At 49.4% G+C, this 109421-nt stretch overlaps 4 protein-coding genes across 12 annotated transcripts; 2 read left to right on the forward strand and 2 right to left on the reverse strand.

Annotated features, from left to right (window-relative positions):
• The first annotated feature begins 608 nt into the window (after positions 1–608).
• On the forward strand, positions 609–15932 carry CCNF (cyclin F). The gene is made up of 17 exons (XM_068908187.1): positions 609–682; positions 4309–4463; positions 4904–5010; positions 5980–6047; positions 6837–7030; positions 7384–7437; positions 8005–8109; positions 8656–8733; positions 9113–9264; positions 9964–10128; positions 10831–10954; positions 11362–11542; positions 11995–12082; positions 12661–12760; positions 13066–13196; positions 13431–13600; positions 14182–15932. Exons 1-17 carry the CDS (start codon positions 670–672, stop codon positions 14643–14645), a joined length of 2349 nt encoding a protein of 782 aa, XP_068764288.1. The 5' UTR covers positions 609–669; the 3' UTR covers positions 14646–15932.
• A 340-nt stretch (positions 15933–16272) lies between these two features.
• Positions 16273–26253, reverse strand: VRK3 (VRK serine/threonine kinase 3). 2 transcript variants are annotated; one of them, XM_068908189.1, is made up of 13 exons: positions 26053–26213; positions 25778–25968; positions 25523–25669; positions 23864–23916; positions 21807–21873; positions 20826–20910; positions 20240–20342; positions 19807–19899; positions 19291–19423; positions 18329–18449; positions 17952–18010; positions 17377–17525; positions 16273–16638 (listed from the first exon to the last, which is right to left on the reverse strand). In XM_068908189.1, the coding sequence occupies exons 1-12, from the start codon at positions 26148–26150 to the stop codon at positions 17377–17379; spliced, it is 1299 nt and encodes a 432-aa protein (XP_068764290.1). In that variant the 5' UTR covers positions 26151–26213; the 3' UTR covers positions 16273–16638. The 2 variants fall into 2 exon arrangements, with proteins under 2 accessions (XP_068764290.1, XP_068764289.1); XM_068908188.1 differs by lacking the exon at positions 23864–23916 and having other exon boundaries at positions 25531–25669; positions 26053–26253.
• Positions 26254–43986: 17733 nt separating this feature from the next.
• On the forward strand, positions 43987–93466 carry ABCA3 (ATP binding cassette subfamily A member 3). Of its 7 annotated transcripts, none has more exons than XM_068909237.1 (32): positions 44026–44064; positions 49792–49896; positions 59004–59096; positions 65718–65982; positions 67020–67147; positions 67581–67746; positions 69478–69737; positions 70791–70907; positions 71654–71774; positions 72924–73097; positions 75205–75386; positions 76848–76994; positions 78319–78448; positions 79428–79582; positions 80111–80266; positions 80482–80692; positions 81146–81296; positions 82598–82696; positions 83613–83805; positions 84646–84949; positions 85302–85575; positions 86454–86658; positions 87426–87645; positions 87883–88041; positions 88890–89062; positions 89533–89667; positions 89803–89997; positions 91069–91256; positions 91445–91615; positions 91929–92116; positions 92230–92303; positions 93261–93466. In XM_068909237.1, exons 3-32 carry the CDS (start codon positions 59043–59045, stop codon positions 93390–93392), a joined length of 5127 nt encoding a protein of 1708 aa, XP_068765338.1. In that variant the 5' UTR covers positions 44026–44064; positions 49792–49896; positions 59004–59042; the 3' UTR covers positions 93393–93466. The 7 variants fall into 7 exon arrangements, with proteins under 7 accessions (XP_068765337.1, XP_068765338.1, XP_068765332.1 ...); XM_068909231.1 differs by lacking the exon at positions 44026–44064 and adding an exon at positions 44929–45109; XM_068909236.1 differs by lacking the exon at positions 49792–49896 and having other exon boundaries at positions 43987–44064.
• Positions 93467–98801: 5335 nt separating this feature from the next.
• Positions 98802–108533, reverse strand: MCRIP2 (MAPK regulated corepressor interacting protein 2). Of its 2 annotated transcripts, XM_068909239.1 has the most exons (5): positions 108280–108533; positions 108124–108202; positions 100878–101005; positions 100206–100307; positions 98802–99288 (listed from the first exon to the last, which is right to left on the reverse strand). In XM_068909239.1, exons 1-5 carry the CDS (start codon positions 108332–108334, stop codon positions 99218–99220), a joined length of 435 nt encoding a protein of 144 aa, XP_068765340.1. In that variant the 5' UTR covers positions 108335–108533; the 3' UTR covers positions 98802–99217. The 2 variants fall into 2 exon arrangements, with proteins under 2 accessions (XP_068765340.1, XP_068765341.1); XM_068909240.1 differs by lacking the exon at positions 100206–100307 and having other exon boundaries at positions 108280–108487.
• Positions 108534–109421: the final 888 nt, after the last annotated feature.

The following is a 109421-nucleotide window of genomic DNA, read 5'->3' on the forward strand; positions in this document are numbered from 1 at the left end:
GGCCTCATGGCCCTCAAGCCTTCTGAAGGGCTGAGGCCTCCCCTGTGCCCTAACTGCAAGCTGCAGGCCCCCTCTCCATGGCCCCTGTGTGCTTGGGTGACACTACGACATGACCCCCAGCTCTGCGGGGGAGGGGCGCGTCACGGGCGCCCGCTGTTAGGGCACACAGTCCCCCAGTTGGGGGGCAGGGCTGCCCTGGGAGCATGCGCCCCTGTCGCCCTGTCCATAAGATGCTCGAACCGCCAACTGCCCCAATTCGAATTCGCATCCTCAACGCCCAATCACGGCCCATGGGGCGGGATTGGCACCACCTCCTACCAGTCTCCCCACCAATCACAGCGCCTGCTGGGTTTAAAAAAAAAGTGCGCGCGGCTGGTAGGCGTCGCTCACAAGCTCTGGGCCTATCCCAGGCGGGGAGGAGTTCCGGTCCGGACGGGGCGACGCCTCGGGGGGGCGGGGCCCGGGCGGAGCTCGTCGCGCACGCTTTCGCTGACCTTCTCTGAGGCGAGAGGGGGCGGGGCCGAGAGCCGGAGGAGGCGGGGTCTGTGGGCGGAGCCCCGCCCGCCGCCAGTGCTTTGGGGCCCGCCCCCGCGCGGCGCGCGTCATTCGGAGCCGGCTCTGGGACGCGGCGGCTGTTGGTGCCGCTCGGTTCCCCGGGGACGCGCGGAGATGAAGGCGGGTGGTGAGTGCGGACCGGGCCGCGGGGCTCTGGGCCGGGCAACGGGGGCGCCGCTTTCTCCCGCCTCAGTTCTGAGAGGCGCCGGCGGCTGTTCCCCGCGCCGCCCCGGGCCCCTCCTGAGGAGAGCTCTGAACGCGCAGAGGGGCAGCCGAGGCGAGCGGGCTGCGGGGCGGGAGGCGGGTTGCTGTCCCGCAGCCCTGCCTGGGCACCGCCGCGGCGCCTCCCCCGCCCGGCGGGCAGCCCCGGCCCGCGCTGGCTGCGAGGCGCCGCGGCGGGCTGATGGCCCCCAGGGCCGCGAACCGCCCTCCGCGGCGCGCGCGGAAATTCAAACGGCGCCGGCGACGCGGCCTGCCCGCCGGGGCGGGTGTCGGGGGGCCGGGCCGGTGCTCTGCCCTGGGGGCGTGCTCGGCTACGGCTGGAGTCCTCCCAGCTCTTCCAAGGGCTTCTCGCTGCAGGCCTACTTATTTTAACAGAAATGACTCTTGAAGTGCGGCTTTCTGTGTTACTGGGACATGGATGTTCTAGGATCTTACCTGAGTTTGTGCTTTCTAGTCTTTTTTGCTGCAGTCTCTGCAAATAGTCTATAACTCCTGGGTGTGTTTCATTGCTCTTTTGCTTCTCATTTTGAAGCCAGCTGTAAAGAAATGTAGGCTGCGTACAGAATAACATACTGGACAGCTATGAAGTTGTTGGGCACAAACTGCGATACAGGAGATTTTATTTAAATGTGAAAAGAAGCCTTTTTTACTCTGAGGGTGATCGAACATTGGAACAGGTTGCCCAGAGAGGTTGTGGAGTCTCCATCCTTGGAGATAATCAAAATGTGACTGGACGTGGCCTTAAGCAGCCTGCATAACTGACCTGCTCTGAGCTGCGGGGTGGGACTAGAGGATCTCCAAAGGGCCCTGCCAACCTCAGCGGTTCTGTGATTCTGTGAAGTAACAAACAGATTTCCCTGTATGGCTTCCTAACTTTTGAAACAAACTTCTGTTTCCTAGCTTGCCTGAGAACCCCATGCTCCTGAGTCATTCCATGTTCATGCAGGTGTAATTGGCATACCAGTATAGATGTCCTTCTCTTTTTCATTGCAATAATTCTGCTGAAATCGGCTCCAGAAAGGGAAGGGGGTTGCGAAGGAGAGCAGTATTCTTCCTTGCACGTGTCAAAGGTTTTTATTTTCATGGCAATAGCCTGTTATTCAAAGGCAGGTAACAGGAAGATACGTGCTATACTGGGAGAGCAGATGCTATAGTGTATCAGTTTGATTTATTCCACTAAACCCAAAATGCTAAGGGATTTAACAGTGTGCATAGCAAGATGAGTACAAAAGGGTGTTTCAGCACAGTGGCTTTCTAGCTGTTGTTTATGAACTCACAGAATCACAGAATCGTTTAGGTTGGAAGGGACCTCTGGAGATCATCTAGTCCAACCTCCCTGTTCAAGCAGGGTCACCTAGAGCATATTGCCCAGGATCACATCCAGACGGGTTTTGAATATCTCCAGCGAAGGAGACTCCACCACCTCTCTGGGCAACCTGTTCCCAACTCCTTGGGAATCTGCAAGCTACTCCTAAGAATCCTGCTGAAAAGCCAGATAAAACTTACTTTGCAAACTGAAAAAACTGTATAAAGTAATTGAAGCTGATGCAGTAACTGTGCTTTTGAACGAATCCTCTATAAGCTCTACATTGGCTAGGCAGTCCGTAAATCTGGATGCTTCCTAGTTCTATGGATCTGGCACAGTCAGAGGTAGAGATATAACTGGACAGTCCATATATTTTCCTATTCGTTGCATCTACAGCAGGTGATGTGCTCTATTCTTCTCAAAGATAAATGCAACTTACTGCTTCTCCAGCCTCTCATCCAAACTCTCTGTAAAGAACCAGAAAGCTGCACTAGATCATGAGGCTTTCCACGTGATAGGTTATAACCATGTCTTGGTAAACACTGAAAGTAGTAGAGTAGGCTGGGGCGGGGAGAACACACACTTCATGGAGGAAAAATACTTCCCTCATTAAAATTATCTATCTTCAACTCTGGCTTTTCCAACTTTTAATTTCATTGTGAGGAGAAGAAAACTTGGCAGTTGCGCCATCCTCTCAGCTTATGCGTTTGACCATGTAATCTAGAGAGGCTGTATAAGTCTGATTGTTTTACTTCATAGATAATAGGCTGTGGTTTGGCATATAAATTATATTGCTACTTTGACTCTACTGTTCTGTTTTTATTCACTTCAACAAGACTCCAAATTAGAAATTAACCTGTGGAAATAGGGTAAAAATGTTAGCATCTATATGAGGCAAAGTAATGGGCTGTCTAATGGAGTCTATATCTTTTATGACTTTTTTTAGAATGAAGTCAGTAATTACGTTTTCCAAATATAATCTCTTTGTATAAGACTTAGAAGCCAGATTTGAAAAATACAGGCAAGAAGTCTTCCTTAGCAAAGGCATCAACATGGTCCTTTGCACTGTGGGACTGAAACTTTCACTTCAGAATTTGTTTTCTGAGCCCTTGTATCTGCCCTCTTCTGTCGCAGAAATGGACCTCTGTTGCTTGCATGGGCTGCTCTTGAGAGCTCTATTTTGAGTGGATTACTGCTACCTTTGTAAGAGGTTGACATTGAAATGAGCAAGGTTGATATCTCTGTGATTGCTTGACAGAGCTCTGAAAGGAGGCAGAGCATGAAATATCATTGGGGGGGAGGGGGGATCCTCCTACGCAACCAATAATGTGGGAGTGAGCCTTCTCTACCAGGTACAGTCTTGAGGTGAAGGAGCATGCTCTTTTCCTCCTGGCAACTTCACTGATTTGAATTTCTAACATACTGTTAGTGTTGGGGCCCCTGAGCACAGGCAAGAGAGAGTGCAGTGTTTGGACTGCCACTGAGAGGCTATCCTCAGCAGATGGAAAACAACTGGGCTTTCTACCATGGGGTATATCTCCAGCAAGTGGAACTGGCGTGCTTTTCTCAGTTTCGTCTCATGTGTCAGGTAGTTTTCTACTCTTGGCTAATGCATTGAGGGTAAACTCTGCCTCAACAGGAACAGAAGATGTAGGTAATGCTTCAGCCTGAATGCTATGACATGCTGAAACTTTAAGAAAGGGCTTCCTGCTTCTTTGGCATCTTCCATAAGTGTCTGTGGTAGACAAATGGCCTCTTAGAAAGATAGGCTTTTGTCTTGAGCTAGTTTAGCAGGTCTTAAGTTACTAATCTCTTTGGGCACGTTTTGAAGACTACTGTCAATTGAGAAGGAAAAATCAGGATGTGGGGGGAGGTAAATGAAGTGACAGTTTAACTAAAATCATTAAAATGATGGAGTTAGATTATGGAGGGATTCTGCTCAATGGGAGAGGACTTGAGCTGAATTGCTGAAGTCAATTGCCCTTCTGAGCCTCTCAGCTTAATCAGTTAAAATAATCATTCATTTCATAACTAAAACTGCTAAATCATTGACTTCATGCTAAATGTGTTTATTTTTAAAGTCTCTGCATATGTGATGTCCTATGCTGCAGGAGAATAGGTACAGTAACACTGCCCATCTACATGTTTATATATGTGTATATAGTGGGTTTTTTTCCTCCTGCTGTTTCGTGGCTAACTGAGGTGTTTCGGTTTTTGTTTTCTAGTAATTCACTGTAGATGTTCCAGATGTTTTTCTTTCCCTTCAAAGCGAAGGATAAGAAAACGGCCCCGAGTCCTGACATTGTTAAGTCTGCCTGAAGATGTTCTGTTTCATGTTCTGAAAGGCCTTCCTGCTGAGGACATCCTTTCAGTCAGAGCTGTGAGTCTGCTAATCACTTCCTCTCTGTAACATGCTATGGCTTACCTCTGCCATCGGGAGCCAGGACTGGACACGGGAAAGGCTGGCTCCTCTTGTCAGAGTAAAACTAATTACTGTGTATATTCTTTGATTTTCCTTCAGATTTTTTGCCATACTAATAGCAGTTTTCTTCTTAAGCTCAAGTACTGAGAAATACGAGCAGCAGTATTTGAGTGTTCTCTGTAGATTTTCTGTGGGAATTCTCCTGCCAGATCAACTGTGACTGAAAAACGTAATTCAGTTTGGCAGCTCTTGTCTTAGTGATGGCTGGGTGATAATTGTGATTTACTTGTGATTAATTTGCTACCTATATAAAATTAGATTGCTGAAGAACTATTGTTCTGTTGATCCTTTATTTTTGTAATTGCTTTTTTGCATGCACACACCCCCTGTCCCCACAGGTGCACTCACATCTTAAATACCTTGTGGATAATCATGCTAGTGTTTGGGCATGTGCGAGTTTCCAAGAAGTATGGCCTTCTCCCAACAATCTGAAGATGTTTGAAAGGTAAGCTTTAAGAATCAAGATATGCTCATGATTGTAGAGGAGGATGTTTCAAACTAGGTATCCAATGTGAATCGATTTCTACTGTAAGTGAGGGATCTGACTGTCCTTTCTTACTTGTGGAAGTTTTTGCTTGCTCTTGCTTGAAGAATTGTTGAGTTCATGTCTAAACTCATGCAAATTAGAACTGTCTAACTGGAAACTGGAAATTGTTGTCTTTTTAATTGGAGCACAGTCTGTTGCATATACCTAGGATTCATTTCTCTTGAAATGCAGTAATATCCTGTAGGGGAACAAAGTGTGTTAACTAAAACCTGTGTTACTGATGCTCTTTGAGCTGGTTTCCATATGAATGTGCAAGTCAAATCAGAGGATCTAGAATACAACCATATTTCTAGATCTCAATTCATTTAGTGACTACTTGTGAGGAAGTGTTTTTACCTAATGAAAAATAGGTAAATATTGGTATTAAAACAAGATTGGAGTTTGAATAGATAATTATAAATCTGCTTAAAAGGGGAGGAGAGTGTCTGTTTATCCCTCTGATTTGAAGGGTATTGGTCACTTTTAATGTCATGCTAATTTTGTCACTTCTTATTGTTGCCTCTGCTCTGATGCATGTTTAAAGTTCTTTCTAAAGACTATCTGATAATTGGCTTGAGAGTGCAAATACCAAAATATGTTATCACATTCTGGCATTGGGGATGTTACATGGGATTGGAAAACAGTTCCTGTAAAATTGTTGGATTGTTCTGGACACGGGCACATCAAAGGGTTGCAGCAAGAAAAGCCAGGGCATAATTTATGTTTAACTGCTGTGGCAGAAGCATGTATGCTGGCGGTTAGAGTGCACTTGTTACGCTGCATCAAACACTGCAGCGTAGGCCAGACTATGAAGCTTGTCTAAGGATGAGGGGGCTGGAAGTACATACTGACTTGACCCTGAAGTATCCTCTCTGTATTCCAATTTAGGGCTGCTGAAAAGGGTAACTTTGAAGCTGCTGTGAAGCTGGGGATAGCATACCTGTACAATGAAGGCTGTAAGTGTGGAAGCTTGTACTTGGGCTCCTGGGGAAGGTGGTGTGACAGATGGAAGTGTAGATGAACTGAAGGCTTATTTCTAGCTGCAGATCAGACTAATCGCGCAGTCACAAAGTTGGCATTTTTATTGGCGACCTGCATAGTGTACTTCCTATGCCTTGGACACTGATGCTTTTGTACCCAGGTTCTAGAACCAGTTTGCTATCTTCAGTGCGTGGTTATCATGCCTCTTGAGTTTTATCTTTCAGTCGAACTTGAGCACTGGCCACTAACCCGTTAGCTGTTCAATAATATTATGGGACACAAGTGTTTTTTTTTTAAACACAAAATGAGTCAATGCATAGGTTCTACACGCATATTTAGAAGTTATGCTTTGAAAACTTCTCATTAAACTTGGCTGGTTACCTAGTCTGTTAGATGTGACAAAAGGGACTGATTGACAGGAGGAACTTTATTGCTGAGGGTTCTGGCAAGGCCGGTAACTTGCATACTGTTTTGCTTGTTTGTGCACTGACAGGAATTAATACTGCTCTGAGTATTGGTATTTGCAGAATGTCCCCCCAGGTTTAGGGCTGTACGTTGCTACAAACTGACTATAATAAGATCTTTCTTCTTTTGCCATCTCCTTGATTTTTAAAGCTCTAAAGGGAAGACACTGTTCAGTCTTTTCTGATTATATCCTATTGTAGGAAACAACATTGCTGACTTTCTTGGCCTGGCTAAATGCCAAGAACGTATTGTGAATCAGCTCCTTTCTAAACTGTTTCTGGGGGGTTGTTGTTTTTCAGTGTCCATCTCTGACGAGGGTCGTGCAGAAGTGAATGGATTAAAGGCATCTCACTTCTTCAGTCTGACAGAGCGTTTGAATGTGCGCGCAGCCCCCTTTATCTGGCTTTTTATTCGTCCTCCTTGGTCCTTGAGCGGAAGCTGTTGTAAGGCTGTGGTGTATGAAAGTCTCAAAGCAGAATGTCAGTTGGAGAAAGTAAGATTTCTTTCTACTCTTAAAGTTAAGATAGGGTAGTAGCTTCACCTGTTTCTTCTAGAAAAATTATTTTTGTTTACCTGAGGAGCTCTTATGCCCTTGCTGTTCAAATGACTGTGCATCAATTGTTTTAGTGAATTTGCAGCCAAACTACAACTGGTTATGTTGTGAGTGCCGGAGGCCTGTACTGTCTCTTACGAGATTCAGTTTCAACTCAAAGATAACAAAATACCCAGAAGTAAAGGGAAGGAATGATTGAAAGGCAAACAAAAGTATAATCTGGAATTGTTTCTAAAAATTGCTCTTGTTCCTTATTTCTCCTTAATGATACTTTATCGTAATGCTTTCTTCAGGTTCAAAAAGGATCTATTCTCCACTGCTTGGCTAAGGTCTTAAGCCTTTTTGAGGTGAGCAGTGTTTTTGATCTGATGTCTTTGGGGTTTTTGAAAATGACTTGTTCTGCTAATACTAATTCTCTGTTTACCTTGATAAAAAGCAAACAAATGTTCTTGTATTGCTCAAGTGGCTTAGGAATTTCTGTTACCTTACAAATCGTTTAAAGGAACGTTATCAACTCTGTTTATTCAATTTTAGAAGAACTGCAAGTTCTTCTAGTCTTCTAGTCTAAGTCTTGCTTATTATGGGCTTGCACTGTGGTCAGACGTCAAAGGAAGGCTTCCAGTCTTAATGTGCATCAGAATAAATGGCCTTCAGTGGTGAGCAAGCTTTAAAAAAAAAAAACAACAACACTTTTGACTATCTGAGGAAAACTACCAATAGTTCATGAGCCTGAATCTTCACATGACAGCACTGAGTAGATGTGGTAGCAGCCCTTACAGTCTGGAGGGGACTTGCGACTAGTAGATTCTTTACCATAGCTTTCAGTACAGAGCTGTTCTGCAGCTGCTGAAGTTCTGAGGTCTGGCACCCAGTTGGCTGGACGACAGCATAAATACCATCATGCTTTTTCTTAGGATGAAGAAAAAAGAGAAGAATCTCTTGAAATGTTTGAAGAATCTTCAAAGCAGGGTTGTTTAAATAGCTCCTACCTCCTTTGGGAAAGTAACAGAAAGGCTGCTGTAAGTAATTTTGTCTTAAAATGTTTTTTGCTGTAACGTCTGGACCTCTTATGTGTGATGAACAACGGCAGAAAGACGTTGCTCTTCCTCAGAGGTTACCTGCTTCATAAACAAGGAGAGTGCTAAGAACTCTCACAAATGAGCCCTGATGTTTGTCTTGGTATTTAAAATAAGTGAGTCTGTGAACAGTTGTAGCTAAGGTGCAAGCAGAAGTTCCTTTATACTGCATCTACTAAAGTCATAGTCACTACTGGCTAGCGATCAGGTTGCCCGCTTGAGAATGGGAGGGGGGAGACTGCCTACATCATCATTTATAAAATGTTGGAATCCTGAATGACCTATTTCACTTCTTGTGAGACCCTGGGCAAGAACTGAAGCAAGTCTCTCAAAAACAATGTTGTCCTCATGATGAGAAACATTGGTTGCTGAAATAATACATGTAACCACAAGCAGTGGGTTTTTTCCCTCTGGATAATAGTGCTATAATCCTTCTATTTGCTATGTAAAGGAATGGTTTTTGAAATCTGTTTGCATTTCTCTCTGTAGATGTCAGATCCGGGCAGATACCTCCAAAGCCTCAGGAAGCTACGGGACTATGCTGCAAAAGGCTGCTGGGAAGCACAGGTAAGACTGACTTTGAATAAAGACAGTTTTACTGGGAAGTCTTCTACGTGCTCTTGTGAGCATAGATTCCTCCCGTTAGAAACAGGGTCAAAATGACTGAATACTGTGTGTGTGTTCTCTGCAAATCACCCTCTTTTGAAAATACTGCATTTTTGTGGTACAATCTGAGCAAGGTCCAGCTTTTGCTAGAATTAAAGGCCTATCCCCAAGTAATGTGTGGTGTTCAGCATTTAAGCCAGACTAAGAACTACCTGTTCCTTACCTTTCAAGTTGTTTGTCCTGTTGGCCATTTCCATTTTCAGTAGGAAAATTACAGGACCATCTTGTGCCGCTTTAGTTTGCGTTTGGTAAAAGCTTTTTTGTGTTCTGTCTACTACAGATAGCTTTAGCTAAAGCTTGTGGAAATGGAAACCAACTAGGATTAGAAGCAAAATCTTCCAATGAAATGGTGTCTCAGATCTTTCAAGCCTCCCTTCCTGTCAGCAAGCAAAGTATCTTCACTGTGCAGAAAGGAATGAATGAAACAATGAGGTAAAATCTCAAATCCAGGAGCCAGGCCTCCATGATGGCATGCCTGCCTGTGACACAGCAGAAAACATTGCCTGTTTGCCTTCACATCTGTAGAGGGAAACAAATCTAACAAATGTAGAATGAGGTGTGTTGGAAGATGGAACCTTTTGCTTTACAGTACTTCTACCATGCATTATGTACAATTAAAGAAACACATGACACTTTTGCAAAGAGGAAGTAATAGAGCCTTTATTTTGAGCCACAGTGAAAATGTGAAGCAGAGGGTGGGGGGTTGTTTTTGTTTTCTCTTCTGGAACGTAAGTTCTTGCAACAGTCAAGACTGACAAGCTCTCCAAGAACTAGAAGCACTACTTGACTTGTTGGAGCTATAGTTACTCTCCGGTTTTCTAGATTGGTGATCTTTAGCCTCCTGATTTATATGCCCCTACCTATTTCCTTGTTCAGGTGCCTATTAATTATAGGCTAGCTTTTAATTTCATTTCACAAACTACTTAAAAGGACCATTGGCCCCTAAGAGCACAACAGTCCTCTGGCTGCAAATCCTTGTCTCAATGCAACCTAGGATTTTTCTGAAATCTCTTCTGGTACATTTTTCTTGGTTTGGAACCCTTCAGTGCAGAGAGGACTTGTACGGGTAGAACGCTCAGCCCAGGTCTGAACAGCTTCTAACCTGGCAGATTGTCTCTTTCTCCTATCTAGGTACATCTTGATTGACTGGTTGGTGGAAGTGGCTACCATGAAAGACTTCTCTAGCCTATGCCTTCACATGACAGTGGGATGTGTGGATCGTTATTTGAAGCTGAGACCTGTACCCCGGGCTCGACTCCAACTCTTGGGAATTGCCTGCATGGTCATTTGCACACGGTAGGGGCTAAGACTGGTGGTCACAGGCAGTTACTGTGATCACTCAAATTCATTTGTGCACTCTAGCTTCCCCACCCCACCCTGGCCCCTTACTAATAATAGTACTGGAAGGACCCTTTGACTTCCCTTTACACCAACTGCTGCTTGAACTGTGTTCACCTACAAATGCTCCTGGTATCTGCAAGTGGCATGCAAAATATTATTTCTTTAACATGTATTTGAATATGGAAAAACGCTATTGCAGTGAGTAGGTCTAAATGCCTTCCATCAGCACCTAAAGTCTTTCACACAGTATTAGCATGAATAATCCTGTAAGAAACAGCTGCAGTATTGTTACGCAGTTCAGTCTGTTGTGCTCAAACAAACAGACCTGTGCTTTACAGGAATAAACAAGCATAATGTGGTGGAATATTATTCTCCTGTAGTAGTTCCCTTAATATTTTGCATTTTAATTTAGGAGAGGTTTCCTAAATGCAATGAATTAGAAATGTTCTAATAAATGGTTCTGGCTTAAAGGTGAAATAAAGAGCTGCTGTTCCTTCTTTCCCAGTTTGTACCTGATCCGTGATTTTAACAAGTACTTTTTGAGGCTGTTTAACTCTTTGGTCATCGTGGGTATGTTTGTCTGCCCCCAGAAAATCAGTGCACAGGTATACACATCCAGGTTCTTCTGGGGTCAACTGTTAATATTTAATATTGCAGTTTCGTCAGCAAAGAGATCTTGACAATACGGGAAGCTGTGTGGCTAACAGACAACACATACAAATATGAAGACCTAGTCAGAATGATGGGGGAGATCATTTCTGCCCTGGAAGGAAAGATAAGGGTGAGTTTAGAAAGTAGATCGAATGCTTAGCCTCTTGGGCCACTATTGAAGTTGTGCTGCTGTAGTTAGCAGGGAAATGTGGATCCTTTCCTGTTTCATATAACATCTAAGATGTTATTTTTGATGGAACTGTTCTCAATAAGCCATGGAGACTATGCACATGTAAAAGCCTGCTGATGCAAAACTGTCTCTCTTTCTGTAGAGATTAAAACTTGAAACTCAAGTTCAGAGGTCACATAATCTTTCCCTAGAGAGTGTTTTGTTATCAATGTAGTATTTAAAAAAAAAAAAAAAAGGGGGGGGGGGGCAAAAACCCCTAAGATAAAGAGGGTTTATTGGGAACAGCTGTGTTGTAATACTTGATGCTTGACATGTGTTGCCAACCTCTGTTCTGCTTTGTGTATTAGATACCTACTGTTGTGGACTACAAAGAAGTATTGTCAAACATAGTCTCGCTGGAGAGAAGAACTCTTCACCTTTACAGCTTCATTTGTGAACTGTCACTCTTGAACACAAGCCTCTGTGTGTATTCCCCAGCTCGTCTGGCTGTTGCAGCACTGCTGCTGGCTAAGATATTACACAAGCAAGGTAAGGAACAGCCTCCTAAGTGGAGCTGCAGCATGTTAGGCCAGTTTGACTTGTCCTTTTAGGGAGCCATTCTTTCTCACTTTAAGCAAGATGTCTCAGTCATTTGAGGGGGGAAGGTGAGGGGCATGGGTGTAAGACTTCAGAGTGCAGAGATGAGTTCACCTTATTTTGCCTCTTTATAGTTATGAAGAATCAGTGTTCACATTATACAATGCAAATGTGTTTAAATGAGACTGAAGGTTTCTGCCATTAATCCTACAGCATAGACAATATAGCTAGCTGTAACTTCAGTTTGGCAGGTAAACCTATCCTTGAAGCTAATTCTAAACTTGAATAAGCTGTTTACAGGCATAAGCTTGTAGAAGATCATGATATTTATCCCATTAAAAAAACCAATGTGATTACAGAACTACCATGCTTCGTGAAATGATAGTATGTACTCTTTTTTCCAGCACATCCCTGGACAAGCCAGCTGTCTGAATGCACTGGTTTCTCTCTTGAAGACCTGTTGCCATGTGTGCTAAGCCTCTACCAAAAATGGTAAAAACTTTGGAACTCTTCTGGGAGGGCACATGAATGTTTGGAACCCAACTTTTCCAGACATGCTACATCCATACAGCCAGTCCTTCCAAATGAAGAAGCTGACTTTGGGAAATGGCTTTTCTCCCCCCATCACAAGGCACTGAGGCCTAGCGCAATATTAAATATGTTCTAGTTCAATAATAGCTTTCTCATTCCCTGACTGGTAATGGGCCTGCATTACAGAGAATGTGATGCTTCATAAGGTTAGCAGTTTCAACTTGCCAAATGTCACTACTTTCTTAAGACTGACTTGCTTATTGGCAAACTTCAGGAAGTGTTCCAGTGACAAAGGTAGCTCACTTTTGCAAGAGTACAAGGCAAATATCTTGTTTATTTCAAGGAACAGACAAGGAATTGGATGCTCCTCTGCTTCACAAACCAAGTGGCCTGTCTAGTTGCTGAAACACCAACTTCCTTAGCACAGAGCTGAGATAAAATGCTCTTGGACAGTGGGAAAAGTACTTAAATTGGCAGGTTTTGTTAGCATGGTCTCATGTAAACCATTCTCAGATTAGGGCTTTAACCTTTCTTTCCAGTTTCCACGATGATGTCCCAAAGGATTATAGGCAGGTGTCTTTAACTGCAGTTAAACAACGATTTGAAGATGAGCGTTATGAAGAAATAGGTAAAGAGAAGGTGAGTTCTTTATCTTCATTCGGTGATGCCTGGCACTCGGAGCAAAACTAACCATATGGCAGGATGTACAAAACTTCAAATAATGGGAAGTAACTCTTAACTTTAGATTCTCTTGAAAAGAGAACATGCAAATAAAGCAATGTTTTTTTTTTTTTTAAACTTCATCTGCTGGGACTATAAGTAGCATAGCTGAGTACATGTGGCAAGAATTTGCCATGATGGATTTTTCTGGGAAATAAAGAGAAATAGCACCCTTCTGCCAGAGGGGATTGTATGTTCTAATTTGTACTGACTTTTTTTTTTAGATGATGAGTTACAGCCAGCTGTGTTCACTGTTGGGTGTGAAGCAGGAAGACCCAGAGCCCAGCCCCTTGCACACAAATATGGCGGAAATTAAGACTTTCCTTAGCTCTCCCTCTGGAAAGAGAACTAAAAGGCTAGTATAAACTCATCATTGTAAATGTCTGAAGATTAGCATGAGGCTTTCCTCTTTTCTGGTTTCCTGAACTTCCCTTCTGAAATATGATCAATTTTTCTGTAACCACAGAAAATGGCATGTAATGGGCATACCTTTTAAAAGAGCTGGAAAAGAAGACTTGGCTTTTAATATATGACTTCTGGATTGATTGATTTTTTTTTTTTTTTTTTTTCCTCCCCCCCAACACTACAGGAGGAGGGAAGACAGTATTCAGGATGACAGAGGCAGCTTTGTGACTACACCCACAGCTGAGCTATCTACCCAGGAAGAAAGTCTTCTAGACAACTTTCTGGACTGGAGTTTAGACTCCTGCTCTGGTTATGAAGGTGATCAGGAAAGTGAAGGCGAGAGAGATGGAGATGGTGAGGGTTTTATTCTCCTTACAAAAAGCAGATGAGAGAATTAAAAATTTTAGCTATCTTTGCTTAAAACTGTTTCTCAACTAACTTTCAGAGGAAGACCACTTTGGAAAAACTCCTTCCTTTCCAGTAGTCTTAAATGTAAACTGTTTTAGAGGTATATATCCCTTTTTTTCATACTGCTTCAGAACATGATGAAGGATTTTGTAGCTGCTTAGAGTTTCAGAGTGAGACTGTTTTGGGGTAGTGCTGTGACAGAGGATGAAACTCTGAATGAAGGGGAGTACTTTAAACCCTGCTGGATGGTTCTGCTCCAGGGATTTTGCCTGTGACCAGTGTTGTGAATGCTGTATTACATGCTTGTTTTGCTAACACTGACTAGCCTTTAACTGTGAACTGTTGCTAGACAGTATCTGCTCAAACAGGGTGAGGAAGGAATGTCCCTGTTCTAAATGAGAAAAGATAGCTCTCGCCTTCCATATATAAGTAGACATAAGGTCTACTTTTTTGGTTCTTATTCCATGCTGAATGTCTTCCTGGTGTTGCCCAAATTGAAGATAACCTTTTCTTTCATCATCCTATAGTGACAGCTCCCAGTGGAATCCTGGATGTAACTGTGGTCTATATGGATCCAACAGAGCACTGCTGTCAAGACTCCAGTGATGAGGATAACCTAGCCGCAGGCTGGTCTGAGCACACAGTACCACTGAGTGAGGCTCAGCTGACAGATGACTGTTGTGTTCTTCCAGCATATCTCACCCCAAGAAATCCTAACGTAGAAGGGAGCTCAGGCTACTCCTCTGTCAACAGCACCAGCCCTACATCTTCTGTAGAAGGCAGCTTTGGAGTACCTCTCAAAACTACCTCAGCGCTGTCTCTTGGCAGTGCCATGAACAAGGGGCCATGTCCGCCTCATTACTTGAAATCACGTTTACAATCAGTCTGTGCTAGGCCTAGTGATGGCAAGTGTGACAGAAGACAAGTCAAGCGAAAAAATGTTGCAGAACACAGTGAAGAAAGGGTGAACTTGGGCTTCTTAAGCTTCTGATTACATGCTGTTTACTTTTATAGGGATCCTGGAAATAGTATTTCTGTGTAGTCATGCAGGTGGTAGTGAGTAATTGTCAATACCTCCAAGAAGTGCCCCCTCCCTTCAACTTTGTCTATGCCTATCATGGTCTGCAAACCTATCTTGTGCTTCTGTAGCTCATATCTGGGCCATTTCCTTTCTTGATAGCTGCCTTTTTAAAGTATTCCCTATTGTCTGATCCTATACAAATTAAGACCCTTTTCTATGTATGAAATTTACAGTTCATTTGGCATCATGCCTCATGAGTTACTCCTTGATGATAGAGTACTTGTCATGTCCCTTGTTTCACTGTGAGGCCTGGCCCTATTTTAAAAGAAGTAGCTTTAGTTGCCAGGTTACTGGATGTAACACAATGCTTGAACTCTTCCACTTGAAAGATCTTTTTGAGACTATGCTACCTTATCCTTCTTGCCAGGTGCTATTTCACTCAGCTGGTGCTTTCCTATTCTGTGTATATACCACTTGCTGCACTGATCTAAGGTGTTTGTTTTTTTTAATGGATACAATCAAGAGGTATATGAAGGCTCTCTGCAGGTCTGTTTTTGTTGGGTGTTTGTTTTTTTTTTTTTTTTAACCTACCTCTCATGTGGCAACTAGTGCCTGAGACAAATGGGCTAAATCCATGTGTTCCCTCACCTGAAAAACTGCCCTTCTGTGCCTTAACACGTCACTGCCTGATACAGCAGTAATATCTCTGTGAACTGTTAGTATATGCTGGAATAGTGTGGTTAAATTCTCACCTTGATCCAGTGGCTTAACTTCATTTCCTGTCTTGCACAGTCTTCCTTGCTATTTTCAACAGTGTGTCTTCAAGTAAAGCACAAATAACACTTGAACACTAGAACCAGAGGCAATAATGCAATAAGGGCTGATAGTATTTCTTACTAAAAGCTTTAATTTAAGCCTCGCTACTGGATTTGAATCAGCAAGGACAGCATAGGCATTTCTTACTGATACAGAGCAGAAAATTTCATGCTTGGTAACAACTTTGAAGAAACCATCTACAATGACCTCAGCCTAGCAAGTCTAGGCTAAAGCTGCTTCATCCTACAACTGTTAAAAGAACAGCCTCCTTTAAGAACAGGTACCTTGATATTTTGATACTCACTACAAGACTTCCAGCAGATGTCACTGAATTTAACACTGGAACTGGACTCCATGACTCTTCCTTTGCTTAGAAATTACTGTGGCAGACAGCAACAGTTCAGATACAGTGTAGTGCCTTTTGTATAAATTTTTTTTTTATATTTGGCTCTCTGTCTTATTTTAATGGCTGGAGTGCTAGCCCTGGATCCCACTCATCCATTTCACTGAACCAGAGGAGAACTGAGGTGTTGTTTGGGGGTAGAAGTCTGAGTTGCATTGAACAAGTCATAGTTACTGGAGGTATAGCTCTAGGCAAGTTCTTACACTTAAGTTGCAAAAATGACTGTCCTTAACATACATAGCTTAAGATTACAAACAGCTGGAATGTATACTGAGTAGCAATAACACTAGACTGAACCCACCTTCACAATTCTACAATATCCCTCAAAACAAACTGCAGAAAGGCCTTGAGGATGTTACTAATCAAGGGAGACTTGAGTGCTTGTCCACCAAGTTTATTACAAAACAAGGTATACTGCCTGTGTAGTTACAGAAAGTCCCTGATTTAGGTACTCAGGGCCAAGCTTGGCCCTTTCCTTGTGGCTACATTGTAGTTCTCCAGGTAGCTGCCTAGCTACTGCTTACAAAGACTTGCCATGCAGGAGTGTCTTCACATTAGCTGGAACTTGTTAGCAGTGGCTCAAGAGTCAGTGTTAGGTCACATTAAAGTCAGAGAACACCACTTATAAAAACCTCTCTCAATTCTAAAACAGGTAGGTTAAAAAGTTAAATGTGTCTCCTAGAAAGGCCTCACAGTGCAGAAAGCTTTGAATTGACTCTCTTTTCCTGTGCAAACTTTCTTGATCTGAAAAAAGGCACAAAATAAGAACATTAATCAGTTTGTTTAATTCTCTCCTATTTCTGGGAAAGAATTGAGGCGTTAGCTCAGTGTGACTGGGCTGCTACTTTTACCCACTAGCTTTAGCTGATGCGGCTCTAGACTAGAAATAGATTTGTCTGTGTATCAAGCCTCAGTGGCTAACCTCACAAGGACTGCCTTCAAAAACCCAACTGAGCAATTGTGCCCAGTAGAGCTACAAAGGAAAAGCAGAAAACCAGGCCCTTGGCTGTTATTTTCTAAGGATCAATGTTCCCACAGTCTGCTTTTTTTTTTTTTTTTTTAAAGCATCTCTCTCTCTACCTTTGCAGACTGTTCAACCTTTATTGCCCCTGGAGGGAGAAGGCAAGTGTTGAGTATTTCCAGAAAAATCTGGAGAAGTAGATGCTGTGACATAGGCTAAGCCTGGCCTTGTGTAGCACTGGACTAGTCTCTTTAAGAATAAGGAGCTCTGAAAGGCAGGGACTCCCCTTGACAGTAAGAGGAGCCCCCAAGTCTCACCTGGAAAGAGTTCACAGAAAGCCCTGCTCTGTTTTCACTCCCTCTGCTCTGGAACGCATAGATGCTACCCGCAGGGCATATGAACAGGAACTGGAGCAGGGCAGCAATGCTGTGCTGCTTACGCCCTCCCATTAGCACAGCTATGTGTATGGGGGTCAGGGGGAAGTGCATTGTGCTGCTGCACTCTAAACTACTGGCACTTACTTAGGGCACCACCTTGAGGTCCAACGAGTCATAAGCTGAAGCTCTCATCTTCTCCAGTGGCTTCTTCAAGAGCTGCCGTAGGGCTTCATAGTCAGGCTTCTCCTCATAATCTAGTGCTGTTATTTCCTGCAGGTAGCTCTGCAGGGCATCTGCAAAACAAGGAACGCAGCAACCCCAATTATCTTTACAATGGGCTTTCCCAGTAGACAGATCACCTGCCTTGGCCAGTTGCAGAGAAGAAAACAAAACCAAAGACCAATATCATGAAGCTCAAAGACAGGATGTAGAAAAGACCCCTAGTCCTAAATCCTGCATTTTTCAAGCCACAAGAACACCTTGCCTTCCAGCAAGTCTCATGAATACAGATAACAAGCATCAACCCTCCTTGTTTCACTTTGCTTTACAGCAAAACAAGGAATTCTTTCACACAAGGAGCCTGCCAACCAGTCTATGTCATGCTTCACCACTACCGGAAGCCATCCCGGACTAGCATACCACAGCACAGAAGGTTCTAGCTTTAGGTGTAGTCAGTCCTCCCTTCCCAAGTTCCACAGTCACAGAGAACATGCACATACCTGGAATCAATTTCTGCCTGAAGCACAGTCGGAGGAGGCTGGTCACATCCCCCTTGTACCTGGAATAATCAATGCAGAGTGCTGTCAGACAGTAAACAATAGAGCAGAGACTTGAACAGCATGCCTTTGGTAGTAGGGACAAAAAAAAGCTGAACTCAGATGGCCAAGTTCTGAGTGGAGGAGAAATTGGGGTTCAAACACCCTTTCAGCCAGAGACAAAAATTTTGGCCAACTGCTTCCAGAGTCAGCCTTTACAGTGGGAATGGATTTACCTGCATCCCAATAGCATACTGTCACCGAGTGATCTCCCTTCAGTCAGAAATCCTCTCACTGCTTTGCTCTGAGCATTCCCCGAAAGAGTTTATGATTTCTCTTACCTTTCCTTCTTCTCCACCACAGTTTCTATTTTGGTCAGCTCATCAGACCAAGGCAAGAAACCACAGAGCCATTTTAGGAGACAATAGCCCAGAGATTCCAAGTCACTCCGACGAGATGGTCCTGATGGGAAGTGTGAAAAATAGAGTTTGGGAGCCATTCCAGAAGAGGCCCAGGTTAGTGCCTCTCCTCCACAGAAGAGTAGGGATTCCAGCCCAAGTAAGCACAAGGCCTGAGGAACCCCTTCCTAGTGGAAAGGGAACACTTCCTGCTGGCTGCACAGGCAGTTCCTAGGTTCTCTCCATAGCTCAGTGCTCACTGCACAGCCTTGGAAGTCTCTATTTTAGGTTCCCCTTCTGTAAAACACAGGCAACCTCATAAAGGGGTGCAAGTCTGAAGAACAGAAAGCAATGCAAGAGCATAGTAACAATACTTCTGGGAGCCTGCTAAATCACACAGTTGAGGAACTCCCCCGCCAGCCCCTGAAGGAACATTTGCCCAGAAAGAACGCTGAGAGAAAACAGTCCCACCCCAAACAGGAGAGGTACAGGCGCATTTAAATGCCTTTCCAGCTCTTGCTGGTTTAAGATGAGAGCTGAGCCTGCTGCAAGTCTGTTTTGGGCAGGGATCCAGGCCGGCTTAGAACAGATTCCTGCTACGCCTGCATAAAGCAGCCCTGTTTGTATTCCTCACACACCTGTAGTAGCCAGGGCTCCAGATGGAACAGGAGCATCCCTCTACCTCTTGCAGCAGTTGCTGAGTTACCTAGCAAGTCCCCCACCAGTGGCCCAGGGAGAGGTAAGAGGAAATAGCCCAAAGAGGAACTGTTTTCCAGGTGCGTGTAAATGCCTGGAAAGCAGCAATAACAGAAATGCCAGCAGGGAGGCTTAGTTCCAGACAGCATTACCACAGTAAGTAGTTCTAGACAAGCTTTGCTAGTTTATGTCAAAGACAATAGACTCACCTGCTCCCTTGTGGCTGTCTAGGCTGATAAACTCTATTGTGCCTTCATGAGGAGTCCTACTGCCTTCACGCTGAGCCACATGCTTCCCTCCTGGGCAGTAACGGAACGCAAAGCAATAGCCCGCTAGGGTCACCTAGAAGGCGTCAAGAACATGCAAAATCTAAGTGCTCCTGCTTGGGGCCAAGTCCAGAGACTGTACCTTCACTCTGCCTTCTCCAGAGAGATCTCCAGGAAGGAGCCTAAAACTTCCCTTCAGGGGAAAGTCATTGCTCCTCATGCCAGACGCACGATGGCATCTGAGGCATCATGAACGTTCCTTCAGGTGTGAAGTCTGCTTACCACGTACCTTGCAATCCTGCACATAGCACCTGCTTGAGTGCTACATGGGCTGCACTGCTCCCCCTGCCCAGGAGCAGGCACCCTTCTTCCCATTTGAGTGCTGCCCTATCCTCCTTTGTGAGCCCACCTTCACTGTCCTTTGCTCCCAGCACCGTTCCTTCTCTTCTTGCTCCCTACCTCTGTGAGGTCAGCTGGGTTCACATAGATGTTCTCAGCTGCGATGTCCCCATGCACATACTCATTTTCATGAATGAACTCCAGGCAGTCTAGCTAGGAGTAAATAGAGGAGACAAGCACATGAGAATCACACAGATTCCGTCAGCATCCTGGCTGGCACTGATCTTGACCACTCTTTCTCTGCTCTTGGCAGCTGTGTCGAGGAGCTCACAAGCACCATGTGTGATAGTCTCTAATTTTCAAGTGTCAAAGGTTTCTCTTGTTCTCCTTACCCTAAATTCCCTCAAGGTTACATATTAACAGGCTCAAGAGACACTACTTAAAAGATCTCAGCCAACCCATTGATGATCTGTTAACACCTTTAGAAGGTCAGGGAGAAAGTTACAGGCCTTTTCTGAACAAGTTTCTTAGAAAGGATAAGTTCTCTACATACCAGCCGGACTGCAATCTGAAAAGCTGCCTTCTCCCTCAGTAGGTTTAAGCCATCATCCAGGATGGACTGAAGGGTTCGCCCTAAATCAGGGAACACCAGAAACCTACAAGAGACAAAGACTTCACACTAACTTGTACCTACTGGATTTGGTAGTCCTGCAACAGACACTCATCAAACAATCTGCCTGGAACAAACCCCTCTTCAACTCCAAGTTAACCTGGGCACAAATTCCCTCACTTTTGACAACAGAATCTCCTTACAAAGAAGGCATGCTGATCCCATATTGCACAAATACAGCCTTCCTTTTATGTTAAATTGAAAGGTCAGTGATGTCCCCTGGCCTGAGTGGAAGCAGCAAAAGCCATGACTTCACCAGCAACACAAGGACTGAAGGAAAGAGAGCAATGACAGAGGAAGACCACTTGTTAGGAAATGAGAAATGAGTACACGAGGTTACGAGCTCAGGGGACAGTGAAGAATGGAATACCAGACAGCAAAGTCAGAAGAGGGAAAGCCCAGGAAGATGGGCAAGGAAGGAAGCCACGGGCAAAAGAACTCAGCTGTGCATTGCACAGAGCCACCTCACCGATAGTTATCTCCATGGAGTCCAAAGCCAACGCAGTCAGGGATACCCAGCAATGGCACAGAATGCAGCTTCTTCCATTTCTCCACTAGAAGGGGAAGAGAAGACGACAGAGCAGTGCAGACGCTGCTGAGGAGCTCAAGAACAGAGGGGCTAGGTCAGAACTGCATTTCCTTTCTCCAAAGGCATGCTCTGCTCTGGGCAGCTCACAACCAGAAGCCCATCATCTCATACTCGTTCTTGACTATAAATACCAGCCTAACGTTTGGGCTATCGGCACGTCAATGCACATAGCACTACAGAGCAAGAATAAGAGACAAAAAGGATGCTGGGAATACCAGAGTAGGCTAAGGCATGTGGTTGTTCAGGGGCTAGGTAAAACAAGAATGGGAGGGGAGGAGGGAAAGGGGGAGGGGGGGCAGAGAGAGAGAGAGAGAGAGAGCAAGAGAGAGAGAGATTGAAGCAAGTTATACACATTAGGGTTGGGAAGGACTTAAGATTAAGGTCTTTCCAGAAGTCTGCTTTTGGGGTTTGACATGAATTCCTCCATCACCCCTATCCAAACACCTGCCCATGTACTGTGGTCAGCTTGTCCACACCCCGGATTTTTGGATCAATGAAGTACATGCCAGACAGCAGCTGACAGAAATGCTCATGTATGGGGCACAGAAGAGACCAGGGAACCAAGGCAGGTCAGGCTGCAGGGTTAAACAGGAGACCAAGATAAAATGTATGGGTAGGGCAACAGAGCTTCGAGAAGCGCTTCAATGTCAATATCATGCTGTCCAACCTAGACCTAGACACCTAGACACTCTTGGGAGAGGCAGGCACCTGACTAAGCTGCTCAGCGCTCTCTGGCACAGACCAAGCAGTGGATTAGTTTATTCAAGCCTGGATTCTGAGAAAGTCTCATAGCTTATGTGAGAGGGATGCCAATATCTCCTACCACGCAGCACAGTCCTCACCCTTACGACGAGCACCAACCTGTAGCTTTCTTTGCAGCTCGCTGGAAGAAGTTCTGTTCATTGTAGATCTTGCCATCTTTTACATCCTAAAAGGAGCACAGAGATTAAGGTACGTTACTTAAGCTACACGCTTCTTTGCTAGAAAGGGAGTCGTGGGCTAGACTGCTACAAGCTCTTCACTATGCATTTTAAAGAAGAAAGCAACAAACCCAAAAATCAAGCAACAGGTCAGCAACAGAGCTGGGAGCAGAGCTCAGGTCTTTTGGTTCACTGTCTAATGCTGCATCTAACAACCACAAACTTGCAGCATCAGCACGAAACAAGGAAGCAGCCATCTCAAGATAGACATTTCAAGCCCTACCACTTAAAGAGTTCTCTGTGGGTTCAGATCACCTAGACAATACAGATCATCTAGCAAACTGGAACAAGCTCTAATCCTGAAGCTGTGAAAAGGAGCCAGAGGCAACTTTTCTATCCACAGCATGGATGAAGTTTTTCCTACCAACATGCAAGTTCCAACAAGGAGCTATCCCTCTTTATTTTAACTGTCAGAAAGCAAAAGATTAGTAAGAAAGGCTGTATTCATGACATTTCCTAAGTGCTGGGTAATGTGTTGAACTCTTAGAATCCATCTTTTTATACCCATGTTACTGCCTTTTTACTGCCGTTACCCAGCAACCTGAAATGCATATAGAGTGTGAGTGTACGCATACGTACTCAGGATACTACAAGTTAACTTAGGACAGATGCTCTTTTGCATGGGAGGAGGCAGCAATTTTATATCCTGGCTGGTTTGATATCAGCCCCACCCACAACCGGCCAGGGTTGCTAAAGAGCAACGGTCTCCAGACAACAGAAACGACCACGATGCAGAGAAAATTTTATTACACATCTTGCCTGGTGAGCCACAAAGAGCTGTGCTTTCTCAGTACCAGCAATCTGAACCACCAAACCCAGGAATCAAATGCTGCTGTGTGCCATACTATGTCCTATAGTCCTTTGTAACTGCAAGGGCTGGTGCAGGCAACCGATCTCTGAGCAAAATGCCACATGATGCCAGAGTCGCAAAATATAGCAGTTGGGAGTGTTATGTACAGAGCTAGTTACAGTTTCCCACCTGCTGGTTCTACTTTTGCAGATTTTAAACTGTCCCCTCTCATTAACACTGTATTCTTTCTCCATCCTCTTAAATGGTTCTTCTCTGATAAAACAGGAAAGTGATTTTTCAAATGCCTGCAAGAATGGGCACATCTAGATTCCCCACAGAACCATTAGTCATCATTGGTTTTCCCAGACATGGGCGACCCCCAAGGGCCAGAGCAGACAAGAGAAAACAGTCTTTCTGCTCTGATTTGTGCATTACTGAAAACAGGTCAGCTGAATTCCAATAGCAGAACAGATATTACGGAAAACAACACATTTCTGGAGAGCTCAAGTCATTGGCAAGCATCTAGGAAGGTGGCTCAGAACTTTAATCACCATGTGATTTATTGATGTGTTCTGGCATTACAGGGAATCTCTCAACGCTGGTTCATCAGCACTACCTCAGCATAGCCATCAAATTTTAACACCTCCAGTTCTCTCAGACTTCAGGATATATGCACACTTGACATATATGAAGAAAGCAGGTCAGACATCTCAATTCTCTTTATACTACATATATGAAACAAGAACTCTACCTTATACCCTTAGAGGTTTTGGAGATTACTGACAGCCTAGTGGGTCTACAAGGTAACCCTTTTTTTTTTTTTAATCTTCATATCTATTTTATTGATATCTTCATTGGTAGAACCAACTTCTACCAAAATCCAAGCTAAAGACTCCCAGGGAGCTGTACTGATCTTCTAAGCTCTGGTGTTCTTTCCCTTATTTCTCTAAGAAAACGTACTGACAGTGATGAAGGCAGTGAAGTTAAGTGCATACTCCATGAGACAGCACTTCTTCAAGCTAGAGGGGGGCCTCTGTAATCACCTTCTCTGAATTCCTCTGACACTTCTAGTCATACAGGCCAGATGGGTCAGGTCCTAGACACAGTATACTCAACACTATTCCTCACCCGCACAGATCAAAACTCACAAGTTTCAGGGAGTATCTTTGCTTTTGAGGACAGGTTCCAGATGCTGACTGTGCTGTGGAAGGATGGAACAAACGTGATTACAGGAGCACAGAAAAAAAGGTACTTGCAGTGTTAGTTGCTTAAAAAAAACAGCACCACTAAACACAGCCTGTGCAACTGACTTTTACTTATCCTCTGCTTCTTTCTCTTGGACTTTGGGAAAGCATCCACTGCAGGGGCATCTTCTCACATTACTATAAAATAATTCTTACCTTACTCCAGAAGCACAGTACCCCTGACATGCTTCAAGTGCAGTTCTGCTTAAATCACAGAAGCATCTAGGCATGGCTACAGTATGGGGGTATTTTGAAGATGGTATGTAAAGAACAAATCATTAGTAGAATCTCAGAAGTACCTCAAATTCATTTGCTGAGAATTCACTCCAGCTTACTTTACAGTTTTTCAAGTCTCTATAAGAGACGTGCCACAATCCCTTCTACTCTGCATGGATGCTAAAGTTACATGTGGTCTTCTTCCTCCAAAAACATTTGCACCCATTATGGGGCCTTGGAGTAGTCTCGCTTCTCCTGCTCTTGGACTCATTGCTATACACAAATCATCTGCTGCTCACCATCCAGAAGGTGGTTCTACAAAAAATGCCCTCTACTGTAATAACTATTTTGATTTTCTCTTTTTCTAATATCACAGCTTTTTATGACGCATGCTGTTGCGTAACGAAGGCTGGGCATTAAGATAAGTAAGTAAAAAAAAAAAACTCAGGCCAAGTATCAGGCAAAGCTTACTGATGGTAAAAAATATTGGAATAGTGCTTTCAGGTTAACAAGGGAGAATAAGTTCAAAATCTTTCCTTTGGAAGTTGAGGACTAGACTGGAGAGAAAAGATCAGCAGCCACTAAACAGCTAAGAGGTGGCCTAGATGATTTAGCTTGTTTCTTTCAGTCCTGAAACTGGCTGAGAATCCTGAAGTGACGTTCTGTAAATATTGACAATATCTACAATACAGGAACTCCTATAGTACTGTGTTGGTAACATTTAGGTTTTGAACCTAAATCCAAGAAGAGGAAGAGCTAATGATTCAGGTAAATGATTCCGTAAATAACGGAGACTCCCACTGTCAACATGATCTTATGTTAAAGCTAGCACCTACATTCTTAAGTCTCCAAGAGGTTCAAACCGAACGTATGAGTGCTCGCCACTCAAATGGTGCAGGCCAGCCTCTGCCACCGGTATCTCAGAGAACGCATGCAGAGTGCTGCTGCCTCCACACCACATCTATTCACAGCAGATTCTGTTGGGTTTAGGGACGGGTGACATTCCAGACAGCTCCCATCAAAAATGGACAACCGCTGTGAACTTCTAAGACATGCACGCCTGGTGTGACTGCCCCCAAACTGAAAGGCAAGGGCAGCCCCATCCCTGTGGCTCTGCTGCCGCTTCCCTCAGCCTGACCTCTGAAAAGAGCCAGGGCTGCAAGCGCTAGAGCTGAGGCCACCTTCTGACAGTCCCCACACCTTCCAAGCGCAACCCTTCCTTCTCCTCGCTCGACTTTCCCTAAGTTTTTTTTTTTTTTTTTTTTTGGGGGGGGGGGGGAGGACAAGAAATAAAGGCCCGCTTTCGGCTTCCTGTCCACCCAACCGCTGCGCAGGGCCCCACGGCACCTTCGTACATCAGCCCGCAGCCGCCCCGGTCCAGGAGCTTCACCAGCCTCCATCGCTTCTTGCTGTGGTCCGTCAGGACCTGGTTCTCCGGGAGAGGCGCCACCGAGGCGCTCCGAGCTTTCCGGGGGGACCAGGAACCGCTCCTCGCTGGGGAGGGAGGGCAGACGGGCTGGAGGAGTCCGTGCCGCCGCGCAGAGGAAGCGCGCCGACACCGACCCGGCCTCGGCCCCGCCCGCCCGCTGCCCCCGCGCTCACCCCTGCCGGCGGCCGCGGGGCTCGGGCCCGGCCGCCGCCGCACTGGCTCCGGCGTTGGCTCCGCCGCCGCCTCCGCCCGGACAGCCAGGGCCGGCGCCTCCTCCCGCGGCGGCAGCTTCTCCCCGCAGCCCGGGCAGAACTTGAAGGCCGGCTCCACGCCGCGTCCGCACTGCGGGCAGAACCGAGTCATCCTGCGGAGACGGACAGGCAGCAGCCGTCAGCGGGCAGCGGCGGCAGCGCCGCCTTCTCTCTCCCGCCCGCTAGCCCTCACCCACCTGGTGGGGCACGCGCAGCCCGCCACAGGCGGCCCCAGCGTCGCGCCCCCCGTCGCCGACCCGCGCCGCCCCCGCCCCCGCCCCCCGCGGCCCGCCATCTTGCGCCCTTGCCGCAGCCCCACAGCCGCGCCTGCCCCTGCGCCTGCGCCAACGCCCTCGCCACCGGCAAGCGCTCTGCCCGCGCATGCGCGCCCGCCCGCCCTCCCGCCGCGATTGGCCGTCCGCGGTGGGAGCTGGTGCGGCCCGTTCCTGCTGCCGGCTCGGTGGCAGGTCCCTCTGGAGGGAGGGTCCTCCTGGGAGGGGGGCGTGTGACGTCAGCTCGCCAGCGGCAGGCACCGCCGGGCACCGGAGTCTTCGAGTGCCGCCAGAGCCGGGGGCCACGCGCGGCGCGGCGCGCAGAGGGCCCCTGGCCGCCCGCCCGCCTTCGCCTTTCCGCTGGCCGGAAAAGCCGGCAGCTGGGGTGGGGGGGGCTTGAGAGCGTCCTGCGTTAGGGCAGGGCCGAAGAGCCGCTCTCGTGCCGTGGCAGGAACGGTCGCCCCTCTCGCAGCGCGCCCAGCTTCCAGAGCGACTGGGGAAGTCGCCTGGGTCGGGCAGCGGGTCGAGGACGGCGGCTGCTGCACGGCGAGCCCGGGCCTCGGGAGGCTGCTCCTGCCGGCGCCGCGGCCTCCGATGGCGCTGCACGGGGGCCTGCAGGGCCTCGGCTGCCAGATCCAGGCCGCGACCCCTCAGAAGGTGTCAGCCCTGTCCGGGAAGGAAAGGAGATTTCCCATCGTGACGGTGGCATTGCCGTTTTGGTTCACCTGTTGACGTGCAGCTCTGGCTGCCTGCCCCCGGCTGAGCACTCCCCGTGTGCCCCGAAGCATGAGCGGCCTCTCCGGAGGGAGCCCCCCGCCTCCCCTCTCAGCACAGCAGCTCTTGGACCCTTCTGCAGAGCCTGCCAGCTGGGCACAGGGCCTCTGGGAGAGAGAAGGAGCACTGGGCACTGGGAGCTGCCCCTGGGACAGCCAGGCTGAGCACGGCCAGAGGTATGGGAGATGGGCAGGCTGTCCTCAACAGACCCAAGGCAGAGAGGGAGGAAAGAACTGCTGTCCGGCCCCAATAAGAACAAGCATCACTGTCTTATGGAGAAGTTTTCTCAGGCCCTTGCTTTGGAACAAGCGGTGGTCTGTTTTCATTACTGCTGTTTTGGTGTTTGTTTGTTTGTTATTTAAGAAACAACATGAGAAAGCTACTTAAAATAGATCGTAGGACTACAAAACAGGGTCTCAAAAGTTAGTAAATACAAGAGTTGATCGATTACACAGTGCCAGGAGGAATAATTAGACCATCCACTCTGAATATTGTACGCCTATACATCTCAAGCAGGCACCAATATATTAAGGTAAAAATAACGTGGCTGACTTGCACCTTTCCATTCTGAAGAGGTGAGACTGAACTTTGCTTGGGAAGAAGGTGTCAGTGCCTGAGATCTGCACAGGGGAGCAGAATGGAGCAACTGAAACATGCAGAGGGAACCTGGAGGTTTTTTGGTCCCAGAGAAACATCATTTCAAGTGTAATTAAATTGCTTTTCAAAGCCCAATGAGCCATATGAATGCCGCATATGTGGGATGCATACAGAAATAAGGAAGAAACTGAATATGATGAAGAGCTGAGTGATACTCTCACAAGAGCTTAGCAGGGACCCAGGAATGACCTAGCTGTGTAGCTCATGCAAAGAGCAGCTACAGAAGTTGAAAAATGCATGGGGTATCAATCCTATGTTTGAACCTACCACAAAATCCTGGGGGCTAGTGAGATGCTTGTCCTGCAGAAAAGGTATTCCGTATGGACCTTATCCTGCCTCAGGCTGGTAACCCTCACCCAGTCCCTCAAAACCCTGAAACACGTCTGTAACACTAAGCATGTGAAGTAGTCCTAGTAAAGGCCAAACTCTGCTGAATGGAATTAGGAGGCTCAGTGCATGACAAGATGGCTTTTTGCAGTCTGCTGCAGGGATTTTTCCATCTTTCTTTGAAGCATGTGGGCACTGTCTGAAGCAAGAGAACAGGTTAGATGGGTTCCTACATTCCTGGCTATAAAATTCATAGTGGCAGAATTGATTCTACATATCATTTCATTTTTTCTGCATTGTAGGTGGCAGCAGGCGTATGCTAGATTGGCTTACTTTCATTGTCATCCTCAGACAGCACAATCTTCTTTTCAGTTCCAGCTATTCTTGCACCCTGTGCAGATACAGATAGCAATTCCTTTGTTAAAAAAGCAGCTCTTCAAATTTTTTGAAAAGAATACAAGTAGTCCACCTTCATCACATTTGTTTGAATATGCCTTTATCAGGCCTGCGTGTGGTATTTTCTTGCCCTCTAGTTTTTAAATCAAGTTCAATGATCTTTGCTTATCTACTAAAGCCACTTTGACAACTAGTTGCACTGATGGGAATGTGCTTTTTCAGCAATGATTTTTGAAGCTTTGTAGTTATAAGTTTAATTTTTTTGACTTTTTTAGAACAGTGATAATTCATGATAATTGGTCTATAATTTTGTTGGTGGTTGCTGAGGGAACAATGACCATGACATGATTGCATTCAATTTGGGTAGAGAATACTCAATTCGTTAACAAAATTACTGGGTGCTTTAAAAAGTTAAACCCCAAGCAAAACTGATGATGGCAAATGATAGACAGAAAAACATGTGGGAAAAGAAAATTTATTTCCAGAGAGCCACCAAGCTAGAATCACAAAAGAGGAGCCCCCTCATCCTGTGTCAGTGGCATATTAAAAGCAATAATTAGCAATAAAAAAGATGTCTGTAATAAGTAGATGAAAGGGGAAATGGATAGCAATTTTCTCCACTTCATAACTAGTAATTTGCATCAGCAATGCTACAGGGCAAGCAATGCACTGAGCCATTACTCTGTAGGGGACTGCATTTGTGGGTAATGCCACCTTCTGGCTGATCTCAGCTCAACAGAAATTTACTCCCTCATCCCTGCCTAACTTGTTGAAAATCAGGCTGGGGTTTTGGGCTGGGGTGTAAGTTTGTGTGTCAGTCCCAGGTGTACATCCCTGCTCCCTGCTCCGTTTTAGGCACAGCTGGAGGAAGTTGGGGTCCTGTCTTGGGAGCTGAGGGGAGCTGTGCCCCGGGTTGCAGATTCAGGGGTGTCTCTGAGCAAAAGTCCTGGGGATGGCTGAAATATGCCAAGCTTAGTCCTCCTCTGCCCTGTGCCAGCGTCCTTGCATCAGCCTGCACTAAGGTGGGGGCGAGGGGGGAGCAAGGGGATGCTGTGCCAGTCTTCCCCGCTTGAGCACCAGGATGGGGAGAGTTGGGTCCAGTTGAAGGCCAAGTCAGAGCAGGAAAGGGGCATCTCTCCCTTTGCCTTCCACACCCAGCAACGGTTAGCAAACATCCTGAGCTGGAAGCTGCTCCTGGAGTGTGATAGTCCCAGGAAACCAACCCTCCATACGCTGCCCTGTTTCCTCTATAGGAAGGAGGTCTGCCCTGCTAACCTCCATAACAGAGTCCACAAGGTAGTAACGCATGGTTTGCAAAACTTTTTCCGGTCATTTTAAACTGGATCAGGTCCTGTGGTGTTCTTGAAGCCTCTGTTCTAGGAAATGGAAAAAGTTCCTTCCTTTTTTCCCTTCTCAGTGTTAGCAGCGCTTACCAGATCCCTCACCCATGGCTCCCTCCCAGGCTGAAGGGTGTGCTTAGTCTCTCCCCTTTTGGATGCCACTCCATCTCCCTGCTCATCTTCCTCACCCTTCTCTCTCACCTACCCCATCCTTTTTGAGACGATGGTAACTGTGCATGCAAAGTATAGCAATCCCAGCAATCCCTTCCTGATGTGTTTTTTGCTTTTTTAACCAACACAGTGCTGATATTCTGAGAGAACTACCCACAGTGACTCCAGGATCTCTTTCCTAAATGATAATAGCTCATTTAGAGCCCATTGCAGCATACGGATAGAGTTATTTCTTCCCATGTACCTTGCCTTGAATTTAATTATGTTGAATTACTAACAAACAAAGAAGGTCTAGTTGGAGATCACAGAATCACAGAATCATTTAGGTTGGAAGGGACCTCTGGAGATCATCTAGTCCAACCTCCCTGCTCAAGCAGGGTCCTCTAGAGCAGATTGCCCAGGATCACATCCAGACGGGTTTTGAATGTCTCCAGGGAAGGAGACTCCACTACCTCTCTGGGCAACCTGTTCCAATGCTCTGTCACCCTCACAGTCAAGAAGTTTCTCCTCAGGTTCAGATGGAACTTCCTGTGGTTCAGTTTGTGCCCATTGCCTCTTGTCCTGTTGCTGGGCACCACGGAGAAGAGGCTGGCCTCATCCTCTTGACACTCCCCCTTCAGATACTTGTACACGTTGATGAGATCCCCTCTCAATCTTCTCTTCCCCAGGCTGAACAGGCCCAGCTCTTGCAGTCTTTCTTCAGAGGAGAGATGCTCCAGCCCTCTAATCATCTTGGTAGCCCTCCGCTGGACTCTCTCCAGGAGTGCCATGTCTCTCTTGTACTGGGGAGCCCAGAACTGGACACAGTACCGCAGGTGAGGCCTCCCCAGGGCTGAGGAGAGGGGCAGGATCACCTCCCTCCACCTGCTGGCAACACTCTGCCTAATGCACCCCGGGAGACCCTTGGCCTTCTTGGCCACAAGGGCACATTGCTGCCTCATGCTCAACCTTGTTGTCCACCAGGACTCCCAGGTCCTTCTCTGTGAAGGTTGGGGGCAGCCTTGGCTGCAGTGACCATGAGATGGTGGAGTTGAGGATCCTACGAGGAGGGAGCAGGGCAACGAGTAGGTTTGCAACGCTGGACTTGAGGAGAGCTAACTTTGGCCTCTTGAGGGACCTACTTAGGGGAATCTCATGGGGTAGGGCCCTAGAAGGAAGAGGGGTCCAAGAAAGCTGGTTAATAGTCAAGTATCACTTCCTCCAGGCTCAAGAGCAGTGCATCCCTCTGAGGAAGAAGTCCAGCAAAGCGGATTCAGCAGGAGACCTGCATGGATGAGCAAGGAACTCCTGGCCAAACTCCAGCAGAAGAAGGAAGTGTACAGAATGTGGAAAAGGGGACAGGCCACTTGGGAGGAATACAGGGATGTTGCCAGAGTATGCAGGGATGCGACAAGGAAGGCTAAGGCCCATTTGGAATGAAATCTGGCAAGGGATGTCAAGGCCAACCAGAAGGGCTTCTTCAAATACATCACTAGCAAAAGGAAGACTAGGGAAAACGTGGGCCCACTGCTGAATGGGGTGGGTGCCCTGGTGACGAAGGATACAGAGAAGGCAGAGTTATTGAATGCTGCCTTTGCTTCAGTCTTCACTGCTAAGGCCAGTCCTGAGGAATTGCAGACCTTGGAGACAAGAGAGGAAGGCTGGAGAAAGGCAGACTCTCCCTTGGTGGAGGAGGATCAGGTTAGAGATCTTTTGTCCAAACTTGACATCCATAAATCCATGGGCCCTCATAGGAAAACCCACAAGTGCTGAGGGGACTGGCGGATGTTATCGCTAGGCCACTCTCCATCCTCTTGGAAAGGTCCTGGAGATCAGGAGAGGTGCCTGAGGACTGGAAGAAGGCCAATGTCACCCCAGTCTTCCAAAAGGGCAAGAAGGAGGAGCCAGGAAACTACAGGCCTGTCAGCCTCACCTCCATCCCTGGAAAGGGGATGGAACAGCTCCTCCTGGAGGTCATCACTAAGCATGTGGAGGACAAGAAGGTGATCGGGAGTAGTCAGCATGGATTCCCCAAAGGGAAATCATGCTTGACCAATCTGATAGCCTTCTCTGATGGGATGACTGGCTGGGTAGATGAGGGGAGAGCAGTGGATGTTGTCTACCTGGACTTGAGCAAGGCTTTGGACACTGTCTCCCATCACATCCTCCTAGGCAAGCTCAGGAAGCGTGGGTTGGATGAGTGGACAGTGAGGTGGATTGAGAACTGGCTGGATGGCCGAGCTCAGAGGGTTGTGGTGAACGGCGCAGAGTCAAGTTGGAGGCCTGTGGCTAGCGGTGTCCCCCAGGGGTCAGTCCTGGGTCCAGTCTTGTTCAATGTATTCATCGATGACCTGGAGGAAGGGACAGAGTGCACTCTCAGCAAGTTTGCTGAGGATACTAAACTGGGAGGAGAGGCTAACACACCAGAAGACTGTGCTGCCATTCAGAGGGACCTGGACAGGCTGGAGAGGTGGGCGGAGAGGAACCTCCTGAAGTTCAACAAGGGCAAGTGCAAGGTCCTGCACCTAGGGGGAAATAATCCCATGCAGCAGTACAGGCTGGGGGTCGACCTGCTGGAAAGTAGCTCTGCTGAGAAGGACCTGGGAGTCCTGGTGGACAACAAGGTTGAGCATGAGGCAGCAATGTGCCCTTGTGGCCAAGAAGGCCAAGGGTCTCCCGGGGTGCATTAGGCAGAGTGTTGCCAGCAGGTGGAGGGAGGTGATCCTGCCCCTCTCCTCAGCCCTGGGGAGGCCTCACCTCGAGTACTGTGTCCAGTTCTGGGCTCCCCAGTCCAAGAGAGACATGGCACTGCTGGAGAGAGTCCAGCGGAGGGCTACCAAGATGATTAGAGGGCTGGAGCATCTCTCCTCTGAAGAAAGACTGCAAGAGCTGGGCCTGTTCAGCCTGGGGAAGAGAAGATTGAGAGGGGATCTCATCAACGTGTACAAGTATCTGAAGGGGGAGTGTCAAGAGGATGAGGCCAGCCTCTTCTCCGTGGTGCCCAGCAACAGGACAAGAGGCAATGGGCACAAACTGAACCACAGGAAGTTCCATCTGAACCTGAGGAGAAACTTCTTGACTGTGAGGGTGACAGAGCATTGGAACAGGTTGCCCAGAGGGGTAGTGGAGTCTCCTTTGCTGGAGATATTCAAAACCCGTCTGGATGTGATCCTGGGCAATCTGCTCTAGAGGACCCTGCTTGAGCAGGGAGGTTGGACTAGATGATCTCCAGAGGTCCCTTCCAACCTAAACGATTCTGTGATTCTGTGAATTACCTTTGATGTCTTACTGCTCAGCCATTCGACATCATGAGATCCCAATTCTTTATCGTCAGCTTTAGGTTTGACCACTCTGAAACACTTTGTATCATCAGCACAGTCTGTTCTCCTTTATGCATGAATAGCACAGGTCTGGCACAGATCCTGTGCATTTATTCCTGCCCTTTGTCTCCTCACTTTTAACCAGTTAATATATAAGCAATACTTTACTGTTATTCCATCCCATCTTAATGCCCTGAAGACCTTCTGGAGGGAGATTTTTTTCAAAGATTCTTGAAAATTGTTGTTTAATATATCACATGATTCACCACTATTCACATCCTCCAAGGAATTCTAGCAAAACCTCCCTCCTCAAAGCCATGCTGACATTGCCTCAATATATTTTATTTATCCACTTGGTTTCTGATTCCATTCTTAATTACTGCTTTTAGCAAATTTTCCTAGTACCAAAATCAGACATAAGAGTCCAGTGTTTCTTGAAGCCCTTTGGAGTCCTTTCTATAAATTAACCTCCTCTAAAAATTTGCCACCTGCTTTTACAGTGCTGTGGAGGTCAGATCAGGTCATGTCATAGGTATCGTGGTACAGTTAGACACCTTGTACCTCCTTCCCGCTGCAGATGTTAGAACATATGTGGGCTTTGCCCCGAGCACGCACTGTTTCAGTCCCCTGCCAGCCACAGTGGGTTTCTAGCAGACTTCCTGCTTTTGATGTGTTTGCAAAATATATACTGTTATTAATTTTTATGCAATAAGGAAATTATGCTCAAAATATTTTTCATCTATCTGAATGTGGTCTTTAACTTGCTGGGGTTTATGCATCTTGCTGTTTTCCTTGTTTGAAAAGAACATGTCAGTTTTTGAAGATTTTTGTAATTTTAATTTTATTTAATTATTTGTATTTTAGGTAGCTAAACCATCCTTCTGGGGTCTCCACAGGGTAGAACCTCTTTTACTAGGTGGCACACATCCATACTAGCTAGATATTTCCCTATCGTTTGCAAGTATTTTGCTTCTGTATTTGATTTGCAGTCCTTCTAGCAAGTTTCTTACGTAGTTCATTTTTGCAAAGATAAGGAAGCTATAGAGGTTTTTATCCTTAACTTCTCCCTCTTTATTGCTTGAGGGTTCCTACCAGAGTGCTGAATATCCTACATTATGCTTACTCTGACAGACTGGTTCTTCTGCAACACTGTGAGCAAGGTCCTGTTTGTTGCTGAGAGCTAAATCAAGAGTAACTCATGCCTAAGACCAGCCATGCCAGGTCAGACTAAAGGTCTGTCTAGCCCAGGATCCTGCCATTAACAATGGAGGAGCATGTAATGATGCTTCCTAGAATATTTTCCCAAATTTTGGCTCAGGATATGCCTCTTCTTGTGGTTCTCTAACTAGGGTCTCAAGATGCAGTCATTTAGAATGGATTTGCTGTGACATTTCACTACTTGAAGTCTCCACTATACTCTGGTTCCTTGCTCTCCCAGCCCTGTAGTCTTTCTTAGCATTTTGGGGTACTGTCTCCAACCTTACTGGGCAGTTTATATGATAGTCTTAATACCCTCTTCTTTTCATTCTCCATGTTTCACGGTCCATTCCCTGTGGATTCATGCTGCTTCCTGATGCATGTAATTCTCGCTTGATTCAATGCCCATCTCACATGCCAGCATTCCACAAGCTTCTTCTCCATTCTCATTCCTGGGCTGTTCCCTTCACTGCATCCCTGGGGTTTTCCCTCATGCTTTATCCTCATCTAAAACCGGGCTGCTCACTCCATTCAGCTGGGATCTCACTCATCTGTAGAGCAGCATGTGCATTTGATCTGCACTTGACTGCCTGTTGTTCTAATGTCCCACATAAATGAGACTTCACCTGTAGAGAGTGTTCCTCACTGTCTCATTTCTGAATTGTACTGACTTCTCTCATTCCTTTATCGATGGGATGGAGTTATGAATTTGCCTTTGAATGATTCTCCATTCCCCCGTCCACTGATCTACACCCCGTTGTCTTTGATTTTAAAGCCCTCCTATGATTGTTTTCATTTTAAGGGCTACCAGTTTGGCTTTATTTCTGCTTAGACAGAGCTCATCTTTCCTGGAGATGCTCCCTCTATTGGCAAGTTTCCCTAATTTTTTCTAAGTCTAAGCCTTTCTTCCCTATGGTCACAGACCACAGCCCCCATTTCTCTGTCAAGTCCTGCAGTGGAAATGGGAACCCACCAGAAGATGCACCTGCAGAACTCCCAGTCATTACCCTTCTCCCAGTAACATAAGTTTTGCATTCAGATCTCCTTATCTGTCCCTCCCAATATCACTGGTGTCTCCATGGACATGAACTCCCCAAGAAATTGTCCACTTTAGCTGTGGTTCAACCCTCCCCCTGGCTCTGCTGTTGCCTACTCATGGGGCTGGGATGCTCATATTCATCGCATACACTTAGGTCTGCATTTTATTTCAGCTCAAAAACTGTATGGAGATGCAAATGGCAATGGGCTGATAGCCTCATGCCCAAGGATCATAGGAAACCACACCAGGAACGCCAGCACCACCCATGAAAGGAATCAGGGCCGAGGTCATGGCAATGTCCTCATAGGAACTGGCCCTCAGAGGAGGTGTCATTCCTCTTCCCAGGTCTCTGAACATGACTTCAGTACTGACACCAGTGAGACTATTGAACAGGGCACGCACTTAAATGCCAAAGTGCTGCCTTCCAGCTCCGTTTGCAAAAGATTGGACATGACTTTTGGAAAAAAGGGGCTGGTCTGCAAAGAAGAGTGACCTTCGTTTCCTGCTCAGGGACAGAAATCCAGGCATCGTTATGCCCTTCAAACATGGCTCTGCCAGGGAGCCGTGGCCACAATAACAGCTTGCAACGGGGTCTGACTGCCACACACCCACACTGTGCTCTGAGATGCGATGAGTGTGGTTGAAGCAGCTGCAGCAAAGCCCTGCTAACTCAGCAGCCCTAAGAGACCTGCTGGCCCCTCTGCTACCTCCAGCCCCACCACTGCAGTCCCTTTGGCATCTCATTTTTGGCTAAGTAGTAGAGAGAGTTACCTGGGTTTCTGGTTGTCCCACTTGTTGAATTGACCAGGAAGACTGATGTTAACAGTTTCTTTCCTCAGCAGTTTCCCAGGAGCCTTTGGTGCTGAGACAGAAACTGCTGCTTTTCTCACATGCTGTCAGCTGCCTCCATATCTTAATGGAGAAAGGAAATTGGAAAAGGTGAAGCAGCCTCAGGTGAAGTCCTCTTCCTGCCTTTATGCAACTGTAAGGGTTATACAAAATTTTTCTACACAGGCACTCTATTAGGTTTAGAAAATTAAATGTAACCTGTATAACTGCCCACCTGCACTGAGCCGGCAACACTGACTACAGTTCATTCAGTTTCTTTTAAAGCAATGTTTAAAGTGAGATTTTAACACTCTTCCTTGCACTCTTCCTCTCTTTCTACAGGGTGGGAGGGTGCATGATAGAGGTCATTTGCTGTTTGCATCTCCACTGAAAGCTTTAGAGCTGGCTGGATTCGCTCTTCCAGGAAGAGGTCTTGGAGAAAGGAGTTGGCTAAACTTTTAGGGCATGATCCAGCTCCCTCTGCAATTAACAGGAGCTTGCAGGATTTGGCCTTTATGTGTTGAGGAAGTTATATGCTACTGTGCTAGGCAGAAACCTGCAGTCAGCAGGAGTGGCAGCAGAAAGAGCACTAGATATGCCCTTCACGAATCTCCTCAGTGTCTAATTGATTATGTCGCCCTTATCTCATCCCTGTCTGCCCGGAATGGCAGCCATCAGTCAAGCACATGGCTTGTCAGATTTATATGCTGGCACAGATCTGAGAGTGCTGATCTTTACAGAGCCCCCCAAAGCTGCCAGTTCTTAAATTGCTATTAATGAGATAAGGCTGTTTCCTTTCATCCAGCAGTAAGGTGAGGGTGAGCTCTCACAGTGGTGCTACAGAGGATGGCTGAGTCATGGGAGAGGTCTCAGGAGCCATTTCTCTCTACATTGCCAGTTCACATTCAGCCCTTGCAAGCGGTGCAAGTCATTTCCACAGGAGAGCTGCCTGGGAGTGTGCCATGCCAGGAAAACAGCTGATCTGCCCATCTGGTTGTTGCTGAAGTGGTATGTTGCTGCCTTCTGGGCAGTAAAAGCCTTCCCAGCTGCATTCATCACCTCTCTGATCACAGCATGCCCTGGATGCTCTAGCAGCTGTGGAAGAACACCAACCACAGATACTGCCAGGCACATCTTCACCATGCTGGAGAATGGCAGTGTAGCAGGGCAGGGAAGGAGGATGCAGGCAAAGGTGGCAAGGATGCCCCTTGCTCAGCTCCCAGGACACTTTGCAGGTTAGCGGGGCCAGAGCTTACAGCAGCTCCCTGCAGACCTCTGCCAGAAAAATCCCATCTCAAGGAGAGCAGTGCCTGCATAGAACAGCATGGGATGAAAAATTTCCTCCCATCCTAACCTTCCCAGCCCAGCAGGCCACGAATGAAAATCTTCCTGTGGCTGAGCACTGCGAGGGGAGTCCTTTCTCCCTTCCTGTCTCCCCTGACTGCAGCCCAATGAGGCCTCTGTAGTTGAGCCTATGGTTTTGGGATGCATAGCCAGCCATCCCTGCTGTGGGGGGTCCCCGAGTCAGGGAGACACTGGAGCTGCATGCGAAGCATGTAAACACAGGCAGAGAGCTGGGAAACCCTGACCTGGCAGCCAAAACCAGAGCAGGCATGCCTTGCAGGGGAAAGGAAGAGGGAATCCCAGCCCCGAGAGAAAAGAGCTGGGTTCTTACCCCAGCAAGCACCTGCACCCAGGCAAGGCAGCAATATCATTTCTTAGATGCCCTAGTTCAGCCAACTTCCCCCAAGCTGCCCTCTGCCTTTCACTCCCCTTCCCAGCTCTCCCCTGCCAAACAGTGGTACAAATATCCACAAGAGCTAGGGTATCCATCTCTAGCTAGGAGATGGCAAGAATGCAGGCAGGGGAGCAGGAGGAACAGAGGAAAAGCCTCTCCTCCCTAGAGCCTGTGCAGTTGTCCCTCATGGCAATGCTGAGAAGTCAAGCGTCTTTACCATCCCTTTGGTGTTCCCGGTGCCAGGGACACTGGAGCTGCAGGAACTGCCAGTGTCTTGCTTGGGAAGTAATAAGCATACATTTTTCCCTACAATGACATCAAATGGGAACCCCTGTCCCTTCTCCTTTTATGTCGCCAGTGTTTCCAAGGCAAATGGTTCTATCTCCATCCTGCCTTACTACATAGAGCATGTAACCAGGGAGGATCCAAGCATTTGTAAGTGAGCACACCCTTAAACATTAGCAAATCCTTCATGTTGTGTTGTTGATAACATCCTAAACATTAGGCAGGAGGTTGCATGGCAGTGCCTCCTCCTGGAGCAAGGAGATATTGCAGATACTTTAATGAGTCCTGCAGTCCCCTGAGCTCAGCCCACCTGCAATCTGGGGAGTTTTTGCTCCACACACCAGGCTGCTTCAAGTGAACATCTTTCCAATCACAGATGTCCGAGCTGATCCCTTGCTCTAATTAGAAACTCAAAATCCTAGTGTTCCTCTTCCTGGGAGGCGGCGCTCTGATGTAATAAATAAAGTTCCCTTTTGCCACATCCAATATTGCATCAAGTGGGAAGAGATTAGGATAAAATAGGAGATGGTATAGCAGAACTTGGCTGTACTTGTTTGTCTCTGACCCCATTGCTGATGGGGTGCATCTATCCAGGGAAACATGATCCAAAGGGAGAGCGGGACAAAGGGAGATGCTGCCTGAATGCCTTTCATCGTGAAACGAAGTATGGGACACACAATGCCAGGATTTCTGAACCAGACAGAGGAGGAAGGCAGCACGTTGTCAGCCCCCTGGCAAGCGTTCCCTCCATAGTGTGGCACCAGCCTCTTCTGCAGCCATCATCCCACACCTTCCAAAACCCATCAGGAAAAGGCAGACTTTATGGGAGGCAGATGAGCGGGAAGGGCCCGGCCTCATTTGTTCCCGTGTTGCTGTGCTTGATGCTGCATTGTCACTCCATCATTAGCTAAACGAAGCTCCCTGGGGAGAGGCTAAGGGTGGTCATTCTACCTCGGCTGGGAACAGTGGGACCTCAACCCCCCTAGCCTGGTAGCCTGGGGGTCCCCCCTGCAGACTGTCACAGTCACAGTTCAGGAATGCACAGCTTGGCATTGCCCAGTAGTAAAAGGTGTTGCTGCATGCAATGCATCAGAGGCTGGCAGCTGCCTCCTCATGGCTGCCCTGCTAGGTTTGATGGGCTGGCCTCTGGAATTACCCTCCAGGAGTAACTGGGCCGGAATCTGACCCAGGGAAATGGGGATGTGGTGGCAGCCTTCAAGGGAAGGTGGTGATGAACAGCTTGATCTGGTGATCTCCAGAACAAGTAAGTGACCAAATGGTAACAAAAATGTAGTTAGTAGGTTTCAAAATCCAATCAGACCCCTGACCTTTACACCCTACTGCCATTTTTTTTTTTTGCCATGTCCTATGGGTTTCATCTGCTTCTCTGCTCCAGCATGGGTGTACCACTTTACAAATCACTAGAGCAAGCTCCCAGTCCCATGTGTGAAGCTGCTTCATAGAAATGCTACTGACTGTGGCTCATTGCAATATCTCTAATTTTCTGTTTTCTTTCAAAGCCAGGCACAGAGAGAACTTGAATGACGCAATGGAGAAGGTCAAGGGGAAAAATGAGGTAGGAGTAATTGGGGAGGGTCAAACCAGGGCCAGAACAGGGGTGGGGAAGGCAGCAGAGGTGGCTCTATGCTGACTTACATGAGGCTCCAGCTTGGAGGGCTTGGCTTGCAAAGGCACTGACTGCCCCAGATATTCTTCAACATCAGCATCACGCTGCTGGTCTCTCCTGGCTCATCCTCCCCCCCCACACACACTTTAGATTGGCCTAGAGCCTATTTCAGAGGGCTGTAACCACCTCCTGGTGAGTGTCTGCAGACTCCTGCTTGTGTTACTTCAGACAAAGAAGCTCAGCTCTGAGCAGGATTGGATCCCAAGGCTGGACTCTTTCTCAGCTCTGCCTCCTTGTCTCCACTTAGTTGTATACTGAAGTACAAACGTAAACTTTGATGTTAGAACAGCCTGGCACCCCAAAAGGACAGTTATGCCACTAGTACAGTGTCTATTTCCACCGTGCCAATGTTCATTTTTAAACTAAAGTCTACAAGCCACTCTCATTCCTTGGGCAGGGGAGTTTTTACTAGTAAAACTCTGCACTTCGACAGATGAACTAGTGCAGCTTACTGTGAGCATCACCTAAGATGTGATCTGTGTTCGCCTACACTACAGTGAGCAATGGGGTTCGAACCTGAAGGTAAGAGAGCTGCACTCATGCGATTCATTTTGGGTTTGCAGTAGAATACAAGCATCATGTGGGTGCTGTGCAATATGTTTACAAGTGATGGGGGAAAGCAAATTAAGAAAATTCTGGTTTACCAGCCTCCAGCTAGACCATACTTATTGGGAAGGCACACGCCATCCTTGCACTCAGCTAATATGCATTATTCACATTTCAAAGTGTGCATACATGCAGCTCTGCTGAGGGATAGCAACTCACTGAGCTGTGATAACTCCTTCCTCTTTCTGAGCCTTATAAACAACTTTGCTGTATGCTGCTTAGTAGATGAGTGCAAGTAGAAAAGGTTTTCTGCATGGGCAGGTCCTTGTAGCTGCTTGATTTCCTCTGGGAGACAGGCTTCTTGCTCCTCTTGTGTCCTTTGACAAATCTAGGGAAGTGCTTAGAGTGATCTCCGTATTGCTTTGCAGAGTGCCATGCTCTTCAGATGGGCACTGGTGAGCAGCTGGTGTCCAGACACCTCAAACTGCAGCCAGACCAGGACACTCGCTGCTGGGACATAAATACAGGCAAGTCAGTGGGGACACTTCTTCCTTAATAAGGAGATGCAGCTGCTGTACCCTTCCCCCTTTCCTCCTGCTGGGTTGTGTTAGCAGATTCCTCTTCAGCTTTTCTTCGATGAACAGCAAATCCCATCAGCTCTGCCACACAGAAGAGCTGGAACACACTGTGGTCTGTGTTGCAGTGGGATCATTGCTGGCAAAGCCTTGGAGCCTTCCCTTCCCTGGTGCGTGGAGTCTCCCTTGCCATCGCAGGACAAGTCCTGGCATGCGCAATCACAGGGTGTTTGCTTTTTTTTTTATAGTGCTATTTTTCAAGCTGATGCTGCAGCTTCCTCTCTCTCCTATTGAGAAAGCATCACTCTTGTCTTGGTTTTTTCTTTTTTTGGTGGACAGACTCCTCTTACAGGGGTTGGGCAGCAGAGTGTGGATGACTATAAAAAAAAAAAACCTGCTGAGATGAAAAGATCATAGCAGAAAAGGATCTCCAAAGCAGCTGAGATCAAAGCAGTTATTTTAGTATTAATCTAAACCGAGACCTAAGAGAAATTGCTTCTCTTTGTCTTATTGAGAAAGGCAAGCTGCTCAAGCCAATGGGCTGACCTGCATGTCACAGTTTTTCCCCAAATAGCTGCTGGAGGCCCTGGCACTGCCTGGGCAGGAGCTTCCTTGCACGTGCGCAGCCTGTTCACACCCTGCTGCCCCATGGAGGTAAGGCAGGGAGGGGAGAGTGGTGCATCAGAACCCTCTCCTGGAGGGTTGGTAGCACCCAGGTGGGCAACCTGAGCCCCTGCTACCCGCATGGAGACATATCGAGCTGTGGCCGAGGCAGCAGGAGCAAAATGGGGCTGCAGCCTCGTTGGTGGCCTTGTGCCTGGGAAGGGGGTGGGATGCCATGGTGGTGGGCTGTGGCACTGCAGCCTGTCTTCTGGCTGATTTTTGCTCCCAACCACATATGGACCTAACCAGATCTCTGGGCGTATCTTTCAGTGAAGGCTGGCACTCCAGGCGTGCGCTCATGCCTGTAAAGCCCTGCATACGTAGCGCCCATCTCTGCCACCGACCCGGGGCTCTCTGTGCCTCCCTGCCAGTCTCCTCAGCTCCTCTTCCTCCATCACCCTCTGCAATCTTCTGTAACGTGGCCAAGTCAAATTTTTTCCCCCTTCAGTTTTGTCTGTTATCAACACTGGTTTTCGTCACAGTTTTCTCCTCTAGTCCCTTTTTCCTGGCAAACTGGTGGATGGTGGCAGCAGGACACAGCAGCGGGCAGAGCGGTGCAATGGGCTGTGCTCCTTCACCACTGGCTGGAGTGGCCTTCAAGGAGGGGACAGGAAAAGCTCCCTGGGAAGGCAAGCTCTGGGACATGAGCCATGTCAAATCCTTTCAGCGTTCAGCCCTTTTATCCTTATCTAGAAGGTGCCACTTGGTAGCTGAAGTAGCCCCCAAACAGCTTTATTCCCATGAGCACGGCCAGCTCACTCAAAAGCGAGTGAGCCAGCTCAGCTCACGTTAAAGTATGGTCAGCCCAAAAAAATAGGCGAGGCCACAACTCAGCCAGCTCGTCCTTCTAGCCGTGGGGACAGAGAGCCGCGGGGACGTGCAGGTGTCCTGCTCACTGAAACAGGAGGACGCTGGTCCTTTCCAGTGACAGGAAGGAGGCAGGGTGGTGCAAAAGAGACATGCACTTTTCTGCCTGTCTCCTCCCTGTCCAGCCTCATGTATGTGCTGTGCTGGGGCTCAGACCATGTAGGAACATCTAGGCTCCGGCCCTGCAAATAAAGATATTTCTAGCCCAAATGATTGCAGAGGAAAGTTCAGGCATTCAGCTAACATATGTGAGAACAGTCGAGGGACTTTGCAGGACTGGGGGTTTGGGGGGAATAACTGATTCTACTGTGGGGCTGGCAGGAAGGGTCAGCCCTGGCAGGGTCTGAGCCCTGCATGCTGGCACGGAGAGAGGTCAAGCACTGCCTCATGCACACAAGAGCACCTGCATGCAAAGGAATGACCCCTGCACAGATGCACACCTGCAGCTCTCAACCCCTAGACAGACACACAGGAGTGAGCCCTTGTGTGCACACACACACGCGCAAAGTCCCTTAGAAACATGTGCACTCAGATACCCACTTTCTTTACTGAGTTCTTGTACCCACATGCATGCAATTCCTTATAGACTGACATGCAATCTCTTGCACACATGTGCACACACACCCACAAACACACATACTTAAGTGCAAATGTGCAATGCACTACATACACAGATGTGCAATGTGCTGTAGACCCATGCAGATGTGAGCACTCATGCAATGTCCTGGCACATGCACACATTTTCATGCCCTACATACCCACACACACACGTGCATGTAAATGTGCATGCAGTACCCTGCACACCCACTCATTCACTCACATGTGGATACACATACATATGCAATGCCCTGAGCAAATACATATACATGTGCATGTACATGTCTGCACTATGCCTTAAACACACACATGTGCACACGTGTACAATTCCCTGTACACACATACATGCACATACACACATCTATGTGCAATGTCCTGTGCAAATGTACATGTGTGGATATGCACACGTGCACTGCCTTTTACATGCATGTGAACACACACGTGCACGTGCAATGTACTTGCAGATGTGTACATGCAACATGCATGCCATGCCCTCCACACGCAGGTGCATGTGCACACATGCATATGCAATGTCCTGTGTGAGTAGACACACTCGTTTGCATGCACATGCCCATGCAATGCCCTGTGCATGCTCACACAGACACACGCATGTGAAATACCCTGTGCAAACATACAGACACGTTTGTGCATGTGCGTGCAACACGCACGCACACACGTAAACGTGCATGTGCAGCGCTCTGCAGCCTTACACGCGCGCGCATGCACGCGCCATGCCCCGTACGCTAGCAGGCGCGCGCACGTGCAGCGCCCTGCGCGCGCCCCCAGGAGGCCGGCGGCCCCGCGCCACCCCGCCCGGAGACGCGCGTGCGCGCGGCGGGCGGACGGCAGGGCCCGGCGCGGCGCACGGGATGGCGGCGGGAGCGCGCGGGCGGCGCCCGGCGGCAGGGGCGGCCGCGCGGCGCTGAGCGCGGCCCGGAGCCGCCCGGCCCGGTGAGTGGCGCCGGGGCGGCAGCGGCGACCCCGGGAAGCGGGGTGGCTCCACGCAGGGGGAAGCCGAGGAGTGGGGCGCCGCGCCGCGCCGCGGCGGCAGCAGCAGCCCTGCCGGCCGCAGTGCCTGCCGCGGAGAGAGGCGAGGCGAGGGGCCCGCGGGCGGGCGGGGGCGGCGAGGCGAGGGGGCTGCGGGGCCCCGGGGAGGGCCAGGCTCTCGCGAGGGGGATGTGTCCGGTGGGAGCGCGCCCCGGGCAGGCCGGGCTGAGCGCCGAGGCTGCGGGCGGGCGGCGCCGGGCGCGGCCCTGGGGCCCCTGCGCGGGGCGGCGGCGGCTGGCGGCGGCTGGTGGCGACGAGCTGCCGCGGCGGCGCCTCGGACGCGAGGGCTGCGCGAGCGCCCGCGTCTGCGCCCGGCCTCGGCGGCCGCTGTTGCCTTTCCGCCATGGCCGAGCGGGGGGCCTGGCCCCGCGGGTCTGCGGGGAGCCGGCGCTCGGATCCCTCGCTGCGCAGAGCAAACCGTGAAACCTGCGCCTGAAGAGGGCTTGCTGAAACAATCAGTATTTTTATTGCGATAGCTCGGGCTTTTGAGTGGACCAAAGTGCTTTCGATAAGGGGAAGCGTAGAGAGTGCCTGTCGGGGAGAGTGGGGAGAGGCCTCTTGAACCCAGCGTGGCTGGGGAAAATGGACCAAAGTGTTTGACCAGGGCAGGGTCAATTGGGTCCCAGCCTGTTCCTGCTGAGACTGGGAGAGCCTTGGATTTGGGCCAGTTCTGGTTTTGAGGACTGCAGTTCTTCTGTAAAATGTCAAGTAGTAGCTGTGGTAATCCCATTTGATTTTTTTCACTTGGGTTCCTTCTGCCCAGGTTTTGTTGAGTAGTAACTCTGCCAGGTGTCTCTCAGGCATCCTGCCCGCCCTTTCCCCAGTGCCCTGGCTCATGCTGCGCTTCTGGCTGCTGGTGAAGCTGCTGCGCCAGTCTCCACCGGCTCTGCCACACGGCTGTGGGCAGCTCAGGGAAACGTGTTCACGATGCTGCAGTGCACTGAGCGAAGTGAGTTTGTAATTATCCTCTAGCATCTCAGCTACTGCAATGCTGCTGTCAGCATTGTTGCTGGGGGGGGTGGGAGAGAGGGAAGGCCTTGGGTTGCATGTAAAATGCTGAGAGTTTCAAAGATGTAGCTGCTGAAATGTTATAGCACTGGGTTAGAGGGAAGGGAGAGAGTCTACTGTCATTACTGGCCTAGCTGGACTTCCCAGTGATGCCAAGGGTGTGGTAGGGCAGAGAAATATGGGAGGGGTGGTAGGAACCAGTTGCTGGTGGCAGGCGTGTCTGTAAAGTGATTCAGTGTCGTTCAGGAGATGACCTGGTAATGCTGCAGTGCCAGTGGATGTCTGGCCACATGCTGTGTAAGAGATTTCTGCAGTGGAGAGTGCTGTGCAGAGGAGAGAAAGGGGCTTTCACAGTGTGCAGAGGGTAAGGAATGACATGTGTTGCTGTGCAGAGCTTTCCTTACATTTTGCTGTTTCTGTGGGATTGGGGAGGTAGATGGTAGAGAGCAGCTTTGCCTCCTACCTGTTAGTGGCCTGAAGGGGATATGTTTTCTTAGTGAATAACTCCAGGCTAGAGCAGGCTTAAATCACTACGAAGAAGAACATCTTGTGACAGCAGGAAAAGGCAGCTTCCTGTTTAATTAGGATTGCCTGGGGAGAGAATCCTGGGACTGCCTGAAAGTATTCGGCACTGCATTGTAAAGTAGACTGCTTGACCTGGTTCAAAGGCAGGATACAGGATGTGGAAGGTGGGACTTGGTTCCATTGTTTTGTTGTGTGATACTTCAGTGGTTTTCTCGAAGCTTTAGCTCTGGGTGCTGGTTCTTGGCATGCACCTTGATGCTTGAGCCTTGTCCTTCCTGATCTCCCTCTGTACGCACATATGCAGTTAATGAACATGAGAAAAAGTACAGTCATCTTTAGGAGAACAGTAAACACACAGGACACCTCAGTATTACATCCATGTAGTCATCAGGTGAGCTTTCAAAATCAAATCCAGTGGCGCTTCTGTGCTTTCATAGGTCTGCTGTGGACAAAGAGGGGTCAAGTCATTTCTTCTGGTGTTTGGACAACCAGGTGCTCTAAATACTACAAAGAGACTACGCCAGGTCCGTGTCAAAGAACAGCTCTGTAGTAATGGGCATGGGAAACAGTACTTGCTAAAGTAATACTTAACAGTCTGAGGAAGCTAGAATTGATGTATATTCAAAGGACTGTGCATGTTGCTGAACCGGTTGTGATCTGTTGAGGTCTAATATGGATTAGATTTGAGACCCCAAGGTGTTAGGAAAACTGTAGTTACATTTGCAATTGAGATTAAGGCTGAAAAGTGCATGTTTTTTGGCTAAGGCATCAAGGAGTGATAAGCTGCCTTTCTTCCACTCTTCTTTCCCATGCACGTAGGTAACAGGTAGATAAGCATTAGCCTGATGAAAATACACTCAGTGTGGATAGTATTCTCCTTTCAGAAACAAAAGAGCTCTTGAAACGCTGAGCTAGACGTGGGAAAAAAAGCTCAGATTTCGTGAAGTCTAGCCTGGAGGGAGTGTTGCTCAAGGAGAAGCACATATACTCCGCTCTCTTACAGGCAGTACTATGCCTCTGCAGAGGATAAACTTCCCATGTCGCTTGGCTGTTGGAGCCTGCTTCTGCTGGTCCTGTTTCTGTTGCTTACTGGAGTTCTGGTGAGCAAGTCTGCCGTGGACGTTTTGATCGGCTCCTGTTTTGCTCATGCTGACCTCAGTCCTGAAACCAAGGAAAGTCCAGCCTGTCATCCGTAGCAGGGCTAGATATTGTCAAATGACCTGGGCAAAATCTTTTACTGTGACTAGTACAGGTGGGGCAGTGGGGAGAAAGACCCTGTATAGACCCCTGCCAGGTAAATCCATGCCTGGTTCATGCAAAGACTCTTGGAGGCGCTGTTAGTGAGCCAGCAGTTTCCACCTAGCTGCTCTGGCTGGGGCTTCTAACCAAGCAGGAATCAGTGATACAAACAACTTTTTGACAGTATAAAAAGCCACAGCTTCGGTTTTGAGGGCATGAAACTACTGCTTCAGAGTCTTTCTTTGCATGCTTTTAGCCCACAGCAAATAGAGTGAAGTTCATTTAGCCCTCAAGGGAAGGGAGATAACCTGCAAACTGTTTGCTGCAGTCTTGCAGCGTACCCAGGCAGTTAACACAACCCTGCTCAATGCGTCTAAGCCCTGAGACGGCCAGATGCAGTGGTTTTATAGCTGCTTTTCCTTTTCTTACTCCCTCTCACTGCTGGGATGTCGTTACTGCTGAGCAATTGACTTAGCAGGAGAAAGAGTGGAGGTTGAGTGATCATGGCTCTGCTCTCCAGTGGGATGCAAATAGCTTGTACTCGGGCATGGCAAAAGTCAAGCTCGTGCAAAGGATTTGTGTTCCCATTCCCTGGCAGGGCAAATGAGAGGCAGCAAGTGGTTTGCCCAAGGGTTTGCAAGAAAGCCCGCATCAGGTTCTGGAGTTTGTTAGCCTAGCCTGTGAGGCCACTTAATCTGCAGAGAGATGGTTTGACTCCCTTGGTTTTGGTAATTCCAGTGTTATGTGTAACTGCAAACTTTCTGGACAAATCAGTGACAGTACACCTTTTAAAGAAGAGAAAAAGGACAGCTCCAATACAGCATGTTTTTTTTTTTCCTCCTCTCCTGCTGCTGACCAAGCAAAGTGTCTGATGTATTGTTTTGGACTTGTTTCAGTCTCCCATGAGCTTGCCAGGTTTCCTGGGCATGCCAGATCTATCATTGCCTTGCTTCACTTCCTCAGGGTCTTGGAGAGGGGCCTTCCCCCAGGACTGTGCCCAGCTCCAGTTCTGGGGGATGCAGGCTGGCATTGCAATGGTGTACCAGGCCCAGAACTGGCTGCCCAGTTTTGCAAACAGGATCTAGCCCAGGTGCTGTGTGTATTTGCTTCATTGTTTTGAGGCCTGAAGTTCATGTACGGGAAAAACAGATCTGTAGAGGGCCTAGTTAAATCATGATTTTGCAGAAGGTTGCGAAGCTGCTGACTTCCGGCAGCTGCCTGTGTTTTGTGTTTGAGTTAGGTCAGCAGGCTTTCAGATCCTGCCAAGCTTGCAGCCTCCTAGAAAGTTTTATTGTTCTATTTGCCCAACCTCTTATACTGCAGTAGAATTTTTTTTTGTAGTGTGTGTTTTTGACTTGGTCTGCGTTTCATGATACTTACATCTCCTATAGAAATAAGAAGGAAAAGAAAAAATGGCAGCAAGAGCTGTTGGTGACTCCAGACACCCCATGGCCAAGGGCTGGTGATTCTGGATGCCGCCAGCTTCGTTTGCTTTTAAAACAAACTGGCTGTCCTGTTATTCAGAACTTCCTGAACGAAGAGGCATCTGTGAAGGCACTAGCTGTTTCTGTAACTGCTTCCCAGAAAGCTTCCCTCAGTCATGGGCAGTCCTGCTTTTAACTTTCAACATTCGGTGCTGTAAGGAATAGAGAAACATTTCCTGTTCTGGGAGAGAGTGTGCAGAGGAGTTCTGAGCACAGAGGCCTTGTGTGTTAATAGTGCCCAGGAGAGCACTGCCCCTGGGACAAGGTGGCTGCCATCCTGGGAACAGTGCGTTCTCCAGAAACAGTGATGTGGTGGGATCTCTAAAATAGAATGTCAGGAAAAGGTCTGGCTGCATATGCCACCCCAACTGCTGCAGCTGGTATTCCAGGGATGCAGTTCTGCAAGTTAGTGGGGAGAAAAGAAGTACCAATTAAAAAAGAAATGTCTACCATTTCCAGGCCTTGTTTCTATGGAAACAGGACATTAGAAGAACAGAAATGCAGTAAGTGCTCTAAAGTAATTGCCAGCTCCCAGGAGCACATGGTCTTTCCTCAGCTTGCTCAGCCCTTTTCACTGAGATGTCAGCCAGGGATGGCTGGCTCTTGATAACAAGATGGTATGTGAAGTGGGTCAGGAAGTAGGATGCGGTGACCTTTATCTCCATCAATCCTCAGCCTATCCTGATCTAAATTGTGCCAGCAGGAAAGCTCTAGGGCAGCTTAGCAGCTGGTGTAGCTGCTGGGTTATCCAGCATTGCTCTGAGCTGTATTTGGCAGTGTGGGATTGTGAGATTTACTCCTCCTTGTGTTGCTTCTGATGCTGAAGTTTCACAGGGGCTAGTCAAGCGATGAGGATGTTACTGGCTTCTTTATCTCTCAGTCATGAGTTGAACTGCTGTCTCCTCAGCTGACTCTCAGTTCCTACAGTCTCTTGATGGTCAGGATGTAGGAAGACTTTCCTTCTCTTTTGCTGACTGCAGCAGAGATGACCAGGGTAAATCCGTACCCATATATTTAGGAGGTTGTTCCTCCATCTGTGGTCCAGTGCAGAAAGCAGGGTATTTCCAGTGTGATGGAGAAGAACTTGGGGATCCTATGTATCACAGAGTTATTCTCTCAGAAGCTAGTGCTGTTCTCTCTTCCTCTATATCTTTGTCTATGCTACTTTATGGGAAAAATCAGTCTTATTTTACGGAGCTTAGAACTGAGGTCAGGTAGAAGAGTGTTTCTGGAGGGTAACTTGACCTGCCACTGTGTTGGAGCTGCAAATCAAGTAGGGTTGCAGGTGAATTGGACAGTGTCCTCTTGCAAGGTAAGCAGCAGTATATATCTGAAGATCTCCTTGAACTGGCTTTGCATAACCTTTCATTCACAGAATCACGGAACAGCCAAGGTTGGAAGGGACCTCTGGAGATCCGCTAGTCCAGCCCCGCTGCTCCAGCAGGGTCCTCTAGAGCATATTGCCCAGGATCACATCCAGGTGGGTTTTGAATATCTCCAGCGAAGGAGACTCCACTACCCCTCTGGGCAACCTCTTCCAGTGCTCAGTCACCCCCACAGTCAAGAAGTTTCTCCTCAGGTTCAAACAGAATTTCCTGTGGTTCAGTTTCTGCCCGTTGCCTCTTGTCCTGTTGCTGGGCACCACGGAGAAGAGGCTGGCCTCATCCTCTTGACACCCCCCCCCCTTCAGACACTGGTACACATGGATGAGATCGCCTCTCAGTCTTCTCTTCCCCAGGCTGAACAGGCCCAGCTCTCGCAGCCTTTCCTCAGAGGAGACATGCTCCAGTCCCCTCATCCGCTTTGTAGCCCTCCGCCGGACTCTCTCCAGCAGTGCCATGTCTCTCTTGGACTGGGGAGCCCAGAATTGCACACAGTACTCCAGATGTGGCCTCCCCAGGGCTGAGGAGAGGGGCAGGATCACCTCCCTCCACCTGCTGGCAGCACTCCGCCTAACGCAGCCCAGGAGACCCTTGGCCTTCTTGGCCACAAGGGCACATTGCTGCCTCATGCTCAACCTTGTTGTCCACCAGCACTCCCAGGTCCTTCTCGGTAGAGCTACTTTCCAGCAGGTCAACCCCCAGCCTGTACTGCTGCATGGGGTTATTCCTCCCTAGGTGCAGGAGCCTGCACTTGCCTTTGTTGAACTTCAGGAGGTTCCTCTCGGCCCAGCTCTCCAGCCTGTCCAGGTCCCTCTGAATGGCAGCACAGCCTTCTGGTGTGTCAGCCACTCCCCCCAGTTTAGTATCCTCAGCAAACTTGCTGAGAGTGCACTCTGTCCCTTCCTCCAGGTCATCGATGAATACATTGAACAAGACTGGACCCAGGACTGACCCCTGGGGGACACCGCTAGCTACGGGCCTCCAACTAGACTCTATGCCACCGACCACAACCCTCTGAGCTCGGCCATCCAGCCAGTCCTCAATCCACCTCACTGTCCACTCATCCAACCCACGCTTCCTGAGCGTGCCTATGAGGGTGTGATGGGAGACAGTGTCCAAAGCCTGGCTGAAGTCAAAGCGGACAACATCCACTGCTCCCCCCTCATCTATTCAGCCAGTCGTTCCATCATAGATGGCAATCAGGTTGGTTAAGCACGATTTCCCTTTGGTGAATCCACGCTGACTACTCCCGATCACCTTCTTGTCCTCTACATATGCTTAGAGATGGCCTCCAAGAAGAGCCGTTCCATCCCCTTTCCAGGGATGGAGGTGAGGCTGGCAGGCCTGGAGTTCCCTGGCTCCTCCTTCTTGCCCTTTTGGAAGACTGGGGTGACACTGGCTTTCTTCCAGTCCTCAGGCACCTCTCCTGATCTCCAGGACCTTTCCAAGATGATGGAGAGTGGCCTAGCGATAACATCCGCCAGTTCCCTCAGCACTTGTGGGTTTTCCTATGAGGGCCCATGGATTTATGGATGTCAAGTTTGGACAAAAGATCTCTAACCTGATCCTCCTCCACCAAGGGAGAGTCTGCCTTTCTCCAGCCTTCCTCTCTTGTCTCCAAGGTCTGCAATTCCTCAGGACTGGCCTTAGCAGTGAAGACTGAAGCAAAGAAGGCATTCAGCAACTCTGCCTTCTCTGTATCCTTCGTCACCAGGGCACCCACCCCATTCAGCAGTGGGCCCACGTTTTCCCTAGTCTTCCTTTTGCTAGTGATGTATTTGAAGAAGCCCTTCTGGTTGGCCTTGACATCCCTTGCCAGATTTCATTCCAACTGGGCCTTAGCCTTCCTTGTCGCATCCCTGCATACTCTGGCAACGTCCCTGTATTCCTCCCAAGTGGCCTGTCCCCTTTTCCACATTCTGTACACTTCCTTCTTCTGCTGGAGTTTGGCCAGGAGTTCCTTGCTCCTCCATGCAGGTCTCCTGCTGAATCCGCTTTGCTGGACTTCTTCCTCAGAGGGATGCACTGCTCTTGAGCCTGGAGGAAGTGATACTTGACTATTAACCAGCTTTCTTGGACCCCCCTTCCCTCTAGGGCCCTACCCCATGAGATTCCCCTAAGTAGGTCCCTGAAGAGGCCAAAGTCAGCTCTCCTCAAGTCCAGCGTTGCAATCCTACTCATTGCCCTGCTCCCTCCTCGTAGGATCCTGAACTCCATGATCTCATGGTCACTGCAGCCAAGGCTGCCCCCAACCTTCACATCTCCAAGTAGACCTTCTTTGTTTGTTAGTACATTAGTAGCATTGCACCTCTCCTCGTTGGCGTCTCCACCACCTGTGTCAAGAAGTTATCCTCAGTGCTCTGCCGGAACCTCCTCGACTGTTTATGTCTAGCTGTTCTTTCTTTGCAGCAGATGTCAGGGTGGCTGAAGTCCCTCATGAGACCCAGGGCCTGTGATCGTGAGGCTACTTCCAGCAGTCTGTAGAAGGAAAATGATCCCTGCACACTTCAGTGAAGAGCCACTGCTCAAGTCTGCCAGGAACCTGCCTTGACTCGGTCAAATGCAGGAAGTTTTATCAGAAGAATGGACAGGGACCCATACACTGAACTATCTATGCGTACAGGCACAGGCCGGGGCAGCAAAGCCCCAGATCTCAGAGCTGATCCGGTGAGCGCTTTCCAGAAGTTTTCCCTTCTGGTTTTGCATGTTCTGGGTTGAAAGAATTAATTCTGTGGATGGTCAGAGCCTGAAAAACTTTTTTTGCTCTCAGATGTGGTAGGAGTAGCCCTGAGTTAACCAAGCTTCTTTCTTCTCTCATTCTTCATTGAGTAAAAAGTTCAGCACTAATTTTCTTGGGATGCTGAAAAGTTTGGTAAATTTGGCAATAATGAAGTTTTCTGATTTTGTGTAGTGTTCGTGTTACCCAAGAGCTGCTTGACATTTTCTGAGAAACGTAAGAGCCTTGATTACAGCAGCAATAGCAGCCGTGGTGGTCAGAACATGTTCAGCTCACATTTTGAGAGAGTGACAGGATGAGCAAGGCAGGAGAGATGTGGGAACAGGAGGTAAGATTTCTATTAGAGGAGCAGCCTTTGTTTCTACAGCCTGATTTGTTGTGTTTTCCTTCATTGAAACAAACAAGCAAAAATTTTAACTTCTTTCCCAGCCAGAATTTGAAGGCAAAAGTTTTCTTCTTGCATTCCGCAGAGCAGTTCAAAATCTTAACTTTGGCTGCTTGGCAAGGTGCAGCTGCTGCAGCTGCCTCAGTTTTTGATTTACGGTCTAATTCTCTTTGGTAAATTAGTGTTGCTTCTGCAGCCATCTAAAGCCCTTCTGTGCTTGGGCTGGTTTTGGCTGTTGTGCCACAATTTGCCATTTCCAGCTTCTTATCTCAGGGCACTCAAGATGTGTTTGTTCTTCTGTGCTTGGTTTTGTCTTCTCTCTAACACAAACCAAAACGTTGCCACAAACTGGAGATGATGGGAACTGAGGTTACTCACTGCTGGGCCGTGAATGCCGATTTGAGATGTCTGATTGATTGGCTTTGATCTGGCTTGAAGTCTAAAAATGATTTACAGACTGTCCTGACTGGTGCTTTCTTTGCTGTTTAAGTACTTGCCGAGACTGTGGTTTTCCTCCCTTGTGTTTAGCTCTTGATTCCCTTCAAGTAAGTGCAGGAAGAGGGTTTCTGCTCCTTGGTGGTCCTTCTGAATGTCTGTCAATTCCTGTCATGTACTTTGCTGCATGCAAAATGTAGTCACATGGGTTTTGGGGGCCCTCTCAGTTTAGAAAAAGCTTGCAAATTTTCATGCTTCTCTTTGGCAAATGGATGACGTTTCTGCCAGGGCAAATGTGGACTGGAGGCCAGCTGAAGACACTGTGCTTAAGAGGGCGTGTGATAAGTTTGAATGTGTTTAAACTGAAATCTAGCAGCAACTGTGTTTGCAAAGTCCCATTTGCTGTTTCTCCCCAGCTTGCTGCCTTAGCAGGATGGTATCTGATTGGTTTCTCTGAGCTGCCACAGTGGACCTGTTCTTCTGAATTTCTGTGTGGAGCAAGACACACACACATAGATTACTGCTTCATTAATCTGATATCTGCATATTGAGTAGCAAAACCTGGGTGTTTCTTGCCCTGTGAATGCACGAGTTTTGATTTTTTGGATGGAAAGATGAGTGCCAAACTGAGAGCATGCTTCAACCATGTGGGGCTGATACTTCCATAGGTCGGCTTTGCTCATGTGTGGTAGGCTACTTCCATGTTGGGCTCAAAGAGCTAGTTGCGTAGAGTAGGGTAGATGAATGGGTGCTTATTGTTTTATCTGCAGATCTACATTGGTTTTCATTTGCTCTTGCTGTAGTGCAGTAACTCAGCTGTCAATACTGAGCTTGTGATGCACTTTTACCGTTCACTGATCTTAGAGTAAAGATCAAGCAGGGAGATTAGTTAACCTTAAGTTTCTCCTTGTTGGCCTGGCTGTTTCGTTTTGATACCTTGAATTCTCTGTTGAAGTTTGAGGTGATACATTGTATTATGATAGCTTTGTCTTTGGAAACCCCCCTCTCTGAGGGTGTTTTTGGCCTTGTGAGGTAGGAAGCAATTGCTATGCTTGTGCAGGGCTGTGGCACCTGATCGGTCCCTCTGGAATCCGTAGAAGGAAGTTGTCTTTGCACACAGGCAGACTGCAGTCTCAGCTGTGCGTGAGGCAGGCATTGCTGTGCTGGCTGGAGCTCTGGAAAAGGTTCTGCATGACTTAAAAGAATAACCTGTGCTTCGACAAGGTACAAGCCAAATATCTGTCATCTCGCAATGCGAGATGATCATCTGCATAAGCCAGGCAGTCCAGCGCTTCCTATTTCCCCTGCCTGACTGTGGCACAGCGGAAAGGGACCAGGTGACTACATGAACAAATGCAGTCCTGGATGCTCGGTGCTCCTTGCTGCCATGCATGCTCATGCTGGCTGCTTAGAATGTACTCTTCCCCTATTCCCAGTCCTCAAGAATCACAGAACCACAGAATCGTTTAGGTTGGAAGGGACCTCTGGAGATCATCTAGTCCAACCTCCCTGCTTAAGCAGGGTCCTCTAGAGCATATTTCCCAGGATCACATCCAGACGGGTTTTGAATATCTCCAGGGAAGGAAAAGGTATCTCAGTGCACATCTTGCCCACATTCATTTTCTGTTTAACTCTGCTTCTTCCATCCCTTTCCAGTGAACAGCCTGCCTGTGCAGAAAGGTTTGTTCCGAGTCATTGTAGTGCCTGCTGACCTTCGGCACCAAGGACGAGCCAGGTAATGGGCCAGCAAAGCCTTGGTGGTTGTCTCTGCTTGCGGCCATCTCAGGCTATGTTTGCCAAGGGTCTCTGAAAAATTTTCTTGGGTACTGTGAAGTTCTTTGCACATGTTCTGATATGGGAACACTTGTTATTCTGTGAATGTGGAGAGAGGTGAAGAAGGCCTGCATTTGCCATGGAGCTCCTAGAAGCGCCTGGTGTGTCAGGGGAGTTGGAAGCCTTCCTCCTTGTCCAGAGGAGCAACACCAGCCTGATACAGAACATGTCTGGAGAATGCGCCATGTCCCTTCCTATCCTCCAGGTCTCCCCCAGGGGTCAGTCCTGGGTCCAGTCTTGTTCAATGTATTCATCGATGACCTGGAGGAAGGGACAGAGTGCACTCTCAGCAAGTTTGCTGAGGATACTAAACTGGGGGGAGTGGCTGACACACCAGAAGGCTGTGCTGCCATTCAGAGGGACCTGGACAGGCTGGAGAGCTGGGCCGAGAGGAACCTCCTGAAGTTCAACAAAGGCAAGTGCAGGCTCCTGCACCTAGGGAGGAATAACCCCATGCAGCAGTACAGGCTGGGGGTTGACCTGCTGGAAAGTAGCTCTACCGAGAAGGACCTGGGAGTGCTGGTGGACAACAAGGTTGAGCATGAGGCAGCAATGTGCCCTTGTGGCCAAGAAGGCCAAGGGTCTCCTGGGCTGCGTTAGGCGGAGTGCTGCCAGCAGGTGGAGGGAGGTGATCCTGCCCCTCTCCTCAGCCCTGGGGAGGCCACATCTGGAGTACTGTGTGCAATTCTGGGCTCCCCAGTCCAAGAGAGACATGGCACTGCTGGAGAGAGTCCGGCGGAGGGCTACAAAGCGGATGAGGGGACTGGAGCATGTCTCCTCTGAGGAAAGGCTGCGAGAGCTGGGCCTGTTCAGCCTGGGGAAGAGAAGACTGAGAGGCGATCTCATCCATGTGTACCAGTGTCTGAGGCGGGGGGGGTGCCAGCCTCTTCTCCGTGGTGCCCAGCAACAGGACAAGAGGCAACGGGCAGAAACTGAACCACAGGAAGTTCTGTTTGAACCTTCTTGACTGTGGGGGTGACTGAGCACTGGAAGAGGTTGCCCGGAGAGGCGGTGGAGTCTCCTTTGCTGGAGATATTCAAAACCGCCTGGATGTGATCCTGGGAAATATGCTCTAGAGGACCCTGCTTGAGCAGGGGGGTTGGACTGAATGATCTCCAGAGGTCCCTTCCAACCTAAACCATTCTGTGATTCTGGTTGCTCCTGCTGTCAGCTAACAGGCTTCAGGGCGGCTAGGACTGAGGAGGAAAGCATCTTCTTACTGCTCCTGGATCCTACCATCTGTGAGATCCCACTGCAGCATTTTCCAATGTGACATGAGAGGAATGGCACCGCACCTGTGACACCGCACAGGCTATAAAGGCAGAGGAGGCTTAGTGCTTTCCAGCTGGTAGTACATGAGACTTCATAATCAGCAGTCACTATGCTCCACCACGCCACAATTCCATGTTTTTGTAACCCTCCCAGTGCAGCTAATCACCGTAATGTGTGATCACATCTTGCTTTTTAGTATCTTTGCAAGTAATGCTGTAGTGTAGTATATCTACTGAAAACAGAATCCACCCTGCATTGCCATCTTTGTTTGTGCAAGCACAGGATGTCTCTGAACACAGGCAGGTGTATGAAAGCAGGCAGGTGCCAGGTGTTTCCAAGGAGCTGATACTATATCAACCAGACTTGGAGAATGTACTCTTGAGTGTCTCGAGTAGTGTTGCTGGTATGTAATGTTTCCTTCCCTGTGTAGTGACCTTCAGTGCTGTCAGCTCACAGATCAAACTGTGAGGCTGGAGTTTTAAGCATAGGTCTGGTCAGTTGCAAAGAGTAAAAACTGGGAGCTGTCTACTCATGGAATGAGGCTGGTGGTGCCAGGATAAAACAGGGCTAACAGATAGTCTGATATTGCTAGCGTCCAGTTAGCCATCTCACTGCAGGAAGATGGGTTTTTGCTGTGCTCAGTCTCTGATGCGGCAGGCAGAGGTGTGGCTCAGCTCCATAGCTTGTTTCCCACAGTTTAGCAGTTTGCATTTCTTGGTCCCAACTGCAGTGTGATGTGTTGGAGAAGTGAATCCAGCTACCTGACAGAAAGACCTTTAGGATTACGTAGATATACAAAAGATAATTGTTTGGCATACTGCATAGGAGCAGGAAAAATTTCTGAGCTTTCAGTGGGGCTGTTACATCCTTTTATCTCAGGTGTCCTGGGGTCAAAATTATGCTGATGAAAGTGGTCCTAAATTAGATAGCTGTGGCAGTTGGATTTGCTTGTGCTAGGGCTGGCCACTTGGTGTGGCAATAATGCTTTATCAGGAAACTTTTCTGCAAATAGAGAACAAAACAATTTGGAGAGATAGTTAAGTTGGAAGTGGGAAGAGGACTGGGAGATTCTTTACGGAGCAGAATGACTAAGGTGCATCACCCCACAGCACTGATCTTTCTCCTATATGCTGCTCTGTAATTCTGATTCCCTGTGCTTTTCTCATTTTTCCCTTACCTTTTAAATAAGGGGATCTTTTGTGAAGGCATTGCTAATGTTGCAAACCAACAGTTCTGAAGCCTGGACGTTCCAGGAGTCAGAGGAACAACTTAAAATCTTAATTCCAAAATAACGGACTGCAAGTATTTTCTAGGGCCATTTTTTGTGGTTCTATGATCCTGCGTTCAAGTTTTCCACTCCCCTGTTGCTGTGTAAAAGACTGCTACAAAGGAGAAGGGATGAAGCTGCCAGATGTGTTTTGCAGGCTACACAAAGTAGCAATCTTTAGGAGCTACTTGACATGCTAGGGCAAAAGACTCTAGGAAAGAAGTGTGCTTGAAGTGGATATTGTCTTTTTTCACTTCTCTTCATGCAATGTAATTGTCTCACATGGCTGCTGATATGCTCTAGCTAATCAGCACTAATGTGCATGTGGTATTGCTACATGTTTTGTGCCCATGTGATGGCCATGCATATTAGGCTCACTGTATTGACTGTGCGTCAGTGCTTTAGCAATTACGATGTGTTGGTGTTTATAGATTGGATTTCCAAACAGCAGCCTCCTTTTCTGTGTATCCAGATGCTTACAGGTGTCATATAGGTCATCTGGATGACTAGGATTGATGACACTGGAAACCAAGACACCACTGGCTAATAACGATCCTCGGAGAGGGAGCACGAGAGAGCTATTTTTCCATTGTTTCAAAGATGCGGTAGCTGTTGCAACATGAGGCAGGAAACAGGGTTAGCCACTCCCAGATTTCTTACAGTCGTGTATGGTCTGTGATGCCATCTTTCTGCTTCGGAGTGGGAGGTTTTCTAGTAGTTGTCTATAGTTGCCAGAAGCACCCAAGTCATTGAAGAGCGTGTATTCTTGTAACAAAAGGAAACTTGGATTCCCAGCTAACAGAAGTATTATTGCTCTGGGGTGGGGGTGGGGGTGAGTGAGTGAATGTCGCAGTCTCAAGCTGTTGAGATGGTCCTTTCTGTGATCTGTCAGTGGTACTTGCTAAGTTGATTGCAAAGGTACTGTTGCTAAAAGAGTTGTGGAGCAGTACTGTGCATTGCAGAAGACTGACTTCCTTGTTGGGAGCTTTGAGAGTGGAGAGGAGTGCACAGGGCTTTCACGTTTGAGCTCCTCCCTTGTTGCAAGGGTTCCCGAGCATCAAACTGGAAGCTGAGGTGCAGGCAGGTGTGGAGAAAGCTTTCTGTGCAATACTGTCCTGGGAGCACTCTCTGACCTGTCCTTTTAGAAACAGTGAGCTTGGATGTGGGGCAAAACCCAGGAGCAGGGTTTTCCGAGGAGTTTCTGGGATTCAGTGGTGGGGAACTCCTAACTGCTTGTTAGTACATGTTATTCACTGCTTTTGATTCTGCTTTCTAGAGTCCTGCAAGGTGGTGGCGGTCCCCTTCTGATGGAAGAATGGTTGTGCTCAGGCAGTTTGGGCTGCTTCTCTGGAAGAATTATATCCTGCAGGTAAGCTGGCACTGTGCTTGCAGCAGAGGAACTGCCTATGTCATCATCCCTTAAAGGTGATCCCTTCAGAACTTTCCCAATGTCTAGATTTCCTAGTGAACATTTTCTGTAGGCCCAGGATGGATCTATTTGTGTGCATGGTATCTTTTGTGCTTTTGTGTCAGTGAGAGATAGACAGGGGTCTGTGCTCAATTACCTGGTGTCCCTGTCCCCTCAATTGCAATTGCACAATTTATCAGTTCTCCTCACTTTCAAAATAGGGCTGTGAGTTCAGTTTTCCGTTCTCAAGGAGCAGGATAATCCCTGCGCCCTCCTGTGCAACCATGGGTTTCCCTGAGCTATCTTATTCCATAGATTCTTTTACATCCTTCTCTGGAGGTGGTGATGCTGTGCAGCGCCTATAAACTTACCAGGATCCAAGTGCTTTTTCTCCATTACTTTTTGCATTCTTCAGAAGTAACTTTTATGGGTCTGTGGGCTGCCTTAAACCACCTTTGTCCTGGCATCTGCTCTTATTCCTGCTCTGCGCTTGGGAACTAGCGAGTTATGAAGTACTTAGGGACGTTAGGTCTAACTGGCAAGCCACGGGCTTCAAAATGGACATTTTTTTTGCGTCACAGTGCTGGCTTCCTTGGCTTGTTGACCTGCAGCATCTTACCTGCTGCTGAAATATGCTGCAGCTTCTTCAAGTAGCCGGCAATTGTCCCCTGGCAGATACTGCAGGTTCACAGTGGGAGCTAGCCCCTTGCAGAGGGCAGTGGAAGAGGGGAAGTAGACCTCAGTGCAGTCTGGCTTTACAGGTTCCATTACCATACTGCAGATCAGAACGTTACTGCTTAAAAATAAACAAATGAAAGAGGAGAGGGCTTGCTGGGTTACCTGCAGTCTGTGTTTCAAACACAGTACAAAACATGGAACAGACTGCAGAATTCAGCTTTAATCTAAGGGGACCAGGAACTGATCCAATTTGGAGCCCTTTGTCAGGAGCATGCTCCAAAGCCTAGAGTGTAGCATAAACAGGCCCTGTGAATTTCCCATGTGCGCCATAGATGCCATGTAGAACAACCTGCTTTCCTTTCTGCAGTGGAATAAAACCTTCCTCTGAGTGTACCTTGAGGCAGGAGTACATCTCTTCAGCTTTGCATATTTTCTGAGGGCACAAGCTGACTCAGAGCTACCATGCCAGAATACACCCTGGAATGTTTGCTCCCCTCCTCAAAGTAACCATTAGAAAACAAGCTCCTGATAAAGAAGTAAAGCTTACAACTTTTTAGCAGGCTAATTTAAAAATGAATGCTCAGTGCAGGGGCTGGGGCATGTGTCACCCCAGTCTTCAATAAGGGCAAGAAGGAGAACCCAGGGAACTCCATCCCTGGAAAGCTGATGGAACGGCTCTTCTTGGAGGCCATCTCTAAGCATATGTAGAGGACAAGAAGGTGATCGGGAGTAGTCAGCGTGGATTCACCAAAGGGAAATCGTGCTTAACCAACCTGATTGCCATCTATGATGGAACGACTGGCTGAATAGATGAGGGGGGAGCAGTGGATGTTGTCCGCTTTGACTTCAGCCAGGCTTTGGACACTGTCTCCCATCACACCCTCATAGGCACGCTCAGGAAGCGTGGGTTGGATGAGTGGACAGTGAGGTGGATTGAGGACTGGCTGGATGGCCGAGCTCAGAGGGTTGTGGTCGGTGGCATAGAGTCTAGTTGGAGGCCCGTAGCTAGCGGTGTCCCCCAGGGGTCAGTCCTGGGTCCAGTCTTGTTCAATGTATTCATCGATGACCTGGAGGAAGGGACAGAGTGCACTCTCAGCAAGTTTGCTGAGGATACTAAACTGGGGGGAGTGGCTGACACACCAGAAGGCTGTGCTGCCATTCAGAGGGACCTGGACAGGCTGGAGAGCTGGGCCGAGAGGAACCTCCTGAAGTTCAACAAAGGCAAGTGCAGGCTCCTGCACCTAGGGAGGAATAACCCCATGCAGCAGTACAGGCTGGGGGTTGACCTGCTGGAAAGTAGCTCTACCGAGAAGGACCTGGGAGTGCTGGTGGACAACAAGGTTGAGCATGAGGCAGCAATGTGCCCTTGTGGCCAAGAAGGCCAAGGGTCTCCTGGGCTGCGTTAGGCGGAGTGCTGCCAGCAGGTGGAGGGAGGTGATCCTGCCCCTCTCCTCAGCCCTGGGGAGGCCACATCTGGAGTACTGTGTGCAATTCTGGGCTCCCCAGTCCAAGAGAGACATGGCACTGCTGGAGAGAGTCCGGCGGAGGGCTACAAAGCGGATGAGGGGACTGGAGCATGTCACCTCTGAGGAAAGGCTGCGAGAGCTGGGCCTGTTCAGCCTGGGGAAGAGAAGACTGAGAGGCGATCTCATCCATGTGTACCAGTGTCTGAAGGGAGGATGTCAAGAGGGTGGGGCCAGCCTCTTCTCCGTGGTGCCCAGCAACAGGACAAGAGGCAACGGGCGCAAACTGAACCACAGGAAGTTCTGTTTGAACCTGAGGAGAAACTTCTTGACTGTGGGGGTGACTGAGCACTGGAAGAGGTTGCCCGGAGAAGCGGTGGAGTCTCCTTTGCTGGAGATATTCAAAACCCACCTGGATGTGATCCTGGGCAATCTGCTCTAGAGGACCCTGCTTGAGCAGGGAGGTTGGACTAGATGATCTCCAGAGGTCCCTTCCAACCTCAAGCGTTCTGCAATTCCGTGGTTCTGTGTCTTCATGCTTAAAGCTGACAGAAATGGCCAGCTAGTAGTGATGATTATAGATGAGTGTCTCTGTCGCCTCTTAAGTAAAGGAGCTTAAATGACTTCTGTAGTAGCAAAAGCCTGTGCTGGTAACTGTATATTAGCTTCTGAGTCCATGGAGCCAGGCAACTGTTCTGGAGAAAGTCCAAGGGACTGTTAGAGGGTTAATATGATAGTAAATCAGCAGGAGGCAGCCGGTCCACAAGAGCTGCATTATAAAACCATCAGACATCTACAACATTCACTTTTATGAGCGTGGCCTTTTAAAACACTTCTTGCCAGCTCAGAGCCTGTGCTTCCTGGCTGCAGTGCTGGAGCTGCTGGTGAGTTTGTACCTAGGGCTACCTTCTTGGCCTTGGCACAGTGTCAAATGCTCATTGATTGCCGAGATCCAGAGGGACCTTTATGCAGCAGAAAATACTAAGCAAAGAGCTATGTCTAACAGTTATAGCTGTGATTAATCTCCGGATGTGATCAGAAGGGAGGCCACAGGCAGCTCTTTTCCCCCTCCAAGGGGAAATCCAAAGATGGGCTGCCCACTGTGACAAGAGGTGGTGAATGCCGAGGCAATGGGAAGGAGCCACATGCACACATCCTGAGCAAACTGAGGGAGAGGGAATTTGAGCCAGTTGCTGCAGTGCAAGCTGTCTCCCTCTTTCCAGATCTTCGGAAATCAAGATGGCTCATGCTCTGGGCTCAGTTCCCGTTTCTTCAGAAACTGTGTATGACCTTAGGAAGCCTGACTTCTTTTTCCTCCACTTGAAAAATAAAAATGTATTCTATTCTGTGAAGGGCCATGAGGTATATAACTCAAGGGTTTGTGCAGCAGAGAGCCCTGCAGTTAAGAGTATGCAGCTCCAGAAGGAGCCATCACAGCAGCTGTGACACTGTCTGGAGCGCTCGTAGATCCAGAGCTGTGGTCCATGCTAGGAGGGAAGCAGGCAGGGGAAGCAGTCAAAGGCACACGGATGGGGGCTCATGCCCAGGCAGAGCAGCAGGCTCTGTCTGTAGTGTGTTGACCCCTATGCAGATGCTCAGAGTCTTCTAGTGTGTTATAACAGCAGAGCCAGGTGCTGTGCTCAGCTGCAATCTAGACTGTTGCACTGCAGCTTTCAGCAGATAAGCTGAAAAAGAGTATGCCAAGTAGGAGGCAATTTAGCAACACTGAGTGTGGAGAGATGTCAGGGAGGGGCTGGACCATCCACATAAAAAAACAATTGCGGAGACTGCAAGTTAAAGAATAAATGTCTTGGTGCACCTCTTGCCTAATGTGCCTTTGTTGCTTCTCTTTCTAGCCTAGTGGAGGGCTGTACAACAGCATGATCTTGTAAAGCCTTGTTTAGCAAGAGCTCTCAGATAAAGGTTAGTGTTGCTGCTTCTCCTCTGGACATATGCTCAAAATGAGCAGTGCTGTGAATCCCACCAGGGAGCTGAGCTGCCTTTTTCGGCAGTGGGTGTATTCATAGCCTATGCCAACTGCCAGATAAAACTCATTAGCTTAAACTGCAGTAAACGAGGTTTAGTTTAATATGTTTGATCTTGCATATGGGCTGGGCTAAGGTCATGCACAGCCAGTAGACGCAGCTCAGCTTACTAGAGGAAGTGAGGCAGCTGGATTTAGCTTCACACCCTTGTTCATGCTCTCCCGAAGCACGGTTTCGCTTTGTAGAAGGGGAGCTGAGCAGGTACAAGATGCCTTCTTCCCTGGCACTGTGTTGGCTCCCTGCATGGGGGTCCTCCAGCAGCAGGCAAAACCATGCGTGCAAGCCCTGCCTCTGTTTACCCTAGGGTTCCCTAGTCCAGCTGTACTGTTTGGCTTTTTTATGGGAACAGACCAGCACTTGGCCACTCCCCTCTCCTGGAAAGGAGCATGACTTTGTATAACTTTATGAGCATAAATCCAGTGGTTAGCAGTGTGTTCCAGCACCAGTAGTAAAACAAGTCAGGGCAACTGTACTGCAGGACCACAGGGCTGCATTTCTCTGAGAACTACTGTTCTCTCTGCATTCCTGACCCTCCCCACCTGGTGTTGTTAGTACCTTCAGTCCAGCAGTTTTTGTCCTGCTTCATGGCTGAATCCACATGTTCTTCTGTCCCCTTCCTCCGTAAGGACTTCCTTTGCAGAGGGTGCCTTGCTAGGTAACTGCTCTTGTTTTAGGGTCGGCCATCCCTGAAGTAAGCTTCTGGTTTTTTGCATGGGACATTTGCTGCAACTGACACACAGGGTTTCCAGCTCTGCCAGAAATCTTGGCAGCTACTCTCTGCTGCCTCCTCTGTTGCCGCATCTAGGTAGCAGCTGTTTGCTGATGAGAGAGAGGACAGTTAGTTAGCCATTGGAGACCTAAACCACTCTGTGGAAAGAGGAGGAGGTTCAGCTCTCTAGTATCTATCCATCCACCTTCTAGCAGTGCTCTCTGTGACAGAGCAAGTGGAGTTTTAAGTGTGAATTAACTTGGGTTAGTAGTGTGTGTTAGTGGTTAATGGAGAATATAAAGTGTCTTGAGAGGCAGCCTTGAGGGAAAACTATAGACATCTGTTTCCCTTGGGGGTTGGAGGGAAACTTGGAGGGAAACGTTCTGACTTTGCAGCTCAAGTACATTCACTGAACCTAATTGTCCAGCTGTTTGAACTTGGATTTAAAAAATGTGAGTGAGCCAGTGTGTTTAGTGCAGACAGGTCTTAGAAGTGGAACCTTGGCTCTTGAATATGTTTTCCATGCTGTATGGGGACACCTGCCACATGTAGCTCAAAGCTTTGTGGGCAGAGTCACTTCACCTGTCTTGCCTAGGTTGAGGTTGAGCATCCCGCTCAGTGTTTACTGCCAGGTGAGCGTGTCAAACTATACAAGAGGCAGCTGAGTGGCATGGGACTCCTTTGCTGCCTCACTGCTGGATGCACTTGGTTCATGGTGCTCTCCCTGAAACCTTGCTGTCACCTGCCAGCTATTCCACCTCCCTCTTCAGACGCTCAGGTGTTGTCCAGCTTCTGAAAGGTGGTCTCTGAGGGCCAGAGGAAAAGCTGCAGCAAATAGTACTGGTGAGTTCAGTGAGAGGAGTTCCTTTTTCCCTCAAGCTATTGCTGACCCACTTCCCTGCCTTGGGAGGAAGAGCTGCCATGCTGTGGGGATCTTGTCTCCTGGCTGAGATGTAGAGCTGATGTCCTAGTTGTGTGCAGCCGCTGATTTCTGGCAGAAAGGTTCAGTGGCTGCATTAGCTTTGCTGTGCTCTGATTTAACTCCCCTTTGCTTGTTTGTTCCATCTTTCCTTTTATTTAGCTACAATACATTTAGCTCCTAGCCCTTTAAGTATTGGTTAAGGTTGCACTACGTTGTTAAAAGCTATTCTCTTCATTTTCCTGATACTGACTGGTCCACATATAGCACTTTCCCTCTTTGCAGGAATACTGAGATGTATTGCTGTGGTTGCTTACAGGAGTGATTTAGGCAGGCATCAAGTAGTGCCTACTCTTTGGAAGAGTTTCACTGCACAGTGAAAAGGCAAATAACCAGCTAAACTCATTTATTCTGCGGCAGCATAACTGGAAAGTATCTAAAAGCAACACATTAAAACTGAACGAGTTTAGGGAAGGAGACAGAAACCGCATTGACTGGAAAGTCCTGAAAGATGCAGGAACCTTCTAAATTTAACAGACAAACCTTGCCTAGTCTTGCATTTGTGCACCATTCGTTTGTGGCCTCCTACAGAAAAAGCCAGCTTATGAAATCTTTGCAGTCCTGAGTACTGTGAAATGCAAGAGCCCTCTGGTACTTCTGCTGCATGGAATACATGTGCCGTGAACTTTGTTGTGTTTGATATACTTTCAGCAGGTCTAACCCTACTTGCATCTTTTTTTTTTTTTTTCTTTCCCTACCTTGCTACAGAAACGGCAGATTTTGGTAACAGTCATAGAAATCTGCCTGCCGCTGCTGTTTGCTGCCATCCTGATTGCACTTCGTCACCGGGTGCATTCAATCAGCCACCCCAACGCCACTATCTACCCTACCCAGTCAGTGGATGACCTGCCAGTGTTCTTCTATCACCGACATCCGAGCAACCCTTGGGAGCTGGCATACGTTCCCTCGAACAGCAGTGCTGTGAAGAGCATTGCTGAGGCAGTAGAGAAAGCTTTACCGATCAGCATTAAAGGTTAGCAGGGGCTGGGAGTTGTGACTTGGACCTGTACGTTTCTGAAGTCAGGCATGTGTTTGTTATAGCCCTAAGTGAACGCTGCACTTCCAACTTTGGTGATGTAAGTGCATTCCTGAACTGGAACCTGCAGGTAGGATGTTCTAAGTTCCTTGGATGAAACCTCTAAAGGACATGATATTCTCCCTAGATTAAGCACTACTAGAGTCCAGAGACCAGAATCTAATTGAAGCACTGGGTGGCAGTGTTGGTGGCAGCAGCTTTGCTTTTATCAGCTGAGTTGTCAGCTAAAATTAAGAGTTCTGTTGAAACATAGACTTCTATTCAGCAGCGTGTCACCTGTTCTTATGGGTAACATCCAGTATATAAAGCAAAATGAGGTTTGAAAAAATGAGCATCCTCTTCTCTTCTGTATATTTGACAAATTTATGTCTAATCATTCTGTCTTCCACCCCAGGAATTGTCAGGGTAGCCAGAAATTCTCAGACTAATTTTTATTAAGATAAATCTTGATGCTCTTTTCCCAGAATGCATCACTTTCTCAGAACTTCCAGGCAGCCATTTAGCTTTTGTTTCACTAGAGCTGCCTGACTTAGTTTTGATTTTTGTTACATTTTTCGTTGCAATTTCTATCTAGAAATTGAAACATATTGGCCTTAAACTAATTGAATAAAGTGGCTGTCACTTCCCCGAAACAAAGTATTTTGATAATATTGTTGCACAGAAAATTTTAATACTTCCACTTCTTGTTCCAAGCTAAAGAAAATACTAGAATTTTTCTGTGAAAAGATATCTGCTCTCAAGGAGGAGAGAAAATCTGTATGTCCCAGGCTGGATATGGCTACATCCCATATAAATTCCCTGTGTCTGAGACTGATGATGTTGGAGTGCATCGCTCCTGCCCAGAAAAACTGTCCTGAAACAATATGACGTAGTCAGTGATGGCTTTCTGGGTTTCAGCCTGCTCTGTGAATGCCATGCTCTGCGGACTGCAACTCCTACAGGCTGCTCACTGTCTGCCTTTCCTTCATCTGCAGCTCAAGGCTTTTCCTCAGAGAGGGAATTTGAGGAATACGTGAAGTTGGACAACCGCTCAGGCAACGTGCTGGCTGCTGTTGTGTTCAAACACTACTTCAGTCGGAGCAAGGCCCCCTTGCCCCTCCAGGTAAGCAGAGCTGCTGGCTGTGTGACTACAGCTCAGTGTGAAGAGGTGGGGCTGGATTCCAGCATCCTGCAGAGGGAGAATGACCGTTTTAACCTTGATGGGCAGCTGCTGGCGGGGGGGGGGCTGCTGATGCCAAATATCCTGGCTCCTAGAAGCCTTCTCAATGCAGTCAGATGCCTGCAGAGGTGCCCAGACATGCCTTGGAGGGCATGTGAAATGCAGCTCTTCCATTAGCACTTTGCAAAGCCTGACTGGAGGGAGAGGAGTTTACTCCCAAGCTGTTAACAGTGGCTTAGTGCTAGTGCTTGGAGAGACGAGTCCATATGAAGAAGGATGTGAGGGTGGCAGCCTCTTCTGGCCCTTTGTGATGCAAGGAGTTGCCTCTCTTTCTGATTAACCTGTGACACAAACCTCCCTTCTGTGCTTCTTGCAGGTTGATTATGAACTGCGCTTCAAGTACAGCCCGAGGAATGCTCCCCGGAGTGAGCAGACGGGCTTGAACCCCAACCTTGACCGTGACTGGCACACCAGCTACCTCTTCCCTCTTTTCCAGTTGCCTGGCCCCAGGGAGGCCAAGTTTGCAGATGGTGGAACACCGGGTGAGGGTTTGCTTTTATTCTGCCATATGTCATTTGCCAGCCAATAAGACAAACTTAATTTTCTGTACTGTGACACACTATAAAGTATTCACTGAGACTCTGTGTGTAAATAAATAGTCCATGAACCAGAATCTCTTGGGAATTGCTGGCCAGCACCTGGCCTAGTCTGACAGCAGCCAGCTGCAGAAATGAGGCTTTCCTCAGTGTTCCCCTCCACCGATTGCTGTCAGCTGTCAAGGCAGCTCACAAGGCCAGGAAGGGCAAGATATGGGCTTTAAAAATGCAGGGGATTGGTGAGGCAAAGGGTTGACGTCATCTCTGTCAGTCTCTTACTGACAGATAAACAAGTCCTCCCTGTGTCCTTGGTGACAGTGCCTTGTGTGCCATGGCTAGTGCGTGGATGCTGCAGGCCTTGCTTCCCGCTGCTTTAGCCAGTGTAACTCTAGAGCAAGCTGGAGGTGTGGGATGACAGTCATCTTCCTAAAGGCCCTACAAAATAAGGAAGAGTATCTGTTTGTCTGGAAGGGCTTGGATAAGCATAGATTTTATTTATTTGAATGTTAAATTTAAATATATATTATTTTCTCATTTTAAATATATTTTTAATGGGAAATTTCTTTCAAGTCCAGACTATTTAGGTCTTATAATGCTACTGAAATACGTCAAAACTAAATAGAGCAATTCTGTGGTTTCAGCAAAAGTTTTTAAAGAAGGCCAAACCACTGAATGGGAAAGAGCAATGAAATTCCTGGAGCTGGAACGGGTTTAGGATTAGCGCAGCCCTTGATATCTGGAGCTTCCTCTGTGGCTGCAAAAAGGATATTTCCCTCAATTTAGTTGCTTCTTCCGTTTGATTCAATAGCTACGTCAAGCAAAAGATTGGGAGACTGAGAAAGCGGGCAAACTGATTTTCTTCCGAGGGTCTGGGTAAAGCAGCATGAGGGCACTGTGTCTACTAGTTTGAACAGACATACTCTAGTCAATTTCCTTACTACAATGTTTGTTTAGTCAATTAGTTAATATAAATCATTATCAGTGAACTCCTTTTTTTTTCCACCTTTTCCATGTGTGTCTAGGATGTTTTAGGCAAGTAGCTTTCAAAATGTTGATTTGGAGCTTTCTACGTGGAATTCTAGTTTCCATTCAGGTACTATGGCAGAAATCACCTGTAAAGATAGAAGTTTAAAAAATATTACTGTTTTCTAATGTACAAAAATTTAAGCCAAATGTGTGAAAAATGGGGTATATTCTTCCCCACAGAAACCTACTTCAGTATCATATACCGAAGTATGTGTAGTTTAGTATGTGAAGTTTAGTGTAAAAAAGGCTGAATTTCATACAACAACTCTGTTCAGTGACATTTTGTGGTTAAAGATAACTGAGAATCCCTTTCCTTACAAAAATAAAAACCATGCAGAAAGAGAGTTGCCGTTTAAATTGAAGTTTCTTGCCAGCTGTTTTTAAATTATGATAATAAGAGATTTAAATTGCTCTGATTTAAATCGTTCCCAACCCCTCTGTCTGCTGAAATGATAGCGAGTATTTTGATGGTGATATTTGTTTTCCTTTTCTTAAGGGCTTTTTTCTTCTTTTCTGTTCTTCTCAAACAACCCTTCCCTTAGAGGCTACTTCTCTTCCTAAGAATGCCTTTGCTGTTCTTTTCTCCCTGTGAATTTGTCTTTATAGAGCATGGACACTTTTCTATTTGCTTGTGTTGTTTTTGCCATGCAGGTTATATCCGGGAAGGCTTCCTGGCAGTGCAGCATGCTGTTGATAGAGCCATCATGAAATATCACACTAACACCACCAATGCCAGCCTGCTGGAGAATATCACAGTGGTGGTACAGCGCTTCCCTTACCCGTCGTACATCAATGACCTCTTCCTTCTTGCCATCCAGAACCAGCTACCCCTTCTGCTCATGCTCAGTTTCACCTACACCTCACTCAACATCGTCCGTGCTGTCGTACATGAGAAGGAGAAGAAGCTGAAGGTAACATGAGTGGGTCGTCTGGACTAGTATTTCCCATGCTGCCCCTTTTGTGGTCTCTGATGCCCCAGGAAGAGCTTACCCTTGCTTTGTGCCATTGGGACCTCCTTTTTGAAGGAACAGCTCCAAAATAATAAGCACCTAATGGTTTGTAACCCCTACTGCTGTCACTGCAGACAGCTCTGTGCGTAGCGCTCGCCTTCCTTGCTTTGCTCCCCTCACTATGCAGTGTTTTCTAACAGGTCTTTCCTTTACAACAGCTGGGTAGGAAAAAAATCCCCATTAGGTTTGGGGCCAGAAAGCAGGAGGTGGGGAGAAGGGATGACAGAGGATTAGCAAACTCCAGGGAAGAATGTCGTTAATCCTGTTGCTGGAACCCTGCTTTGTTCTTCCTTACTGTGCAGCCTTATGTGCTGAGCAGTGCTGTTGGACGTGAAGAATGGTGTTTCTTTTGGACGGGAGAGTATTTTGAGAAGTTCTTGAGAGGACAACTCTTTTGGATTCAGGAATTCAGTGTGTGGGAAGCAGGATTGCTGCTTTTTAAATTTAGAAACCTGTGTTTCTAAATTGTCATGTGTGGATGGTTAGGAGCTCAACTAAAGTGATGGTTGCAAGATCAAGCCTGAGGGTGCATGGCTCAGTTTCTTCTGGGGTGTTAGACTGAGCTACCCTCTAGTCTGCCCTGCTGCTAAATGACTGCAGCAGCCCCACCAGCCTGAAATGCTGTGGTTTTGGATCCAGCTCAGCACTTCAGGGAAACCTTGTTCTCCTCATCCCTCCTAGCATGGCTTCCTGCTCTTGTGGTGGCCCCTGTTCAGGGAGGGGGCACTGTATGAGGATGAAGGCTGTACAGGGCCACTTCACCTCCTGCCTGGTGCCTGGGGCTGCCTCCTCCCTCACCAACACTGAAGGGCCACAGCCGCCATCTCCACTCTCACAATGGATGCCTCTAACAGAGTTCTCCCTGGTCCTGCTCACTTCTGCATGAGGTGCTCTGGGCCCCCTTGCTCATGAAGCACGGATGTAGCTCTGAGTAACAGCTTGGCCTTCCCACAGGAGTACATGCACATGATGGGCCTCAGCAACTGGCTGCACTGGAGCGCCTGGTTCCTCATGTTCTTCCTCTTCCTCCTGGTGTCCGTGTTTTTTGTTACAGTGCTCTTCTGTGTCAAGGTGAGTATCTTTCCTCAGGCCCTCATTGCACAGATCAGTACTGCTGTGCTGGCTGGGCATGAGGTTCACAAGACTTCTTTGTTATTGGCTGGGGAAAAGGAGGACTATCCTGGTAATTCAGGACTCCTCTTTCCTCCATGTGCCTAATACAGAGAGCCTTTATGCAAGCCAATTCCCTGCCTAACTGGGTGGGCAGAGCTTAAGCTCTGTGAAGGATGAGTGCACCCGGGGGCTTGGTTTATTCGTTCAGGCCAGGCCCCCTGCCACTCTTAGCTTCAGAGCGTTGACCCCCACCCCCAGCAAGTGGGCTAGGTGCTTTAACATCCTTTCACACTTCCTATGTCACCCAGCAGCCATGAGTTCCACAGGATGAGATTGGAGGGTAAGAGCTAAGCAGGTGCAGGGAAGGTCCAGGCGTTCCTGAGCCTAGCAGGAACTCCTATTCCTGAGAGCCTGTGAATCCTTGGAGGGACTCAGGCTCTCCTGCTTCTCTGTACCTGCACCATGAGAAACAGGAGGCAGCTGTCATGGGTGGAGAGCAAGGTGTCCTCTGCCTCTTAGATCCTGTGTTACATGAGGACAGCCCACACTTCCTCCATTTGGACTGGTCTAGGAGGGCCTGGGTGTTCTCGGTTCATCTCAGTTTATTTTTAACCTATGGAGAGTATCGGGCCTTGGCTGCCTTTGTGTGCCTGCAGCTGTGACCAGCTTCACCAGCTGCAGGTGTAACAGGATTTTCTTGGTAGGTGAGCGAGCAGGGAGCAGTGCTTACCAACAGCGACCCCACACTGGTGTTCACTTTCCTCGCCGTATTCTCCATCTCCTCTATCTCCTTCAACTTCATGGTGAGCACCTTCTTCTCCAGAGGTGAGTCTGTCTTCCCTATTTGCCTCCTCTGGCTGATCTTCTGTTACCTCGTGTGTGCGCTGTGCAGCTCGTAACTAAGCCTCCCTCAGTGACCTTATGCAATCTCAGAGAAAACTGCTTTGGGGAAAGGGGGATTTGAGCAGTTATCAGCCTTTTCAGTGGTCTGTGCTCAACCTCACCTGTTCTCTTTCCTATTCCCCAGGAGAAATGTGTGACTAGAGACATGTGTGACTGTGCAAAGGTTTTTTTATCATATAAACTAAAAGCTCTTGAAATCTCCATTCATCTTTCCCTCTGGCAGTCCAGAAGCCTGCGTTTTGCAAGCACCCCTGGGGTAGGAGCTGTCTGACCTACTGCTTGTAAATCTCTACTTGTAAACAACCTGGGCTTTTGAGTTAGAGAGTCTGTCTGGTGAAATGCTGATGATGTTCCAGCTGGTAACAGAAAACTCACGGACAGAGGAAAACACTTAGAAACTGTTTCCCTCTCCCTGTGGGATTTACAAATCCTGCCAAAGGCATGAGAGGAACCCACACAATGCACAGTTTGTTCTGGGCCTTGTGGCAATGGGCCTAAGAGCGTTGTTTCCCTTGCCAATAGGTCATGCGTGGAGAGAACAGCATGGTGTAAAATTATTGCTTCTTGCATGATTTTGGTTGGAAGAGATCTCTGGAGGCATGTTGCTCTGGTCCATCTTGCTCAAAGCGGGGCTAACTCCAAAGTTAGATGAGGTTGCTTAGGGCCTTGTGTGGGACAACTTGTCTTGATGCCCAGAGGGGAGTCCTTACTTCCCTCTTTGGCTGCATTTTATATGTAGCGCCTGTGAAGGGGATGTATATACTATCACTTCCCAAATCCGATAAGCTAATCTTCAGGGCCTCATCTGGGTGTTTTGGGCCCCAAAGTGCTGTGCAGGAGTGCTCTCTGCTTTGAGGTGGGCTGGCTGCTTTAACAGCTGTCCCGTGTGGGGTCAGTATCCAGCCCTGCTCCTGCCTTGCTGTGTGACATGGGCAAGTCATAGCCTCCACTCCCCTGTTACCGTTTGTACAGAAGACCTGAATCTTCATGGATGGAAAGCTGACAAGAAATATTCAGCAGCAGCACCATGTTATTGATGTTTCCCTTCCTATTTTTCCTCTGTCCTTGCAGCAAACGTTGCAGCTGCTGCTGGTGGCTTCCTGTACTTTTTCTCCTACATCCCTTACTTCTTCATCTCACCCCGCTATGACCTGATGTCCCACAACCAGAAGCTGGCATCGTGCCTCATCTCCAATGTGGCCATGGCAATGGGGGCACAGCTCATTGGCATGTTTGAAGGAAAAGGTGAGTGAGTGCCTCTTGTTTCTCATACCCGTTGCTGCCAGTCAGCAGAGGGAGGGAAGTCAGCCTGGTGGTGTGCACAGTTTGCTGAAGGCTGAGTGTCTTTGTCCCATCTTTTTGGCTCAGCCTGCCTGTTGACCTCCTTTTCTCTGTGGTGGGTTGGAACTGGCTTATGTGCAGTCTGAAGGGCATAAAGAAGTCAGAGTCACTTTCCTGCTCATAGCAAGAGCAGGAGGGCTAACTGTTGAGTGTTCCTGCAGGTCTTATCAGCTTTGCCTTTCCAAACCCTTGTGTCTGGCTGCTGCGAAGTGCAATCTGGACTGTACAAGAAGCTTCAGTCAGTCACTTCGATTGCAAAGTTTAATCTGTTCTAAGGGATGGGAATTAATTGTATCCTCGCCTTTCCTTTTTTTTTTAATTTCCATGTTAATAAGAATTTGCTGTTAGTTCCAGTAGAGACCACATATTTGCACAGTGATGGACCTGAACAGGAGGCTGTAGTGACAGATCTCATTAGAAAAAAAGATTGTTTCTTCTTTCACATTCTTTCTAATTGCCTTGGGAAGAAGCATGATGCTTTGTGCAAAGGATGGGGCTGGGAGCCTAGAGATTTCAGTACAGTTCCTGTTGCATCTTTTCTCTCCATCTGTAAAACTGGTCTTGTTCTAGGTTTGCCATGTTGCAGTCTCTTCCAGAGCCTCCATGTGTTTTTTGCGCTCAAAACTTACATGTTGTTATTTCATAGATGTCCTCTAAAACTGTAGGCTGTTTTCTGGGACACAGCATCTGTGCAAAGAAACATGATAACGTCTTTGTTTCAGAAGGTGGCTATAGGGATTAAGTCAGTCCTGCATGAGGTGCATTGAGGCAGCATTGATGGAGACCCTGTAATCATTTAAATATAGAATGGCATGTGGGATATGTGGGATAGCTAATAGACTTAACAGAGAGGAGGAGCAACACAGAGGCCTGCTGAGCTGCTTGGGTGCTGACACAAGTGATTTTGTGGTTGGGAGGTCCAAAAAGGTTTGCTGGGTTTGATTCTTTGATGTCTGCAAGGTGGTTGAAACTCTTTGGGCAAATCCATGCTACCACTTAAATGTTTGTCACTGGCTCTGGAGTTTCCCTTGCTGATATGGCTTGGTTTAGGAAGGTAGGTTTAGTTTAGGTAGGGTTGGCAAAGAGTTAAACATCATCCCAAATGGCCAGTTATATTTGCATCAGTTCCACTGAGCTCTTCAGAGAGCAGGAAGAGTGAAGCCCCTGCCCATCAGGTCCTGCAGTCCCAGAGGTGTGACAGTGACACCAGAGCTGATCAGCTGTACGAGGTTCTGCCCTCAGCACAGCCAGGATGGAGCAAGGAAGGTCCTGCAGTGATTTGGGTGTTTCGCCCAAACGCTTTTGGGTCTTTGCAAATTATGTTACTCAGCTCTCTGAGTGTTTGGGCCAAACAGCTCTTTTTCTTCCATGGAAGATGGAAGGGGTTGTAGTAATTCAGGTAATGCAATGCTCTGTGCAGTGCAATGCAGAGATATCTGGGTTTGCGTAGAATCAGCTTGTGTTCAGCAGACATTGTTAGTTTTGATTCAGCTCCAGGCTTGCTGGATTGCAGTGGGAACATGCAGTGTCTCCATTGCCGGGTCAGGGCATGCAGGGAAGGCTCATTAGCCTGGGCCCAGCACCATTGCAAATGTGGAGGGGCAGTGTCGGTGCTGTGCGTGTAAAGCATGTTGCGCATGTTGTATATGTAAAGCCATGCTGAATGTGATCTGGCAGATCTAACTAGGTGTCCTTGCTCTGTGCTCCCTGGGTGAGACTCAAGATGCTCCTATATTTGTGCACAGTTAGTACACAGCCTGGAGAATCCACCTACCAGTACCTGAGAAATGACCGCATTTCTTTGCATTAAAACATGTCAACAGGCAGGGGGACATGTAGTATGAAGCCATGCATGTGTTACATACTAGCACATTAGCTTCTCATTACCAAGCAATGAATTAGGACAGGGAGATGTTATTTGACAGTCTTGGGGAACACATGCTACTATGCTTTATCCTTCTAGGGGTGAGTGCTGTCGACAGATGTAAACACTGTCCTCTGTGCATTTCAGGGACTGGCATTCAGTGGAGAGACCTCACGAAGCCAGTCAGCGTGGACGACAACTTTACCTTAGCACAAGTACTGGGGATGCTGCTCCTGGACTCAGCTCTCTATGGCTTGGTGGCCTGGTATGTGGAGGCTGTCTTTCCAGGGGAGTACGGTGTGCCGCAGCCTTGGTACTTCCTCTTTACGGTGAGCACTGCTGCCCTACTTATGCATCTCTTCCAGCAGGGTTGTGCAGAACTTGCTCAATGACATTCTCTGCTTTTGTGCTATGCAGCAGGTGAGACTAAATTAACACTGTAGCATCATTTGGCCTTTAAAACTGAGGGTCCTGCAGTACACTCAGTAAAGGCTGGTGCTGCCATATTTTCTACTGAATAAGACGTATGTCTGGTGGATCTTCCTGGCTTTAAATCATTATCCTGACGCTTCATGGCTTACATGATGTTGTTAACGATATCTCCATGCCCAAAATGAAGGCAACAGAGAGAAGCTACAAGTAAGAGAAACCAGATCCAGTCATTTAAAACTCTCTTGAGCACTGAGATCCAGGTGGACTTGGGTGGTCTATGCCCTGCTCCCTCTGCTGTGAACCATCACATGCTAGTGACAGGGTATGGGTTACAGTTCTAAAGCAAGCACATTTTCACCCATCAGCTGAGCTGGCATTACTCTGCTAGCATGTTGCGATAGCCAAGCAAAATGTGTCATCTTCAGCCAGTGTTACTCAGCTGATTGCTGATAATTCATTAAGCCACAGTGACACAATAACCTTTGATCATGTGAACGTATCCTTTTTTATTTGATTTGGAGAGTCTTCCTCCTCCCTTCTTAATTCTTCGTCCCAGTATGATTTCACTGCAGCATCTGACTCTGCATTGTAGATAAACCAGTACAGAGCTCTCTGCACAGCAGAAATACAGCTCTCTGCCAAAAGCTATGGTAAGCTGCTGATTTCTGGGAAAGGCAGTAGCAATCTGATGCAATGTACCCTAGTCCTGGCTTGTGGTGGACAGAGTGAGCTGGAATGTCAGTGCTCTGGCACTCAGGTGCCCTGAATGCGGGAGTTGTTGAATTGTTTCCAGAGGGATTTAAAATCTCCAACACCTATTCTCATGACTAGAAAGGTTAAAAAAAGGGTGTAATTGCAGCTGCTGGACCTCCGGCCTTTTTGCACTTAGAGTGTACCAAGGTACTTTGGGAGCTGATTGTCTACAGTTCCTCAGGCTCTTCTGGGCAGGGTGGTTCTGTCTGAGGAGTTTCGCTTCTCATTGTAATGTTAACCTTTTCTGTGGAGCTGAACACTGGGAAAACTGCCTCTATAATCGTGGGCAATCATACTGTAAGAGAGAAACAGCTAAAGGAAGTAGGCAGCAGGACAAATGGAGAAGCAGTTTCATCCTCCGGCTTAACTACCTACTGAAGGTACATTGGTTAGCAGCTGATAACCAAAGAGAAATGGTCTTGCAGAGCCCTGGGAGGTGTCTGCGTGCAAGGGGGGTGGAGGAGGGTGGCAAGAGGCCAGGGAAAAAGGGGCAGTCTGCATGCCCTGTACCTGAGTTTCTCTGTCTGCCCGCACACTCTTTCCCTCTCTCTCTCCCTGTATGTGCTCTCTCCGCTCATTCACTCTCTTGCTCTCTGCACTCTCAGCCCTCCTACTGGTGTGGGCGCCCTAGGACTGTCGTGGGAAAAGAGAAGGAGGAAGAGGAGGACCCTGAGAAGGCCATGAAGAGCCAGTACATTGAGGAGGAGCCTGCCGACCTTGTGTCAGGAATCAAAATAAAGCATCTTTCCAAGGTACTGACTCCCCAGTGTGGCATTAATAGTAGTGCCAAGGCTTTTCCTGTGCTCTTCTCTCCCCTTTCGCAGCATTATCCTAACATTAGAGTGAGCTTGCAAGCAGTAACCAGGTATGATGACGAAGGGGAACAGAACTTAGGTCTTTTTATACTACAAGTTGTTGAGCGATCTCACAGCACGCTGGACTTGCAAGAAACTGTGATGCCCTACTCTGGAAAGCAATGGGTATAGGAGGAGAGAGGCAGGGCTCCTGGTGTGTTTGAGACCAAAATGCCCCACCTTATAGCGCCAGAGCATGGGATTTCAGGCAAAGCAGCCTCATGCTTCCACCCACCCACAGCAGACTTGTAGGCAATGTGCCTAGTGCTGTGTTTAACCAGGCTTGTGATCCAGTTGATATTAGCCCTCCCTTGCTACAGTACTGCCTTAGTTACCCATGCTAAGGTCCCAGTTCTGACTTTTTTATCACTCCTTTTCCTAAATTGACTTTGCCTGCTGTGGGCACACACTGCTCCCTCCCTTCATAAGAACTAGGATCACCCTGCTCCTCGATTCTCTCTGCCCTGGAGGGCAGCTGATGCAAAGAGCTGACAGGCACGCATCTCCTGGTGTTCAGCACCCTGAACAGTGTGTGCAGTGTGTCCCACACATGGTAAATACAGGGTTCAGGCCTTTGTACAAAGGTATGTGCTTTTATTTCTGGTCTTTTGCTACTGGGCTACCCAGGAGGCTGGAAGCACTAGGAAGGACAAGAAACGGACCCATGTTGTTCCACAGAGTGGAACATGTGGCATGCGAGGGACCAGAGAGAGGGATGTCTCTGGCTGTTGGAAAAGGCCTCATTTTGGTGTGACAGGTAGCCTTATGGTGTGTAGGCTCATAGGATGAGGCAGGACTGTTTAATGCTGTGGGCAGCAGACCAGCTAGTCCTGTGCTTGCCCACAGAGCAATGCGGGCAATACAGACATTGCATCTTGGATGTTGTTTTTTTTTTTTTTTTTTTAACTCCTGCCTACAGGCAGCTTCCTTATCATTAAACTGCCATCTTCACCCTAAGGTGTGTTGCTTGGTTGTTCCAATGTAGGTGAGGCTCTTCCCCGTAACTAGCTGCGTTTCAGTATTTGGCTGAATTGATAAGTTCTTGTAGGTGCAGTGACATCTACCTTTAACCTATTGGATGCTGATATCTCATGCCAGCCCCATAAGAGCATCAAAAGATTTGATTGTGTAGTGGAATTGAACAGGCCTCTACTGGAGAAGGGGCAGATCTGAAAGCCCTTGCCTTGAAGGGGATATCAACTTGTTAACATGATCTTGACAGGTCTTCAGAGTGGGAAACAAGATGAAAGAGGCAGTAAAGGACTTAACAGTGAACATGTACGAAGGGCAGATCACAGTCCTTTTGGGACACAACGGTGCTGGGAAGACCACTACTCTGTCTATGCTCACAGGTAGGAGCTACGTCCTGTCTTGGGGCTGGCATGTGGCAGGAAGGGAATCACCTGGAAGCATGCTATGCCCTTGCAGCATGACAGGACAGACAGCTCTCCTGACAGAAGAGAGCTAATCCCTCTGCTTTAAAGCAAGTGAAGCTATACCTGTTCTCTGAGGTTGGGGAGGGGTTTTTGCTCTTCCCCAGAGCGCCATCAGTTCACTGAGCTGTTAACCAAGGGTGCCTTGGTATTGAGGAGGATGTTGCTGCTTGGGGAGAGAGCAGGGAGGTGAGGGTCCATGCTTAATGCTTTATGAGTGTTGGATCAACCAGGGGGTGTCATCTGTGAGGGAGAGCAGACTGCTCAGTCCAGAGGCCTGAAGCAGGATGCAGTCTTTAAGTATGTCAAAGAACTCTGAAAAGAGGAAAAGATTAGCTCTAGAATGAGTTGCTGTGTGCTTTATCGTGACAAGGGAGGGCGGGCATGGGCCAAGAACTGGTCTTTGTGCGTTCCTGAGCTGTTTAGCTCAAGGCAGCCCTGTTTGAGCATGGTAAATGGACTTAGATGGCTTTCAGTGGTCCTTCCTGCCCTGTTTCCTGTCATTCTGTGCTGCTTCTGCTAGCCCAGGGTACTCACAAGATCATCCCTGGATGGCAGTGTAGCTCTGGGCTAGCATCAGATGAATCCCTGCCATGTTGAGAGCTAGGGTAGGTCTGCTCAGCTCACTCCTTGCCTGCCCAGCCTGGCAGCAGCAGTTCCAGGTGCACCTCGCATCTCTAAAAGCCATTCAGTCTACGCTGCAGGCAGGAGGAAGAAGCCCACATGTCCTGAATTCAATGGCAGGAGACTGGCTTTCTCGGGCCTTTTGGCAGAAACCTGCATGTGTGGAGGGATGGTTAGCTGTGACAGGGTCCTGGCTTTTCCTGCAGCTCTTTGCGGTAGCTGTGCAGGGTTATTCTCACCCCTGAGGAAGGCTGTTGTGTGTTGCTCCTCTCAGGTCTATACTCTCCAACAAGTGGGCAAGCATACATCAACGGCTATGACATCTCGCAGGACATGGTTCTGATCCGACGGAGCCTAGGCCTGTGTCCCCAACATGACGTGCTCTTTGACAACATGACAGTGGAAGAGCATCTCTACTTCTACTCGGGGGTGAGCACAAAGTTTGAGTGCAGCCTCAGGTTTCATTTCAGGTCTTGTTGCTATGTCTCACCTGTGCCTTTAACCTGAGTTAAAACAGCATCTGTTGTTGCTTTGCAGTTAGCTATGTGGTTGCTTGGGGCTGGGCTGGCGATGAAGGAGGCTGGGAAAAAGCTGTGAGAGTCCAGCTTAGACAGAACAGCCCTTTCTGTCCCTTCCTCTGTCATCCTTAATGAGTTCCTTGTTCAGCTGGGCAGAGGAGTGGAGGGATCTGGAGTAGCATTACTCCCACGAGGGCTCTGTGCAGCAGAGCCTCCTGGTGTCAAATGTGTGGCAAAGGGCTCTGTGTAAGGAAGTCTCAGTTGGGCAGCAGTTAGTTTCTGTATTTTTCTTTGCCTTCCTGACTAATTGCATAAAGGTGTGGAGGGAGGGAATGTGGGGGATTTTCTAGAATCCGGTCGCAGAGGAGGTGAGTAGGATGTTTGCTGGAGACTTCGTTACCCCTGCAGGTGGACTTGACTCTTCCTTCTTGTCTGGCAGCTGAAAGGCTACCCACCTTCCAAGTGCCCTGAGGAGATTGACCACATACTGAGGATCCTGAACCTGGAGGACAAGCGCCACTGTCTAACCAAGGCACTCTCTGGTGGCATGAAGCGCAAGCTCTCTATTGGCATTGCCCTCATTGGGGACTCCAAGGCAAGTGGTGGCAGGGCTCGATTTGAACTTTTTTCCTCAGGAACAACATAGCAAAGTGCCAAGGCCTTTCTCCTCGTGGCTGCTTGGGTAGCTGCTCCCCCAGATAGGATCATTACATGCATGTTGGGAGCTCAAGGCTGCTTCTGGGCCCCTCAGATGCTTCTGCTGTGCGTCTCCCAGCCCCTTCTCAACCAGTGCCCATCTGCTATGTACAGGTGGTGATGCTGGATGAGCCAACGTCGGGGATGGACCCAGCCTCCCGCAGGGCCACATGGGACCTCCTCCAGCAGCAGAGGAGCAACCGTACCATCCTGCTCACCACCCACTTCATGGACGAGGCCGACCTGCTGGGGGACCGCATAGCTATCATGGCCAAGGGCGAGCTGCAGTGCTGTGGCTCATCTCTCTTCCTCAAGCGTAAATATGGTAAGGGAGCAGATAGGCTGTGTCAGAGCAAGGAGGAAGGCCCCAGACCATCTGATGGGAGTGCCTGTCCTCTTCTGATCGTGGAGTAGTATGGGAGAGGGGGGGATATAAGACAGGGAAGGAGACCCACTACTCCTTGTCTGTCTGTGCACTACTTCCTCTACTTGATGCTATCTGCCTTCTCTGAGATCCATACCCACACTCTCTCTTCACAACCATGTAGCTAACCTCTCAGAGATGACTGATGCCAAAAGGCCTTGTTTCTTGGCTTGCCTTCAGCCCTTCCCACTAGCTTTTGCATCATATCTACAGCTCAGGCAAAGCCAGCAAGGCCCTGTGATGCCTTTTACCAGCCTCTGTCTTCTGCTGTCTGCCCCAGCACTGAAGGTTCAGGTCTGGCCCAGGTTAGGCTGGTATTTACACTTTTCTCCCTTCTCTTGTGGGTCTGCCCAGGGGCAGGATATCACATGGTGATGGTGAAAGAGCCGTATTGTAGCCTGGGGGAGATCTCCCGCCTCATCTGTCAGTACGTGCCCAACGCCACCATGGAGAGCAATGCTGGGGCAGAGCTGTCCTTCATCCTGCCCAAAGAGAGCACGCACAGGTAACAACATCGTGTCCTGCTTCCCCTCACTGAGTGGTTCCCGTTATCTGCACGCAGTGGGGACCCAAGCTGTGATAGTCACAGGCTTGCTGGAAACGAGAGCTGCTCTCTGTGTTTTCTGGGAAGGCGCAGGAGGAAGTGTGATCCAGTGGTTAAAGTGCTCGCCTTGGAGACCTAGGTTCAGTTCCTCCTTACACCAGAGTCTTCCTCTCTGTCTGCTGGCATGTTGCTCTAATGCCTGCACGCTTACCACGTGCCTTTGTAGCAGCTAAGTGGGACCACTGATTGTTGATAGCTGCTAACTGTTATGGTGTGGAGGGCAGACCATATAAGCAAACAAGGCAAGTTAGTTTGGCTCCAAAATCAAAGACTTTCATTTCCTCCGTAGACAAGGAAGGACTGACTTGGAGGTGTTATCCAGTGGTCAGAGTACATGGTGACAGCCAAGTGACAACCCCTTGAAAGTCTGTCATGTTTACTCAGCCTCTTAGCATTTAGCTGCCAATTGGAAAACACATTTCCTTGAAGGGACTGCGAGCATCAGAGGAAGGAGTCCTTGGAGGGAAGGTCTCTGTTGTCACCAAAGCAGAGGTCAGGGCTTTCACAGCTCCAGAGAGGTAGGGGCATAGAGCTGCAGTGTTACCTTCCTATTCGCTGGCCTGCACAGCTGTGTTCCCGCTCTCCTCCATACAGATATACATCCTAGCTAGGGCTGCAGGAGGTAGCAGTCTGTTGAAGAGGGGCTAGATAGAGTCTGGTAGCAGAGGTGTTCCACTGACATCTAGGTGTGCCCCTAATTTACAAGACAGTGGCAGAGATGTTTGGAGGCTCTTTGGTGCAACTGAGCCCTGGGCCAAAGCCTTCACACAGGGCGCAGGGTAGCTGAGAGCATCAGGTTTCTGGACAGTGGTTCAGTATGAATAGCTGAGGCTACCTGTGGCAAGAAAGAATAGCAGAAGACAGAGCTTAAAAGCTGCTTAGTGGGGAAAGTGTTGTGCTGAGTACTGCAGGCAGCCCTGGAGCTGTTTGCAGGATTCATGCCAGCTGCAGGATTGTCTCCTAGAGTGTCTTAACCTCCGAGTGTGCGCTCTCGTCCTCTACCCGTCCCTGGCTGTGCTGAAACCCGAGGCCTGGGGATTCAGGGCACTCTGTTCTGGAGCTTTGTCTGCCATCCGTTAAATCCAGGGGACGCCGTCTTTCTGGCAACCCAAAATAGGCAAGAGCTCTGCCCAGTGGAGTTGGCCTTTGATGCCGGAAGAAGGGATAAGTGGCAGCATCTGGCACCTCTCTTGTCCTTGCAGGTTTGAGGCTCTCTTCACTGAGCTGGAGCAGAAGCAGGACGAGCTAGGCATTGCCAGCTATGGTGCATCTGTCACCACCATGGAGGAAGTCTTTCTGAGGTAAGAAGCCAGAGGGCAGGGAGGGAGGCTCCCCCTGGAAGGGCTGAGTAGTGGCAGGAAAGCATCTCGATCTGAATCCCTGAGCCCTGCAGTGTGTTCAGCTCTCCTGGGAGCTGTGGTCAGGATCCCTTTAGGGCTGACTGTGGAGTGGGACCTAGGCCTCCCTGCAGCACAGTAACGTGACAAATAGACCCAACTGCCTTAGTCATCTCCTGCAAAAGCTTTCCAAAGGGTAACAGGCCTGAGATCAGAACATCCTGAGGGCAGAGGTGGGTCCTGACCCTTTGCTTGACACCAGGAGCTCTTTAGACTCTGCTAAAGAAACCACTGAGCCTTGTCTTGGTGTCTGAGTCACAGATACCCCTTGCAGCCCTACAAGCACAGGTGCCTTCTGGCCTTTTTCCCTGTCATTCATGTGTGCTTTCACCTTCTAACATGAATTAACAATGTTGATGCAGGCCCTGGGTACTTCAGCAGCAGTGATGTCTAACACATCCCAAGCAGGGACTCTCTGTGGGTTAGAAAGGCCCAATCCAAATGTCAGTGTGAAATTGCACAAGACCACTTTTTATCCTTTTCCTGCTAAAAAAAAAAAAAAAAAAAAGCCCGTGAGCTTTAATGATTGGGGGAGAGGGAAAGAGCTGCAGCTCTAGAAGAAGCGTTATACAGGCAGCACCTTTTTCCCGCAAGCCTTTCCAAAGCACTGATTTTTGTCTCTAAATGACCAGACTAGGAAGAAAAAACTGGCTGTGGGAGAGAAGGAAGGTTGGAAGAGTCAGTCTGACACAGACAGGTTGCTCTAGGACTCTCTGAGGCATGTGTGGATTTTGTTTCTGGGGTTTGGCTTCTCTAGCTCAGAACAGCTCGATCCTGTCCAGGTTCGCGTTCCATCATCTACTTTCCCTTCTGGTGGCAGGGTTGGGAAGCTGGTGGATTCCAGCATGGATATTCAGGCTATCCAGCTCCCTGCTCTTCAGTACCAGCATGAGAGACGCTCCAATGACTGGGCCATGGATGACTCCAGCAGCCTAAGTGGAATGACAGATATGACAGATGACAGTGGGGCGCTCATTACAGAGGACTGCTCCAGTATCAAACTCAACACAGGGGTGAGTGCTGAGGGGTATCAGGGAACAGAGAAGAGCACATCTGAAAGGGATCTCTGCAGCAGGGGAGGTTTAAGATGGAGCCTCCCCTGTGCAAGTCTCACTATATATTATTTGTAGGTTATTGAGGGAGAAATGGAATCTACATCTTAAGCGCAAATTATTTTTAGAGTCGGTTGGGATTGGTTGCTGGTATTGGTCACTGCCATCCTCTTACGTGTTGTTCTTGAGTTCTAAAGAGGTGTCTTTTTCTGAAGATGTACAAGTGGTCTAAAATGTTTTTCAAAATCTTCCTTCTCTTGCTGAGCTTGCATTTCACATCTGTGACAGCCCTGCATGGCCAGTGGGCTGACAAGCCTGTGATAAATTTCCCTGTGCTTTGCAAGGACATGCCTCAAAGAAGGGAAGAAAGTCATTCATGGGTTTAAAAAGCAAAGAAGTCCTTACATGGGCTTGGCTGGGAGCTCCTCACAGCTCAGTTGCTGTAACAGGGAGCCTTGTTGCAATAATCCTATTTGTGGTCCTCAAATGCTGAGAAGGGGGACTTAGGTAAAGGTCATGTCTGAAGCTGCTTTTAGATCCCAAAGTAACATTGTCCATTTGGAAAGCCACGGGTTTTGAACTGCTTACCTCTTGCTCTGAAGTCAAGTGCTACCCTGTTAATCCCTTTAGAGGCTTTGCCGGAAAGCAGGATGTCATGTGAGCTTGTGGGCTAAATGCAGGGAGGATGGAGGGGCCAGGCCTTTGGGCTCGTTCCCTCCAAAAGCTGTGTGGGCATGGGGCTGGTTGGGTTGTCTGCAGCTAGCAGGACTCGAGCCTGACCTCTGACTTCTCCTTTCCCAGTTCTACCTTTGCTGCCAGCAGTTCTATGCCATGTTCATGAAGCGAGCCATGTACAGCTGGCGCAACTGGAAGATGGTGGCAGCACAGTTCCTTGTGCCTCTGATTTTCACTGCCTTTGCCCTCATCGTCGCCAAGACCTTCCCAGGACCCAGGGACTCCTCCCTGCTGAGGCTGATGCTGGAGCCCTACGGCCAGACAATGGTGCCTTTCTCTGTCTCAGCGACCTCAGATCTGTCGCGGAGGTTAGCAGAGCAGTATGCGGAGCTGCTGGATGCCCAGCACCAGTCGCCGCTGGAGGTGCTAGGTGAGGGTTTGCAGAGCAGACAGTGCCTGGGGGTGTGTACAAGAGCCATGGGCTTTTCCTGCCAGGAGCAGTAATGTGAGAATGCTTGCAGGGAGGGTTAGATCCCAGTTGCAGCATATCCGACATAACCTGTTCTATGCTTTCCTGTACAGGAGTGTCCTGCAATTGGCTCCAGCCCCTTTTTGCCCCAAGAAGAGCTGTGTTCTTTATAACCCTATGTTTGTGTCCAGTGTTAGGGCTAGAGTGGGCTACCCAGAGCTGAGGCTGCTCGGGATCCTTCTGCAGTTGGCCCCTGGGTGTCAGCTTTTTATTTGCTAGAGTCTGCTTGTAACAGCAGGGTGGTGTTTGACAGGTGGCCTGGAGGAGTACCTCATCTCAAGAGCATCTGAGGAGGGGGGAGCCTTCAATGAACACTACATCGCTGCTGCCTCTTTTAAGGGAGCTGGAAACCACACAGTGGTCACCGCACTGTTCAACAACCAGGCATACCACTCCCCTGCCACTGCCCTCATGCTGGCTGACAACGCTATCTTCAGGGTACTGGCAGGCCCCAACGCATCCATCACGGTCACCAACTACCCTCAGCCTCGCAACATCACCGAGAAGGCCAAGGACCAGCTCATGGAGTATGTCTGATTGCACAGTGTTTCTTTTCTGCTAGGGCTCACAATTTCCATTGGCATTAACTGGCTCGGTTGCACTAACATCAGTGGAGAAGCCAGCCTGGAGTTTCTCAGACCTAATTGTAGCTAGGATTGCACTTAGGAGGTCAGGAGAGCAAAGCTGTGTAGCTGACTGACCTACCCAAGCTTGGCAGTCACTTAACCCAACGCAGGTATCTGTGGTTGAATGTTTCCCTTTAGATACAGCCTGTGGTTAGGGGTTTTTCTCTCTGTGGGTGATCAGTGCCCATTTCTCCACCTGGGATCAGAGGGAGCTGCATAGCTGTACGTTTCAGGAAATCCTGCATCCAGGATCTCTGAATCTCACCTGTACAAGAGAGGTCATGTGTGTGACCTTGCAAAGGCAGGGTTAAAGGTTGATGGTGTGCTAGGAGGGCTGTACTTGGGAGACTTGCTGAGATGTGCTTTTGTTGTGGGGCATTTCTTGTGCATGCTGATTTGAGGGATGAGTATAGCCTTCACGAGAAGGCAGTGGTATGGCGTTGTATGATGATGACTTGATACCCCATGGTCAGTGTTGTGAGGAAGAAGTCCCAGGAGAACACAGGATGCCTGCAACTCCTGCTGAAGCTGTTGGGACCTGCCAGTGCCCAGCACTGCTCAGTGTTCAGCCTCTGGCACAGAATCATGACTAGAAAGGATGGCAGGGTGCTGTCTGTAGCTGCCCAGAGGGTTGGTGCCTCAAGTTGGAGGGAACTCGGATGAAGCTGGCATCAACACCTGTTCCTGAAAGATGGCATAGGTGTGTTGTGCCCGTATAGTCTCAGCGTTGGTCTGTTGGGCTCTCCCTGTTTTAACTAGCCCTGCTGCTCTCCCCTCAGAGGCCAGACTGGGTTCGCCATTGCCATCAACTTGCTCTATGGCATGGCTTCACTCGCCAGCACCTTCGCCCTCCTTCTGGTCAGTGAGCGGGCTATCAAAGCCAAGCATGTCCAGTTCGTCAGTGGAGTCTATGTGGTCAACTTCTGGCTTTCTGCCCTGCTCTGGGACATCATCAACTTCCTCATTCCTTGTGCTCTGATGCTGGTAAGTCACCATTAACACCCTAACACCCTCCTGTCATACCCTCCACAAGGCCCCTCCCATCACACTGAAACTCCTGTTGCTGATGGAAGGTCACAGGGGACTCCCAGACTAGCACTGGGCCCTCTACATAGCGAGGCTCCCAGACCAGCCCTGTCATGTAGCCAAGAGAAGTTTTGACTCTTTCAGTGCTTGGCACATTTCCTTTGCCTCTGCCTTTCCTTGTGTCATCCTGGGCAAGTTGCTTGAGCTGCCCAGCGCCCCAAGCTCGGCCTCTGGGTGGTATTATATGGAGTGCCTGATCTTCTGGGAGAGCTGGGATGTGTGTGGGTAAAGGGAGAAGGATGAGACCACCTGGCTATGGCACTGTCTTACTCAATATAAAGGATCAGCAAGAAAGCTGCCACTCAGTCCTGCTGGGAGCTGGGTTGTAGGCAGAGCTGTCCAGCTTCCCTACCAGTAAAGGTCAAGTGACTGCAACCTCTAGGCCTGAATGTTTAGGAGTGGGCAATGGCACTAAAACATCTCAAGTGCATGGGAGCCAGGTGAAAAAATTCCCAGGGGCCAGATTTGTCCTTTCGCATCCTAAGAGAGCTTTCCCTGGAGACAGGTATAGGCAGCTGGTGTTGCCAGTGGGAACCCTGGGTGATGGGTTCTCCAGGCCAGCATAGTGGTACTATTATGTTGCTTGCTGCCTGGGCTGTTCAGGCAAGATGGTGTCACTTGCAGTCAAGACAAATGTGCACTCTCCTCACATTGCTGTGCCCCAGGTGATATTCCAGGCCTTTGATGTGCAAGCCTTCACCCAAGACAGCCACCTCGTTGATGTGATGCTGATCTTCCTCCTTTATGGCTGGGCCATTATCCCCCTCATGTATCTCCTCAGCTTCTTCTTCTCGGTAGCAGCCACAGCCTACACACGTCTCACCATCTTCAACATCCTCTCGGGCACGGCCACTTTCCTTGCAGTCACCATCATGAGCATTCCAGGTGAGTCCTCTTTCCTCCTTGCATGCCCAGCCCTGCGTCCTCTCTTCACCAAAAAGATCCAACCTGGGGCTGTCTCCCCACCGAGAGCTAGCAAAAAAAAAAACCATGACAACCCATCCTCACCTACTTAGCATGACAGAGTTTGCTCAGGTTCTCCTTCTGAATGTTAATGTATCAGGGCCTTCCTCTAAAAACGGCTAAATCTGATCTGTTGATCCTCATATGCTCCTTTTTCAGAACTGGGCTTGGTGGACCTCTCCAGAACCCTGGATAAAGTCTTTCTCCTCTTACCCAATTATTGCTTGGGCCAATGCATCAGTGACTTCTACCAGAACTATGAGTTCATTCAGTTTTGCACCTCCTCTGTTGAAGCCATCTTCATCTGCAAGGCGTTCAGTGAGTTTGTTTGTCCTTACCTGCCCGTGCTGGCCTTTCCGCTGCATCTACGGCCTCACTGTGGGGGCTCTGTGTGGGGTGAATGGTGAGGCTGGGTGAGTGTGGCAGAAACATTGCTGGGGGAATTTGGAGTGGCTGACCTGGGCCCAACAGGGCTACAGGTTTGGTTGTGCAGCTGTGGTTCTGTGCTTGAGAAAAACCAGTATGCGCTGGAAGGGTGGATGAGCTTTGCTTTGCGTTTTTCCCTGGGGCAGATGGAGGAGCAGGAGTGGGTTTTAGGGTAGAGAGAGGGCTAAAATCCCTGACAGCATCTCTTGATCTCTCATATATGACTGCCTGTGCCCCAGCCAGGACTGAGACATGAGATGTTCATCTCGGGAAACGGGATGCTCCAGTATCATGGGGCCTCCAGCCAAACTTGGGCAGTAGCTTCAGGTACTGTTCTAAAGCAAAACAATGAGCAGCATTTGAGGCTAACAGAGGGATCCTGTTAAGGAACATTTTTCTTACTAACAATTTGGAGGAAAATGTGGTCTTGGCAAAATTTCATAGACCAGTGAAGAAATACCAGTTGTGATTTGGGTCACAGATCCTGAAAGAATGAATTGATCTCCTCTGTATCTCAACTAGGCATACTCTGACAGTGCCAGATCCCCTCTGGGGCCTGAATCCTCTTGTGGGAGGGATTGGAAGGAGCTGTGTGCAGGAAGCCCAGGGTTTGAGCAGCGTGGGCTGGGATGCAGATGAAACTGGCAAAGCTATGGGCACCCGGCTTTCTCTGGAGCATATCTGCCGCTCCCCAGAATGTGAATTGATCCAAATATGATTTTATCCCATCCCCACTCCAGATATCAGTTATCAGATGAACTACTTTTCCTGGGAGATGCCTGGGATTGGACGATACCTGACATCCTTGACTATCCAGGGCTTCTCCTTTCTTTTCCTCCTTTTCCTCGTTGAGACAAACCTTCTCTGGAGATTAAGAACTTTGATCTGTGGCATCTGCAGGCGGCGAAAATGGGTGAGTTGAAGCGTAAGGGAGGGAGAAGTAGGCACCCTAGTGCCAAACCAGGCCCAGGAGTCACTGTGAACTGGAGATAGGCCCATACTACTTGTTCAGATCGCATCCAAATTCCTAAGGTCCACAGAGTCACTCAGATCCAGTGGTCAGGGCTCCAGTCCCCTCTTCTCCTTCTGTTCAGGACTCTGAACAGAAAGTATCACTGTCTGGGAACAACTACAGCTCCTAAACCCCATGCCGTTTGACCTAAACCATCTTCCTGAGAGAGCACCTGTGGAGCAGGTTGCTTAGAGGGGCAGGCCCTTTGAGTATATGGGGTGACAAGTGGAGTGGGACATCCCTTGAGGTGGTTGACTGAAAGGGTTGGATCCCTCATGGGTTGGGAGGACTTGCCAGAGGTCAGTCTGGAGGAACCTATTTGTCCCACAGTAGCAAGGTGGCAAATAATCTTTTTCTTCCGTGTATTTCAGGTTGCACTCCTGAACAGGGTGCCTGTGCTACCAGAAGACAGGGATGTAGCAGATGAGAGGAAGAAGGTTTTGGAGTCACCACCAGAGCTGCTGTCATCACTGAGCAGCCCCCTGGTCATCAAAGAGCTCACTAAGGTGAGGAGAGAGCATGGATCTTCCTGGGCATCCTGCTCTGAGCAGAGGCACGGCCCTCACAGGGCTCGCCTTGCTGTGGTGCTGGGAGTTTGGCATGTCCTGTGATGGCACAGCTTGTTTTTTGCTGTCCGCCAGGTCTATGACAGCCAGGAGTCCCTGCTGGCAGTGGACAGGATCTCCTTGGCAGTCAGCAAAGGTGAATGCTTTGGCCTTCTTGGCTTCAATGGAGCAGGCAAAACCACCACCTTCAAGATGCTGACTGGCGATGAGAGCATCACATCAGGTGATGCCTATGTGGATGGCCACAGCATTCTGGCCAACATCAAAAAGGTACTGAAGGCTGCAGGGGTGGAGGGTGAAGTAACAAGCAGTCCTGCTTCTTGTTGTGCTGTCCAGTGTGTGTCACCTTGCGAGTGCCTCTATGGACCGCATGGTTGCAATTGTTAGTGGTGGATGTGATATCCCAGGGACACTGCGTTCTTACCTGACCTGGCTTTCCTGTTAATCTGGTCGTCTGGAAGCAATTTCCCCTCCACTGAATTGACAGATATGAAATGAATGGAAGTCAAACCTTGGAAGGGTGGCAAACCCTTCTCAAAAGAGGTTTAGCTCAGTAATTGGAAATGCGGAAAATGTTAGAGCTCATTGTCAGATGACAGTCTCTAAAACAAGCAGGTAAAATATTTCTAGGCCCCTGCTAGAGCTCTCCTTGCTGTGACTCACCCGTTCCCTTGGGCAAAGCAAGAGATGAGTCACAAACTCTGGGTCAGCTTTTTAGTTCAATCCCTAGATACCTCCAGCTGTGTCAACCCTAGGCAATGCCAGGCATTGAGAACAGGGAGATGATCTGCCCTGAAAGTATGATCCTGTTAACTGCCTTCCCTGGGACTCTGCCTTCTGTTGGGCTCTTGTCTCCAGAGGAAGCTAGGATATGGGAAAGGTACAGGCAGCAGAGATAAGGGCTCAGTAGCACCAGTCTCTCCTAGACAAGCTTATTGAAGGGCTGGTTTCTTCTTCCACTTACTAAGTGGCACGGAGCTTTGTTTCTCCTGAAAGCCTGGGCCACCTGAAATGGCCTTTCACAACAAGGAATCGGTTTAGATAGCAAGCATGAGAAGTGCATGAGAGCCTATGTTGCCTTCCCCAGCTACACTGCGTGTATCCATCCTCTACCCCTACTTGCTGCTCCAGCAACCGGAAAAAATCTCTCTCATTTTGAGTACAGTTTCAGAGCTGTAGTTCAGTCCCTGTTACTTTGAGTATATAACCTTACAGAGAAGCAGAAAACCTCTGTGGGTGCTAAGGTGATCATACGTACCCACCATCTTCCTAGTTTGGAGATCTCCTTGCCTTAGAAACCTGCCTATGAGTTAATCTCCCTTGGGTTCCTCTTGTCCCAAGGTCCAGCAGCGGATTGGCTACTGCCCACAGTTTGATGCCCTCCTGGATCACATGACGGGCCGCGAGACTCTGAGCATGTACGCCCGGCTGCGGGGCATCCCTGAGCGTTATATTGGCAGCTGTGTGGAGAACATGTTGAGAGGGCTGCTGTTGGAGCCCCACGCGGACAAGCTAGTGAGGACTTACAGGTGAGAGGGTTATCCCAAACATGCCCTTATGTAGACACACCCCATCTCTCTGAGGCTGGTAGGAACTATGTGTAATCAAGCGTAGCCATAGCGTTTGGTCTAAGGACCCTTCTACACTTTGTCTTGCATGGCTTCCCCTGTGCTCACTTCAGGCCTGCCTCTCTCCCTGTTCCTGTTTCCTTCCATAGTGGTGGTAACAAGCGGAAGTTGAGTGCTGGCATTGCCCTCATCGGTGGCCCCCCTGTGATCTTCCTGGATGAGCCCTCCACTGGCATGGACCCTGTGGCCCGGCGTTTGCTCTGGGATGCAGTGACACGGACACGAGAGTGTGGCAAATCCATCATCTTCACCTCCCACAGGTGACAATTTTCTGGACAGGTCTTGGCCTGGGAGTTTAGGAGCAGACAGAAGGGTAGCAAGGGGATGGGGCCAACCTCCAGGGCCTGGGACGAGCTGTGCTAATAGAGCCTGATGTGGATGGACATAGCATGCAGCCAAGCAGCAGCTGGCTTTACCCAGATCTCCCTCCTCTGAGGCAGGAGAAAGCCTGGCAAGGAGGGATTCCACCTCCACCGTATCCGCAGAAGCTTCTGTTGTTTCCCAGCCAACATGAGCAGAGCTGGGACATCTCAGTGCTCCTGCTTGCTGAACAAATCTTCTTCTGTCTTGCAGTATGGAAGAGTGCGAGGCCTTGTGCACCCGACTGGCCATCATGGTGAACGGGCAGTTCAAATGCCTGGGCAGCCCCCAGCACCTGAAAAGCAAGTTCGGCAGTGGCTACACCCTGTTGGCCAAAACGCGGAGTGATGAGGAAGGCGAGCTGCTGGCCTTTAAGGCCTTTGTGGAGAAGACTTTCCCAGGTACCATGAGCTGCTGGGCTGGCTGCCCTCCGCATGAGGGAAGCCTATGAAGCCATTCATAGGCTTCAGCCAGTTTCCTAGCTCAGAGCCTCTTTTCTGCTTGTCTCTCCCAGGTAGCGTCTTGAAACATGAACACCAGGGCATGGTACATTATCACTTGACCAACAAGAACTTCAGCTGGGCACAGGTAAGAGCATGCTGGAGCACGTGCCAGTCCAACCTCAAGCTGCTCTTCCTAGTTGCAGAAGGAAGGTGTTATTGGAGGAGCAGATGTTTTCCTGCCTGTTCACATGCTCTTTGTGCTGGGCTGAATCAAGCTTCCTTTTCATACTCAGCTCATCTTCCTTTTCAACCAGAGCCACTGCCAGTTTGAAATCCAGGTGATTTTATAAAACAACAAACTAATTAAAAAGTGATTTTCTCCCTGACTTTTTTCCACATTCTGGCCCAAACAGGTCACTTGCATGTGTGGTTAGTGAGAGAGCAGTTTGGGAGCATTGTGCATGTTAAACCAGGACCCCTGCTATCCCCAGCCTCAGAGCTGCCTGCCTTTGACAGCTGCCCTTCACAGAGAAAGCAAAATCTCCATTGGGAACAAGCTTTGCTTTTTATGTTTGTTCTTCTCAAAACATTTCCTGAAAGCTCTGCAGCAGAAGGGTGGTGGAAGGGATGTGTTTGGTAGGCCTACCCTTCCCACCCCTCATCTCCATGCCAGCAACATAGCACTTGTTCCCATGTACTAGCGCAGGCAGCAGGTCTCTTGACACCAACCAAGACATCCGGAGTTTGAGCCTCTCTGCTTCCTGCTGCTGCCCCTTGGCCCGAGGAAGTGGCTTGCAGCCTGGGTCTGGGTACCTTGGGCCCCTCATACTGGCATCTGTGTTGTCCCACCTTGGGCAGGAGCCCAGTAGGGCTTACAGGGGAGCAGTGTTGCCTGTGCAGCATGTGAATCTCACTATACATTGAGTAAACCAATTAGAGAGTTGAATTCCCACCCTGAGGCATCTCTTGCTGCATGGGCCATCATTTGGCGAAGACTGGCGTTTGAGGTTCCTTAGCTTTTTCAATCTTGATCTGCTACAGTTCTCCCTATGTCAAAGTGAGTATCTTGCAATAACCAGAGCTGCTGTGCCATCCCTTGCAGGTCTTTGGGGCCTTGGAGAAAGCCAAAGAGAAGTATCACTTAGAAGACTATTCGGTTAGCCAGATATCACTGGAGCAAGTCTTCATGAGTTTCACTCGCTTCCAGCACTACACAGAGGATCGAGGGAAATGAACCCACTGGTGCCCTTCTTCATGGACTGGCTCTGCTGCCTATACATAGTATATATAGAGACAGTAATTTATATATCAGCGTGTGTCTTAAATAATGTATAAATGTAAGAAAATTTTCACCGGGGGAGGGAGACGATGGAATCATACCTTTTGCTGGTGAGCTATGGGAATCACAAGTAGTGTGTGTGTTGCGTGCCTGCTGCAGTGCACGCATGTGTGTGTATATGTGTGTGCGTGTGCCTGTGTGTGCATGTGACACTTTCACTCTTCAGCGTTCATTCCCATCTACAGCAAAAAATGTCCAAAAAGCAGGGGAAATAATAGATGGAAGGGCATTGTGGATTCTGCTCCATCCTCAAATCTTGGTGTGCCTGTCAGCAGAGTAGGACTGGGGTACTGTCTGGTTCTTCTGGCTGGTGTGGATGGTTGGAAGGCAGGCTGCTGCCCTGACGCTGCACAAGTTTCCCACACGCCCATCATCACACCCTGCCCAAAACTCATGTGCATCAGGACGCTGCTTTATGCTCTTCACACGCATGTCAAATTATATTCTGTTAGGTGGTTTGCTTGTGATTTAACAGGATCCTGTTAAATAGCTTAAATCTAAGGCGTTCACTGGGTTAATTAGGATGCATTGAGGTTGCCCTCTTTGAAGCACTTCTAGTCTAGATGGAGGGGACACAAGGGAACAGCCACGGTTTTCCCCCTACAGCAAATCTTCCGTCCATTCCATTAGCAGCAGAAGGTGGGAGAAGGCTCTGCCTCCTTTTAACGTCATAGAAAAGATGTGCCCCTCCTGCCTGCTTGGCTCTCACTCAATACTCTGCTGAGACTTGCTTCAGGCCTGCAGCTGTCAGCCACCACGTGGGGAGAGGACAAGACCGGCTGTTCTGCACAGAGGCTGTTAGTCACTGCTGCCTGGGGAACGTCTTTGGGGTGCATGTGCTGCTCCTGTGATAGCCTGCAAGCAAGGGGTGGCTTCACTCCAGCAAGGAGCAGAAGGTGCTCTGAACTCGCTAGTCATCAGGCATTCATTTTTTGCTGGTTGTTTGACCCACAGTTCAGGTGTGTGCTTCAGAGGTGGCACCAGGCTTTCCCCTCCTCTTTCCTCCTGGGGTGTATGCAGCACCCCAGGGTCCTGACTGGGGAGGGTTGGCTTTGCTCTGCCAAGGAAAGCTGTTCCTTTCCCCTCAGGCACGGTACAAACCCTGCTGTCCAGAAGGGATGTGCCCCATTTCCCCTCCCCACACGCACTTTTATTTTCCCTGCCTGTGACATGGGTGCTGTGCAGTGTCAGGAGGGAGGGGGAAACCAGCATCCCTTTGCACATTGCAAAAAGGCATCTGCAAGGCATGGTTTATTATGAGCAGCCTGTGCTGAACTGTCTCAGTCAGCAGTGCTGAACCTGATGTGTGCTGCCAACCCAGACTCCTGATGCCATGTCAAAAGGGAAATAGAAGAGCTCCTCTTCCTCCTGCTGGCAGAGGGCCAGCTGAGGGAGTTGAAAGGTGCTCACGGATGGAGACGTACTTGTCATTAGAGGCTGGCAACAGCTCATGCTGTCCAAGGGAAGGCATGCTGTGCAGTGCCAGGCACTGGCACTGGATTTGCAGGGAGGATGCTTAATGGATAAATGCCCAGAGTTTGGCCCTTTGATAAGGCACGTGAGGAATAAGGCCATGGCCCTAGAGCTCAGTCTGAAGGCAGTGATGGCTTGGAGGTTTAGCAGCTTGTCTGAGGACTGTTTGGAGCATCCATTAAAAAGTTTAGACAACTGCAGAGCCCTGGACTGTGTTACACAGCTGCTCCAGTTGCAGGTCTCCAGACCTGCAATTGAAGGGTTTGAAGGACCAGTGATGCTCTGGCTGCATACATGTTCTTGTCTGCTCTCTTCCCTTATGCCCAAGAGACCTCCAAGCAGAGTGTGTCTGTCTTCCCCATGTCCCTCTCCTCACCCACACATCCAGCTGCTCCCACAACAGGGAACAACTGAATTTGCTGCCATGGCTTTGCCCTGCTGTCAGGGAATCTGCTCCCACCCAAGGCATCGGACCTGAATGCAGTGCCAAGGGTATTAGACAGTCAGTCTGCCCAGGCCCTGTGCATGCAAAGCCAGAGGCAGCAGGAGCAAGGGGGATTTATTTTTGGCATTTCCCAGTGGTTGGGTTGCTTTTTATTTGTTTGTTTTACATATGTGTTGGTTCTTGTCTGTCTCTTAACTAGTCCCTATTTCACTTATGTGTCCTTCAGTCCCCTTCTGGCTGGCTGCTCTGTGATCAATGCAGAGCTATTATTTGCACTATAGTAATACACACAATTGCACATACTAAATCAATTAATAGTATGGGGGGGGGGGGGCTGATTCCCTTCTAGCGATTGCATTGTCAGGGGTTGGGTTATATTTTGGGTTGGGCTTTTTGTTTTGTTCCTGTAACTGAAACGCTCTTTCCTGTTTCATTTTTTTTCCTTTCTCCTAATGCTGATGTTTAAAAAAAAATGGTCGTGCATCATGTTACTAAGAATTTCCCTGGATCTTAGAACTAAGTGTGCTCTTATTAGTAAGCAGCCAATTGGTGAATCAAATCTCTGGAACACCTCTCATCTTGATACTGAGGATGTTCTCACTGGGAACAGCTCCACACAAAGCAGAACCAGCTCCCCTTTGCACTACACAGAACTATGGATAGGAGCAGGGATCCTCACGAAGTTGTCAAGGCATTTCCAGTCTTTCCAATGACTCTGCGCTCTGTTGCAGCCAGACAGGGATGTCAGTTTAGGCAGGGGGCCCCAGTGGGAGAACACCAGCATAAGGAAAGGGTGACCAACCTACTCTAATGTCACCTTGCCTGTCTGCCAGAGTCAGCCCCCTTTGCCTCTCACCTTCACAGACTCCCCTGGCTGTGCAACTGCAGCTGGTTCCCCCCCCCCCGCCCGCGGGGCAGAGTGCAGGGGCGCCAACAGCAGCTGGCAGTACTGCATGGGCAGGTGCAAGGGAGATGCTTCAGGTGCTCGTGCTTTGCGCCCGGGGGGGGGGGGGGGGTGGCCCCCTGGCAGCAGGCACAGCCTGCTGGAGCTGCTGCTGTTCAACTGCAGTTCATCTGCAAGTAAAGTTTGTGCTTCCTGTTGGATGGTGCCTGGATCCACCAAGAAAGTTTCAGGCCTTCCAGTAACATTTATTTGCACAGAGTGCTAAGGCAAGATGCAACAAAGCCTTCTGATGCCTTGCCTCAGGCCGGGGGGTGGGGGGGATAGCATTAAATCGGTTGGGGGGGGGGGAAGGCTGTGATAGGGGTCTGGAAAGGTATTGCAAAACACAGAATTGCATAGTAGACATACAGAAGCAGGGTCTGTGCCACACTGTGCCACAGGTTAGCATTACACTGAGCGCAGTAGAAAGTACAGCAGGGCCTGAGATGGTGTACCGGGAAGCATCGTGCCTCTTCAAGCACAGGCTGTTTTAGGGTGGCAGTGATCCCCAGGTCAGGGGCCAGCTCTGGCCACAAACTTGGGTCTTATGGCTGATTGCATTTAGATAGTGTAATCTCTGTAGTTGAAGTGGAAGGTGAAGCAGAAAGGCTCTTAGAGGCGTAACAGCAAGGATTAAATCCATATTCATACTCTCACTGACTGCTGGGCTGGGGTCCTGCCCTAGTGAGCAGCACCACCACCATGAACTCTAGGGCTTGGGTCTGCACCTGCAGCCCTTCAGGTTGCTTGGTCATAACTTACCCTTGGTAGCACTGCCAAAGCCACCAGTGGTGGGGCAAGGTTTCAGTCGTTCTGGCCTAAATGAACAATAGAAGCAGCTTTTCTCTTCAGACCTTGTTTACACAAAGCTGTAATAACCCTCTCCTCTTGCAGAGGAAGCAGCCACAGGCCGTGCATGGTGCTACTCCCTTGTATTTTTCTGTTTTAGCAACATTCCCAAGTTGTACTAGGCCTAGGGAAAGTTTGAGGCAAGAGTTAAGACCAAGTTTTAGATGGCTATAGTGGGGGGTATTTATGCCATCATAGGAATAAAACAGTGTGGTTTTTTTTTTTTCCTCCAAGTGGTGTTTCCTGGCCTCCTTTGCACTCAAAGAGCAGCTCCAGCGTCTTTGCCCCAGTGGGTTTTGCTCTGCTCAGGTGTGTGCCCAGCCAGTCTGCTTGCCACTGCCTCACTGGGGGCTGTGTGGGTGGCCCCAGGGCAGGGGGGTGGGGAGGCAATGCTACCAGAATCTGATGTGGAAGGAATTGAGCAGACTGATTTATCTGGAAAAGCAAGCAGGCTGGGGCCCACTTTGTGGGCCAGGTGCCTTTGCAGTTGCTGGTGAGGCTGAGAGCAGAACATGGAGGGGGGTGGCTGGAATGAGGGATGCACATGCCTTTCACAGCAGGGAGCAATAAGCTCCCTTCCCCATCCTGAGCCCCTGCTACAGGAAGGGGAGGGAGTGGCAGGAAGCAAGATGCTCACTGGCGGGGGCTCTACACACCAGCAGCCATAAGGGAGGCAGAGCCTCTGAATGGCTTTTATCATAGCAACCATGAGGGCCTCTGAGGCATGGGTGAGTGACAGTGGTGCAGAGCTGGGCCTGGCACCACTGTTCCTGCTGCTTTACCCATATACATGCTGTGGAGCACCACTGGAGCTGGTCTTCACCATTCCCTGCCTGCCAAGGTGCTGTCCCTGCCACCACACGTGCCTGGCCCTGTTCCTCTGGCCAAGCTCATACTTGACATCATCAACCCCTTGTTCAGCTGAAGCATTCACATGGCAAAGCAGAGGCCTGCAACCAGTTGTGTTACTCCTGCCCTTGGCAGGTGCAGGGTGCTCAGCCTCCTAGGAGGCTGAGGTTTTTTTTAAACCAGGTACCAAGACAGGACTTCCACCACACCCCCTCATTCCTCCAGCTCCCCCTTCCCAGGTACAGCTGGCAAAGCCACCATTTGCAGTAGCTTCCAAGCACACTGGCTCTCAGGGCTGGCTTGTCACAGGCAGCACAAAGTACATCACACAACACCTTGCCTGCTGAAGCCTGCCCCCCTGCCCAATACAGCCTGGGGCAGCAATAGCCCTTGGCTGGGTCAGGGAAGCTAGGACATGAGCCAGCACACCTGAGAGAAGAACACAGCACAAAGGTGAGCCACAGCAGAAGACTTGGAGATGCTCTAAGGCCTTCTTCCCAAGAGCTGGACCATACAAACCAAGCAGGGAGTAAGCCAAAGAGCTTGCAACTTGGGTAGTGGGCTACCAAAGCTGGGTGTCTCTGTACATACACACACATGCACATGTTCCCCTCCTCCCCCAACCCCAGCACCCTCCCAGCTCGGTAGAGCCCCTCCAGCTCAGCAGCCAGGCCCCTACTGCAGCAGCCACTTCTCACCAGCTCTTTGCAAACAAATCCTCCCAGGCCAGCAAGCACCTCTCCACTGGCAGTTTCAGGGCTTTATTGTCTCACGGTCCTGGCTACAGAGAACCTCCTGTCTTGTCCAGCAGCTATGGTATGAGGGTGGGAAGGGTTGCACTCCTCCCTTTTGTCCACCCAGCACAGCACTGCAGTGTCCGTGGGATCTAGAGGCTGCAGGAGCTGCAACTGTCTGAAAACTGGCACTTAAGGAATCCTGGCTGGGGCCACACACAGCTCCTCTGCCCCCATGCTGGGCACAGGCAGGCAGGGAGTAGGGGGCACTCGACCAGGCATGGCTGTGGTCCGTTCCCGCTGTCCTCGGTGGGCTGGGAGAGTGGGTCACTTGATTTCTGTTATTTTTTTAAAAACGTGTTTCTAAATCTCGTCGATTCTGGTTTCTGACCAGATACTTTTAGCTTTTCTGGGTTACTTTTTTCTTTTATGAGCAGTTTTCGATTTTGGCCAGAAATTGCTGTGCCCACCACTCCTCCAGGTCGATGGGAACAAAGTCTGAAAGAGAGGGGAAGGAGAGAAAGAAAAAAGCATAGCAGAGCAGCTGGAGAAGGGAGTACAGCAAAGGGTGGTCCCATCAGAGCCATATTATTTGTCCCTGGGAAAGCGACACCCAAAGGTTCCCTGATCACTGTGCTCTGTCCCCCAAACAACAAGGCTGGGTCATGCCTTATGGGGACCCTCTCTTCCTGGATGCTGAAGGAGCTCTGAGGCTGCTCTCCAGGGCACATTCATTCCAGCTCAGAGCAGAGCTTGGCTGAGCTAAGCAGAGCTTGGCTGCCTGGAGACCTTGTTCCAGCTGCCTTTGGAGGAGAAGCAGGTTGCCCACCCATCCCTGCTGCATTCTGGCTCAGTTCCTTTTAGAAAGGGCAACAGGAAAGACAAGTCCCCAACAGCAGGACCCAGCACAGCAGGAGCTGGTGCAGAGGGCTCCTTTCCAGCATGATGTTGAGCCCACCTTGGCAGCTGGAGGGGACATCTTTTCCAGAAGAGCCATAAATCAGATGCTTGTTTGGGCACCCTTGAGAAAGCACGGTGCTAGGTGCCAACTCCTCCCACCTCAGCACTCCCCAAGCTGCCTCAGCACTGACAGGACACCACGAGGATGGACATACCCCAATCCTCCAGCTATTCCAGCAGTACGCTCCACATGCGGGTCTGGACCCAAACACTGTCCTACCACATCCATCTCCACCCAACCCAGTTCAGCTAAGGCCTCCATCTCAACCATGACACCTCTGTGTGCTTAGTCCCACATGAACATTCCTATCATTCCTCCTTCCCATGCTAGGATACAACCCTGCTCAGCAGCTTTGTCTGTGACCTGGGCTGAGACCATACCAACTCATTCCACTGTTAGGCCTGCAGGCCTGACGCACCTTAGAGACCACACACTGGGACTGCTTTTCACTTACTTTTCAGTCCGGGGTTCGGGGTTTTCTCTACGTATTGCACAGGGCCGCACACGTTCTCCCCTCTCTGGCTGTCGTCTAGCTGCTGCTCTACCTGCTGCCAGGCTGGGAGAGGGAGAATGTGCGGCAGATGAGAGGAGCGAGCCCCTGGGGCAGGCAGAGTCCAGTAGCTCAGACCACTTCATTTCAGACCATGCGCAGCACACCAGGCTGGCCCTGGGCTCTCCCTTCCTATCCAAACATGGAGCAGGGCTGGGAGACCCTGCCAGCTTGTTCTGCCCCCATCTAACCCTGCTGGCTCCCCTCTTCTAGATGAGGCACTGGTTGGTTTGGGGTAAGGGAATTTTCCAGCCCTGGGACTGTGCTGTGCTGTGCATGGGAGAGGAGCAGTAGCCTCTCAGTCCTCCCTGGGGCTGGTGCAAGGGAGACTAAGAGTACAGGCTGGAGTTCCCTGTCTCTGCCATGCCCCAGCCGCCAAGATCCCTGATGCAAGGCAGAGTCTGGGCAAAGCAGCGCGGAGGTGATGCTGGCTGCCAGCACAGCAGCCAGCAGCAAGGGAAGGGAGTCGCAACACAGCACTCACCTGGGAGGGACCCTGCTCTATCCAGCCCCCCACCTGGAACACAACTGTTAGTGGGTGTCTGCACCAACAGCCCTGCATATGGACACTCTCACCTTCATAGACAAATCGGACATTCTCCTCATGGGCCAACGTGTAGCACTCATCAGGGGCTGAAACATGTTGCGGCAGCACCTGTGGTCTTTTGCCGTTCACTCTGTTGAACACAAGTTTCTGGGCTGGACTGTTGAGGAAAACAGACAAGAAAGGGGAGAAATGAGAGAAAGAGTCGCTTTTCCTACCAAGCTCCAAATGAAGAACATATTTGGAGCAAGGAAATAGGGTGCCTAGACACCATGGTTCGCCAAGTAATTTGCTGCACAGCCTTGGCCAAATCACATCATTGCCTGCTGCTTCACTTTCCCTCTGGAAAACAGCTGCCTGAAACCTCACATGAGCCTCAGGCCCTCTGGTCAGGGCCTGGCAAGCTGGGCCAAACTCATGGCTCCACTATGCATCTTGTGCATATCTGTAAGTTCAGTTCAGATAGACAGTTACCAACTCACTGTCTGTCTAGAGCCCCACTCACACAAGGAGGTTCAGCGTGTGGCTGCTAAGCCACTATCCACTTGGAAAGGTTGGGATGATATGTCCGTACATCAGATTCTCAAAATTCCATCCTGCTAGACGAAGCGTTCAAAGAGCCTATGTGTGACCTGGCTCATGTTCCATCCCAACTGCTGCTCTCGCCTCTTCCTGTGCTCGGCCACAGGCTCCAAGAGATTCACCATCTTCTGGGTTTGCAGCAGGACAGCTTGTCCTGCACCCACACTAGACCTAGCACTGAGACCTGCCTGTGCAGGAGGCTCACATGCTACCCAAGGCAGGACACTGGGACTCAGTGGGAAGGGGAAACCAGGCAGCATGGCAGTTGTCAGCCAACACAGACAGCTCTGTCGGGGCAAGAGGTGAGATGCCAAACCTCAACCTCCCCTACTGCAGAGGCCAGGCAGCAGGGGAAGCGTGCCCAGCTCCAGACTCACAGGCAACATTCAACTACTTGCTAAGACAAGTGGCTATGAACCTAGTCTGGCCACATTCCACATCCGCTTTGCCACTGACCTCTTGACTGCCTTGTTAACTACCAATTATAGGTGTGAATTTTCTGTTAAACTCTTATTGGCACGGCACTGTACTCTCCCCAGTTGCTACCTTCTACTCTCCCTTGCTGGACGAGCAGCATGAAGGTGCAGAATCTACCCCATGTCCCCCTTTGCCAGCACTTTCAAGTCAGAAACATCCAGAAATGGACTGAATCCCCCTCCCACCCCAATAGAGGAGGACCTGGCAAGAAGGCAATGCTCAGCTCTTCCCAGCTAAGCATGTTCTGGAGCAAGGCAACACAACTCTGCAGTTCTGCTGTAACAGACTTTCTGGGTGAATCCCCAAAGCAGCAAGCCTGGCACAAGCAGAGCACTGCAACCAAACAGCTCACTCCCTGTAGAGGAAACAGCCTTTGTCATTGTGTTCATGCAAAGTACCAGTTTTATTCCTTTCCACATCTCCAGAGGTGAACATTTTTATTAGAGACTGAAGATCAACTCCCCAGGGGAAGAGCAGCAAAAGGGGCCTGCTCCAGTCTATGCTTCAGCACCAGGCCCAGGGCACATGCAGCGAGTGAACTGCTGATTCTGCTGCTCAAGGGAAGGATAGAGATGAACATGGCAGGACCTGTAACAGCTTCAATGCTCACTGCATTGCCCAGAAGCAGGCAGGCCCTGCATGAGGCAAGTCAGGCACTAAACTGAGCTGGGAGATTCAGTTTTCAGCTCTCCCTCTGAAAAAGGTGAAAGGGTTGATGCAGGATGACAGCATGTGTTAGGCTCAGGGCATGGAAAAAAGTAGTCTGGACCCAAAAATAGTGGGGAAGTGTGTCACACTCACATTGCTAGTCCATTCCTCTGTGCAGACAACTGACCTCTGTATTTTCTCATGCTCACTCTCACACATACACCACCTGCTAAACACTTACTTATAGTCAGGGAAAATACAACAGCTACTTATTTGATACTGCTACAGCAGACACCAATGAACCTGGGAGCTGCTGGCCTTTCCTTAGACTAGATTAAGGCCACAGTTCTAGAAAACATCTCACAAGAGCTCAAACTGTGAGTGAGCATGCTTAGGGGGTGTAGCTTTGTTATTCAGCTGGAGAAACCAAGGCATTCCTAAATAACTAATGCACAGTCATATGCATAGCTCTGAAGTCTAACTACTAGACAATACAGTGTTCTAATGCACTCCCTGGAACAAATGAAACGGGCAGAAATGAAGGGCTACCCTTTACTAGAGATGTTTCTTGAGGGTGAAGGGATACATTCTTACCTAACCAGCCTGGCTCAGCCCTGTCTCCCTGAGAGAAGGGGAGCTGCTCAACAGCACTGGACCACTCTGCCCCTAGGACTCCACTCATGAGAGCAGGACAAAAAAGAATTCAGCCTTAAGGGAAGGGTGTTTTCAAGTAGAGCAGAGAACAGCATAGATGGGGGTTTATATGGGGAAGCAGAGCATGGAGCAAGTAAGGGGAGCTCCTAGGCCTAAAGCTGAAGGCTGCTCATCTCTCTTTTCTCTGTTCCCTACACAAAAATGCAGTTGCTAAAAGAAAAAACCCATACAAAAAAAAAATCTGTTGCTAGAGCTGAAGCATCATAAAAATGGAAGTGGAATATTGTTTTGAATTGGGCAAAGGGAAGGGTCTCACTGCAGGCCACTGAATATCTCAACCTCTGACACCAGCATTTGCTGGAGCAGCCCTATTCCTCATTGCCATTAGCCTGAGGGTTTCCAACTCACTCCACAGCTGGGCCATGGCTGGACAGCACACTCCTGAGGCACTTCTAGAACTGAGGTGAAGCACTGTGGGAACTGGAATCTGACCAAGTTGTGGAAACCTGCTTCCTAGGAGCTAGGATCCCCTCCCAAGACTAAAGCCCTTAAACCAGCCCAGATCTGGAAATACACAGGTCCTGAAACTGGACACTTCAAAATGAAAGACTTGAGTAAGATTTAGCAGGGTGCTCTGTTCTGTGTAAAACCTTAGCAATTTCAGCTTCTCCACCCAACTTTGGGACAGGACACATCTAGAACAGTCATATTTCTCACAGGACAAAGTCTAACAGGCTCCAAGAACACAAAGATTAGAGTTTGCAGAGCAGATGAGACTTCAAATAGGCAGTGTGGTCCCAGCAAACACCTCCTCCTCCTCTCAGGTTCTCACTTGTCAACCTGCTTGACCAAATCTCAAAGCCATGAGCTTATCCCTGGACCAAGTTCCCCAGCCGCAACAAGCCTGCGGCAGGATGACACAACGCAAACCACACCAGGTACCCAGTATAAGCCACTGCCTGCGGGGCCACAGAATACCAGGGAAACATGACTCCCTGCCATAGGCAGCGTTACAGCCAGGAGGGTAAATAAATAACTTGCCTTAAGGACAGTAAATGTTTTACCAGTCATACCAGTTAATTTGTGAAAGATGACAGGCAAGAGAGGAGGATGGAAATGAGGCTTTTTATTCGTTTCTTGAAGATAGAGGAAACAGGGAGAAAGTTGTTAGTTTTCTCTCCTCCCACATTATTTCCCCAACAGAACGGATAACTGCCTGATCTGCCAGGGTCTATGGATTGCCACCAGCTCTCCAGCTCTGTGCTTGTTAAGAAAATCTCATTAAGAAGAGAAGCGATCACTACTCCAACTCCTGTCCAACATCTTCAGCTACATCCATTAAAAGTTGGGACAGTGTCCAACCCAAAACTTCATTTTATTTATTATGGACAGAATCAAAATTTCTCATGGGCCATCATGATGTTTAAGTGAATCACGATACATAGGCAGCAGCCACACTGAGAAGCCTCTGCTTGGACATGTCCTTCTAAGGGGTCTCCAGGAGTAGTGGGAAGGGGGGGGGGGGAAGTAGGCACAGAGACTTCTAAACAGAAAGAAGTCAACCCTTTGTCATTACAGAACAGCAAAAATTGAAATGCACAAGCACAGATCAGCACAAATTAGAAGTCTTGCCATGTCAAGGGGCAGCCTTGCACAGTGAAGAAATCTTGCTGCCTGCTAAAGAGCTCCAGAAAAAGACAGTCACTTGTAGCAAAATACACGAAGGAGCCACCTTTACCAAAAAACCCTGATGCTGGGTGATCATGCCCTGAAGTAATTTCACCCATCCCCATGGAGGGTTGCAACAAATCACTGATAAAGATCCTGCAAACCTGATCAAAGACATTGCCTGCCTACAGGACAGCACTCCATGATAACAAAGGCTGTCTGCCACAAGAGCACAGGTACTTCAGAGGAGGCTGTATCAAACCCACAGCACATCTTGAATGCCTGAAGCAGAAAGAGCTGGGAGAAACCCAGAGGATTATTTACAGATCACCCCACTGCCCATCAGTAGGTTTAGGACAGGAATAAACTACATAGCCAAACCTGCTGGTGGGGCTGCAGCCACCACGCCCAAAGGTGTTACAGACACATCAAAGCAGCAGGTAGGAAAAAAAAAAAATCAGCCAGCAAGGTCAGGACTTTCAATTCTGTCATTAGCAGCAACTCTAAACCATCATGCAGCCAGATTATGCATATACAGCTGCTTATATGCCAGTTCTGCAGTCCCACAAGAGCATCACAGCACAGTCCTGCGCAAGCATGTTCTGTAAGTGGGGTGTGTGGCCTTGTTTAGGGAAGAAAGGTTTGTGCAATCAGTCTAACTCACTCCCCCTGAACTTTTGGATCAGTTGCACAACTTTAGCCAAATTTGGCACTAGGGCTGAGTTTTCACAGGTTCTGTGGAAAAAAGGGAGCTTAGCAGGAGAGAGAGAGGGCCATGCAAATTATATCCCCACGGACAGGAACATGATCTGAGCCTGCAGGACATCAATGCAAATCCACAAGGATTCTCTGGTGTTTGTCCTACAACAACCTGGGCTTCATAGACTCCTCTGGCCACAAAACTTGTTTTCCCATGATTTTATGGGAACTACATTCAACTTCAGCCAACACAATACCTTACTTACATTCCTTTGCTATGCAGGTAATTGCCCCAGTGATGCTGTAGGATTATGAACAGAAGGAGAAATGGGGCCAAGGGGTATAACTGAGGGAGAAGTACCACTAATCTTTCTTTCCACAAAGGAGTGACTCAAGCTATGAAAACCCAGTGAGCCCCATAAGCAAAGAGCATCCTGCTGCAGCAATTAATCCAAGATCAAGGTTTCTATTTCAGCATGAAAGTGTAATACTTCCCCCCCCCCCCACGCACACACAGAACAAGTAAACAGAGGAACAGATTAGGTTGCAATTTTTGCTCTAATTTATTGAATGGACATCAGGACATAGCAAGTGGGTATGACAGCTTCAAGTCAAAACAGTCTCACATCTAAAGCAACACCAGATACCTTAGTGACACCATCACAATAGTTTCTAAAACACCTTCATAGCAATTCTAATTGATTTCTGCATGTAAATTAATATTAGTCAAAAGCAGAGTGATCTTAAAAGGAATATACAATCCCAGTTACTTGGGCAATCCAATCATGCAGTACACTAAATAGCAGAGTCTTCCAGCAGGTCAGTTAGCATAGGACATAAGAAATTAGTGTTGCAACAGCTTGTTGCTGAGTTTTTCAGCCAGGCAGCCTGCAGCTTTTCTCTGCGGTATTCCTGAAGCATGGGTTTGGAAAAGGATGGTGCTTAAACAAGCAGAGCACTCCCATCCCAGCAGTAACGCTGGCAGAGCGGCTCTCTTCACTCCAACCCAAGTCCACCCACCAGTTGCAACGCGGGCTCCTTCAGCAGCACGTGGGGGTGGTTGCTGTGTGGGCACCAGCCAGGGCACCCTGACAGCAGGGCTCACTGCTCTGGGGGCAAGCACCAGGGGCTCAACCCATCCTGTGAGGCTGTCCCCAGGGGGACCCTAGGCCCTATGGCCATGGGGGCAGCAGGCCACCTCAGGGACCCAGCAACCTGCCTCTGAGCCCTGGGAGGTGGAGAGGGACAGCAGGCCCACCACAGCCCCCCAGGGCAGTGCAGGGAGAGGGGCCCGCCTCAGGCCTCCAGGTGCCACCTCAGCCCCCTGGGACAGTGCAAAGCAGGGGGGCACCTCAGGTGTGCCCCCCCACCCGGGACAGTACAAAGCCGGGGGGGCACCTCAGGCACACCCACCCCACCCGGGATAGTGCAAAGCAGGGGGGGGGCACCTCAGGCACACCCACCCCCCCACACACCCAGGACAGTGCAAAGCAGGGGGGGGCACCTCAGGTGCACCCCCCCACCCCCCCACACACACCCAGGATGGTGCAAAGCAGGGGGGGGCACCTCAGGCGCACCCACCCCACCCCCCACACACCTGGGACAGTGCAAAGCAGGGGGGGGGGCACCTCAGGCGCACCCACCCACCCCCCCAACACACCCGGGACAGTGCAAAGCAGGGGAGGGGGGGGCACCTCAGGTGTGCCCCCCCCACCCGGGACAGTACAAAACCGGGGGGGCACCTCAGGCACACCCACCCCACCCGGGATAGTGCAAAGCAGGGGGGGGGCACCTCAGGCACACCCACCCCACCCCCCACACACACCTGGGACAGTGCAAAGCAGGGGAGGGGGGGGCACCTCAGGCGCACCCCCCCCACACACACCCGGGATGGTGCAAAGCAGGGGGGGGGCACCTCAGGCACACCCACCCCACCCCCCCCACACACCTGGGACAGTGCAAAGCAGGGGGGGGCACCTCAGGTGCACCCACCCACCCCCCCACACACCCGGGACAGTGCAAAGCAGGGGGGGGGGCACCTCAGGTGCACCTCCCCCACATACACCCGGGACGGTGCAAAGCAGGGGGGGGGCACCTCAGGCGCACCCACCCCACCCGGGACGGTGCAAAGCGGGGGGGGGGGGCACCTCAGGTGCACCCACCCCCCCCCCCACACACACACAGGACGGTGCAAAGGAGGGGGGGCCACCGGCGAGCCGGGGCGGGGCCGGGCCTGCCGCGGGGGCCCGCGCCCCGGGGGCCCCAGCGCCCGCCCCACAGGCCCTGCTCCCCCCCCCCCCCGCCGACGGGGCTCCTCGAGGGCGTCCGCGCCGCCCGGGCGCTTGCCCGCCCCCGCCAGCCCCTCCTCCCGGGAGCCATGCGGCAAGGACAGCCTCGGTAACCTTTCCCCAAGGTCACGCCGCCTCCCGCCGGCCGCGCAGCCCCGCTTCCCCAGCCGGGCCGCGGCGGGCCCCCGCGCCACCCTGCCGCGTCGCGCGTGGGCGTCGGGGGCGGCAAGGTGACCAGCGCCCGCGCCTCCGCCGCGCTCACCTCGAGAGGGGCCAGGGGCTGGGCTGGTGCCGGCCCCGCAGCTCGCCCAGCTTGCTCTCCACCTGCTGCTGCGTGGGACCTGCGGGACGATCGGGCACGCGTGAGCCGGGCCGCCGCGGCCAGGCGCGCCCCGAGAACCGTCCCGCACCCCAGTACCTGTGCGCCGCTGCGTGGCCAGCTTGCTGGGGCCCCGGGTGATGGTGTACATCATGCGCCGCGGCAGCCCCCTCCCCGGGCCACTGCGGCGGCGCCGGGACCCCGCGGAGCCGCTGCCGCCCCACCACCAGGCGAGTGCAGCCGCCGCGCGCCGCCGCCGGGCCCTTTAACGGGCCGGGCCGCACGCGCCGCGTGCGCGACACGCCCCTCGGCCTTAAAGGGCCAGAGGCCGTGGGAAAGGGGGCGCCGCGCGCGGCAGGCGAGCACGCGTGGGGGCACAGGAGACACAGGCGACATGTTTGGGACACGTGTAAGACACAAGGGTGACATATGGGAGAAACGGGGACGTGCAGGAGACAGGACGCAGGCACGCGTGGAGATGTAAGAGGCGCAGGACGCAGGACACAGCATGCATGGATGTGTAGGACACACAGGGACACAGGAGACACAGGCACACATGGAGGTGTAGGGGACATAGGGACAGGGGAGACAGGCAGGTATTGCTTGTTGCTTCCCTGGCGTAATTTAGCAGGGGGACCCCAGAGCTGCGGATCCGGCCTGTTTCCACAGGCACCTGTACGCTGGCTTTGACAGAAGTTTATAAAGAGCAGGGCCAGAGCATCATGGCTCAGAGACAGGCAAAGCGAGAAGACGGGCTGATTGCTTTTCTCCAGGGGCCATTGCCTCCGTGCAGTCACTGGCAGTGATCTTTGGACCCAGGAAGGTGTGCTGAGGTCTCCTGATGAAACCCTGCTGTGTGGGGGGATAGTCCCAGTGTTGGAGAGTCAGCCCACGAGCTCAACCCCAGTGTTGGAGATGAAGCCCGGGCAGCTCCTCCCCAACACGTCGCGGGCATCTTCTGCAGGAGCGACCCTGTCTCACACCCTGGGGAGTGATCAATGCAGGGAGAAAAAAGCACCCACATGTGAACACAGGGCAAAGGCAAGGACTGGGGAGGGCTGCTGGAGAGAAATAGGAGGCTTGCTAAGCCCTTGGCAAGCTTAGCAATAAGGGGTCTGATCCTGACCCCCCCTCCCCCCCTCCGCCCGAGCTTGGCAAGCAGAGGAGGAGCAGCTCTGACACTCTCAACTCGTGGATCCCTTTCAGAGCCTCCTGGGATCCGAGGGTTTGCTCTCCTGCCT

The sequence above is a fragment of the Struthio camelus genome, chromosome 15 (genome assembly GCF_040807025.1).
Source record: "Struthio camelus isolate bStrCam1 chromosome 15, bStrCam1.hap1, whole genome shotgun sequence".
In the NCBI taxonomy this organism is placed as follows: domain Eukaryota; kingdom Metazoa; phylum Chordata; class Aves; order Struthioniformes; family Struthionidae; genus Struthio; species Struthio camelus.

Excerpts from the sequence above, each read along its gene's own strand:
- VRK3 (XM_068908188.1), bottom strand. The coding sequence starts at position 26,238 with ATGCGCGGGCAGAGCGCTTGCCGGTGGCGAGGGCGTTGGCGCAGGCGC. Across the intron at positions 25,969-26,052 it reads GGCTGCGCGTGCCCCACCAG|GATGACTCGGTTCTGCCCGC; the intron begins GTGGGTGAGGGC and ends CCGTCTCCGCAG. Across the intron at positions 18,011-18,328 it reads GTGGTGGAGAAGAAGGAAAG|GTACAAGGGGGATGTGACCA; the intron begins GTAAGAGAAATC and ends TGATTATTCCAG.
- CCNF (XM_068908187.1), top strand. Across the intron at positions 7,031-7,383 it reads CAGAATGTCAGTTGGAGAAA|GTTCAAAAAGGATCTATTCT; the intron begins GTAAGATTTCTT and ends TGCTTTCTTCAG. Across the intron at positions 8,734-9,112 it reads AAGGCTGCTGGGAAGCACAG|ATAGCTTTAGCTAAAGCTTG; the intron begins GTAAGACTGACT and ends TGTCTACTACAG.
- MCRIP2 (XM_068909239.1), bottom strand. The coding sequence starts at position 108,334 with ATGATGTACACCATCACCCGGGGCCCCAGCAAGCTGGCCACGCAGCGG. Across the intron at positions 101,006-108,123 it reads AGCCCCTGGCCCCTCTCGAG|TCCAGCCCAGAAACTTGTGT; the intron begins GTGAGCGCGGCG and ends TTTCCTCAACAG. Across the intron at positions 99,289-100,205 it reads CCCGAACCCCGGACTGAAAA|ACTTTGTTCCCATCGACCTG; the intron begins GTAAGTGAAAAG and ends CCTCTCTTTCAG.
- ABCA3 (XM_068909231.1), top strand. The coding sequence starts at position 44,996 with ATGCTGCGCTTCTGGCTGCTGGTGAAGCTGCTGCGCCAGTCTCCACCG. Across the intron at positions 82,697-83,612 it reads ATGGAGGAAGTCTTTCTGAG|GGTTGGGAAGCTGGTGGATT; the intron begins GTAAGAAGCCAG and ends TTCTGGTGGCAG. Across the intron at positions 85,576-86,453 it reads GCCAAGGACCAGCTCATGGA|AGGCCAGACTGGGTTCGCCA; the intron begins GTATGTCTGATT and ends CTCTCCCCTCAG.